The sequence below is a fragment of the Pristiophorus japonicus genome, chromosome 19 (genome assembly GCF_044704955.1).
Source record: "Pristiophorus japonicus isolate sPriJap1 chromosome 19, sPriJap1.hap1, whole genome shotgun sequence".
Taxonomy (NCBI): Eukaryota; Metazoa; Chordata; class Chondrichthyes; family Pristiophoridae; genus Pristiophorus; species Pristiophorus japonicus.
Window position 1 is genome coordinate 618,906 of NC_091995.1, and position 144,179 is coordinate 763,084.

At 51.1% G+C, this 144,179-nt stretch overlaps 1 protein-coding gene across 1 annotated transcript; it reads right to left on the reverse strand.

Annotated features, from left to right (window-relative positions):
- Nucleotides 1-4,470: 4,470 nt before the first annotated feature.
- On the reverse strand, nt 4,471-72,992 carry LOC139230606 (calmodulin-regulated spectrin-associated protein 3-like). The gene is made up of 12 exons (XM_070862425.1): nt 72,843-72,992; nt 54,186-54,430; nt 52,199-52,357; nt 50,545-50,674; nt 44,034-44,161; nt 41,816-41,918; nt 38,458-38,536; nt 22,420-24,355; nt 19,262-19,383; nt 12,123-12,238; nt 9,149-9,267; nt 4,471-5,252 (listed from the first exon to the last, which is right to left on the reverse strand). The coding sequence occupies exons 1-12, from the start codon at nt 72,931-72,933 to the stop codon at nt 4,956-4,958; spliced, it is 3,525 nt and encodes a 1,174-aa protein (XP_070718526.1). The 5' UTR covers nt 72,934-72,992; the 3' UTR covers nt 4,471-4,955.
- Nucleotides 72,993-144,179: the final 71,187 nt, after the last annotated feature.

Below are 144,179 nucleotides of genomic sequence, written 5' to 3' on the forward strand. Positions count from 1 at the left end.
CAGGCAAAGAATTTTTCCCACGGGGGTTGACAAATAGAACAGAAGACCTGGTCCCCATCAATAACATTACAGAACCTTTATTTAATTGTGACCCCTGTTGCTTTATGGGCCTCTACTCATTGGAATTCAGAAGAATGAGAGGTGATCTTATCGAAACGTATAAGATTATGAGGGGGCTTGACAAGGTGGATGCAGAGAGGATGTTCCCACTGATGGGGGAGACTAGAACTAGGGGGCATGGTCTTAGAATAAGGGGCCGCCCATTTAAAACTGAGATGAGGAGGAATTTCTTCTCTCAGAGGGTTGTAAATCTGTGGAATTCGCTGCCTCAGAGAGCTGTGGAAGCTGGAACATTGAATATATTTAAGACAGAAATAGAGTTTCTTAACCGATAAGGGAATAAGGGGTTATCGGGAGCGGGCAGGGAAGTGGAGCTGAGTCCATGATCAGATCAGCCATGATGGTATTAAATGGCGGAGCAGGCTCGAGGGGCCGAATGGCCGACTCCTGCTCCTATTTCTTATGTTCTTATAAAATAAAATGTATCAGTGGACTGAGGTGAACTCCGTTTCCTGCTCAGGGGATGACATACCCGCGATCTGCTTCTACGTGTACGGTGGGCCAAAGGGGGCAAAATCTATGATTAATATTAACCCTGACATTACAGCTTTGTACATTATGTAACCTTTGTCACTTTATTCTCCCGTCTCTGTTCTGCAGCGTGTGATTGGTGACCAATACTGGTTGAGAAATTACAGGCCCCGTTGCTAGAAATGCCCGTCATTTGTCCTCAACAGATACAACGTGATTAGACGGTTGGCAAGGGGCCCGTAAAATCACTGACAAATCGATTCCCCCGACAGCCCTTTTACAACAGACCTTCCTCGTCCTGCTGAGTTGTTGCAGCTTTTCTTCAGCGTAATTTTGGGCCAAAAGCAGCACTCGGCAATAATCTGGGCCCAAGTTTCCATTTTAAGCACGATTCTCGGCCTTGCACGAGGATGACGTCATATTTTTTTGTTGATGTTGGGCCGGACGATAAATGGGGCTGTAATCGGGCGCTGGTTTCAACGTTTCAGCAAATATGGGCGATCGCCTGCACCTGAGCTCTTCAATCAATCGTGGGCAGTACCTCGGGATCGAGGAAGACTTGCTCCCACTCTAAACGTGAGTCCTTAGGTGGCAGAACAGTCCAATATGAGAACCACAGTCCCTGTCACAGGTGGGACAGACAGTGGTTGAGGGAAGGGGAGGGTGGGACTGGTTTGCCACACGCTCCTTCCGCTGCCTGCGCTTGGTTTCTGCATGCTCTCGGCGACGAGACTCGAGGTGCTCAGCGCCCTCCCGGATGCACTTCCTCCACTTAGGGCGGTCTTTGGCCCAGGGACTCCCAGGTGTCGGTGGGGATGTCGCACTTTATCAGGGAGGCTTTGAGGGTGTCCCCTGTAACGTTTCCTCTGCCCACCTTGGGCTCGCTTGCCGTAAAGGAGCTCTTATATGAGCGCTAAATGGGCGATGGTGTACCGAAAGTCTAGCCCCAGGAGTTCAAATCGCACCAGGGCCTTGAAATCACAGAACAGTTAACATTCAGCTCGTGCTGGCTCTCTGCAAGAACACCTCAGCCAGTCCCACTTCCCACTCTTCCCCCGTAGACCTCCAAGTTCGTTCCTTCAGACACTTATCCAATTCCCCTTTGAAAGCTGTGATTGAGTCTGTCTCCAGCACCCTCTCAGGTCTTGCATTCCAGATCCTAACCACTCGCTGCGTAAAAACGTTTTCCCTCATGTCGCCTTTGGTTCTTCTACCAATCGCCTTAAATCTGTGTCCCTCTGGTTCCCGACCCTTCCACCAATGGGAACAGTTTCTCTCTTGGTCTACTCTGTCTGGACCCCTCATGATTTTGAGCACCTCGATCAAATCTCCTCTCAACCTTCTCTGCTCCAAGGAGAACAAGCCCAGCTTCTCCAGTCCCTCCACGGAACTGAAGTCCCTCATCCCTGGAACTGTGCTTGTAAATCCCCTCTGCTCCCTCTCTCATGCCTTCACATCCTTCCTAAAGTACGGTGCCCAGAATTGGACACAATACTCCAGTTGAGGCCGAACCAGTGTTTTATAAAGGTTCACCATAACTTCCTTGCTGCTGTACTCTATGCCTCTATTTATGTAGCTCAGGATCCCGTAGGCTTTTTTAAACCACTTTCTCAACCTGCCCTGCCACCTTCAACAATTTGGGCACATGTGCCCCCAGCTCTCTGCTCCTGCACCCTCTTCAGAATTGTACCCTTCAGTTTATATCGCCTCTTGTCATTCTTCCGACAAAAATGTATCACTTTGTACTTTTGTGTGTTAAACTGCATCTGCCCCGTGTCTGCCCATCCCACCGGCCTCTCTGTGTCCTCCTGAAGTCTATCACTATCCTCCTCACTGTCGTTCCAAGTTGTGTGTCCTCCGCAAGTTCGGTACACCCAGGGCCACAGTGAGAATTCGCATCAAGTTTCTTTTAATTAAAAGTTTAAAAAAATTAAATGAAGGGAAAGAGTGTTTGAAGACCAGGCCCTCAAATCTACCACCAAGCTCATGGTCTACAGGGCTGTAATAATACCCGCCCTCCTGTATGTCTCAGAGACATGGACCATGTACAGTAGACACCTCAAGTCACTGGAGAAATACCACCAACGATGTCTCCGCAAGATCCTGCAAATCCCCTGGGAGGACAGACGCACCAACGTTAGCGTCCTCGACCAGGCCCAACATCCCCAGCATCGAAGCACTGACCACATTCGAGCAGCTCCGCTGGGCAGGGCCACATTGTCCACATGTCAGACACGAGACTCCCAAAGCAAGCGCTCTACTCGGAACTCCTTCACGGCAAACGAGCCAAAGGTGGGCAGAGGAAACGTTACAAGGGACACCCTCAAAGCCTCCCTGATAAAGTGCAACATCCCCACCGACACCTGGGAGTCCCTGGCCAAAGACCACCCTAAGTGGAGGAAGTGCATCCGGGAGGGCGCTGAGCACCTCGAGTCTCGTTGCCGAGAGCATGCAGAAACCAAGCGCAGGCAGCGGAAGGAGCGTGCGGCAAACCAGTCCCACCCTCCCCTTCCCTCAACCACTGTCTGTCCCACCTGTGACAGGGACTGTGGTTCTCATATTGGACTGTTCAGCCACCTAAGGACTCACTTTTAGAGTGGGAGCACGTCTTCCTCGATCCCGAGGGCCTCTGATGATGATGGGAAATAAAAAGCTGCCAACAGTCAGAGTGCCTGTTGGGTTGTCAATTTAAAAACCCATCTGGTTCACCAATGGTCCCTGTTAGGGAAGGAAATCTGCCGCCCTTACCCGGTCTGGCCTATAGGTGACTCCAGACCCACGGTAAATGTGGTAGACCCTTAACTGCCCTCTTTGAAGTGTGACAGATTGGTTTTAAAGAGCTCATATTATAGTCTGACGTTTCCCCCACCCACAACGACCCGGTCAAAGAGCCAGTGAATCCACATCGCTCACTACCCCTGGGCCGGGCAGTGTGAAGCCTTCCACAGTCCACCAACCACTCGCTCGGCCGAGGAAGTGGGGGACGGGGATGGGGGGGGGGGGGGGGGGGAAAAAGAGATTCGGGGGGAACCACAAAAGAAATAGGAGTCGGCCATTCAGCCCCTCGAGCCTGCTCCGCCATTTAATACGATCATGGCTGATCTGATCATGGACTCAGCTCCACTTCCCTGCCCGACCCCTTAATCCTTTATCGATTAATAAACTATCTTTTTCTGTCTTAAATATATTCAATGTCCCAGCCTCCACAGCTCTCTGAGGCAGCGAATTCCACAGATTTACAACCCTCTGAGAAGAAATTCCTCCTCATCTCAGTTTTAAATGGGTGGCCCCTTATTCTAAGACCATGCCCCCAAGTTCTAGTCTCCCCCATCAGTGGAAACATCCTCTCTGCATCCACCTTATCAAGCCCCCTCAATCTTATACGTTTCGATAAGATCACCTCTCATTCTTCTGAACTCCAATGAGTAGAGACCCAACCTCCTCAACCTTTCCTCATAAGTCAACCGTCTCATCCCCGGAATCAACCGAGTGAACCTTCTCTGAACTGCCTCCAAAGCAAGTATATGCTTTCGTAAATATGGAAACCAAACTGCACGCCAAAACTACCTGGGAAATGGGGGCAGCCATTACGGACCAAGATGAGGAGAAACTTCTTCACTCAGACAATTGTTAACCTGTGAAATTCTCTACCACAGAAAGTTGTTGATGCCAGTTCATTGGATATATTTAAGAGGGAGTTGGATATGGCCCTTACGGCTAAAGGGATCAAGGGGTATGGAGAGAAAGCAGGAAAGGGGTACTGAGGGAATGATCAGCCATGATCTGATTGAATGGTGGTGCAGGCTCGAAGGGCCGAATGGCCTACTCCTGCACCTATTGTCTATGTTTCTATGACAAAGCTGGAAACAAGGCTGGTATTCATAAATCAACTTTATTAATATATAAATTCATTCGAGTTATAAAAGCGTTTGGGGAGTCAATGTTGTCCATCTGTGGGATTGAGGAGATACAGTGAGTGTCCAGGGCTCGGGATCTGGGATTGGAGATGGGGCGGGGGGGTTCCAGGGATTAGAGATGCGGGGAGATAGGGGGGATCCGGGGTCAGGGCTAAGGGTTGGGGTCAAGGGGTACAGGATCGAGGTCAAGGAGTACGGGATCGGGGACGGGGACTGGGGTCAAGGGATCATAATCCAGGAGACACACACAGATTTGGCCCCATCCTTTGGGACATGGACATGGGCCTCCACAGTGTCTCTCCCCCCACCCCGGGGAAGCTGTTGTGTGCCGAGTCGTGCGAGTGTGCGTGCGTGCGTGCGGGACAAAGGGAGGTTGCCGATGGACAAACCGTGCGGTGGGGCCCAGCTCACACCAGGCCCCCCCCCCCACAGTAGAGCAGCAGGCCCTCACTGAAGCCCCGAGCCCAGGGCGCCCCGCTTACGCCCCTGCCACAGGTGGCCATGGATGGTGAGGGCGTCTATGCTGGCCGACAGGGTGCGGGACGGGATGGCGTGGAACTGCTTGTGGTTGGAGTTGTACTTGTACAGGCCGGTGATCATCTCCGGGGTGAGCTGCCTGGGACCCACTCCACACAACCTCAGGATCTCCTCGGTCTCCGGGCAGAAGCAGTAGAGCGCGCGGAACTGGCACTGGTAGTCACGGAACAGGATCAAGCACTGGTTCTGCTTACACTTCATCAACGCCTGGCCAAGACACAACAAGACACTCACTAGGCACCACGACAGGAACTCACTAGGTTACTGCACAAGATCAAAGTTCATGCGGGCTGGGGGGTCATATATTAGCATGGATAGAGGATTGACTAACGAACAGAGAGTCGGGATAAATGGTATATTCTCGGGTTGGCAATCAGTAACTAGTGGGGTGCCGCAGGGATCAGTGCTGGGACCCCAACTATTTACAATCGAAATTAATGACTTGGAAGAAGGGACTGAGTGTAACGTAGCCAAGTTTGCTGATGATACAAAGATGGGAGGAAAAGCAATGTGTGAGGAGGACACAAATAATCTGCAAAAGGACATAGCTAGGCTCAGTGAGTGGGCAAAAATTTGGCAGATGGAGTATAATGTTGGAAAGTGTGAGATCATGCACTTTGGCAGAAAAAAAATCAAAGAGCAAGTTATTATTTAAATGGAGAAAGATTGTAAAGTGCTGCAGTACAGCGGGACCTGGGGATACTTGTACATGAAACACAAAAGGATAGTGTGCAGGTACAGCAAGTGATCAGGAAGGCCAATGGAATCTTGGCCTTTATTGCAAAGGGGATGGAGTATAAAAGCAGGGAAGTCTTGCTACAGTTATACAGGGTATTGGTGAGGCCACACCTGGAATACTGCGTGCAGTTTTGGTTTCCATATTTACGAAAGGATATACTTGCTTTGGAGGCAGTTCAGAGAAGGTTCACTCGGTTGATTCCGGGGATGAGGGGATTGACTTATGAGGAAAGGTTGAGTAGGTTGGGCCTCTACTCATTGGAATTCAGAAGAATGAGAGGTGATCTTATCGAAACGTATCAGATTATGAGGGGGCTTGACAAGGTGGATACAGAGAGGATGTTTCCACTGATGGGGGAGACTAGAACTAGGGGGCATGGTCTTAGAATAAGGGGCCGCCCATTTAAAACTGAGATGAGGAGGAATTTCTTCTCTCAGAGGGTTGTAAATCTGTGGAATTCACTGCCTCAGAGAGCTGTGGAAGCCAGGACATTGAATATATTTAAGACAGAGATAGACAGTTTCTTAACCGATAAAGGGTTATGGGGAGTGGGCAGGGAAGTGGAGCTGAGTCCATGATCGGATCAGCCATGATGGTATTAAATGGCGGAGCAGGCTCGAGGGGCCGTATGGCCTACTCCTGCTCGTATGTCACACGGAATCAGACCACTCCCGACACGGTGTCCAAACCATGGGAAGCTCGTGCCTGTACAGTACCCGTACAATGGCCAAATGTCACCAGACGCTTCACAGGAGCATGAGACACATCAGGACATGCAGGGCCAGGTGATCAAAAGCTGGGTCACAGAGGGAGAGTTTAAGGAACGTCTTGAAGGAGGAAAGAGAGCCGGAGAGGTTTAGGGAGGGAGTTCCAGAGCTTGGGACCCAGGCAGCAGAAAGCATGGCCACCGATGGTGGAGCGATTATAATCAGGGATGGTCAGGAGGGCAGAATTAGAGGAGGTTACAGAGATAGCGAGGGGTGTGGGGGCTGGAGGTGGTTACAGAGATAGGGAGGGGTGCAGGGGCTGGAGGAGGTTAGAGAGATAGGGAGGGGTGTAGGGGCTGGAGTTTACAGAGATAGGGACGGGAGTAGGGCTGGAAGGGGTTACATAGAGACATAGAAATGTACAGCGCAGAAGGAGGCCATTTCGGCCCATCGTGTCCGCGCCGGCCGACAAAGAGCCGCTCGGCCCTCGGTCAGCAGCCCTGAAGGTTACATATAAACCTATGAACAATGAGGGAAAGGCAAAGAGCACCCAGCCCAACCAGTCCGCCTCACACAACTGCGACACCCCTTATACTGAAACATTCTACACTCCACCCCAACCAGAGCCATGTGATCTCCTGGGAGAGGCAAGAACCAGATAAAAACACAGGCCAATTTAGGGAGAAAAAACCTGGGAAAATTCCTCTCCGACCCATCCAGGCGATCGACACTAGTCCAGGAGATCACCCTGGCCGTATTCGATTCCCTGCAGTACTTACCATTATATCTGCACCGTCCAACAAAAGGTCATCCAGTCTAATCCCAATTACCAGCTCTAGGTCTGTAACCCTGCAGGTTACTGCACTTTAAGTGCCCATCCAACCATCTCTTTAAAGTGGTGAGGGTTTCTGCATCCACCACTCTTCCAGGCAGCGAGTTCCAGATCCCCACAACCCTCTGTGTAAAGCCTCCCCTCAAATCCCCTCTAAACCTTCCACCAACCACCTTAAAACTTTGCCCCCTCATAATAGACCCCTCCACCAATGGAAATAGACCCTTACTATCCACTATGTCCAGGCCCCTCAATATTTTGTACACCTCGATGAGGTCTTCTCTCAACCTCCTCTGTTCCAATGAGAACAAACCCAGCCTATCCAATCTGTCTTTATAACTAAGATTCTACATTCCAGGCAGCATCCTAGTAAATCTCCTCTGCACCCTCTCCAGTGCAATCACATCCTTCCTATAATACGGTGACCAGAACCGCACGCAGTACTCCAGCTGAGGCCTAACCAGAGTATTATACAATTTAAGCATAACCTCCCTGCTCTTGTATTCTATGCCTTGGCCAATAAAGGCAAACATTCCGTATGCCTTCTGAACCACCTTATCCACCTGGCCTGCTACTTTCAGGGATCTGTGGACAAGCACTCCAAGGTCCCTTTGTTCATCTACACTATTAGGTGGCCTACCGCTTAATGTGTATACCCTTTCTTTATTAGCCCTCCCAAAGTGCATTACTTCACATCTCTGAATTAAATTCCATTTGCCACTGCTCTGCCCACCTGACCAGTAGATTGCTATCCTCCTGCAGCCCATGACTTTCCTCTTCATTATCAACCACACAGTCAATTTTAGTGTCATCTGTAAACTTCTTAATCATACCCCCTATATTCAAATCTAAATCATTGATATATACCGCAAAAAGCAAGGGACCCAGTACTGAGCCCTGCGGAACCCCACTGGAAACATCTTTCCAGTCACAAAAACACCCATCAATCATTACCCTTTGCTTCCTGCCTCTGAGCCAATTTTGGATCCAACTTGCACTTTGCCCTGGATCCCGTGGGCTTTAACCTTCGTGACCAGTTTACCATGTGGGACCTTATCAGAAGCTTTGCTAAAGTCCCCATATACACTGCATCATACGCACTGCCCTCATCGACCCTCCTAGTTACCTCCTCAAAATATTCAATCAGGTTAGTCAAACATGATCTTCCCTTAATAAATCCGTGCTGACTGTCCCTGATTAATCCTTGCCTATCCAAATGTAGATTTATCCTGTCTTTCAGGATTTTTTCCAATCAAGAATTGTAGCGATGAGGAAAGATTGGATAGGCTGGGTCTGTTTTCTTTGGAACAGAGGAGGCTGAGGGGAGAACTGATTGAGGTGTATAAAATTATGAGGGGCCTGGATAGAGTGGATAGGGAGGACCTGTTTCCCTTGGCAGAGGGGTCAACAACCAGGGGGCAGAGATTTAAAGTAATTGGGGGGAGGTCTAGAGGGGATTTGAGGGGAAATGTCTTCACCCAGAGGGTGGTGGGGGTCTGGAACTCACGGCCTGAAAGGGTGGTAGAGGCAGAAACCCTCAGCACATTTAAACAGTACCTGGATGTGCCCCTGAAGTGCTGTAACCTACAGGGCTACGGACCCAGAGCGGGAAAGTGGGATTAGGCTGGGTAGCTCTTGGTCGGCCGGCACGGACACGATGGGCCGAAATGGCCTCCTTCCGTGCTGTAAATGTCTGAGATTCTCGATGAACGTGGCCCGTTGAACACCAGGGGCTGAGGTCTCATGCCGGCCGGCGATTTGACGTGGTGAGTTTATAGGAGGGGCGAGCAGAGATAGAGAGAGGGGGAGAGTTTACACAACGTACCTCGATCACTTGGTTCCGCTGGTCTATATTGGCTTTCCCTGCCAGGCAGCAGGAGTTTAAGGCATTGTGAAGAATCAGCCGGTTGGACTTGGCGCTGGGCTCCTTGAATAACTTCAGGCCTGTGGGACGACACAGGGAATGACTTCAGCAACACTGGACCTCAGCAACAACAACCACCTGGATTTATATACCGCCTTTCACACAGCCAAATGTCCCAAGACGCTTCACAGGAGGATTCCGAGATCACAAAAATTTGACACCACACACCTGCGTCTGTGCAAACTCCAGGACACAGTCGACATATTCACTGAGGCGTACGGAAGGATGGGCCTCTTACACTCAATATCCGTAAGACAAAGGTCCTCCACCAACCTGAGAGGCGAGGGGGGGCGGTGGAGGGTGAGGGGGCCAATGTAAGTTGGTGAGTGGGACTGGGTGTGAGTTAGGACACGGGGCAGTGAGCACAGGGGGTGATGGGTGAGTGGGACTGGGTGTGAGTTAGGACACGGGGCAGTGAGCACAGGGGGTGATGGGTGAGCGGGACTGGGTGTGAGTTAGGACACGGGGTCAGTGAGCACAGGGGGTGATGGGTGAGCGGGACTGGGTGTGAGTTAGGACACGGGGCAGTGAGCACAGGGGGTGATGGGTGAGTGGGACTGGGTGTGAGTTAGGACACGGGGCAGTGAGCACAGGGGGTGATGGGTGAGTGGGACTGGGTGTGAGTTAGGACACGGGGCAGTGAGCACAGGGGGTGATGGGTGAGCGGGACTGGGTGTGAGTTAGGACACGGGGTCAGCGAGCACAGGGGGTGATGGGTGAGTGGGACTCGGTGTGAGTTAGGACACGGGGCAGTGAGCACAGGGGGTGATGGGTGAGTGGGACTCGGTGCGAGTTAGGACACGGGACACAGGGGGTGATGGGGGAGTGGGACTGGGTGCGAGTTAGGACACGGGGGCACCGAGTTTTGGATCACCTCTGGTTTACATCGGGTAGAATGTGGGAGGCCAGCCAGGAGTGTGTTGGAATAGACAAGTCTGGAGGTAACAAAGGCATGGATGAGGGTTTCAGCAGTGGATGAGCTGAGGCAGGGGGCGGAGACGGGAGATGTTAGAGGTGGAAATAGGCGGTCTCAGTTATGCTGTGGATATGTGGCCGGAAGCTCATTTCGGGGCCAAATATGAGCCCAAGGTTGGGAACAGTGTGGTTCAGCCTCAGACAGGAGTGGACAGCTTCCAGTCACTGAAGACTTTGGTCACACCTTTGGGCACCAACCCTGGAGTGTCCCTCAGCTGAATGGACACACTGACCTCCATCAGTGGATCCAGGAGATCTCCAGAACTGACCCGTTCCATCAGATATTCCCACCAGTACCGAAACATTTCAGCGATTCCCCCCCTCAGCCCCATGATCGGTGGAGAAATACTTAGAACGGTGACATACCGAATGGATTCGTACATTCCCCACACAGCACTGCCCCCCAAGTCATCAAGATCCACGGCGCGGCCCTTGACAACGTGGACCATTTCCCAGACCTCGGGAGCCTCCTATCAAGAGCAGACATTGCCGACGAGATCCAACATGGCCTCCAGTGCAGCCTTCGGCCGCCTGACGAAGAGTGTTTGAAGACCAGGCCCTCAAATCTACCACCCAGCTCATGGTCTACAGGGCTGGAGTGATACCCGCCCTCCTGTATGGCTCAGAGACATGGACCATGTACAGTAGACACCTCAAGTCACTGGAGAAATACCACCAACGATGTCTCCGCAAGATCCTGCAAATCCCCCGGGAGGACAGACGCACCAACGTTAGTGTCCTCGACCAGGCCCAACATCCCCAGCATCGAAGCACTGACCACACTCGACCAGCTCCGCTGGGCAGGCCACATTGTCCACATGCCCCGACACGAGACTCCCAAAGCAAGCGCTCTACTCGGAACTCCTTCACGGCAAACGAGCCAAAGGTGAGCAGAGGAAACGTTACAGGGACACCCTCAAAGCCTCCCTGGTAAAGTGCAACATCCCCACCGACACCTGGGAGTCCCTGGCCCAAAGACCGCCCTAAGTGGAGGAAGTGCATCCGGGAGGGCGCTGACCACCTCGAGTCTCGTCGCCGAGAGCATGCAGAAACCGAGCACAGGCAGCGGAAGGAGCGTGCGGCAAACCAGTCCCACCCTCCCCTTCCCTCAACGACTATCTGTCCCACCTGTGACAGGGACTGTGGTTCTCATATTGGACTGTTCAGTCACCTAAGGACTCATTCTAAGAGTGGAAGCAAGTCTTCCTTGATCCCGAGGGACTGCCTGTGATGATGATGATGGCGGTGGAAGATTAAAACATCCCCATTATTTACGAAAGGATATACTTGCTTTGGAGGCAGTTCAGAGAAGGTTCACTCGGTTGATTCCGGAGATGAGGGGGTTGACTTATGAGGAAAGGTTGAGGAGGTTGGGCCTCTACTCATTGGAATTCAGAAGAATGAGAGGTGATCTTATCGAAACGTATAAGATTACGAGGGGGCTTGACAAGGTGGATGCAGAGAGGATGTTTCCACTGATGGGGGAGACTAGAACTAGGGGGCATGGTCTTAGAATAAGGGGCCGCCCATTTAAAACTGAGATGAGGAGGAATTTCTTCTCTCAGAGGGTTGTAAATCTGTGGAATTCGCTGCCTCAGAGAGCTGTGGAAGCCGGGACATTGAATAAATTTAAGACAGAGATAGACAGATTTTTGAGCGATAAGGGATTAAGGGAGCGGGCAGGGAAGTGGAGCTGAGTCCATGATCAGATCAGCCATGATGGTATTAAATGGCGGAGCAGGCTCGAGGGGCCGTATGGCCGACTCCTGCTCCTGTTTCTGATGTTCTTATCTCAATGGCCCTTGAGCTCCCCATGCCCTCTCCAAACAATGGAGGCTCCCTAATGTTGCTGGCGCATCTTTCAGTGAAGGGGCCTTGGTGGCGATGTAGCCCGCAGTACCTGTCTGCTCAGCAGGAGGCGGTATGGAGCCCGGGACTTTCGTCGTGACCTTGTCCTCTGGGACTGTCCGGCCCGGATTCAGGCGAGTGGCTCTGCCAACGTCCGTCCGCTGCAATCTAGAGTCACAAAGCAAGGCAACGTTAACACAAACCTTCAGCCCGCGCGACGAGCAGTAAGCCCACCGAATCGTAGAACGGTCACTGCACGGAAGGAGGCCATTCAGCCCGTTGAGCCTGTGCCGGCTCTCTGCAAGAGCCTTTCAGCCAGTCCCACTCCCCTGCCCTTTCCCCACTGCCCTGCACATTCTTTTACCAAACAGAAACATAGAAAATAGGTGCAGGAGTAGGCCATTCGGCCCTTCTAGCCTGCACCGCCATTCAATGAGTTCATGGCTGAACATGAAACTTCAGTACCCACTTCCTGCTTTCTCGCCATACCCCTTGATCCCCCGAGTAGTAAGGACTTCATCTAACTTCTTTTTGAATATATTTAGTGAATTGGCCTCAACTACTCTCTGTGGTAGAGAATTCCACAGGTTCACCACTCTCTGGGTGAAGAAGTTTCTCCTCATCTCAGTCCTAAATGGCTTACCCCTTATCCTTAGACTGTGACCCCTGGTTCTGGACTTCCCCAACATTGGGAACATTCTTCCTGCATCCAACCTGTCCAAACCTGTCAGAATTTTAAATGTTTCTATGAGATCCCCTCTCATTCTTCTGAACTCCAGTGAATACAAGCCCAGTTGATCCAGTCTTTCTTGATAGGTCAGTCCCACCATCCTGGGAATCAGTCTGGTGAACCTTCGCTGCACTCCCTCAATAGCAAGAATGTCCTTCCTCAGGTTAGGAGACCAAAACTGTACACAATACTTCAGGTGTGGCCTCACCAAGGCTCTGTACAACTGTAGCAACACCTCCCTGCCCCTGTACTCAAATCCCCTCGCTATGAAGGCCAACATGCCATTTGCTTTCTTAACCGCCTGCTGTACCTGCATGCCAACCTTCAATGACTGATGTACCATGACACCCAGGTCTCGTTGCACCTCCCCTTTTCATAATCTGTCACCATTCAAATAATAGTCTGTCTCTCTGTTTTTACCACCAAAGTGGATAACCTCACATTTATCCACATTATACTTCATCTGCCATTCATTTGCCCACTCCCCTAACCTATCCAAGTCACTCTGCAGCCTCATAGCATCCTCCTCGCAGCTCACACTGCCACCCAACTTAATGTCATCCGCAAATTTGGAGATACTACATTTAATCCCCTCGTCTAAATCATTAATGTACAGTGTAAACAGCTGGGGCCCCAGCACAGAACCTTGCGGTACCCCACTAGTCACTGCCTGCCATTCTGAAAAGTACCCATTTACTCCTACTCTTTGCTTCCTGTCTGACAACCTGTTCTCAATCCATGTCAGCACACTACCCCCAATCCCATGTGCTTTAACTTTGCACATTAATCTCTTGTGTGGGACCTTGTCGAAAGCCTTCTGAAAGTCCAAATATACCACATCAGCTGGTTCTCCCTTGCCCACTTAACTGGAAACATCCTCAAATAATTCCAGATGGTTTGTCAAGCATGATTTCCCTTTCACAAATCCATGCTGACTTGGACCTATCATGTCACCTCTTTCCAAATGCGCTATTTCATCCTTAATAATTGATTCCATCATTTTACCCACTACCAATGTCAGGCTGATAGGTCTATAATTCCCCGTTTTCTCTCTCCCTCCTTTTTTAAAAAGTGGGGTTACATTGGCTACCCTCCACTCGATAGGAACTGATCCAGAGTCAATGGAATGTTGAAAAATGACTGTCAATGCATCCGCTATTTCCAAAGCCACCTCCTTAAGTACTCTGGGATGCAGTCCATCAGGCCCTGGGGATTTATCGGCCTTCAATCCCATCAATTTCCCCAACACAATTTCCCGACTAATAAGGATTTCCCTCAGTTCCTCCTCCTTACTAGACCCTCTGACCCCTTTTATATCCGGAAGGTTGTTAGTGTCCTCCTTAGTGAATACCGAACCAAAGTACTTGTTCAATTGGTCCGCCATTTCTTTGTTCCCCGTTATGACTTCCCCTGATTCTGACTGCAGGGGACCTACGTTTGTCTTTACCAACCTTTTTCTCTTGACATATCTATAGAAACTTTTGCAATCCGTCTTAATGTTCCCTGCAAGCTTCTTCTCGTACTCCATTTTCCCTGCCCTAATCAAACCGTTTGTCCTCCTCTGCTGAGTTCTAAATTTCTCCCAGTCCCCAGGTTCGCTGCTATTTCTGGCCAATTTGTATGCCACTTCCTTGGCTTTAATACTATCCCTGATTTCCCTAGATAGCCACGGTTGAGCCACCTTCCCATTTTTATTTTTACGCCAGACAGGGATGTACAATTGTTGTAGTTCATCCATGCGGCCTCTAAATGTCTGCCATTGCCCATCCACAGTCAACCCCTTCAGTATCATTCGCCAATCTATCCTAGCCAATTCACGCCTCATACCTTCAAAGTTACCCTTCTTTAAGTTCTGGACCATGGTCTCTGAATTAACTGTTTCATTCTCCATCCAAATGCAGAATTCCACCATATTATGGTCACTCTTCCCCAAGGGGCCTTGCACAACGAGATTGCTAATTAATCCTCTCTCATTACACAACACCCAGTCTAAGATGGCCTCCCCCCTAGTTGGTTCCTCAACATATTGGTCTAGAAAACCATCCCTTATGCACTCCAGGAAATCCTCCTCCACCGTATTGCTTCCAGTTTGGTTAGCCCAATCTATGTGCATATTAAAGTCACCCATTGTAACTGCTGCACCTTTATTGCATGCACTCCTAATTTCCTGTTTGATGCCCTCCCCAACATCACTACTACTGTTTGGAGGTCTGTACACAACTCCCACTAACAATTTTTGCCCTTTGGTGTTCTGCAGCTCCACCCATATAGATTCCACATCATCCAAGCTAATGTCTTTCCTAATTATTGCATTAATCTCATCTTTAACCAGCAATGCTACCCCACCTCCTTTTCCTTTTATTCTATCCTTCCTGAATGTTGAATACCCCTGGATGTTGAGTTCCCAGCCCTGATCATCCTGGAGCCATGTCTCAGTAATCCCAATCACATCATATTTGTTAACATCTATTTGCACAGTTAATTCATCCACCTTATTGCGGATACTCCTTGCATTAAGACACAAAGCCTTCAGGCTTGTTTTTTTAAACACCCTTGGTCCTTTTAGAATTTTGCTGTACAGTGGCCCTTTTTGTTCTTTGCCTTGGGTTTCTCTGCCCTCCACTTTTCCTCATCTCCTTTCTGTCTTTTGCTTTTGTCTCCTTTTTGTTTCCCTCTGTCTCCCTGCATTGATTCCCATCCCCCTGCCATATTAGTTTAACTCCTCCCCAACAGCACTAGCAAACACTCCCCCTAGGACATTGGTTCCGGTCCTGCCCAAGTGCAGACCGTCTGGTTTGTACTGGTCCCACCTCTCCCAGAACCGGTTCCAATGCCCCAGGAATTTGAATCCGTCCCTTCTGCACCACTCCTCAAGCCACGTATTCATCTGTGCTATTCTGCGATTCCTACTCTGACTAGCACGTGGCACTGGTAGCAATCACGAGATTACTACTTTTGAGGTCCTACTTTTTAATTTAGCTCCTAGCTCCTTAAATCGTTTTGTAGGACCTCATCCCTTTTTTTAAACCTATGTCGTTGGTACCAATGTGCACCACGACAACTGGCTGTTCTCCCTCCCTTTTTTAGAATGTCCTGCACCCGCTTGGAGACATCCTTGACCCTTGCACCAGGGAGGCAACATACCATCCTGGAGTCTCGGTTGCGGCCGCAGAAACGCCTATCTATTCCCCTCACCATTGAATCCCCTATCACTATCGCTCTCCCACTCTTTTTCCTGCCCTCCTGTGCAACAGAGCCAGCCACGGTGCCATGAACTTGGCTGCTGCTGCCCTCCCCCGATGAATCATCCCCCTCAACAGTACCCAAAGCAGTGTATCTGTTTTGCAGGGGGATGACCACAGGGGACCCCTGCACTACCTTCCTTGCACTGCTCTTCCTGTTGGTCTTCCATTCCCTATCTGGCTGTGGACCCTTCACCTGCGGTAAGACCAACTCACTACACGTGCTACTCACGTCATTCTCAGTATCGTGGATGCTCCAGAGTAAAAGCCAGTCCTGTATGGCTCAGAGACGTGGACCAGGTACAGTAGACACCTCAAGTCACTGGAGAAATATCACCAACGATGTTTCCGCAAGATCCTACAAATCCCCCGGGAGGACAGACGCACCAATGTTAGCATCCTCGACCAGGCCCAACATCCCCAACATCGAAGCACTGACCACACTCGACCAGCTCCGCTGGGCAGGGCCACATTGTCCACATGCCAGACACGAGACTCCCAAAGCAAGCGGTCTACTCGGAACTCCTTCACGGCAAACGAGCCAAAGGTGGGCAGAGGAAACGTTACAGGGACACCCTCAAAGCCTCCCTGATAAAGTGCAACATCCCCACCGACACCTGGGAGTCCCTGGCCAAAGACCGCCCTAAGTGGAGGAAGTGCATTCGGGAGGGCGCTGAGCACCTCGAGTCTCGTCGCCGAGAGCATGCAGAAATCAAGTGCAGGCAGCGGAAGGAGCGTGCGGCAAACCAGTCCCACCCTCCCCTTCCCTCAACCACTGTCTGTCCCACCTGTGACAGGGACTGTGGTTCTCGTATTGGACTGTTCAGCCACTTGAGAACTCATATTTAGAGTGGAAGCAAGTCTTCCTCGATTGAGGGCTGCCTACGATGATGGAAGCCACGATCAAGTCTGCCTCCACCACCCTTTCAGGCCGTGAATTCCCGATCCTAACCACTCGCTGCGTATAAAGTCTTTCGTCATGTGGCCTTTGGTTCTACTACCGATCGCCTTAAATCTGTGTCCTCTGGTTGCCGACCCTTCCGCCAATGGGAACAGTTTAAGGACATAAGAAATAGGAGCAGGAGTCGGCCATATGGCCCCTCGAGCCTGCTCCGCCATGTAATACGATCATGGCTGATCCGATCATGGACTCAGCTCCACTTCCCTGCCCGCTCCCTTATCCCCTTCTTCCCTTATCGGTTAAGAAACTGTCTATTTCTGTCTTAAATTTATTCAATGTCCCGGCTTCCACAGCTCTCTGAGGCAGCGAATTCCACAGATTTACAACCCTCTGAGAGAAGAAATTCCTCCTCATCTCAGTTTTAAATGGGTGACCCCTTATTCTAAGACCATGCCCCCTAGTTCTAGTCTCCCCCATCAGTGGAAACATCCTCTCTGCATCCACCTTATCAAGCCCCCTCATAATCTTATACGTTTCGATAAGATCACCTCTCATTCTTCTGAATTCCAATGAGTAGAGGCCCAACCTCCTCAACCTTTCCTCATAAGTCAACCCCTTCATCTCCGGAATCAACCGAGTGAACCTTCTCTGAACTGCCTCCAAAGCAAGTATATCCTTTCGTAAATATGGAAACCAAAACTGTATGCTCTATCCACTTGTCCAGACCACTCATGTTTTTGAGCCTCTATCAAAACTCCTCTTAACCTTCTCTGCTCCATGTAGAACATTCCCGGGATCTCCAGTCTATCCATGAAACTGAAGTCCCTCATTCCTGGAACCATTCTGGTAAATCACCTCTGCTCCCTCTCCAAGGACGTCACACCCTTCCCAAAGTGTGGTGCCCAGAATTGGACACAATCCTCCAGTTGAGGCCGAACCCGTGTTTTACACAGGTTCACCATAACTTCCTTGAGAAGACATGTGCTGATGGAGGTTACTGCTTTGTGCAAGGAACGTTGGGCAAGGAATACACGTGTGCTATTCACAACCACCGGACGTCTCAAAGTGCTTTACAGCCAATGAAGTACTTTTGGAGTGTAGTCACTGTTGCATTGTGGGAAACGCGGCAGCCAACTTGCGCACAGCAAGCTCCCACAGACAGCAATGTGATAATGACCCAGATCGCTAATGGGCCAACATCAAGGTTTCCATTTACACACGGTAAGACCATCTCCTGGTGGGCCATTCGGCCCCTCGAGCCTGCTCCACCATTCAATGAGATCATGACTGATCTGCGGCCTATCTCCAAGTGTCAGCCTGTGTCTCAGTGGGTATCTCCCACTCTCTCACCTCCGAATCAGAAGGTTGTAGGTTCAAGTCCCACTCCAGGAACTTGAGCATAAAAAAATTCTAAGCTGACACTCCCGGGGCAGTACCGAGGGAGCGCCGCACTGTCGGAGGGGCAGTACCGAGGGAGCGCCGCACTGTCGGAGGGGCAGTACCGAGGGAGCGCCAGTGCCGAGGGAGCGCCGCACTGTCGGAGGGGCAGTGCCGAGGGAGCGCCGCACTGTCGGAGGGGCAGTGCCGAGGGAGCGCCGCACTGTCGGAGGGGCAGTGCCGAGGGAGCGCCGCACTGTCGGAGGGGCAGTGCCGAGGGAGCGCCACACTGTCGGAGGGGCAGTGCCGAGGGAGCGCCGCACTGTCGGAGGGGCAGTGCCGAGGGAGCGCCGCACTGTCGGAGGGGCAGTGCCGAGGGAGCGCCAGTACCGAGGGAGCGCCGCACTGTCGGAGGGGCAGTACTGAGGGAGTGCCGTACTGTCGGAGGGGCAGTACTGAGGGAGCGCCGCACTGTCGGAGGGGCAGTACTGAGGGAGCGCCGCACTGTCGGAGGGGCAGTACTGAGGGAGTGCCGCACTGTCGGAGGGGCAGTACTGAGGGAGTGCCCCCGACCCGATTTCCCCCCTGCTCCCCCCATCCCCCACCTCACCTCCTCGACCCTCATTCCACCCTCCCCCCCCCCCCCCCCCCCCCACTCATCTCCCCACTCCCACATTCTCTGACCCTCATCAACCCCTTCCCCGGCACTCCTGACCCCCGCACCCCCCCACACCTTCTCCAACCTCTCTGACCCCTGGCCCCCGACCCCCCCCCAATCTCCCTCAATGTCCAACACATGGTCCAGAGAAAGGGATGTGCCAGCGTGTGCGCACACCAAATAGCCGTGCAATATACAGCGAGCGGGCCCGAACCTCTCACACACACTAACACTGCCAACACCGCGTCTAGCCCACGCGAGCGGGAGCCCCACCAACACTCACCTGAGCCCTGCACGTTTCCGGCTCGCCGCTGCCTCCTGCTGGCCCTGCTGGAGTCTCGCTGGCCTGGCTCTCCGCTGCTGCCACTCGACCAACTGCGCCCGCCTCCGTGCCAACGGTCCCACCTGTGGAGCGAGGCACGGCCTTATCAGAACATCAGAAATAGGATCAGCAGTAGGCCATTCGGCCCCTCGAGCCTGCACCGCCATTCAATATGATCATGGCTGATCCTCTATCTCAACACCATATTCCCACTTTCTCCCCATACCCCTTGATGCCTTTTGTGTCTAGAAATCTATCTACCTCCCTCTTAAATATATTCAGTGACTTGGCCTCCACAGCCTTCTGTGGTAGAGAATTCCACAGGTTCACCACCCTCTGAGTGAAAACATTTCTCCTCATCTCGGTCCTAAATTTCCTACCCCGTATCCTGAGACTGTGACCCCTTGTTCTCGACTTCCCAGCCCCGGGGAAACATCCTCCCCGCATCCAGTCTGTCCAACCCCGTCAGAATTTTATACCTTTCAATGGGATCCCCTCTCATTCTTCTAAACTCTAGTGAATACAGGCCCAGTCGACCCAATCTCTCCTCATACCACAGTCCTGCCATCCCAGGAATCAGTCTGGTGAACCTTCGCTGCACTCCCTCTGTGGCAAGTATATCCTTCCTTGGGTAAGGAGACCAAAACTGCACACAATACTCCAGGTGTGGTCTCACCAAGGCCCTGTATAACTGGAGTGAGACATCCTTGCTCCTGTACTCAAATCCTCTTGCAATGAAGGCCAACGTACCATTTGCCTTCTCTGCAATAGGAAAGGTCCAGACTAACCACTGAACCATCGTGTCCCTGGGGAGGAGTCGGTGAAGAATGACAATTTGCATTTATATAGTGCCTTTAACGTTGTTAAACGTCACAAGGTGTTTCACAAGAACAGTGTCAGAACCATACTTGACACCTTGCCAGATCAGGAGATATTAGGCCAGGTGACCAAAAGCTTGGTACAGGGTATTGGTGAGGCCACACCTGGAATACTGCGTGCAGTTTTGGTTTCCATATTTACGAAAGGATATACTTGCTTTGGAGGCAGTTTAGAGAAGGTTCACTCGGTTGATTCCGGAGATGAGGAGGTTGACTTATGAGGAAAGGTTGAGGAGGTTGGGCCTCTACTCATTGGAGTTCAGAAGAATGAGAGGTGATCTTATCGAAATGTATAAGATTATGAGGGGGCTTGACAAGGTGGATGCAGAGAGGATGTTTCCACTGATGGGGGAGACTAGAACTAGGGGGCATGGTCTTAGAATAAGGGGCCGCCCATTTAAAACTGAGATGAGGAGGAATTTCTTCTGAGGGTTGTAAATCTGTGGAATTCGCTGCCTCAGAGAGCTGTGGAAGCTGGGACATTGAATAAATTTAAGGTGGAGATAGACAGATTATGAGCGATAAGGGATTAAGGGGATAAGGGGGTGGGCAGGGAAGTGAACCCGAGTCCATGATCGGATCAGCCATGATCGTATTAAATGGTGGAGCAGGCTCAAGGGGCCAAATGGCCTACTCCTGCTCCTATTTCTTATGTTCTTGGTGAGAGAGATTTAAGGAGCATCTTAAAAAGGACAAGAGGGAGGCGGAAAGGTTTAGGGAGGGAGTTCCAGAGCTTGGGGCCCAGGCAGCTGAAGGCACGGCCACCGATGGTGGAGCGATTATAATCAGGGATGGTCAGGAGGGCAGAATTGGAGGAGCGCAGAGATCTCGGGGGGGTTGTGGGGCCGGAGGAGGTCGTGTATCCAGACATGTTTACTGCTTGTACTGCTACATATGTGCCACCAGAGGGCACTGCAGTGGGAGACTTGTAGGTTACCTGTACAGGTGTGCCTGGCCTGGTGTTAAAGTCAGGCCACCAGGTGTGATCCTCACTCTGGAGTTACCAATAAAGGACTAAGGTCACTACAGTTTAAATACAACACACTGCCTGGTGGAGTCATTATCACAGCCTCAAAAGACATAACAGGAGAGATTGTTAAATCTCATCCATCAAATGTGGAACAGGGAGGGTGGGGAGATGGTTTAGATTCACCTACTTTGCTCAGAGGGCAGTGACGTATTTGGGGGCTAAGTGCAGCAGCAAATCCCGAGAGCGAGTTGTGCAAGTGAGAAACGTTTGCTGGAGGGAGGGGAGTGGTGTGGGAGGAATGACATTTTCACCAGTCACCGGCTCAAGCATTTTTCCCCAAGTGTAGTCACTGTTGCAATGTCAGAAATGCGGCAGGCAATTTGTGCACAGCAAGATCCCACACACAGCAATGTGATAATGACCCAGATAATCTGCTTTTGTTGTTGATTGAGGGATAAATATTGGCCCCAGGACACCGGGGAGAACTCCCCCGCTCTTCTGCGAAATAATGCCCTGGGATCTTTTACATCCACCTCGAGAGAGCAGACGGGGCCTCGGTTTAACGTATCATCCGAAAGACGGCACCTCCGACAGTGCGGCGCACCCTCAATACTGCCCCTCCGACAGTGCGGCGCTCCCTCAGTACTGCCCCTCCGACAGTGCGGCGCTCCCTCAATACTGCCCCTCCGACAGTGCGGCGCTCCCTCAGTACTGCCCCTCCGACAGTGCGGCGCTCCCTCAGTACTGCCCCTCCGCCAGTGCGGCGCTCCCTCAGTACTGCCCCTCCGACAGTGCGGCGCTCCCTCAGTACTGCCCCTCCGCCAGTGCGGCGCTCCCTCATTCCTGACCCTCCGGCACTCCCTCAGTGCTGCCCCTCCGACAGTGCGGCACTCCCTCAGTACTGCCCCTCCGACAGTGCGGCGCTCCCTCAGTACTGACCCTCCGGCACTCCCTCAGTACTGCCCCTCCGACAGTGCGGCACTCCCTCAGTACTGCCCCTCCGACAGTACGGCACTCCCTCAGTGCTGCCCCTCCGACAGTACGGCACTCCCTCAGTACTGCCCCTCCGACAGTGCGGCACTCCCTCAGTACTGCCCCTCCGACAGTGCGGCACTCCCTCAGTACTGCCCCTCCGACAGTGCGGCGCTCCCTCAGTACTGCCCCTCCGACAGTGCGGCACTCCCTCAGTGCTGCCCACGAACCCACACCGAACAGGAACACCGCCCACAGCCCCACACAAAGCCGCCCAGAGTGGCGGAAGGATGTCTGACCTGTGGTTGCTCTGCCGCCAGCCCATCGTTGCCCGGGAGCGTCTCTTCACCCGTTGCCGGGTTGGCGGTGGGCTTCCTCGCTCGGGGTTGCCGCGGCTCAACGACCTTAGCTCCCGGCCCCTCCGACAGACGGCCAGCGTCCTGCGGTCCCTCTGCCTCGGTGCTCGCCGACTGACGACCGCAGCAGGCCACCCTCACCGCCCCGCCATCGTCCGGCGTCACCGGCTCCCGGGTCCTGATAACGTAAGTAAATCGCCGACTGAGCCCCTGACCCCGGCCCGACCCAACCCCACCATCGGGATCCTCCTGTTCCCCCCGGTCCGACCCAACCCCACCATCGGGATCCTCCTGTTCCCCCAGACCCGACCCAATCCCACCATCGGGATCCTCCTGTTCCCCCCGGCCCGACCCAATCCCACCATCGGGATCCTCCTGTTCCCCCCGGCCCGACCCAATCCCACCATCGGGATCCTCCTGTTCCCCCAGACCCGATCTAACCCCACCATCGGGAGCCTCCTGTTCCCCCCGGTCCGACCCAATCCCACCATCGGGATCCTCCTGTTCCCCCAGACCCGATCTAACCCCACCATCGGGATCCTCCTGTTCCCCCAGACCCGACCCAATCCCACCATCGGGATCCTCCTGTTCCCCCAGACCCGATCTAACCCCACCATCGGAATCCTCCTGTTCCCCCAGACCCGATCTAACCCCACCATCAGGAGCCTCCTGTTCCCCCAGACCCGACCCAACCCCACCATCGGGATTGTCCTGTTCCCCCCGGTCCGACCCAACCCCACCATCGGGATCCTCCTGTTCCCCCAGACCCGATCTAACCCCACCATCGGGATCCTCCTGTTCCCCCCGGCCCGACCCAACCCCACCATCGGGATCCTCCTGTTCCCCCCGGTCCGACCCAACCCCACCATCGGGATCCTCCTGTTCCCCGAGACCCGACCCAACCCCACCATCGGGATCCTCCTGTTCCCCCAGACCCGATCTAACCCCACCATCGGGATCCTCCTGTTCCCCCCGACCCGACCCAATCCCACCATCGGGATTGTCCTGTTCCCCGAGACCTGACCCAACCCCACCATCGGGATTGTCCTGTTCCCCCCGGTCCGACCCAACCCCACCATCGGGATCCTCCTGTTCCCCCAGACCCGATCTAACCCCACCATCGGGATCCTCCTGTTCCCCCCGGCCCGACCCAACCCCACCATCGGGATCCTCCTGTTCCCCCCGGTCCGACCCAACCCCACCATCGGGAGCCTCCTGTTCCCCCAGACCCGACCCAACCCCACCATCGGGATCCTCCTGTTCCCCCCGGCCCGTCCCAACCCCACCATCGGGATCGTCCTGTTCCCCCAAACCCGACCCAACCCCACCATCGGGATTGTCCTGTTCCCCGAGATACTTCTCTCCAGACCCAACCCCATGAGTGGGATCTTCCTGTTCCCTGAGGCCCTTCTCTCCAGACCCAACCCCACGAGTGTGTTCCTGCTGCCCCCTTGGCCCCCCCTCCCTGGGATTGGGGCGGGGATCCATCGTGCCCCCCCGGGGGTGCCCCTCCCCCCGCCAGGCCACGCCCACGATGGGCAGCCCGCTGTCCCGGGCGCTCTCCGGGGTGTGTGGCCGCTCCGAGACAATGTAGCTGTTGCGGAGATCCCTCTTGCGCTGGGCGAGCCGGGGGTCTCTGGATCTGGCGGCCGGGACCCTCCTCCTGCGGGCCTCGAGGTCCCCACCGCCCCCCTCCTCCCTCGACGTCCAGCCCCCGGGCCCCGGGCCTGCTGCCCCCTCCGCTGGACCTCCGCCGGACCCTCGGGGGAGGGGGCTCCACATCTCCCAGGGCTCGACGCCCAGCGTGCCTTCCGTGCTCAGCTTCCCCTCGCTCTCCAGCCGTGACCTGCTCCGCTGTGCGTCACTCGACCGGCCCGAGCTACGAGAACACAAAGAGCGAGTTAACAGACTTCGATTATAGATCCAGTCATGAGAGCCTTGCTGGAACAGTGCCTCCAGTCATCCATATTCACCGTGACACACAACCCTCCCCTCCGGGTCCCACCACACACCCTCCCTTCAACACTCACAAGGGACACTCTTCATTTGCTTTTATACATTTATTCGTTCCTGGGAGATGGGCATCGCTGGCACGGAGGGGCACTTATTGCCCATCACCGTGGTCTCCGGATTTAAACAGGGAAACACTTGCACCGGAGACAGTACAGGGAACATCAGAAATAGGAGCAGGAGTCGGCCATTCGGCCCCTCGAGCCTGCTCCGCCATTTAATACCATCATGGCTGATCCGATCCTAGACTCAGCTCCACTTCCCTGCCCGCTCCCCATAACCTCATCGCTCAAAAATCTGTCGATCTCTGTCTTAAATGTATTCAATGTCCCGGCTTCCACAGCTCTCTGAGGCAGTGAATTCCACAGATTAACAAGAAATTCCTCCTCATCTCAGTTTTAAATGGGCGAACTTATTTTGACACTATACCTCCTAGTTCTAGTCTTCCCCACGAGGGGAAGCATCCTCTCTGCATCTGTTTCGATAAGATCACCTCTCATTCTGCTGAATTCCAATGAGTAGAGGCCCAACCTCCTCAACCTTTCCTCATAAGTCAACCCCCTCATCCCCGGAATCAACCGAGTGAACCAGAAAAAAAAAATCAAAGTGCAAGGTATTATTTAAATGGAGAAAGATTGTAAAGTGCTGCAGTACAGCGGGACCTGGGGGTACTTGTGCATGAAACACAAAAGGTTAGTATGCAGGTACAGCAAGTGATCAGGAAGGCCAATGGAATCTTGGCCTTTATTACAAAGGGGATGGAGTATAAAAGCAGGGAAGTCTTGCTACAGTTATACAGGGTATTGGTGAGGCCACACCTGGAGTACTGCGTGCAGTTTTTGTTTCCATATTTACGAAAGGATATACTTGCTTTGGAGGCAGTTCAGAGAAGGTTCACTCGGTTGATTCCGGAGATGAGGGGGTTGACTTATGAGGAAAGGTTGAGTAGGTTGGGCCTCTACTCATTGGAATTCAGAAGAAACGTATAAGATTATGAGGGGGCTTGACAAGGTGGATGCAGAGAGGATGTTTCCACTGATGGGGGAGACTAGAACTAGGGGGCATGGTCTTAGAATAAGGGGCCGCCCATTTAAAACTGAGATGAGGAGGAATTTCTTCTCTCAGAGGGTTGTAAATCTGTGGAATTCTCTGCCCCAGAGAGCTGTGGAAGCCGGGACATTGAATAAATTTAAGACAGAAATAGACAGTTTCTTAACCGATAAAGGAATAAGGGAGCGGGCAGGGAAGTGGAGCTGAGTCCATGATCTGATCAGCCATGATCGTATTAAATGGCGGAGCAGGCTCGAGGGGCCGTATGGTCTACTCCTGCTCCTATTTCTTATGTTCTTACACAACTGAGTGTCTCGCTGGGCCATTTCAGGGGTCAGTTAAGAGTCAAACACATTGCTGTGGGTCTGGAGTCACGTATCAGCCAGACCGGGTAAGGACGGCACATTTCCTTCCCTAAAGATCATTAGTAAACCAGTTGGGTGGTTGCAAAAGAACTCATCACCATCATAGGCAGTCCCTGGGAACCGAGGAAGACTTGCTTCCACTCTTAAACTGAGTCCTTAGGTGACTGAACAGTCCAATACGAGAACCACAGTCCCTGTCACAGGTGGGACAGACAGTGGTTGAGGGAAGGGGAGGGTGGGACTGGTTTGCCGCACGCTCCTTCCGCTGCCTGCGCTTGGTTTCTGCATGCTCTCGGCGACGAGACCCGAGGTGCTCAGCGCCCTCCCGGATGCACTTCCTCCACTTAGGGCGGTCTTTGGGCCAGAGACAATCTTCCTCACTGCCATGCTCCCCCTCACAGTCAACAAGCTCCCCGCTGGAGTGGAACTAAACTACAGAACCAGTGGGGACCTGTTCAACCTTCGCCATCTCCAGGCCAGGTCCAAGACCACCCCAACCTCTGTCGTCGAGTTACTGTACGTGGACGATGCCTGCATCTGTGCACACAGAGGCTGAACTCCAGGACATAGTCAACGTATTTACTGAGGTGGTTTCTGGATCACTGGTCCAGTAATATAACCACTATACCACCATTCCTGGGTCATGGAAATGTCAGCACGTCTGACAGAGAATCTAGTCGGTCAATGATTCTGCCCAATCGTGTGCAGAGCAGGAACGCCCGGTGATTGGTCAATGTAGCAAGGTCAGCAGGCAATGACCATCTCCAACAAGAGTCTAACCACCGCCCCTTGACATTCATTAGCATTACCATCACCGAATCCCCCACCATCAACATCTGGGGGTCACCATTGACCAGAAAACTTAACTGGACCAGCCACATAAATACTGTGGCCACAAGAGCAGGTCAGAGGCTGGGTATTCTGCAGCGAGTGTCTCACCTCCTGACTCCCCAAAGCCTTTCCACCATCTCATCATCAGAGGCAGTCCCTCGGAATCGAGGAAGACTTGCTTCCACTCTTAAAATGAGTCCTTAGGTGGCTGAACAGTCCAATACAGGAACCACAGTCCCGGTCACAGGTGGGACAGACAGTGGTTGAGGGAAGGGGAGGGTGGGACTGGTTTGCCGCACGCTCCTTCTGCTGCCTGCGCTTGGTTTCTGCATGCTCTCGGTGACGAGACTCGAGGTGCTCAGCGCCCTCCCGGATGCACTTCCTCCACTTAGGGCAGACTGGTCTTTGGCCAGGGACTCCCAGGTGTCGGTGGGGATGTTGCACTTTATCAGGGAGGCTTTGAGGGTGTCCCTGTAACGTTTCCTCTGCCCTCCTTTGGCTCATTTGCCGTGAAGGAGTTCCAAGTAGAGCGCTTGCTTTGGGAGTCTCGTGTCTGACATGTGGACAATGTGGCCTGCCCAGCGGAGCTGGTCGAGTGTGGTCAGTGCTTCGATGCTGGGGATGTTGGCCTGGTCGAGGACGCTAACGTTGGTGCGTCTGTCCTCCCAGGGGATTTGTAAGATCTTGCGTTGGTGATATTTCTCCAGCGACTTGAGATGTCTGCTGTACATGGTCCATGTCTCTGAGCCATACAGGAGGGCGGGTATCACTACAGCCCTGTAGACCATGAGTTGGGTGGTGGATTTGAGGGCCTGGTCTTCAAACACTCTTTTCCTCAGGCGGCCGAAGGCTGCGCTGGTGCACTGGAGGCGGTGTTGGATCTCGTCGTCGATGCCTGCTCTTGTTGATAGGAGGCTCCCGAGGTCTGGGAAATGGTCCACATGGTCCAGGGCCGCGCCGTGGATCTTGATGACTGGGGGGCAGTGCTGTGTGGGGAGGTCAGGCTGGTGGGGGACCTTTGTCTTACGGATGTTCAGCGTAAGGCCCATGCTTTCATACACCTTGATAAATACGTTGACTACGTCCTGGAGTTCAGCCTCTGTGTGTGCACAGACACAGGCATCGTCCACGTACTGTAGCTCGACGACAGAGGTTGGGGTGGCCTTGGACCTGGCCTGGAGACGTCGACGATTAAACAGGTTCCCACTGGTTCTGTAGTGTCTTCCACCATCTACAAGGCACAAGTCAGGAGTGTGATGGAATACTCCCCACTTGCCTGGATGGTGCAGCTCCAACAACACTCGAGAAGCTCGACACCATCCAGGACAAAGCAGCCGCTTGATCGACACGCTACCCACCACCTTCAACACTCACTCCCTCCACCACCGGCGCCCCCTGGCTGCAGTGTGTACCATCTACAAGATGCACTGCAGCAACTCACCAAGGCTTCTTCGGCAGCACCTCCCAAACCCGCGACCTCTACCCCCTAGAAGGACAAGGGCAGCAGGTGCATGGGAATACCACCACCTCCACGTTCCCCTCCCAGTCACACACCGTCCTGACTGGGAAATATATCGGCCGTTCCTTCATCGTCGCTGGGTCACAATCCTGGAACTCCCTCCCTAATCGAGGGCCACATTTGAACATAATTATAAAAGGACAAAGAGTGTTTAAGAAAACAAGCCTGAAGGCTCTGTGTCTCAATGCGAGGAGCATTTGTAATAAGGTGGATGAATTAACTGCGCAGAGAGCTGTTAACGGATATGATGTAATTGGGATTACGGAGACGTGGCTCCAGGGTGACCAAGGCTGGGAACTCAACATCCAGGGGTATTCAACATTCAGGAAGGAAAAGGAGGTGGGGTGGCGTTGTTGGTTAAAGAGGAGATTAACACAAGAGTAAGGAAGGACATTAGCTTGGATGATGTGGAATCGATATAGGTAGAGCTGCGGAATACCAAAGGGCAGAAAACGCCAGTGGGAGTTGTGTACAGACCACCAAACAGTAGTAGTGAGGTTGGGGATGGCATGAAACAAGAAATTAGGGATGTGTGCAATAAATGTACAGCAGTTATCATGGGTGACTTTAATCTACATATCGATTGGGCGAAACAAACTGGTAGCAATACGGTGGAGTGTACAAGGGATGGTTTTTTAGACCAATATGTCGAGGAACCAACTAGAGAGTTGGCCATCCTAGACTGGGTGTTGTGTAATGAGAGAAGACTAATTAGCAATCTTGTTGTGCGAGGCCCCTTGGGGAAGAGTGACCATAATATGGTAGAATTCTTCATCATCATCATCATAGGCAGTCCCTCAGAATCGAGGAGGACTTGCTTCCACTCCCAAAGTGAGTTCTCTGGTGGCTGAACAGTCCAATACGAGAGCCACAGACCCTGTTACAGGTGGGACAGACATTCGGCGGGGGAAGGGGACGTTGGGGCTGGTTTGCCGCGCGCTCCTTCCGCTGCCTGCTCTTTGCGTTGAGACTCGAAGAGCTCAGCGCCCTCCCGGATGCACTTTCTCCACCTCGGGTCTCCCAGGTGTCAGTGGTGATGTCGCACTTTACCAAGGAGGCTTTGAGGGTGGTCCTTATAACGTTTCCGCTGTCCTCCTTTGGCTCGTTTACCGTGAAGGAGCTCCGCATAAAGCATTTGCTTAGGGAGTCCCGTATCTGGCATGCGAACTATGTGGCTTGCCCAGCGAAGCTGATCGAGTGTGGTCAGTGCTTCAACACTGGGGATGTTAGGCTGGTAGAGCCAAGATGGAGCGTGACACAGTTAATGCAAAGACTAGGGTCCTGAACGTAAAGAAAGGTAACTTCGACAGTATGAGACGTGAATTGGCTAGGATAGACTGGAGAATGATACTTAAAGGGTTGACGGTGGATAGGCAATAGCAGACATTTAAAGATCACATGGATGAACTTCAACAATTGTACATCCCTGTCTGGCATAAAAAGAAGCTTGCAAGGAACATTAAGACGAATTGCAAAAGTTTCTATAGATATGTAAAGAGAAAAAGGTTAGTAAAGACCTGCAGTCAGAATCAGGGGAAGTCATAACGGGGAACAAAGAAATGGCGGACCAATTGAACAAGTACTTTGGTTCAGTATTCACTGAGGAGGACACAAACAACCTTCCGGATATAAAAGGGGTCAGAGGGTCTAGTAAGGAGGAGGAACTGAGGGAAATCCTTATTAATCAGGAAATTGTGTTGGGGAAATTGATGGGATTGAAGGCCGATAAATCCCCAGGGCCTGATGGACTGCATCCCAGAGTACTTAAGGAGGTGGCCTTGGAAATAGCGGATGCAATGACAGTCATTTTCCAACATTCCAGAGACTCTGGATCAGTTCCTATGGAGTGGAGGGTAGCCAATGTAACCCCACTTTTTAAAAAAAGGAGGGAGAGAGAAAACAGGGAATTATAGACCGGTCAGCCTGACATCGGTAGTGGGTAAAATGATGGAATCAATTATTAAGGATGTCATAGCAGCACATTTGGAAAGAGGTGACATGATAGGTCCAAGTCAGCATGGATTTGTGAAAGGGAAATCATGCTTGACAAATCTTCTGGAATTTTTTGAGGATGTTTCCAGTAGAGTGGACAAGGGAGAACCAGTTGATGTGGTGTATTTGGACTTTCAGAAGGCTTTCGACAAGGTCCCACACAAGAGATTAATGTGCAAAGTTAAAGCACATGGGATTGGGGGTTGTGTGCTGACATGGATTGAGAACTGGTTGTCAGACAGGAAGCAAAGAGTAGGAGTAAATGGGTACTTTTCAGAATGGCAGGCAGTGACTAGTGGGGTACCGCAAGGTTCTGTGCTGGGGCCCCAGCTGTTTACACTGTACATTAATGATTTAGACGAGAGGATTAAATGTAGTATCTCCAAATTTGCGGATGACACTAAGTTGGGTGGCAGTGTGAGCTGCGAGGAGGATGCTATGAGGCTGCAGAGTGACTTGGATAGGTTAGGTGAGTGGGCAAATGCATGGCAGATGAAGTATAATGTGGATAAATGTGAGGTTATCCACTTTGGTGGTAAAAACAGAGAGACAGACTGTTATCTGAATGGTGACAGATTAGGAAAAGGGGAGGTGCAACGAGACCTGGGTGTCATGGTACATCAGTCATTGAAGGTTGGCATGCAGGTACAGTAGGCGGTTAAGAAAGCAAATGGCATGTTGGCCTTCATAGCAAGGGGATTTGAGTACAGGGGCAGGGAGATGTTGCTACAGTTGTACAGGGCCTTGGTGAGGCCACACGTGGAGTATTGTGTACAGTTTTGGTCTCCTGACCTGAGGAAGGACATTCTTGCTATTGAGGGAGTGCAGCGAAGGTTCACCAGACTGATTCCCGGGATGGTGGGACTGACATATCAAGAAAGACTGGATCAACTGGGCTTGTATTCACTGGAGTTCAGATGAATGAGAGGGGACCTCATAGAAACATTTAAAATTCTGATGGGTTCAGTCAGGTTAGATGCAGGAAGAATGTTCCCAATGTTGGGGAAGTCCAGAACCAGGGGTCACAGTCTAAGGATAAGGGATAAGCCATTTAGGACCGAGATGAGGAGAAACGTCTTCACCCAGAGAGTGGTGAACCTGTGGAATTCTCTACCACAGAAAGTTGTTGAGGCCAATTCACTAAATATATTCAAAAAGGAGTTAGGTGTAGTCCTTACTACTGGGGGGATCAAGGGGTATGGCGAGAAAGCAGGAATGGGGTACTGAAGTTGAATGTTCAGCCATGAACTCATTGAATGGTGGTGCAGGCTCGAAGGGCCGAATGGCCTACTCCTGCACCTATTTTCTGTTTCTATGTAAAACGGGGAAGGTGACTCAACCGTGGCTAACGGGAAATTAGGGATAGTGTTAAATCCAAGGAAGAGGCATATAAATTGTCCAGAAAAAGCAGCAAACCTGAGGACTGGGAGAAATTTAGAATTCAGCAGAGGAGGACAAAGAGTTTAATTAGGAGGGGAAAATAGAGTATGAGAGGAAGCTTGCCGGGAACATAAAAACTGACTGCAAAAGCTTCTATAGATATGTGAAGAGAACAAAATTAGTGAAGACAAATGTAGTTCCCTTGCAGTCAGAATCAGGTGAATTTTTAATGGGGAACAAAGAAATGGCAGACCAATTGATCAAATACTTTGGTTCTGTCTTCACTAAGGAAATACTAGGGGACCGAGGGTCTAGCGAGAAGGAGGAACTGAAGGAAATCCTTATTTGTCAGGAAATTGTGTTAGGGAAATTGATGGGATTGAAGGCCGATAAATCCCCAGTGCCTGATAGTCTGCATCCCAGAGTACTTAAGGAAGTGGCCCTAGAAATAGTGGATGCATTGGTGATCATTTTCCAACAGTCAATCGACTCTGGATCAGTTCCTTTGGATTGGATGGTGGCTAATGTAACCCCACATTTAAAAAAAGAGAAAACGGGTAATTATAGACCGGTTAGCCTAACATCAGTAGTGGGGAAAATGTTGCAATCAATTATTAAAGATGAAATAGCAGCGCATTTGGAAAGCAGTGACAGGATCGGTCCAAGTCAGCATGAATTATGAAAGGGAAATCATGATTGACAAACCTTCTAGAATTTTTTGAGGATGTAACGAGTAGAGTGGACAAGGGAGAACCAGTGGATGTGGTGTATTTGGACTTTCAAAAGGCTTTTGCCAAGGTCCCACACAAGAGATTGGTGTGCAAAATCAAAGCACATGGTATTGGGGATAATGTACTGACGTGGATAGAGAACTGGTTGGCAGACAGGAAGCAGAGAGTCGGGATAAACTGGTCCTTTTCAGAATGGCAGGCAGTGACTAGTGGGGTGCCGCAAGGTTCAGTGCTGGGACCCCAGCTATTTACAATATACATTAATGATTTAGATGAAGGAATTGAATGTAATATCTCCAAGTTTGCAGATGACACTAAACTGGGTGGCGGTGTGAGCTGTGAGGAGGATGCTAAGAGGCTGCAGGGTGACTTGGACAGGTTAGGTGAGTGGGCAAATGCATGGCAGATGCAGTATAATGTGGATAAATGTGAGGTTATCCACTTTGGTAGCAAAAACAGGAAGGCAGATTATCTGAATGGTGACAGATTAACAAAAAGGGGAGATGCAACGAGACCTGGGTGTCATGGTACATCAGTCATTGAAGGTTGGCATGTAGGTACAGCAGGCGGTGAAGAAGGCAAATGGTATGTTGGCCTTCATAGCTAGGGGATTTGAGTAGAGGAGCAGGGAGGTCTTACTGCAGTTGTACAGGGCCTTGGTGAGGCCACACCTGGAATATTTTCAGTTTTGGTCTCCTAATCTGAGGAAGGACATTCTTGCTATTGAGGGAGTGCAGCGAAGGTTCACCAGACTGATTCCTGGGTTGGCAGGACTGACATATGAGGAGAGACTGGATCGACTGGGCTTATATTCACTGGAATTTTGAAGAATGAGTGGGGATCTCATAGAAACATAAAATTCTGACGGGACTGGACAGGTTAGATGCAGGAAGAATGTTCCCGATGTTGGGGAAGTCCAGAACCAGGGGTCACAGTCTAAGGATAAGGGGTAAGCCATTTAGGACCGAGATGAGGAGAAACTTCTTCACTCAGAGAGTTGTTAACCTGTGGAATTCCCTGCCGCAGAGAGTTGTTGAGGCCAGTTCGTTAGATATATTCAAGAGGGAGTTAGATATGGCCCTTACGGCTAAAGGGATCGAGGGGTATGGAGAGAAAGCAGGAAGGGGGTACTGAGGTGAATGATCAGCCATGATCTTATTGAATGGTGGTGCAGGCTCGAATGGCCTACTCCTGCACCTATTTTCTATGTTTCTATGTTTCTAACAGCACTGTGGGAACACCTTCACCACACGAACTGCAGCGGTTCAAGGCAGCGGCTCACCACCACTTCTCAAGGGGTGATTAGGAATGGGCAATAAATGCCGGCCTTGCCAGCGACGCCCACATCCCAGGAACCAATAAAAACATGTTGGTGTGGAGCGGAGAGGTGAAGGGATCGCCAAGGCCCCTGCCCCCATCGTGAGGTACCCCCATCGGGGAGAGGAGTGGAGGGGGGTGAAATCAAGGCCAGATCCCACACAATCACAGCCAATCAAGAAGCGATAGGGCCTGATCACCCTGCTCACCTTTCACCTCCCGGCAGTGCTGGTGGGGTGAAAGTTCACGACTGTCGGAGGTGGTTGTCACAACGCAGGACGGTCACCAAATCAGTAACGTTACGTCACACTCGAGAGGGAACTGCGGGTCATGAGCAAAAACGCTTCCGGTACTTATCCAATTCCCCTTTGAAAGCCACGATCAAGTCTGCCTCCAGCACCCTCTCAGGCCGTGAATTCCGGATCCTCACCACTCGCTGCGTAAAAACATTTTCCCTCATGTCGCCTTTGGTTCTTCTACCAATCGCCTTAAATCTGTGTCCTCTGGTTCCCGACCCTTCCACCAATGGGAACAGTTTCTCTCTCTCGGTCTATTCTGTCCGGACCCCTCATGATTTTGAGCACCTCGATCAAATCTCCTCTCAACCTTCTCTGCTCCAAGGAGAACCACCTCAGCTTCTCCAGTCTCTCCCCGTAACTGAAGTCCCTCATCCCTGGAACCATTCTTGTAAATCCCCTCTGCTCCCTCTCTCAGGTCTTCACATCATTCCTAAAGTACGGTGCCCAGAATTGGACACAATACTCCAGTTAAGGCCGAACCTGTGATTTATAAAGGTTCACCATAACTTCCTTGCTGCTGTACTCTATGCCTCTATTTATGTAGCTCAGGATCCCGTAGACTTTTTTTAAAACCGCTTTCTCAACCTGCCCTGCCACCTTCAACAATTTGGGCACATGTGACCCCAGCTCTCTGCTCCTGCACCCTCTTCAGAATTGTACCCTTCAGTTTATATCGCCTCTTGTCATTCTTCCGACCAAAATGTATCACTTTGTACTTTTGTGTGTTAAACTGCATCTGCCCCGTGTCTGCCCATCCCACCGGCCTCTCTGTGTCCTCCTGAAGTCTATCACTATCCTCCTCACTGTTCACTGTCCTTCCAAGTTGTGTGTCCTCCGCAAGTGTTGAAATCGTGCCCTGTACACCCAAGTGCAAGCCATTAATATATATCAGGAAAAGCAGTGGTCCCAGTACTGACCCCTGGGGAACACCACTGTATACCTCCCTCCAGTTCACCACTACTCTGTTTCCTCTCACTCAGCCGATTCCATATCCATGCTGCCCCTGTCCCTTTTATTCCACGGGCTTCAACTTTGCTGGCAAGCCTATTCTGTGGTTGTTTATCAAACGGCAGGGCATTCGATACAGATTAAATAGTAGCCGACAAAAAGGAATTGGATCCACACTTGGAGAAAAAATGGCAGGGGTTTGGGGAAAGAGCGGGACTAATTCTTCGAAAGCGACGGTGTAGACTGGATGGGCCGAATGGCCTTGCCCTGTGCTGATTTAATCAGTGATTCTAACCCACATTGAGACAACAGATTCTGGGTGTGAAACTGAGGTTAGTATGCAGGTACAGCAAGTGATCAGGAAGGCCAATGGTATCTTGGCCTTTATTACAAAGGGGATGGAGTATAAAAGCAGGGAAGTCTTGCTACAGTTATACAGGGTATTGGTGAGGCCACACCTGGAGTACTGCGTGCAGTTTTGGTTTCCATATTTACGAAAGGATATACTTGCTTTGGAGGCAGTTCAGAGAAGGTTCACTCGGTTGATTCCGGAGATGAGGGGGTTGACTTATGAGGAAAGGTTGAGGAGGTTGGGCCTCTACTCATTGGAATTCAGAAGAATGAGAGGTGATCTTATCGAAACGTATCAGATTATGAGGGGGCTCGACAAGGTGGATACAGAGAGGATGTTTCCACTGATGGGGGAGACTAGAACTAGGGGGCATGATCTTAGAATAAGGGGCCGCCCATTTAAAACTGAGATGAGGAGGAATTTCTTCTCTCTGAGGGTTGTAAATCTGTGGAATTCGCTGCCTCAGAGAGCTGTGGAAGCCGGGACATTGAATATATTTAAGACAGAGATAGACAGTTTCTTATCCGATAAGGGGATAAGGGAGCGGGCAGGGAAGTGGAGCTGAGTCCATGATCGGATCAGCCATGATGGTATTAAATGGCGGAGCAGGCTCGAGGGGCCGAATGGCCGACTCCTGCTCCTATTTCTGATGTTGTTATGCGATAAAACCGATACACAGCTTACATCGCCCAGCACACTCATCGCACCGAAGGATTTTCTCATTGACGTCAAAAAAATAACCAAAAACAGGTCACGAAAAAAACTGGACGGAAACAAAACTGAACTACAGGTGCCGGAAATCCGAAACCAAAACAGAACCTTCCGGAAACACTCGGCTTGCGTCGAGGGGAGGGGCTCGAGACGGCAGCGAGTGTTACTACGGCAAGAAACGTCACACGGTGTCCAGAGACATCAGGCGTGGCTCAGGGGCGAACACACGCGACTCGGAGTACGAAGGTCGTAGATTCACATCCCACTCCAGGGAATCGAGCACATAAATCAGGCCCACACACCCAGTGCAGGCCGAGAAACAAAAGACTGGTATTTATATAGCGCCTTTCACAATCACTGGACGTCTCAAAGCGCTTTACAGCCAATGAAGTACTTTTTGAAGTGTGGTCTCTGGAGTAGGCGCTCCCTCAGTACTGCCCCTCCCACAGTACTGCACTCCCTCAGTACTGCCCCTCCGACAGTGCGGCACTCCCTCAGTACTGCCCCTCCGACAGTGCAGCACTCCCTCAGTACTGCCCCTCCGACAGTGCAGCACTCCCTCAGTACTGCCCCTCCGACAGTGCGGCACTCCCTCAGTACTGCCCCTCCGACAGTGCAGCACTCCCTCAGTACTGCCCCTCCGACAGTGCAGCACTCCCTCAGTACTGCCCCTCCGACAGTGCAGCACTCCCTCAGTACTGCCCCTCCGACAGTGCGCCGCTCCCTCAGTACTGCCCCTCCGACAGTGCGCCGCTCCCTCAGTACTGCCCCTCCGACAGTGCGGTGCTCCCTCAGTACTGCCCCTCCGACAGTGCGGCACTCCCTCAGTACTGCCCCTCCGACAGTGCGGCACTCCCTCAGTACTGCCCCTCTCATGTGAACATAAAACATCTCATGGCAGTATTTCGAAGAGCAGAGGAGTTATAGAATCACACAAGTTTACAGCAGGGGAGGAGGCCATTTGGCCCATCGTGTCCGCGCTGGCCGACCAATAGCTACCCAGCCTATTCCCACTTTCCCGCTCTGGGTCCGTAGCCCTGTAGGTTACGACACTTCAGGTGCACATCCAAGTACTTTTTAAATGTGGTGAGGTTTCTGCCTCTACCACCCTTTCAGGCCGTGAGTTCCAGACCCCCACCACCCTCTGGGTGAAGACATTTCCCCTCAAATCCCCTCGAACCCTCCTAACCAATTACTTTAAATCTCTGCCCCCTGGTTGTTGACCCCTCTGCCAAGAGAAACAGGTCCTTCCTATCCACTCTATCCAGGCCCCTCATAATGTTATACACCTCAATCAGGTCTCTCCTCAGCCTCCTCTATCCCAAGGAAAACAACCCCAGGATCTCCAATCTTTCCTCATCGTTAAAATTCTCCTGTCCCGGCAACATCCTGGTAAATCTCCTCTGTACCCTCTCCAGTGCAATCACATCTTTCCTGTAATGTGGTGACCAGAACTGCACGCAGTACTCCAGCTGTGGCCTAACCAGTGTTTTATACAGTTCAAGCATAATCTTCCTGCTCTTGTATTCCATGCCTCGGATAATAAAGGCAAGTATTCCGTATACATTCTTAACCACCTTATCCACCTGGCCTGCTACCTTCAGGGATCTGTGGACCTGCACTCCAAGGTCTACAGGGCTGTAGTAATACCCGCCCTCCTGTATGGTTCAGAGACATGGACCATGTACAGTAGACACCTCAAGTCGCTGGAGAAATACCACCAACGATGTCTCCGCAAGATCCTGCAAATCCCCTGGGAGGACAGACGCACCAACGTTAGCGTCCTCGACCAGGCCAACATCCCCAGCATCGAAGCACTGACCACACTCGACCAGCTCCGCTGGGCAGGGCCACATTGTTCACATGCCAGACACGAGACTCCCAAAGCAAGCGCTCTACTCGGAACTCCTTCACGGCAAACGAGCCAAAGGTGGGCAGAGGAAACGTTACAGGGACACCCTCAAAGCCTCCCTGATAAAGTGCAACATCCCCACCGACACCTGGGAGTCCCTGGGCCAAAGACCACCCTAAGTGGAGGGAGTGCATCCGGGAGGGCGCTGAGCACCTCGAGTCTCGTCGCCGAGAGCATGCAGAAACCAAGCGCAGGCAGCGGAAGGAGCGTGCGGCAAACCAGTCCCACCCTCCCCTTCCCTCAACCACTGTCTGTCCCACCTGTGACAGGGACTGTGGTTCCTGTATTGGACTGTTCAGTCACCTAAGGACTCATTTTAAGAGTGGAAGCAAGTCTTCCTCGATTCCGAGGGACTGCCTATGATGATGATGATGGTGTCACCCCTTGCAGTTGGGACAAGGGCTATCCCGAATCATTCGCTGGGATTCTCTCTTGCACCCCCCACCGTTCCCGGCCTGTAGGTTTAACAGCGAGTGGTGTAGAATTGTCGCAGCGATGCACAGTCTGTCGTTCCCTTATAGTGCGATGGTGTCGGACTCACATACAGACATAAAACTCACTCACCGCATCGAGGGAGGCTGGGCCAGCACTGGGCTCCGAGAGAGGAGGGGGGCAGTCACACAGCGGGGCTTCCGCGGGGCACCTGGGAGAGAGGGGGGGGGGGAATGGGAGACGGAGAGAGAGAGGGGGGGATAGGGAGACAGAGAGGGGGGGGGGGGGGGGGGGGGAGACAGAGAGGGAGGGGGGGACGGAGACACACAGGGGGAGGGGGGGGGGGGGTGACAGAGGGGGAGGGAGCGAGAAAGAGGGAGAGAACGACCGTGAATGTTGATGTTAATACACACAGTAGTCAGTCAGTGCAGAGTGAAGCAGGGTGTGCAATTCCTGCAATGTCCTGCTACATGTCATTATCTTCTGTGCCGGTCATGACAGGAGCCTCCCTCCCTCCCCCAGCGAGGGTATCGCCGGGACCCTCCCCCAGCGAGGGTATCGCCGGGCCCCTCCCCCAGCGAGGGCATCGCCGGGCCCCTCCCCCAGCGAGGGCATCGCCGGGACCCTCCCCCAGCGAGGGCATCGCCGGGCCCCTCCCCCAGCGAGGGCATCGCCGGGCCCCTCCCCCAGCGAGGGCATCGCCGGGCCCCTCCCCCAGCGAGGGCATCGCCGGGCCCCTCCCCCAGCGAGGGCATCGCCGGGACCCTCCCCCAGCGAGGGCATCGTCGGGACCCTCCCCCAGCGAGGGCATCGCCGGGACCCTCCCCCTCCCCCAGCGAGGGTATCGCCGGGACCCTCCCCCTCCCCCAGCGAGGGTATCGCCGGGACCCTCCCCCTCCCCCAGCGAGGGTATCGCCGGGACCCTCCCCCTCCCCCAGCGAGGGTATCGCCGGGACCCTCCCCCTCCCCCAGCGAGGGTATCGCCGGGACCCTCCCCCTCCCCCAGCGAGGGTATCGCCGGGACACTCCCCCTCCCCCAGCGAGGGTATCGCCGGGACCCTCCCCCAGCGAGGGTATCGCCGGGACCCTCCCCCAGCGAGGGTATCGCCGGGACCCTCCCCCAGCGAGGGTATCGCCGGGACCCTCCCCCAGCGAGGGTATCGCCGGGACCCTCCCCCAGCGAGGGTATCGCCGGGACCCTCCCCCAGCGAGGGTATCGCCGGGACCCTCCCCCAGCGAGGGTATCGCCGGGACCCTCCCCCAGCGAGGGTATCGCCGGGACCCTCCCCCAGCGAGGGTATCGCCGGGACCCTCCCCCAGCAATGGTATCACTGGGACCCTCCCCCTCCCCCAGCGAGGGTATCACTGGGACCCTCCCCCAGCGAGGGTATCACTGGGACCCTCCCCCAGCGAGGGTATCACCGGGACCCTCCCCCAGCGAGGGTATCACTGGGACCCTCCCCCAGCGAGGGCATCACTGGGACCCTCCCCCAGCGAGGGCATCACTGGGACCCTCCCCCAGCGAGGGCATCACTGGGACCCACTGCCCCAGGGAGCAGGCTGCTGACATTCAGGACGGCGACAGATCGCGGAGATCGGTTCACCATGCTCAACGTGCAAAATCACTCGACAGGTTGCGGTGTCTGTACAAACTGGTGATAAAGGCGCTATATAAATACAAATGCTTGTTTAATGTAGTGAAACATCACAGGGCCCTTCACAGGACAGTAAATCAGACACACCTCACTCAGGGCTATATCCAGAGAGGTCAGGCCAGGAGACCAAAAGGGTGGTTGGTTTTCAGGAGCCTCTTAAAAGGAGGGGGGCATGGTGGTGAGAGGGAGCGCGAGAGGTTTAGGGAGGGATTTCAGAGCTTGAGGCCCAGGCAGCTGAAGGCACGGCCACCGATGGTGGAGCAAGGGGGGACTGGGTGGCTACAGAGATAGGGAGGGGTGTAGGGCTGGAGGGGGTACAGAGATAGGGAGGGGTTGTAGGGCTGGAGGGGGTACAGAGATAGGGAGGGGTTGTAGGGCTGGAGGAGGTACAGAGATAGGGAGGGTTGTAGGGCTGGAGGAGGTACAGAGATAGGGAGGGGTTGTAGGGCTGGAGGAGGTTACAGAGATAGGGAGGGTTGTAGGGCTGGAGGAGGTACAGAGATAGGGAGGGGTGTAGGGCTGGAGGAGGTACAGAGATAGGGAGGGTTGTAGGGCTGGAGGAGGTTACAGAGTCTCAAAGAGCCAATAATAATGAGACAACATGAGACAGGAGGGGGATTGGGAGGCCAGTGGTGGATTAATCGCTGAATGGGTCAGTTGTGTGTGACAGCTCTTGGGCGTTGTAACCAGCGGGATTGGGAACAAACATGGAAGTGATGGAGGTTGTACAGAACGCTGGTCCAACCCACTTGATACACCTCCGGGCAGCTTAATCCCAGACATACTCGGGTCTTGGTGAGAGCCACTTTCCAACAACTGAGTGGACCTGGGGGGGCGTCAGGAGCTCGGCCACATGGTCAAGCTGGAATGGAGAAGGTTCAGGATCAGAGTTGACCCTGTGGAAATATTCACGGTCCAAGCAGCAATTGACAAGGTAAAGGGCCCATATATTTCACAAATTCTGGTCACCCTATTATAGGAAGGACATGATTGCACTGGAGAGGATGCAGAGGAGACTTACTAGGATGCTGCCTGGAATGGAGAATCTTAGTTATGAGGACAGACTGGATAGGCTGGGTTTGTTCTCATTGGAACAGAGGAGGTTGAGAGAAGATCTCATCAAGGTGTACAAAATATTGAGGGGCCTGGACATAGTGGATAGTAAGGGTCTATTTCCATTTATGGAAGGGTCTATTACGAGGGGGCTTAGTTTTAAGGTGGTTGGTGGAAGGTTTAGAAGGGATTTGAGGGGGGCTTCTTTACACAGAGGGTTGTGGGGATCTGGAACTCGCTGCCTGGAAGAGTGGTGGATGCAGAAACCCTCACCACTTTTAAGAGATGGTTGGATGGGCACTTAAAGTGCAGTAACCTGCAGGGTTACGGACCTAGAGCTGGTAATTGGGATTAGACTGGATGACCTTTTGTTGGACGGCGCAGATATAATGGTAAGCAGGGAATAGAATACGGCCAGGGTGATCTCCTGGACTAGTGTCGATCGCCTGGATGGGTCGGAGAGGAATTTTCCCAGATTTTTTCTCCCTAAATTGGCCTGTGTTTTTATCTGGTTTTTGCCTCTCCCCGGAGATCACATGGCTCCGGTTGGGGTGGAGTGTAGAATGTTTCAGTATAAGGGGTGTCGCAGTTGTGTGAGGCGGACTGGTTGGGCTGGGTGCTCTTTGCCTCTCCGCCATTGTTCATCGGTTTATATGTAACCTTCAGGGCTGGTGACCGAGGGCCGTGCGGCTCTTTGTCGGCCAGCGTGGACACGATGGGCCGAAATGGCCTCTTCCTGTGCTGTACATTTCTATGTTTCTAAGCAGATTCCCTCAACTTACCACACTCCAGCTCCTCACCTCCGATCAATCCCTCGCGAGATCGGGGCAGCTTCCCACGTTCCAGTTGCCAGAATAGTTCCGCCATAAAAGCCAGGAAATTGGGCTGTAATTGGAAAGACAGGAAAGCTTACAAAAGTCGCACTACGTGAATTTCAGTTCCGAAAATGGGAACTCTCACGGAATCAGAGAAATTTACAGCACGGAAGGAGGCCACTTCAGCCCATCGTGTCCGTGCCGGCCGACCAAGAGCTACCCAGCCTAATCCCACTTTCCCGCTCTGGGTCCGTAGCCCTGTGGGTTACGGCACTTCAGGGGCACATCCAGGTACTGTTTAAATGTGGTGAGGGTTTCTGCCTCTACCACCCTTTCAGGCCGTGAGTTCCAGACCCCCACCACCCTCTGGGTGAAAACATTTCCCCTCAAATCCCATCTAAACCTCCCCCCAATTACTTTAAATCTATGCCCCCTGGTTGTTGACCCCTCTGCCAAGGGAAACAGGTCCTTCCTATCCACTGTATCCAGGCCCCTCATAATTGTATACACCTCAATCAGGTCTCCCCTCAGCCTCCTCTGTTCCAAGGAAAACAGACCCAGCCTATCCAATCTTTCCTCATCGCTAAAATTATCCAGTCCTGGCAACATCCTGGTAAATCTCCTCTGTACCCTCTCCAGTGCAATCACATCTTTCCTGTAATGTGGTGACCAGAACTGCACGCAGTACTCCAGCTGTGGCCTAACCAGTGTTTTATACAGTTCAAGCATAACCTCTCTGCCCTTGTATTCCATGCCTCGGCTAATAAAGGCAAGTATTCCGTATTCACCTCTTGGTCTTTGAAGGAGTTTTCTTGTCAGCGAGGGTAATATCAGAAATAGGAGCAGGAGTAGACCATACGGCCCCTCGAGCCTGCTCCGCCATTCAATACGATCATGGCTGATCTGATCATGGACTCAGCTCCACTTCCCCGCCCGCTCCCCATAACCCTTCACTCTCTTATCGCTCAAAAATCTGTCTATCTCCACCTTAAATATATTCAATATCCCAGCTTCCACAGCTCTCTGGGGCAGCAAATTCCACAGATTTACAACCCTAAGAAATTCCTCCTCATCTCAGTTTTAAATGGGTGGCCCCTTATTCTAAGACCATGCCCCCTAGTTCTAGTCTCCCCCATCAGTGGGAACATCCTCTCTGCATCCACCTTGTCAAGCCCCCTCATAATCTTATACGTTCCGATTAGATCACCTCTCCTTCTAAATTCCAATGAGTATAGACCCAACCTCCTCAACCTTTCCTCATAAGTCAACCTCCTCATCTCTGGAATCAACCGAGTGAACCTTCTCTGAACTGTCTCCAATGCAAGTATATCCCTCCTTAAATACAGAGACCAAAACTGCATGCAGTATTCCAGGTGTGACCTCACCAATACCCTGTACAGTTGTAGCAAGACTTCCCTGCTTTTATAGAAGCATAGAAAATAGATGCAGGAGTAGGCCATTCGGCCCTTCGAGCCTACACCACCATTCAATGTGATCATGGCTGATCATTCCCTCAATACCCCATTCCTGCTTTCTCTCCATACCCCTTGACCCCTTTAGCAGTAAGGGCCACATCTAACTCCCTTTTGAATATATTTAGTGAATTGGCCTCAACAACTCTCTGCGGTAGAGAATTCCACAGGTTCACAATTCTCTGAGTGAAGAAGTTTCTCCTCATCTCGGTCCTAAATGGCTGACCCCTTATCCTTAGATTGTGTCCACTGGTTCTGGACTTCCCCAACATCGGGAACATTCTTCCTGCATCTAACCTGTCCCGTCCCGTCAGAATTTTATACATTTCGATGAGATCCCCTCTCATCCTTCTAAACTCCAGTGAATACAGGCCCAGTCGATCCAGTCTCTCCTCATATGTCAGTCCTGCCATCCCGGGAATCAGTCTGGTGAACCTTCACTGCACTCCCTCAAGTGTGGCCTCACCAATACCCTGTATAACTGTAGCAGGACTTCTCTGCTTTTATACTCCATCCCCTTTGCAATAAAGGCCAACATTCCATTGGCCTTCCTGATCACTTGCTGTACCTGCATACTAACCTTTTGTGTTTCATGCACAAGTAACCCCCAGGTCCCGCTGTACTGCAGCACTTTGTAATCTGGATGGGAACCACAAGAGTCGGTCACGTTGGGGCAGTGAGTTTAAGTGTCTGCCTACAAACTATCGACTCACCTTTAGCTCCTCAGACGCCACCATGAAATCCTGTACAGACAGAGGGCAGTCGATTTGGAGCCGATTCCGGATAAATTTCAGCAGTAATCCAGTCTGACCTTCCACACTGCGTCCCATCCCGAAATATTCTGAAAAAGGCGGGGAAAGATTCAATAACAAAGAAAGACTTGAATTTATATAGCGCCTTTCACGACCACCAGGCGTCCCAAAGCGCTTTATAGCCAATGAAGTACTTTTGGAGTGTAGTCACTGTTGTATTGTGGGAAACGCGGCAGCCAATTTATGCACAGCATGCTCCCACACACAGCAATGTGATATTGACCAGATAATCTGTTTTTGTTGTTGATTGAGGGATAAATATTGTCCCCAGGACACCGGGGAGAACTCCCCCGCTCTTCTTCCAAATAGTGCCCCGAGATCTTTTACATCCACCTCGAGAGAGCAGATGGGGCCTCGGTTTAACGTCTCATTCGAAAGACGGCACCTCCGACAGTGCGGCGCTCCCTCAGTACTGCCCCTCCGACAGTGCGGCGCTCCCTCAGTACTGCCCCTCCGACAGTGCGGCGCTCCCTCAGTACTGCCCCTCCGACAGTGCGGCACTCCCTCAGTACTGCCCCTCCGACAGTGCGGCACTCCCTCAGTACTGCCCCTCCGACAGTGCGGCACTCCCTCAGTACTGCCCCTCCGACAGTGCGGCACTCCCTCAGTACTGCCCCTCCGACAGTGCGGCACTCCCTCAGTACTGCCCCTCCGACAGTGCGGCACTCCCTCAGTACTGCACTGGGAGTGTAAGCCGAGATGTTTGTGCTCAAGTCCCTGGAGTGGGACTTGAACCCACAACCTTCTGACTCCGAGGTGAGTGCTGCCCACTGAGCCACGGCTGAGACTAGAAATACTGTCAGAACGTTGTTGCGACAGACATTCCGGTCAATGAGGAACTCGACACGGAAAGTCCCACAGTCGGAATGTCAAAACTGAATCGGATTTACTCAAACACTCCACGGGTGTGAGACGGAATTGCAGAGAGCTTCAAGGCAGACAGGAATCCCTGCTGATGTTCACAATCCCTTGTTAGACTCTTGCGTTCAACACTCTCGGGTTTAGTATAATCAATCTCTCCTGCTGTGGACCCCACTGGTGAAAATAAATCGTGGCCTGGCTAGAGAAGCCCATCGCCCGAGAGTTACACTGAATTAGCAGATCGGATACAGGCCATTGGGCCCAACAGGTCCGTGCTGGTGTGACACCACACCTGGAATATTGTGCACAATTTCAGTCTCCTTATCCCATACGACAAGATCCAACACCGCCTCCAGTGTGCCAGTGCAGCCTTCGGTCCCCTGAGGAAAAGTGTGTTCGAAGACCAGGCCCTCAAACCTACCACCAAGCACATGGTCGACAGGGCTGTAGTGATAGCCGCCCTCCTGTATAGCTGAGACATGGACAATGGATGGATAGGCAATGGCAGACATTTAAAGGTCACATGGATGAACTTCAACAATGGTACATCCCTGTCTGGAGTAAAAATAAAACAGGGAAGGTGACTCAACCGTGGCTAACGGGAAATTAGGGATAGTGTTAAATCCAAGGAAGAGGCATATAAATTGGCCAGAAAAAGCAGCAAACCTGAGGACTGGGAGAAATTTAAAATACAGCAGAGGAGGACAAAGGGTTTAATTAGGAGGGGGAAAATAGAGTACGAGAGTAAGCTTGCAGGGAACATAAAAACTGACTGCAAAAGCTTCTATAGATATGTGAAGACAAACAGATTAGTGAAGACAAATGTAGGTCCCTTGCAGTCAGAATCAGGTGAATTTATAATGGAGAACAAAGAAATGGCAGAGCAATTGAACAAATACTTTGGTTCTGTCTTCACGAAGGAAGACACAAATAACCTTCCGGAAATACTAGGGGACCGAGGGTCTAGTGAGAAGGAGAAACTGAAGGAAATCCTTATTAGGCGGGAAATTGTGTTAGGGAAATTGATGGGATTGAAGGCCGATAAATCTCTAGCCCCATACCCCTCCCTATCTCTGTAACCCCCTCCACCCCTCCCTATCTCTGTAACCACCTCCATCCCTACACCCCTCCCTATCTCTGTAACCTCCTCCAGCCCTACACCCCTCCCTATCTCTGTAACCTCCTCCAGCCCTACACCCCTCCCTATCTCTGTAACCTCCTCCAGCCCTACACCCCTCCCTATCTCTGTAACCTCCTCCAGCCCTACACCCCTCCCTATCTCTGTAACCCCCTCCACCCCTCCCTATCTCTAACCACCTCCAGCCCCTACACCCCTCCCTATCTCTGTAACCTCCTCCAGCCCTACACCCCTCCCTATCTCTGTAACCTCCTCCAGCCCTACACCCCTCCCTATCTCTGTAACCCCCTCCACCCCTCCCTATCTCTGTAACCTCCTCCAGCCCCTACACCCCTCCCTATCTATGTAACCTCCTCCAGTCCCTACACCCCTCCCTATCTCTGTAACCTCCTCCAGCCTTATACCCTTCCCTATCTCTAACCTCCTCCAGCCCCTACACCCCTCCCTATCTCTGTAACCTCCTCCAGCCCCTACACCCCTCCCTATCTCTGTAACCTCCTCCAGCCCCTACACCTCTCCCTATCTCTGTAACCTCCTCCAGCCCTTACACCCCTCCCTATCTCTGTAACCTCCTCCAGCCCCTACACCCCTCCCTATCTATGTAACCTCCTCCAGTCCCTACACCCCTCCCTATCTCTGTAACCTCCTCCAGCCTTATACCCTTCCCTATCTCTAACCTCCTCCAGCACATACACCCCTCCCTATCTCTATAACCTCCTGCAGCCCCAACACCCCTCCCTATCTCTGTAACCTCCAGCCCCTACTCCCCTCCCTATCTCTGTAACCCCAACGAGCCCTACAGCCCTCCCTATCGCTAACCTCCTGTAATTCTGCCCTCCTGACCATCCCTGATTATAATCGCTCCACCATCGGTGGCCCCAAGCTCTGGAACTCCCTCGCTAAATCTCTCCGACACTCCGCCTCCCTCTCCTCCTTGAAGCCACCCCTTAAAAGTCTACCTTTGACCACATTTTGGGTCACCTATCCCAATACCTTGTGTGGTTCATATGTATCCAAATACCATCGCAACGACGAGTTGTATTTATATAACGCCTTTAGAACATAAGAAATAGGAGCAGGAGTAGGCCATACGGCCCCTCGAGCCTGCTCCGCCATTTAATACGATCATGGCTGATCTGATCATGGACTCAGCTCCACTTCCCCGCCCTCTACCCATAACCCTTTACTCCCTTATCGTTCGAAAATCTGCACGCAGTATTCCAGGTGTGGCCTCACCAATACCCTGTATAACTGTAGCAAGACTTCCCTGCTTTTATACTCCATCCCCTTTGCAATAAAGGCCAACATTCCATTGGCCTTCCTGATCACTTGCTGTACCTGCATACTAACCTTTTGTGTTTCATGTACAAGTGCCCCCAGGTCCTGCTGTACTGCAGCATTTTGTAATCTTTCTCCATTTAAATTATAATTTGCTTTTTTTTTCTGCCAAAGTGGATAACCTCACATTTTCCCACATTGTACTCCATCTGCAAAATGTTTGCCCACTCACTGAGCCTGTCTATGTCCCTTTAAGATTTTGTGTGTCCTCCTCACAATTTCCCCCCCCCCGCCACCCATCTTTGTAACATAGGAATACATCCCAAGGTGCTTCATACAAGAGTTATCAGCCAGATAAGGAGAAATTACAGGTGGTTACCAAAAGCTGGGTCAAAAGACAGGTTTAAGGAGTGTCTTAAAAGGAGGAAAGAGAGGGAGAGAGGTGGAGAGGTTTAGGGAGGGAGTTCCAGAGCTTGGGGCCCAGGCAGCTGAAGGCATGGCCACCGATGGTGGAGCGATTATAATCAGGGATGGTCAGGAGGGCAGATATCTTGGGGGGTTGTGGGGCTGGAGGAGATTACAGAGATAGGGAGGGGTGTAGGGCTGGAGAAGATTACAGAAATAGGGAGGGGTGTAGGGCCATGGAGGGATTTGTAAACAAGGATGAGAATTTTGAAAGCGAGGCGTTGCTTAACCGGGAGCCAATGTAAGTCAGCGAGCACAGGGGGTGATGGGTGAGCGGGACTCTGTGCGAGTTAGGACACGGGGTCAGGGAGCACAGGGGGTGATGGGTGAGTGGGACTGGGTGAGTTAGGACACGGGGCAGTGAGCACAGGGGGTGATGGGTGAGTGGGACTGGGTGCGAGTTAGGACACGGGGTCAGGGAGCACAGGGGGTGATGGGTGAGTGGGACTGGGTGTGAGTTAGGACACGGGGCAGTGAGCACAGGGGGTGATGGGTGAGTGGAACTGGGTGCGAGTTAGGACATGGGGCAGCGAGCACAGGGGGTGATGGGTGAGTGGGACTGGGTGTGAGTTAGGACATGGGGCAGTGAGCACAGGGGGTGATGGGTGAGTGGGACTCGGTGTGAGTTAGGACACGGGGCAGTGAGCACAGGGGGTGATGGGTGAGTGGGACTCGGTGCGAGTTAGGACACGGGGTCAGTGAGCACAGGGGGTGATGGGTGAGCGGGACTGGGTGTGAGTTAAGACACGGGTCAGTGAGCACAGGGGGTGATGGGTGAGCGGGACTGGGTGCGAGCACAGAGGGTGATGGGTGAGTGGGACTGGGTGTGAGTTAGGACACGGGGCAGTGAGCACAGGGGGTGATGGGTGAGTGGGACTGGGTGTGAGTTAGGACACGGAGCAGTGAGCACAGGTGGTGATGGGTGAGTGGGACTGGGTGTGAGTTAGGACACGGGGTCAGTGAGCACAGGGGGTGATGGGTGAGCGGGACTGGGTGTGAGTTAGGACACGGGTCAGTGAGCACAGGGGGTGATGGGTGAGTGGGACTGGGTGTGAGTTAGGACATGGGGTCAGTGAGGACAGTGGGTGATGGGTGAGTGGGACTGGGTGTGAGTTAGGACACGGGGCAGTGAGCACAGGGGGTGATGGGTGAGTGGGACTGGGTGTGAGTTAGGACACGGGACACAGGGGGTGATGGGCGAGTGGGACTCGGTGTGAGTTAGGACACGGGGGCACAGGGGGCGATGGGTGAGCGGGACTCGGTGTGAGTTAGGACACGGGACACAGGGGGTGATGGGTGAGCGGGACTGGGTGTGAGTTAGGACACGGGGCAGTGAGCACAGGGGGTGATGGGTGAGTGGGACTGGGTGTGAGTTAGGACACGGGGGCAGTGAGCACAGGGGGTGATGGGTGAGTGGGACTGGGTGTGAGTTAGGACACGGGACACAGGGGGTGATGGGTGAGTGGGACTGGGTGAGAGTTAGGACACGGGGCAGAGAGCACAGGGGGTGATGGGTGAGTGGGACTGGGTGTGAGTTAGGACATGGGGCAGTGAGCACAGGGGGTGATGGGTGAGTGGGACTGGGTGTGAGTTAGGACACGGGGGCAGTGAGCACAGGGGGTGATGGGTGAGTGGGACTCGGTGTGAGTTAGGACACGGGACACAGGGCGCGATGGGTGAGCGGGACTGGGTGTGAGTTAGGACACGGGGCAGTGAGCACAGGGGGTGATGGGTGAGCGGGACTCGGTGCGAGTTAGGACACGGGACACAGGGGGCGATGGGTGAGTGGGACTGGGTGTGAGTTAGGACACGGGGCAGTGAGCACAGTGGGTGATGGGCGAGTGGGACTGGGTGTGAGTTAGGACACGGGGCAGTGAGCACAGTGGGTGATGGGTGAGTGGGACTGGGTGTAAGTTAGGACACGGGACACAGGGGGTGATGGGTGAGTGGGACTGGGTGTGAGTTAGGACATGGGACACAGGGGGTGATGGGTGAGTGGGACTGGGTGAGAGTTAGGACACAGGACACAGGGGGTGATGGGCGAGTGGGACTGGGTGTGAGTTAGGACACGGGACACAGGGGGTGATGGGTGAGTGGGACTGGGTGTGAGTTAGGACACGGGACACAGGGGGTGATGGGTGAGTGGGACTGGGTGTGAGTTAGGACACGGGACACAGGGGGCGATGGGTGAGCGGGATTGGGTGCGAGTTAGGACACGGGGCAGTGGTATTCTGGATCAACACTTACATAGCTGGAGGCCAGCCAGCAGTGCATTGGAGTCGTCAAGTCTCGAGGTAACAGAGGAACAGTCCCAAACTGATCGCAATGTGATCCTTGAAGGTGTGAACAGTTTAGGAATATGATTTGGATCGAGGCCAATCCCTGCCCTCTCTCAGTCTCGATAGACACACTGATGTGGGAGCACATGGTTAATACAAATGCTGTTGTAAAACATGTGCCACCAGAGAGCACTGCAGTGGGAGACTTGTAGGTTACCTGTACAGGTGTGCCTGGCCTGGTGTTAAAGTCAGGCCACCAGGTGTGATCCTCACTCTGGAGTTACCAAATAAAGGACTAAGGTCACTACAGTTCACGTACAACACACTGCCTGGTGGAGTCACGATCAGAGCGTGGAAAGACCGAACACCGCCAACTTTTTCCCTCCAGTACCTGTGTGTCGCAGCTCAGGACAGTAGCAACCCAGGAGGTGAAGGAGCGAGGTGACGTTGATTGCCTTCATCAAGCTTTGCGGCTTGGGGACATCTTCGCAAGGACAACAATCGGGATAACGCACTCGATTCTGGAGAACGTCAGCAGACAATTGAACAGGTCAGGAAGCAACGTTTCAATCCCAACCATCGACAAAAGGTTTACAGTAACCCAACACAGACCACTCAAGGATTCTCAGCTCTCTTCCCCCCGTCACAAGTTGCACACCAAGCGGACAACACCAGGGGGTTAGTCCGTACTGAACAGGTCTGACACAAACGACAGGGGGATATTAATCAACTTGCAGAATGGGCATATCTTTGGCAAATGAAGTTCAACACAGATAAGTGTGAGTTACTACATTTTGCTTAGAAAGGAGGTCACATATTACTTGGAAAATATACAAACATAGAAACTAGGAGCAGTAGTAGGCCATTCGGCCCCTCGAGCCTGCATTCAATATGATCATGGCTGATCCTCTATCTCAACACCGTATTCCCGCTTTCTCCCCATACTCCTTGATGCCTTTTGTGTCTAGAAATCTATCTATCTCCCTCTTAAATATATTCAGTGACTTGGCCTCCACAGCCTTCTGTGGTCGAGAATTCCACAGGTTCACCACCCTCTGAGTGAAAACATTTCTCCTCATCTCGGTCCTAAATTTCCTACCCCGTATCCTGAGACTGTGACCCCTTGTTCTAGACTTCCCAGCCCCGGGGGAAACATTCTCCCCGCATCCAGTCTGTGCAACCCCGTCAGAATTTTATACCTTTCAATGAGATCCCCTCTCATTCTCCTAAACTCCAGTGAATACAGGCCCAGTCAACCCAATCTCTCCTCATACCACAGTCCTGCCATCCCAGGAATCAGTCTGGTGAACCTTCGCTGCACTCCCTCTGTGGCAAGTATATCCTTCCTTAGGTAAGGAGACCAAAACTGCACACAATACTCCAGGTGTGGTCTCACCCAGGCCCTGTATAACTGTAGTGAGACATCCTTGCTCCTGTACTCAAATCCTCTTGCAATGAAGGCCAACATACCATTTGCCCCTAACTGCTTGCTGCACCTGCATGTTCCTTTTAAAACAGAAACTGTCGGAGGGGCAGTACTGAGGGAGTGCCGCACTGTCGGAGGGGCAGTACTGAGGGAGTGCTGCACTGTCGGAGGGGCAGTACTGAGGGAGAGCCGCCCTGTCGGAGGGTCAGGACTGAGGGAGTGCCGCACTGTCGGAGGGGCAGTACTGAGGGAGTGCCGCGCTGTCGGAGGGGCAGTACTGAGGGAGAGCCGCCCTGTCGGAGGGTCAGGACTGAGGGAGTGCCGCACTGTCGGAGGGGCAGTACTGAGGGAGTGCCGCACTGTCGGAGGGGCAGTACTGAGGGAGTGCCGCACTGTCGGAGGGGCAGTACTGAGGGAGTGCCGCGCTATCGGAGGGGCAGTACTGAGGGAGTGCCGCACTGTCGGAGGGTCAGGACTGAGGGAGTGCCGCACTGTCGGAGGGTCAGTACTGAGGGAGCGCCGCACTGTCGGAGGGGCAGTACTGAGGGAGCGCCGCACTGTCGGAGGGGCAGTGCTGAGGGAGCGCCTCGATGAGGAGACAGTAGATGGATCAGGGTACCTCTAGAATCCAGCGCAGTAAAGCCTTCTCCAGGCAGTCCGGAGAACCCCGTCCAGACTGCGAGGTGAGTTGTGGCGCTGAACACTCAACCTTCTCCACACGGAGCAGCTCTTCGGCCCAGACAGTCATCACATCGTCCAACAGGGCCTGGTGACTGGCCTGTGGGGGAAAGAGAGACAGAGTGAGGCCTAGGAAAGGTGCAATGGCTGGGGGGGGGGGTAATGGAGGAAGGAGGGGGCACAGGGCAGAAGAGCGAGCGAGCTGGGCGGGCTAGGAGAGAGCGCGCGACAGAGAGACACAGACACAGACACAGACACAGACACAGACACAGACACAGACACAGACACAGACACAGACACAGACACAGACAATCTACAGGACAAGCGGGAAATTGTTCAACCTCCGTCACCTCCTGGCTAGATCCAAGGTTGCTCTCACCGTCACTGAATTACAATATGCAGACGACACTTGTGTCTGCGCACACTCGGAGGCCGAACTCCAAAACATCGTTGACACCACCACTGAAGCGCACACAAGTCCGAGCCTCACATTAAACATCCGTAAGATCAAGGTCCTCTTCCAAGCTGTGCCCGCCACACGGCACTGCTCCCCGGTTATCAAGATCCACAGCCCGGCCCTGGACACCGTGGACCATTTCCCAGACCTCGGGAGCCGAATGTCAGCAAGAGCAGACATTGTGACAAAGTCCAACACCGCCTCCAGTGCGCCAGTGTAGCCTTCGGCTGCCTGAGGAAGATGGTGTTCGAAGACCAGGCCCTCAAACCTGGCACCAAGCCCGACAGCCTGCAGTGATACCCGCCCTCCTGTATAGCTCAGAGACATGGACCATGTACAGCAGACACCTCAAGTCGCTGGAGAAATACCACCAACGATGTCCCCGCAAGATCCTGCAAATCCCCTGGGAGGACAGACGCATCAACATTAGTGTCCTCGACCAGGCCAACATCCCCAGCATCGAAGCACTGACCACACATATCTGGGCAGACCTCCACATTGCCCAACTCATGAGGGTCTCATTTCATAAGAACATAAGAAATAGGAGCAGGAGTAGGCCATTCGGCCCCTCGAGTCTGCTCCACCATTTAATAAGATCATGGCTGATCTGATCATGGACTCGGGTCCACTTCCCTGCCTGCTCCCCATAACCTCTTATTCCCTTATCGCTCAAAAATCTGTCTATCTCGGTCTTAAATTTATTCAATGTCCCGGCTTCCACAGCTCTCTGAGGCAGCGAATTCCACAGATTTACAACCCTCAGAAGAAATTCCTCCTCATCTCAGTTTTAAATGGGCGGCCCCTTATTCTAAGATCATGCCCCCTAGTTCTAGTCTCCCCCATCAGTGGAAACATCCTCTCTGCATCCACCTTGTCAAGCCCCCTCATAATCTTATACGTTTCGATAAGATCACCTCTCGCACTTCTGAATTCCAATGAGTAGAGGCCCAACCTACTCAACCTTTCCTCATAAGTCAACCCCCTCATCCCCGGAATCAACCGAGTGAACCTTCTCTGAACTGCCTCCAAAGCAAGTATATCCTTTCGTAAATATGGAAATCAAAACTGCACGCAGTATTCCAGGTGTGGCCTCACCAATACCCTGTATAACTGTAGCAAGACTTCCCTGCTTTTATACTCCATCCCCTTTGCAATAAAGGCCAAGATTCCATTGGCCTTCCTGATCACTTGCTGTACCTGCATACTAACCTTTTGTGTTTCATGTACAAGTACCCCCAGGTCCCGCTGTACTGCAGCACTTTACAATCTTTCTCCAGTTAAATAATAAATGCCCTTTGACTTTTTTCTGTCAAAGTGCATGACCTCACACTTTCCAACATTATATTCCATCTGCAAAATTGTTGCCCACTCACTGAGCCTGCCTCTGTCCTTTTGTAGACTGTGTGTCCTCCTCCCATCTTTGTCTTGTTTCAGATGGAGGAGGACAGAAAGCGCCATTGGACGGACTTACCGGCCGGATCGGACGCGCAACGAGTTCCTCGGCAGTGATCCCGAAACGCTGGTGGGACATGAGATCTTTCCCCTTGGACACCAGGGCTTGGAGGAGACGCTCCTGTCTGCAGCTGGGCAGATCACCGGGCAGATTGGAGACGGCAAGCAGCTGGCAGTAAGGTTCTCCCGAGATCAGCCACTCCGCAATGGCTGGGCTAATGGTCCCATCTTCCAGGAACAATGTCTGCAGATCATCCGGGACATCTACAAGACACAAATCATCAAATTAGAAACATAGAAAATAGGTGCAGGAGTAGGCCATTCGGCCCTTCGAGCCTGCACCACCATTCAATAAGATCACGGCTGATCATTCCCTCAGTATCCCATTCCTGCTTTCTCTCCATACCCCTTGATCCCTTTAGCCGTAAGGGCCACATCTAACTCCCTCTTGGATATATCTAACGAACTGGCCTCAACAACTCTCTGTGGTAGAGAATTCCACAGGTGCATAATTCTCAGTGAAGAAGTTTCTCCTCATCTCGGTCCTAAATGGCTTACCCCTTATCCTGAGACTATGACCCCTGGTTCTGGACTTCCCCAACATCGGGAACATTCTTCCTGCATCTAACCTGTCCAGTCCCGTCAGAATTTTATATGTTTCTATGAGATCCCCTCTCATTCTTCTAAATTCCAGTGAATATAAGCCGAGTCGATCCAGTCTTTCTTCATATGTCAGCCCAGCCATCCCGGGAATCAGTCTGGTGAACCTTCGCTGCACTCCCTCAATAGCGAGAACGTCCTTCCTCAGATTAGGAGACCAAAACTGAACACAATACTCCAGGTGTGGCCTCACCAAGGCCCTGTACAACTGCAGTAACACCTCCCTGTTCCTATACTCAAATCCTCTAGCTATGAAGGCCAACATAACATTTGCCTTCTTCACCGCCTGCTGTACCTGCATGTCAACTTTCAATGACTGATGTACCATGACACCCAGGTCTCGTTGCACCTCCCCTTTTCCTAATCTGTCACCATTCAGATAATAATCTGCCTTCCTGTTTTTGCCCCCAAAGTGGATAACCTCACATTTATCCACATTATACTGCATCTAGCCCGGTTTCCAAACCCAGTACTTCTGAAAGGCAGTGGAGACATCTCTGCTCTCGGATATTAGCGGAGAGGGTTAGGGGGGTGGGGCGCGGGACCACAGGCAAAGGCACAGGGCACCGATAGTAGGCAAAGGCAGTAAGGGATTCCACAGGGATCAGTGCTGGGGCCCCAGCTATTTACAACCTAGGAGGTTGAGGAGACCTCATTGAAATGTACAAAATATTGAGGGGCCTGGACATAGTGGACAGTAAGGGCCTGTTTCCATTAGTGGAGGGGTCTATTACGAGGGGACCTAGTTTTAAGGTGGTTTAGAAGGGATTTGAGGAGGGGGGCTTCTTTCCGCAGAGGGTTGTGGGGATCTGGAACTCGCTGCCTGGAAGAGTGGTGGATGCAGAAACCCTCACCACTTTTAAGAGATGGTTGGATGGGCACTTAAAGTGCAGTAACCTGCAGGGTTACAGACCGAGAGCTGGTAATTGGGATTAGACTGGATGACCTTTTGTTGGACGGTGCAGATATAATGGTAAGTACTGCAGGGAATAGAATACGGCCAGGGTGTGATCTCCTGGACTAGTTTCGATCGCCTGGATGGGTCAGAGAGGAATTTTCCCAGATTTTTTTTCCTCCCTAAATTGGCCTGGGTTTTTATCTGGTTTTTGCCTCTCCCAGGAGATCACATGACTCCGGTTGGGGTGGAGTGTAGAATGTTTCAGTATAAGGGATGTCGCAGTTGTGTGAGGCGGACTGGTTGGGCTGGGTGCTCTTTGCCTTTCCACCATTGTTCATAGGTTTATATGTAACCTTCAGGGCTGCTGACCGAGGGCCGTGCGGCTCTTTGTCGACCGGCGCGGACACCATGGGCCGAAATGGCCTCCTTCTGCGCTGTAAATTTCTATGTTTCTATATTAATGACCTTGATGAACAGAAGAATATAAGAAATAGGAGCAGGAGTTGGCCATACGGCCCCTCGAGCCTGCTCCACCACATAATACGATCATGGCTGATCCGATCATGGACTCAGCTCCACTTCCCTGCCCGCTCCCCATAACCCCTTAATCCCTTATCGGTTAAGAAACTGTCCATCTCCACCTTAAATTTATTCCACAGCTCTGAGGCAGAGAATTTCACAGATTTACAACCCTCAGAGAAGAAATTCCTCCTCATCTCAGTTTTAAATGGGCGGCCCCTTATTCTAAGACCATGCCCCCTAGTTCTAGTCTCCCCCATCAGTGGAAACATCCTCTCTGCATCCACCTTGTCAAGCCCCCTCATAATCTTATACGTTTCGATAAGATCACCCCTCATTCTTCTGAATTCCAATGAGTAGAGGCCCAACCTCCTCAACCTTTCCTCATAAGACAACCCCCTCATCCCCGGAATCAACCTAGTGAACCTTCTCTGAACTGCCTCCAAAGCAAGTATATCCTTTCGTAAATATGGAAACCAAAACTGCACACAGTATTCCAGGTGTGGCCTCACCAACACGCTCTACAGTTGCAAAAGAAACATCCAATCTTTCAATCCAACCCCTCTACCAAATCTTGTCAGCTAATCCCGTCATCGGGCAGAGGAGGGGCAGTACTGAGGGAGTGCCGCACTGTCGGAGGGGCAGTACTGAGGGAGCGCCGCACTGTCGGAGGGGCAGTACTGAGGGAGCGCCGCACTGTCGGAGGGGCAGTACTGAGGGAGCGCCGCACTGTCGGAGGGGCAGTACTGAGGGAGCGCCGCACTGTCGGAGGGGCAGTACTGAGGGAGAGCCGCACTGTCGGAGGGGCAGTACTGAGGGAGCGCCGCACTGTCGGAGGAGCAGTACTGAGGGAGTGCCGCACTGTCGGAGGGGCGGTACTGAGGGAGCGCCGCACTGTCGGAGGGGCGGTACTGAGGGAGCGCCGCACTGTCGGAGGGGCAGTACTGAGGGAGCGCCGCACTGTCGGAGGGGCAGTACTGAGGGAGTGTCGGAGGGGCAGTACTGAGGGAGAGCCGCACTGTCGGAGGGGCAGTACTGAGGGAGAGCCGCACTGTCGGAGGGGCAGTACTGAGGGAGCGCCGCACTGTCGGAGGGGCCGTCTGTTGGATGAGACATTAAACTGAGGCCCCGTCTGCTCTCTCGGGAAGATGTAAAAGATCTCAGGGCACTATTTGCAAGAAGAGCGGGGGAGTTCTCCCCGGTGTCCTGGGGACAATATTTATCCCTCAATCAACATAACAAATAAACAGATTAATCTGATCAATATCACATTGCTGTGTGTGGGAGCTTGCTGTGCATAAATTGGCTGCCGCGTTTCCCACAATACAACAGTGGCTACACTTGAAAAGTACTTCATTGGCTGTAATGTGCTTTGGGAGGTCGTGCGGGGTGCTATATAAATGAATGTCCGAATCGAAGAAAAGAAGGACTAATGCTGGCCACGTTCCACGGTTCAGTCACACCTCCTCGGTTCTGCTCAAACTCCTTGCTCGAATGGCGTGGGCAAGTTTTATTTCCTGCTGGTTACCAGAGCATGGCGAGCGACATTTCAGCCACAGCTGTCGGAAGATACAGAGAGCCTGAGGCACGGGGTCAGGAAGGGCGTATTCCAGCTTCCCGTGGTCTCTGGCCATCCACCAATCCCACACACCACAAAGGCAGCACGGGGGAGAATACATAATCTCCACAGCCTTTCCAAAGGACGCAGTTCCAGCTTCGCACAGGACTGGGTCCCCGTGATTCAATGCAGCATCTGACAGTGTGGCACTCCCTTGGTACTGCCCCCCCGACAGTGCGGCACTCCCTCGGTACTGCCCCTCCGACAGTACTGCCCCCCCGACAGTGCGGCACTCCCTCGGTACTGCCCCTCCGACAATACAACACTCCCTCGGTACTGCCCCTCCGACAGTGCGGCACTCCCTCAGTACCGCCCCTCCAACAGTGCGGCACTCCCTCAGTACTGCCCCTCCGACAGTGCGGCACTCCCTCAGTACTGTCCCTCCGACAGTGCGGCACTCCCTCAGTACTGTCCCTCCGACAGTGCGGCACTCCCTCAGTACTGCCCCTCCGACAGTGCGGCACTCCCTCGGTACTGCCCCTCCGACAGTGCGGCACTCCCTCAGTACTGCCCCTCCGACAGTGCGGCACTCCCTTGGTACTGCCCCTCCGACAGTGCGTCGCTCCCTCAGTACTGCCCCTCCGACAGTGCGGCACTCCCTCAGTACTGCCCCTCCGACAGTGCGGCACTCCCTCGGTACTGCCCCTCCGACAGTGCGGCACTCCCTCAGTACGGCACTCCCTAAGTACTGTCCCTCCGACAGTGTGGCGCTCCCTCAGTACTGCCCCTCCGACAGTGCAGCACTCCCTCAGTACCGCCCCTCCGACAGTGTGGCACTCCCTCAGTACCGCCCCTCCGACAGTGCGGCGCTCCCTCAGTACCGCCCCTCCGACAGTGCGGCGCTCCCTCAGTACTGCCCCTCCGACAGTACGGCGCTCCCTCAGTACTGCCCCTCCGACAGTACGGCGCTCCCTCAGCACTACCCCTCCGACACTCCGAGCACCGTGGCTGCAGTGTGTACCATCTACAAGATGCACTGCAGCAACTCGCCAAGGCTTCTCCGGCAGCACCTCCCAAACCCGCGACCTCTACCCCCTAGAAGAACAAGGGCAGCAGGTCCATGGGAACACCACCACCTCCACGTTCCCCTCCCAGTCACACACCGTCCTGACTGGGGAATATATCGGCCGTTCCTTCATCGTCGCTGGGTCACAATCCTGGAACTCCCTCCCTAACAGCACTGTGGGAGCACCTTCACCACACGGACTGCAGCGGTTCAAGGCAGCTCACCACCACCTTCTCAAGGGGTGATTAGGGATGGCCAATAAATGCTGGGCCCACATCCCAGGAACCAACAAACAAGAATTGGACCCAGACCAGCTCCCTCGGGGAAACGCTCAGCCTCTCCCAGGCCAGAGCTGTGAATCTGGACTGAAGAGGCCTTGGGACTTTTGGTCACCTGCCCTAAATGCAGCAGCCCAGACTCTGCCCGGGTTATTTAATCTCCCGAGACACGCAGACAATCGGCCGAGAGGTCAAACTCTCCTCAAACTCTCCGCACCACAAATGATCTCATCGACTGCCAACTTGTCCCATCACACGAGGCATTCCACGGAGTATCTGTCTCTGGATTTATAAATACAACCTGAATTTAAATTGCACTTTTAACATAGTGCAACATCCCAAGGTGCTTCACAGGAGGATTATGAGATAGAAATTTCACACCGGGCTGCATAAGTAGAAATTAGCGCAGGTGACCACAGAGGGAGGTTTTAAGGAGCTTCTTCAAGGAGGAAAGAGAGGTAGAGGCGCGGAGAGGTTTAAGGAGGAAGTTCCAGAGCTTGGGGCCCAGGCAGCTGAAGGCACGGCCACCGATGGTGGAGCGATTATAATCAGGGATGGTCAAGAGGGCAGCGTTAGAGGAGTGCAGAGATCTCGGGGGGTTGTGGGGGCTGGAGGAGATAACAGAGATAGGGAGGGGTGAGGGCCATGGAGGGATTTGTAAACAGTTTGAGAATTTTGAAATCGAGGCGTTCCTTAACCGGAAGCCAACGTGGGGCACTGAGCACAGGGGGTGATGGGTGAGTGGGACTGGGTGTGAGTTAGGACACGGGGTCAGTGAGCACAGGGGGTGATGGGTGAGTGGGACTGGGTGTGAGTTAGGACACGGGGTCAGTGAGCACAGGGGGTGATGGGTGAGTGGGACTGGGTGTGAGTTGGGACACGGGGCAGTGAGCACAGAGGGTGATGGGTGAGTGGGACTGGGTGTGAGTTAGGACACGGGGCAGCGAGCACAGGGGGTGATGGGTGAGTGGGACTGGGTGTGAGTTAGGACACGGGGTCAGTGAGCACAGTGGGTGATGGGTGAGTGGGACTGGGTGTGAGTTAGGACACGGGGTCAGTGAGCACAGGGAGTGATGGGTGAGTGGGACTGGGTGCGAGTTAGGACACGGGGGCAGTGAGCACGGGGGGTGATGGGTGAGTGGGACTGGGTGCGAGTTAGGACACGGGGTCAGTGAGCACAGTGGGTGATGGGTGAGTGGGACTTGGTGCGAGTTAGGACACGGGGCACTGAGCACAGGGGGTGATGGGTGAGCGGGACTGGGTGTGAGTTAGGACACGGGGTCAGTGAGCACAGTGGGTGATGGGTGAGTGGGACTTGGTGCGAGTTAGGACACGGGGCAGTGAGCACAGGGGGTGATGGGTGAGCGGGACTGGGTGCGAGTTAGGACACGGGGTCAGTGAGCACAGGGGGTGATGGGTGAGTGGGACTGGGTGTGAGTTAGGACACGGGGCAGTGAGCACAGGGGGTGATGGGTGAGTGGGACTGGGTGAGAGTTAGGACATGGGGCAGTGAGCACAGGAGGTGATGGGTGAGTGGGGCTGGGTGTGAGTTAGGACACGGGTCAGTGAGCACAGGGGGTGATGGGTGAGTGGGACTGGGTGAGAGTTAGGACATGGGGCAGTGAGCACAGGAGGTGATGGGTGAGTGGGACTGGGTGTGAGTTAGGACACGGGTCAGTGAGCACAGGGGGTGATGGGTGAGTGGAATGTGGTGCGAGTTAGGACACGGGGCAGTGAGCACAAGGGGTGATGGGTGAGTGGGACTGGGTGTGAGTTAGGACACGGGGCAGTGAGCACAGGGGGTGATGGGTGAGTGGGACTGGGTGTGAGTTAGGACACGGGGTCAGTGAGCACAGGGGGTGATGGGTGAGTGGGACTGGGTGCGAGTTAGGACACGGGGTCAGTGAGCACAGGAGGTGATGGGTGAGTGGGACTGGGTGTGAGTTCGGACACGGGGCAGTGAGCACAGGGGGTGATGGGTGAGTGGGACTCGGTGCGAGTTAGGACACGGGGGCAACAGAGTTTTGGGATCACCTCTAGTTTACGGCGGGTAGAATGTGGGAGGCCGGCCAGGAGTGCGTTGGAATGGTCAAGTCTCGACTTTCAACCGTCTCTCCATTGAATCTCGAGTCAACAGCTCACATAAAGAGCGCACTGCTGTCTGTTCCGCACTTCAATCTTTATTTTTGGAAGGGCTTCAAGGGTTTGATAATGGAGGGGAGATTGCACACACTAGGCCAGTACTCCCTGGTCTATCATCATAGGCAGTCCCTCGGGATCGAGGAAGACTTGCTTCCACTCGAAGCGTGAGTCCTCAGGTGACTGAACAGTCCAATATGGGACCCACAGTCCCTGTCACAGGTGGGACAGACAGTGGTTGAGGGAAGGGGAGGGTGGGACTGGTTTGCCGCACGCTCCTTCCGCTGCCTGCGCTTGGTTTCTGCATGCTCTCGGCGACGAGACTCGAGGTGCTCAGCGCCCTCCCGAATGCACTTCCTCCACTTTGGGCGGTCTTTGGCCAGGGACTCCCAGGTGTCGGTGGGGATGTTGCACTTTATCAGGGAGGCTTTGAGGGTGTCCCTGTAACGTTTCCTCTGCCCACCTTTGGCTCGTTTGCCGTGAAGGAGTTCAGAGTAGAACGCTTGCTTTGGGAGTCTCGTGTCGGGCATACGGACAATGTGGCCTGCCCAGCGGAGCTGGTCGAGTGTGGTCAGTGCTTCGATGCTGGGGATGTTGGCCTGGTCGAGGACGCTAACGTTGGTGCGTCTGTCCTCCCAGGGAATTTGCAGGATCTTGCGGAGACATCGTCGGTGGTATATTTCTCCAGTGACTTGAGGTGTCTACTGTACATGGTCCATGTCTCTGAGACATACAGGAGGGCGGGTATAAAAGGTGAAGGGGGGATTTGACTGAGCTTGTTAGGATTCTGAAAGAATTGATGGGGAAGAGCGAGAGAGAAGCTTTTTTCGCTGGTGCGGGGAATCGAGGACACGGGGACACAAACTTAAAATCAGAACTCTGCCATTCAGGGGAGAAGTTAAGAAACATTTCTCCAGACAAAGGGAGATAGAAGTAGAGCACTCTCTCCTACTGCAAACACAAGATGCAAGCTCAAATAATCAGTTTACATCCCATATGGAGAGATTTTTGCTAGTCAAGGGTACACAAGAACATCAGAAATAGGAGCAGGAGTAGGCCATACGGCCCCTCGAGCCTGCTCCGCCATTTAATACCATCATGGCTGATCCAATCATGGACTTAGCTCCACTTCCCTGCCCACTCCCCATAACCCTTCACTCCCTTCACTCCCTTATCGCTCAACAATCTGTCTATCTGCACCTTAAATATATTCAATGTCCCGGCTTCCACAGCTCTCTGAGGCAGAGAATTCCTACTCAACCTTTCCCTCATAAGACAACCTCCTCATCTCCACAATCAACCGAGTGAACCTTCTCTGAACTGCCTCCAAAGCAAGTATATCCTTTCATAAATATGGAGACCAGAACTGTATGCCTCCTCCTGTTCCTGTGTAACCGGCTCGAGGGGCAGAATGGCTTCCTCCTGTTCCTGTGTAACAGGCTTGAAGGGTTGAATGGGCCTCCTCCTGTTCCTATGATCATTGTCTCCTCGGTCTGGCTCACTTCCGGATGTACCAAGGTGGTGATAGGCGCTATCGAAATGCAACTTGTTTCTTGGAGATAACACATACACACACAAACAAAAAAAAGCAAGTTATTATTTAAATGGAGAAAGATTGCAAAGTGCTGCAGTACAGCGGGACCTGGGGGTTACTTGTGCATGAAACACAAAAGGATAGTATGCAGGTACAGCAAGTGATCAGGAAGGCCAATGGTATCTTGGCCTTTATTACAAAGGGGATGGAGTATAAAAGCAGGGAAGTCTTGCCACGGTTATACAGGGTATTGGTGAGGCCACACCTGGAATACTGCGTGCAGTTTTGATCTCCATATTTACGAAAGGATATACTTGCTTTGGAGGCAGTTCAGAGAAGGTTCACTCGGTTGATTCCGGGGATGAGGGGGTTGACTTATGAGGAAAGGTTGAGTAGGTTGGGCCTCTACTCATTGGAATTCAGAAGAATGAGAGGTGATCTTATCGAAACGTATCAGATTATGAGGGTGCTTGACAAGGTGGATACAGAGAGGATGTTTCCACTGATGGGGGAGACTAGAACTAGGGGGCATGGTCTTAGAATAAGGGGCCACCCATTTAAAACTGAGATGAGGAGGAATTTCTTCTCAGAGGGTTGTAAATCTATGGAATTCGTTGCCTCAGAGAGCTGTGGAAGCTGGGACATTGAATATATTTAAGGCGGAGATAGACAGATTTTTGAACGATAAGGGAGTGAAGGGTTATGGGGAGCGGGCAGGGAAGTGGAGCTGAGTCCATGATCGGATCAGCCATGATCGTATTAAATGGCGGAGCAGGCTCGAGGGGCCGAATGGCCGACTCCTGCTCCTACTTCTGATGTTCTAGACAGACAGGACAGGTACACACACAGACCACACAGACACAACTACAAGTCTCAAATGACAATAGCTACATATTGGGAGCAGTTTAATTACTCTCTGGAACAAAGGTGCCCAGGAATCCAATTCCCGGCCACAAAACACTAGCACCGGAGCACGAATCAGGTATGAGGAACTCACGGAATGGCAGATTGATGCAGGTATAAGCAGGTACGGCTCATCCCTCCCACCCCCTCCCCCCGAACAGCTCAGGAACACTGAGCACATTCCCCAGACACAACAACACGTCCCAGGTTCCACTGTGTGACTGTGGTGGAGACAGAGAATCCGTCCTCTTCCCCCAGGGTGGGTAAGGTGCGAGCTGGGGCAGTACTGAGGGAGCACCGTACTGTCGGAGGGGCAGTACTGAGGGAGCACCGTACTGTCGGAGGGGCAGTACTGAGGGAGCACCGTACTGTCGGAGGGGCAGTACTGAGGGAGCACCGTACTGTCGGAGGGGCAGTACTGAGGGAGCACCGTACTGTCGGAGGGGCAGTACTGAGGGAGCACCGTACTGTCGGAGGGGCAGTACTGAGGGAGCACCGTACTGTCGGAGGGGCAGTACTGAGGGAGCACCGTACTGTCGGAGGGGCAGTACTGAGGGAGCACCGTACTGTCGGAGGGGCAGTACTGAGGGAGCACCGTACTGTCGGAGGGGCAGTACTGAGGGAGCACCGTACTGTCGGAAGGGGCAGTACTGAGGGAGTGCCGCACTGTCGGAGGGGCAGTACTGAGGGAGCGCCGTACTGTCGGAGGGGCAGTACTGAGGGAGCACCGTACTGTCGGAGGGGCAGGACTGAGGGAGCACCGTACTGTCGGTGGGGCAGGACTGAGGGAGCGTCATACTGTCGGAGGGGCAGTACTGAGGGAGCACCGTACTGCGCTGTCGGAGGGGCGGTACTGAGGGAGCACCGTACTGCGCTGTTGGAGGGGCGGTACTGAGGGAGCGTCGCACTGTCGGAGGGGTAGTACTGAGGGAGTGCGCACTGTCGGAGGGGCAGTACTGAGGGAGTGCCGCACTGTCGGAGGGGCAGTGCTGAGGGAGTGCCGCATTGTCGGAGGGTCAGTACTGAGGGAGTGCCGCACTGTCAGAGGGGCAGTACTGAGGGAGCGCCGTATTGTCGGAGGGACAGTACTGAGGGAGTGCCACACTGTCGGAGGGGCAGTACTGAGGGAGCACCGTACTGTCGGAGGGGCAGGACTGAGAGAGTGCCGCACTGTCGGAGGGGCAGTACTGAGGGAGCACCGTACTGTCGGAGGGGCAGGACTGAGGGAGCGTCATACTGTCGGAGGGACAGTACTGAGGGAGCACCGTACTGTCGGAGGGGCAGGACTGAGGGAGCGTCATACTGTCGGAGGGACAGTACTGAGGGAGCACCGTACTGTCGGAGGGGCAGGACTGAGGGAGCGTCATACTGTCGGAGGGACAGTACTGAGGGAGTACCGCACTGTCGGAGGGGCAATACTGAGGGAGTGCCGCACTGTTGGAGGGACAGTACTGAGGGAGTGCCGCACTGTCGGAGGGGCAGTACTGAGGGAGCGCCGCACTGTCGGAGGGGCAGTACTGAGGGAGCGCCGCACTGTCGGAGGGGCAGTACTGAGGGAGTGCCGCACTGTCGGAGGGGCAGTACTGAGGGAGTGCCGCACTGTTGGAGGGACAGTACTGAGGGAGTACCGCACTGTTGGAGGGGCAGTACTGAGGGAGTGCCGCACTGTCGGAGGGGCAGTACTGAGGGAGCGTCGCACTGTCGGAGGGGCCGCCTTTCGAATGAGACGTTAAACCGAGGCCCCGTCTGCTCTCTCGGGTAGACGTAAAAGATCCCATGGCACTATTTGGAAGAAGAGCGGGGGAGTTCTCCCCGGTGTCCTGGGGCTAATATTTATCCCTCAATCAACAACAAAAACAGATTATCTGGGTCACGATCACAGTGCTGTGCGTGGGATCTTGCTGTGCGCACATTGGCTGCCGCGTTTCCCACAATGCAACAGTGACTACACTCCAGAAGTACGTCATTGGCTGTAAAAGCGCGTTGAGGTCTCTGGTGGTGGTGAAAGGCGCTATATCAAGGCAAGTCTTCCTTCATCTTCCCGACACGGGACTGGAGGGAACAGATAGCCCAACCCAAGAGTGTAACCCAACTTTAGGAGGAAGAATGTGCGAACCAATGGTAACGGATGTTGTTGGTCACACGCCAGTGTCAGGGGAGGAGCTGGGAGTTACCGAGCGATAATGGCAGGCTTCACACAGTAACTATGGCAAGGCATCACACACAGTCCCAGAATCCAGTCACAGGGCTCGCTCTGCAATAACCCACATCCCCACAAACCAACTGTGGGCTCCTCTCAATCCAAGGAAAGACTTACATTTATATAGCGCCTATCATGGCCACCTGACGCCTCGAGGCACTTTACAGCCAGTGAAGTACTTTTGGAGTGTGGTCACTGTTGTATTGTGGGAAACGCGGCAGCCAATTTGCGCACAGCAAGCTCCCACACACAGCGATGTGATAGTGACCAGATAATCTGTTTATTTGTTATGTTGACTGAGGGATAAATATTGCCCCAGGACACCGGAGAGAACTCCCCCGCTCTTCTTCCAAATAGTGCCCCGGGATCTTTTACATCCACCTCGAGAGAGCAGGCGGGGCCTCGTTTTAACGTCTCATCCGAAAGTTGGCCCCTCCAACAGTGCGGCGCTCCCTCAGTACTGCCCCTCCGACAGTGCGGCACTCCCTCAGTACTGCCCCTCCGACAGTGCGGCGCTCCCTCAGTACTGCCCCTCCGACAGTGCGGCGCTCCCTCAGTACTGCCCCTCCGACAGTGCGGCGCTCCCTCAGGACTGCCCCTCCGACAGTGCGGCACTCCCTCAGTACTGCCCCTCCGACAGTGCGGCACTCCCTCAGTACTGCCCCTCCGACAGTGCGGCACTCCCTCAGTACTGCCCCTCCGACAGTGCGGCACTCCCTCAGTACAGCACTGGGAGTGACAGCCTGGATTTTTGTGCTCGAGTCCCTGGAGTGGGACTTGAATCCACAACCTTATGACTCATAGGGAGAGAGAGAAATACCCACTCAGCCACGGCTGACATACTGAGATGAGGAGGAATTTCTTCTCTCAGAGGGTCGTAAATCTGTGGAATTCACTGCCCCAGAGAGCTGTGGAAGCCGGGACATTGAATAAATTTAAGGTGGAGATAGACAGATTTTTGGACTCTCGGGGAAACATAGAAAATAGGTGCAGGAGTAGGCCATTTGGCCCTTCGAGCCTGCACCACCATTCAATAAGATCATGGCTGATCATTCCCTCAGTAACCCTTTCCTGCTTTCTCTCCATACCCCTTGATCCCCTTAACCGTAAGGGCCACATCTAACTCCCTCTTGAATATATCCAATGAACAGGCATCAACTACTTTCTGTGGTAGAGAATTCCACAGGTTCACCACTCTCTGGGTGAAGAAGTTTCTCCTCATCTCGATCCTAAATGGCTTACCCCTTATCCTTAGACTGTGACCCCTGGCTCTGGACTTCCCCAACATCGGGAACATTCTTCCTGCATCTAACCTGTCCAGTCCCGTCAGAATTTTATATGTTTCTATGAGATCACCTCTCATCCTTATAAACTCCAGTGAACACAGGCCCAGTCGATCCAGTCTCTCCTCATATGTCAGTCCTGCCATCCCGGGAATCAGTCTGGTGAACCTTCGCTGCACTCCCTCAATAGCAAGAACGTCCTTCCTCAGATTAGGAGACCAAAACTAACACAATATTCCAGGTGAGGCCTCACTAAGGCCCTGTACAACTGCAGTAAGACCTCCCTGCTCCTATACTCAAATCCTCTCGCTATGAAGACCAACATACCATTTACCTTCTTCACCACCTGCTGTACCTGCATGCCAACTTTCAATGACTGATGTACCATGACACCCAGGTCTCGTTGCACCTCCTCTTTTCCTAATCTGTCACCATTCAGATAATATTCTGCCTTCCTGTTTTTGCCCCCAAAGGGGATAACCTCACATTTATCCACATTATACTGCATCTGCCATGTATTTGCCCACTCACCTAACCTGTCCAAGTCGGATATGGGGATCGGGCGGGAAAACATTGAGGTAGACGATCTTATTGAAGGGCCGAGCAGGCTCGAGGCACCAAATGGCCTACTCCTGCTCCTAATCCTTACGTTCCTATGAGACAAGGCTGAAAACAAGCACAGGGCAGTGAGATCACGTGATATTTAATCACCAAGCCACTGCACACTGTGGGGGCGGAATGGAAGTGCTTCGGAGCGATTTAAGTTGTTACCACAGCCAGTCTTGAGTACGTCACTGCTCAAAAATAAACAATCCGTAGGACCCACGTTACCTCACTCTGCAGGCACAAGCTGACAGCGATTAATTCCACGCTTCCAAATTATGGATTTTCACCGTCGGACTCCGTGTTGGTCGTTAAACTCGGCTTCACGGAGTGGCAGATCGATCAGGTCACCTGGGAAATCTCTGCAAGCCGAACTTTTCATGATTTGTTTCTGGGATGTGAGCGTTGCTGGCAAGGCCAGTATTTATTGCCCATCTCTAACTGTCCTGGTCAGCTGTGGCTCAGTGAGCAGCACTCTCACCTGAGTCAGAACTTTGTGGGTTCAAGTCCCACTCCAGGGACCAGAGCACATAAATCTAGGCTGACACTCCCAGGGCAGTACTGAGGGAGTGCCATATCGCACTGTCGGAGGGGCGGTACTGAGGGAGTGCCGCACTGTCGGAGGGGCAGTACTGAGGGAGTGCCGCACTGTCGGAGGGGCAGTACTGAGGGAGTGCCGCACTGTCGGAGGGGCAGTACTGAGGGAGTGCCGCACTGTCGGAGGGGCAGTACTGAGGGAGTGCCGCACTGTCGGAGGGGCAGTACTGAGGGAGTGCCGCACTGTCGGAGGGGCAGTACTGAGGGAGCGCCGCACTGTCGGAGGGGCAGTACTGAGGGAGCGCCGCACTGTCGGAGGGGCAGTACTGAGGGAGCGCCGCACTGTCGGAGGGGCAGTACTGAGGGAGCGCCGCACTGTCGGAGGGGCAGTACTGAGGGAGCGCCGCACTGTCGGAGGGGCAGTACTGAGGGAGCGCCGCACTGTCGGAGGGGCAGTACTGAGGGAGTGCCGCACTGTCGGAGGGGCAGTACTGAGGGAGCGCCGCACTGTCGGAGGGGCAGTACTGAGGGAGCGCCGCACTGTCGGAGGGGCAGTACTGAGGGAGTGCCACACTGTCGGAGGGGCAGTACTGAGGGAGTGCCGCACTGTCGGATGAGACGTTAAACCGAGGCCCCGTCTGCTCTCTCAGGTGGATGTAAAAGATCCTAGGGCACTATTTTGAAGAGCGAGGGAGTTATTCCCGGTGCCCTGGGGCCAATATCTATCCCTCAAATCAACAACAAAAACCAGATTATCTGGGTCATTATCACAGTGCTGTGTGTGGGAGCTTGCTGTGCGCAAATTGGCTGCCGCGTTTCCCACAATACAACAGCGACTACACTCCAAAAGTACTTCATTGGCTGTAAAGCGCTTTGGGACGTCCGGTGGTCGTGAAAGGCGCTATATAAATGCACTTCTTTCTTTGAGTGTCGCGCTGAGCCATTTCAGGGGGCAGTTAAGAGCCAGCCACATTGCTGCGCGCCTGGAGTCACCTATAGGCCAGACCGGGTCAGGGCGGCAGATTTCCCTCCCGATAGGATCATTGCTGAACCAGTTGGGTTTTTACGACAATCTGATAGTTTGATGGTCACTATCCTGATACTTGTTTTTCACTCAATGAACTGGATGTAAATTGCCTCAGCTGCCCTGGATTATTAGTCCTGGCCTCTGGATCACTAGTCCAGCAGCATTATCACCCAGAAAGACTTCATGTACCCAAGGAACTTAAGAACATGAGGAATAGGAGCAGGAGTCGGCCATTCGGCCCCTCGAGCCTGCTCCGCCATTCAATGAGATCACGGCTGATCTTCCACCTCAACTCCACTTTCCCGCCCGATCCCTTGATTTCCATAATATCCAAAAATCTATCGATCTCAGTTTTGAATATACTCAACGACTGAGCCTCCACAGTCCTCTGGGGCAGAGAATTCCAAACATTCACCACCCTCTGAGTGAAGAAGTTTCTCCTCATCTCAGTCCCAAATGGCCGACCCCTGAGTCTGAGACTGTGACCCCTGGTTCTAGACTCCCCAGCCCGGGGGGGAACATCCTCCCTGCATCTACCCTGTCAAGCCCTGTAAGAATATTCAATGTTTCAAAGAGATCCCCTCTCATTCTTCTAAACTCTAGAGTATCGGCCTGGCCCTACTCAATCTGTCCTCATAGCCGAGGCATGGGATACAAGAGCAGGGGGGTTATACTTGAACTGTATAAAACACTGGTTACGCCACAGCTGGAGTACTGCGTACAGTTCTGGTCACCACATTACAGGAAAGATGTGATTGCACTGGAGAGGGTGCAGAGGAGATTTACCAGGATGTTGCCGGGACTGGAGAATTTCAGCGATGTTCTTATATAAATGTAATCCTTTCTTTATGGAATTGCAAATTTACAACAAAGAACACAAATGAGCAAAAGGATGGTTATTTCTCCCCCCCCCGTAAGAACATCAGAAATAGGAGCAGGAGTGGGCCATACGGCCCCTCGAGCCTGCTCCGCCATTTAATACCATCATGGCTGATCTGATCATGGACTCAGCTCCACTTCCCTGCCCGCTCCCCATAACCCTTCACTCACTTATCGCTCAAAAATCTGTCTATCTCCACCTTAAATATATTCAATGTTCCAGCTTCCACAGCTCTCTGAGGCAGAGAATTCCACAGATTTACAACCCTCTGAGAGAAGAATTTCCTCCTCATCTCAGTTTTAAATGGGCGGCCCCTTATTCTGAGATTATGCCCCCTAGTTCTAGTCTCCCCCATCAGTGGAAACATCCTCTCTGTATCCACCTTGTCAAGCCCCCTCATAATTGTTAAGTATGCATGTTAATGTATGTACTGTAACACTGTATACACCATACCTGTACACCAGAGGGTGCTGCTGCTGGAGACCCAAGGGTCACCTGTACACTGCAGGTAACCCAGTATAAAAGGGAGCTCACCTCTTAGTGTCTTCACTCTAGTTCTAAAATCACTACAGTTCAAGTACTATACACTTATCTCATGGAGTCATTATCAGAGTGCTTGCATATACAACAATAATCCTATACGTTTCGATAAGATCACCTCTCATTCTTCTGAACGCCAATGAGTAGAGGCCCAACCTCCTCAACCTTTCCTCATAAGTCAACCCCCTCATCCCCGGAATCAACCGAGTGTACCTTCTCTGAACTGCCTCCAAAGCAAGTACATCCTTTCGTAAATATGGAAACCAAAACTGCACACAGTACTCCAGGTGTGGCCTCACCAATACCCCGTATAACTGGAGCAAGACTTCCCTGCTTTTATACTCCATCCCCCTTTCCACTGGCCTTCCTGATCACTTGCTGTACAACAGGAACGGGGCAGTTGGCACAGTTCCTGCATCCACTGCATATTCAAATATTTCACAGTTCAGCACTTTGCACATTGGAGACTTCTGTATCCTGGCAACATTGCTAACAACCTGCTCGACAAAACCCCAAGCCAGAGTCTCCATAAATACTGGGGTAGGAGACCCGTCACAACCTGCAGGGTGTGTCAGCTGGGTAAGCACTTCCAATGGAGTTTCCCCCTCACCCCCTCAAATATCCGACGGGATGCAGAGTTTAAACAAATGTCTCGACAATTAATGCCCCAAATGAACTAAGGCTGCATTTCAAAACAGGGAGGTGCTGAGCGCCAACAAGGGAAAGACTTGCTTTTAGACACAATCTCGACATCTCAAAGTGCTTTACAGCCAGTGAAGCACTGTGAAGAATGGTCACTGTAGTAATGTGCAAGCTCTCCCGCACACACAGCAAGCTCTCCCGCACACACAGCAAGCTCTCCCGCACACACAGCAATGTGATAACAACCAGATAATCTGTTTTTTAGTGAGGTTGGTTAGAATGACAGTGCGGCACTCCCTCAGGACTGTCCCTCCGACAGCAGAGTGCAGCGCTCCCTCAGTACTGCCCCTCCGACACTCCCTCAGTACTGCCCCTCCGACAGTGCGGCACTCCCTCAGCACCGACAGTACGGCTCTCCCTCAGCACTGCCCCTCCGACAGTGCGGCACTCCCTCAGCACTGCCCCTCCGACAGTGCGGCGCTCCCTCAGCACTGCCCCTCCGACAGTGCGGCTCTCCCCCAGCTCTGCCCCTCCGACAGTGCGGCGCTCCCTCAGCACCGACAGTACGGCTCTCCCTCAGCACTGCCCCTCCGACAGTGCGGCACTCCCTCAGCTCTGCCCCTCGGACAGTGCGGCACTCCCTCAGCACTGCCCCTGCAACAGTACAGCACTCCCTCAGCTCTGCCCCTCCGACAGCGCGGCACTCCCTCAGCACCGGCCCTCCGACAGTACGGCACTCCCTCAGCTCTGCCCCTCCGACAGTGCGGCACTCCCTCAGCACTGCCCCTCCGACAGTGCGGCGCTCCCTCAGCACTGCCCCTCCGACAGTGCGGCTCTCCCCCAGCTCTGCCCCTCCGACAGTGCGGCGCTCCCTCAGTACTGCCCCTCCGACAGCGCGGCGCTCCCTCAGTACTGCCCCTCCGACAGTGCGGCACTCCCTCAGCTCTGCCCCTCGGACAGTGCGGCACTCCCTCAGCTCTGCCCCTGCAACAGTACGGCACTCCCTCAGTACTGCCCCTCCGACAGTGCGGCACTCCCTCAGCACTGCCCCTGCAACAGTACAGCACTCCCTCAGCTCTGCCCCTCCGACAGCGCGGCACTCCCTCAGCACCGGCCCTCCGACAGTACGGCACTCCCTCAGCTCTGCCCCTCTGACAGTGCGGCACTCCCTCAGCACCGACCCTCCGACACTCCCTCAGCTCTGCCCCTCTGACAGTGCGGCACTCCCTCAGCACCAACCCTCCGACACTCCCTCAGCACTGCCCCTCTGACAGTGTCAGGCTGGATTATGGGGCTCCTGTCTGTTGGAGTGGGTCTGGAGCCCAGGACTTGCTGTGGGATGGAGTGATAGTTACCGGAGCACCTTGACAAGGTGTGGTCCAGGTAGATGTGAGACTGTCTGATCTTACCTGTGCCTAACACCTTACAACACAGCCAGCCGACCGAGGCTCGGAACTTCTCCTGAGCTACACTGTAGGTGGGCTGTGGTGGGACCTCCATTGCCTGGAACACTGACTTGAAGCAGAAGTCACTCCCTCGCCGGGTTCCGACACCTCACCCACCGCCTGCAGTAGTAAAAAAAAGTTTCACCAAAGTTTGCTGAAACTTTTGCCCCGTCTCCAGCGGAAGACCCGCCCCTTACCTCTGATTGGCCGACCTCCTCGGTCTGCCTTACGATTGGCTAATCCATCTATCCATCAGCCAACCATCACCACTGCCAATCAAAGACCTGCTCCTGCCCAAAGTGGGAAATATTTTCTGAACAATTCTTGTTTTATTGTTCTTCAAAACCTTCTTTAGTTTAAAGTGTAAGTTTTTCCATGAGTGCATTTTGGTGTGTTTTTGTAATCAGAGTAAAAATGGTTCATTGGAATTTTTCATCTCGGAAGGCAAAAGGAATCCTGGCCTTTATTGCAAAGGGGGACGGAGTATAAAAGCAGGGAAGTCCTGCTACAGTTGTACAGGGTATTGGTGAGGCCACACCTGGAGTACTGCGTGCAGTTTTGGCCTCCGGATTTAAGGAGACTTGATCAGCTCCATTAGTGTCCTCGACCAGGCCAACATCGAAGCACTGACCACACTCGACCAGCTCCGCTGGGCAGGGCCACATTGTCCACATGCCAGACACGAGACTCCCAAAGCAAGCGCTCTACTCGGAACTCCTTCACGGCAAACAAACCAAAGGTGGGCAGAGGAAACGTTACAGGGACACCCTCAAAGCCTCCCTGATAAAGTGCGACATCCCCACCGACACCTGGGAGTCCCTGGCCAAAGACCAGCCCGCCCTAAGTGGAGGAAGTGCATCCGGGAGGGCGCTGAGCACCTCGAGTCTCGTCGCCGAGAGCATGCAGAAACCAAGCGCAGGCAGCGGAAGGAGCGTGCGGCAAACCAGTCCCACCCTCCCCTTCCCTCAACCACTGTCTGTCCCACCTGTGACAGGGACTGTGGTTCCCCTATTGGACTGTTCAGTCACCTAAGGACTGAATTTAAGAGTGGAAGCAAGTCTTCCTCGATCCCGAGAGACTGCCTACGATGATGATGATAAAGTGACCTCCCCAGTGACAGTAACAAATCAAATGGTCCTCTCCATTGCCAACTCAACATCGAAGGCACCTCTTGTTCAAACTGCAAATACAGCAACTTACATTTATATAGCGCCTCTGACGTAGTGAAACGTCTCAAGGTGCTTCACAGGAGTGTTATGAGACAAAAAAACATTTGACCCTGAGCCGCATAAGTAGAAATTAGCGCAGGTGACCAAAAGCTGGGTCACAGAGGGAAGATTTAAGGAGTGTCTTGAAGGAGGAAAGAGAGGGAGAGAGGCGGAGAGGTTTAGGGAGGGAGTTCCAGAGCTTGGGGCCCAGGCAGCTGAAGGCACGGCCACCGATGGTGGAGCGATTATAATCAGGGATGGTCAGGAGGGCAGAGTTAGAGGAGTGCAGATGTCTCGGGGGGTTGTGGGGCTGGAGGAGGTTACAGAGATAGGGAAGGGTGTAGGGCTGGAGGGGGTTACAGAGATAGGGAGGGGTGTAGGGGCTGGAGGAGATTACAGAGATAGGGAGGGGTGTGGGGCTGGAGGAGATTACAGAGATAGGGAGGGATGTAGGAGCTGGAGGAGGTTACAGAGATAGGGAGGGGTGTAGGGGCTGGAGGAGGTTACAGAGATAGGGAAGGTTTGGGGGCTGGAGCAGGTTACAGAGATAGGGAGGGGCGAGGGCCCTGGAGGGATTTGTAAACAAGGATGAGAATTTTGAAATCGAGGCGTTGCTTAACCGGGACCCAATGTAGGTCAGTGAGCACAGGGGGTGATGGGTGAGCGGGACTGGGTGCGAGTTAGGACATGGGGCAGTGAGCACAGGGGGTGATGGGTGAGCGGTACTGGGTGTGAGTTAGGACACGGGGCAGTGAGCACAGGGGGTGATGGGTGAGCGGGACTCGGAGCGAGTTAGGACACGGGGCAGTGAGCACAGGGGGTGATGGGTGAGCGGGACTGGGTGCGAGTTAGGACACGGGGCAGTGAGCACAGGGGGTGATGGGTGAGCGGGACTTGGTGCGAGTTAGGACATGGGGCAGTGAGCACAGGGGGTGATGGGTGAGCGGGACTCGGTGCGAGTTAGGACACGGGGCAGTGAGCACAGGGGGTGATGGGTGAGTGGGACTGGGTGCGAGTTAGGACACGGGGCAGTGAGCACAGGGGGTGATGGGTGAGTGGGACTGGGTGCAAGTTAGGTAACGGGGCAGCGAGCACAGGGGGTGATGGGTGAGCGGGACTCGGTGCGAGTTCGGACACGGGGCAGCTGAGTTTTGGATCACCTCTAGTTTACGTCGGGTAGAATGTGGGAGGCCAGCCAGGAGTGCGTTGGAACAGTCAAGTCTGGAGGTAATAAAGGCATGGATGAGGGCTTCAGCAGTGGATGAGCTGAGGCAGGGGCGGAGGTGGGCGATGTTATGGAGGTGGAATTCTCGAAAGGTTACTGAAGAAGCTTCAGGAAACACATATCGAATGCATCCACCAGTTTCCCACAGGTTTTGACTGAATCACATTCAATTCACTGGCGAGCTTTGGGAAGACGCGATACTTTATTTAAAATAATCAAGCTCACATCCTGTTGAAAAATGTTACCACAGCACCAAAATATGTGGGATGAAGTAGCGATGTTGCAAAATAACTGCAATGATTCCAGCACACATTAGCACCATTATAGTATCACTGTGAACACAGAGACCGTCAGCAGAGCTTTCCTGACATCTGTTGCATTGACCAACTCTCTGGCTCTCTGTCACTGTGACTCAGTGGGCAGCACCCTCGCCTCTGAGTCAGTCGGTTGTGGGTTCAAGTCTCACTCCAGGAATTTGAGCACATATTTAGGCTGACACTCCCAGTGCAGTACTGAGGGAGTGCCGCACTGTCGGAGGGGCAGTACTGAGGGAGTGCCGCACTGTCGGAGGGGCAGTACTGAGGGAGTGCCGCACTGTCAGAGGGGCAGTACTGAGGGAGTGCCGCACTGTCGGAGGTGCGGTACTGAGGGAGCTCTGCACTGTCGGAGGGGCAGTACTGAGGGAGTGCTGCACTGTCGGAGGGGCAATACTGAGGGAGTGCCACACTGTCAGAGGTGCGGTACTGAGGGAGTGCCACACTGTCGTAGGGACAGTACTGAGGGAGTGCCGCACTGTCGGAGGTGCGGTACTGAGGGAGCTTTGCACTGTCGGAGGGGCAGTACTGAAGGAGTGCTGTACTGTCGGAGGGGCAGTACTGAGGGAGTGCCGCACTGTCAGAGGTGCGGTACGGAGGGAGTGCCACACTGTCGGAGGGGCAGTACTGAGGGAGTGCCACACTGTCGTAGGGACAGTACTGAGGGAGCTCCACACTGTCGGAGGGGCATACGGACAATGTGGCCCGCCCAGCGGAGCTGGTTGAGTGTGGTCAGTGCTTCAATGCTGGGGATGTTGGGCCTGGTCGAGGACGCTAACGTTGGTACGTCTGTCCTCCCGGGGGATTTGTAGGATCTTGCGGGGACATCGTTGGTGATATTTCTCCAGCGACTTGAGGTGTCTACTGTACATGGTCCATGTCTCTGAGCCATACAGAAGGGCGGGTATCACTACAGCCCTGTAGACCATGAGCTGGGTGGTAGATTTGAGGGCCTGGTCTTCAAACACTGTTTTCCTCAGGGGACCGAAGGCTGCACTGGCGCACTGGAGGCGGTGTTGGATCTCATCGGCAATGTCTGCTCTTGTTGATAAGAGGCTCCCGAGGTCTGGGAAATGGTCTTCACACTGACAGCAACACACCATTGGTGCTGCACAGCTCTTTGACACTTCCATTATCTTCCTAAAGTTGATGGCTCCTGGTGTTCCGGTGTTATCTGCTTCTGTTCCAACCCCGGGTAAATGGACCCATCCTCTTTACACTCATAGAATAGTTTGCAGCACAGAAAGAACCATTCGGCCTGTCGAGCCTGTGCCGGCTCTCTGCAGGAGCACCTCAGCCAGTTCCACTCCCCCACCCTTTCCCCCGTAACCCAGCAAATTATTTCCTTCAGACACTTATCCAATTCCCCTTTGAAAGCCACGATTGGGTCTGCCTCCCCTCCCCTCTCAGGCCGTGAATTCCAGATCCTAAACACTCGCTGTTTTATCTCATGTCGCCTACATTGGTTCTTCTACCGATCGCCTTAAATCTGTGTCCTCTGGTTCTCGACCCTTCCGCCAATGGGAAGATAGAAACATAGAAAATAGGAGCAGTAGTAGGCCATTCGGCCCCTCGAGCCTGCACCACCATTCAATATGGCTGACCCTCTATCTCAACACCATATTCTCGCTTTTTCCCCATACCCCTTGATGGAGCTGCAACGAGACCTGGGTGTCAAGGTACATCAGTCATTGAAAGTTGGCATGCAGGTACAGCAGGCGGTGAAGAAGGCAAATGGTATGTTGGCCTTCATAGCGAGAGGATTTGAATATAGGAGCAGGGAGGTCTTACTGCAGTTGTACAGGGCCTTGGTGAGGCCTCACCTGGAATATTGTGTTCAGTTTTGGTCTCCTAATCTGAGGAAGGATGTTCTTGCTATTGAGGGAGTGCAGCGAAGGTTCACCAGACTGATTCCCGGGATGGCGGGACAGACATATGAGGAGAGACTGGATTGACTAGGCTTATATTCACTGGAATTTAGAAGAATGAGAGGGGATCTCATAGAAACATATACAATTATGACAGGTTAGATGCAGGAAGAATGTTCCCGATGTTGGGGAAGTCCAGAACCAGGAGACACAGTCTAAGGATAAGGGGTAAGCCATTTAGGACCGAGATGAGGAGAAACTTCTTCACTCAGAGAGTTGTTAACCTGTGGAATTCTCTACCACAGAAAGTTGTTGAGGCCAGTTCGTTGGATATATTCAAAAAGGAATTAGATATGACCCTTACGGCTAAAGGGATCGAGGGGTATGGAGAGAAAGCAGGAAAGGGGTACTGAGGTGAATGATCAGCCATGATCTTACTGAATGGTGATGCAGGCTCGAAGGGCCGAATGGCCTACTCCTGCTCCTATTTTCTATGTTTCTATGATACCTTTTGTGCCTAGAAATCTATCTGTCTCCCTCTTAAATATATTCAGTGACTTGGCCTCCACAGCCTTCTGTGGTAGAGAATTCCACAGGTTCACCACCCTCTGAGTGAGAACATTTCTCCTCATCTCGGTCCTAAATTTCCTGCCCCGTATCCTGAGACTGTGACCCCTTGTTCTAGACTTCCCAGCCCCGGGAAACATCCTCCCCGCATCCAGTCTGTCCAACCCCGTCAGAATTTTATACCTTTCAATGAGATCCCCTCTCATTCTCCTAAACTCTAGTGAATACAGGCCCAGTCGACCCAATCTCTCCTCATACCACAGTCCTGCCATCCCAGGAATCAGTCTGGTGAACCTTCGCTGCACTCCCTCTGTGGCAAGTATATCCTTTCTTAGGTAAGGAGACCAAAACTGCTCACAATACTCCAGGTGTGGTCACACCAACAGTCTCTCCCTTTCTACTCTGTCCAGACACCTCATGATTTGGAACACCTCAATCAAATCTCCTCTTAACCATGTCTGCTCCGAGGAGAACAATCCCAGGTTCTCCCATCTATCCACGTAGGGGGCCTTCAGTGTTGCATAAACCATTCTGAAACGGCTTTAATAGGCTCCACTGCATGTGCCATTTTTAAACTGAGGTGTACTGAATACCCTAAACGACTTTACTCCTCGGACAGGAGGAGTAGTAGCCAGAGGTGTCTTCAATCAGCGCTGTGCTGGATCGGGCCTCAGTGCTGTACAGTCACAGACTCAGTGGCCCTCCTGTATGGCTCAGAGACATGGACCATGTACAGCAGACACCTCAAGTCGCTGGAGAAATACCACCAACGATGTCTCCGCAAGATCCTACAAATCCCCTGGGAGGACAGACGCACCAACGTTAGCGTCCTCGACCAGGCCAACATCCCCAGCATCGAAGCACTGACCACACTCGACCAGCTCCGCTGGGCAGGGCCACATTGTCCACATGTCCTCCGACACGAGACTCCCAAAGCAAGCGCTCTACTCAGAACTCCTTCACGGCAAACGAGCCAAAGGTGGGCAGAGGAAATGTTACAGGGACACCCTCAAAGCCTCCCTGATAAAGTGCAACATCCCCACCGACACCTGGGAGTCCCTGGCCAAAGACCACCCTAAGTGGAGGAAGTGCATCCGGGAGGGCGCTGAGCACCTCGAGTCTCGTCGCCGAGAGCATGCAGAAACCAAGCGCAGGCAGCGGAAGGAGCGTGCGGCAAACCAGTCCCACCCTCCCCTTCCCTCAACCACTGTCTGTCCCACCTGTGACAGGGACTGTGGTTCTCATATTGGACTGTTCAGCCACCTAATGACTCGTGTTTAGAGTGGAAGCAAGTCTTCCTCGATCCCGAGGGACTGTCTATGACAATGATGATCAACCAATCTCTACTTTGGAGCACGATTCCTACCAGGGACTTGAGCACATCCATCTAGGCTGACACGCCAGCGCAGTGCTGAGGGAGGGGCAGTACTGAGGGAGCGCCGCACTGTCGGAGGGGCAGTACTGAGGGAGTGCCGCACTGTCAGAGGGGCAGTACTGAGGGAGCCGCACTGTCGGAGGGGCAGTACTGAGGGTGCGCCGCACTGTCGGAGGGGCAGCACTGAGGGAGTGCCGCACTGTCAGAGGGGCAGTACTGAGGGAGTGCCGCACTGTCAGAGGGGCAGTACTGAGGGAGTGCCGCACTGTCAGAGGGGCAGTACTGAGGGAGTGCCGCACTGTCAGAGGGGCAGTACTGAGGGAGTGCCGCACTGTCGGAGGGGCATTACTGAGGGAGCGCCGCACTGTCAGAGGGGCAGTACTGAGGGAGTGCCGCACTGTCGGAGGGGCAGTACTGAGGGAGCGCCGCACTGTCACAGGGGCAGTACTGAGGGAGTGCCGCACTGTCGGAGGGGCAGTACTGAGGGAGCGCTGCACTGTCGGAGGGGCAGTACTGAGAGAGCGCCGCACTGTCGGAGGGGCAGTACTGAGGGAGCGCCGCACTGTCGGAGGGGCAGTGCTGAGGGAGTGCCGCACTGTCGGAGGGGCAGTGCTGAGGGAGCGCCGCACTGTCGGAGGGGCAGTACTGAGGGAGCGCTGCACTGTCGGAGGCGTAGTACTGAGGGAGTGCCGCACTGTCGGAGGTGCTGTCCATTGGATGAGACGTTAAACCGAGGGCCCGTCTGCTCTCAGGTGGATGTAAAAGATCCCGGGGCACTATTTGGAAGAAGAGCGGGGGAGTTCTCCCCGGTGTCCTGGGGCCAATATTTATCCCTCAGTCAACAACAAAAACAGATTATCTGGTCATTATCACATTGCTGTGTGTGGGATCTTGCTGTGCACAGATTAGTTGCCGCCTTTCCCACAATACACCAGTGACCACACTCCAAAAGTACTTCGCTGGCTGCACAGCGCTTCGGGACGTCCGGTGGTTGTGAAAGGCGCTATATAAATGTAAGCCTTGCTTGCTTGCTGTCCCACAGGCTGCGTTAACGCGGTGTATTGGGAACACAAGCCGTTGTCTCCCCAGCCCAGGAATGTGTTGCTGCAGTTAACATGTCTTGCCCTGAAGCTTCAAATTCTTTCACGCTGAAGTCAGCTGATGCTGAATACACCCGCTGATTATCATTTGTAAACCCCGCGGGCTACTCACGTCAGTCCGGGCTATCTATAGACGCTTCAGTTTGTTTCCTTCAAACAAAACATGGTGCCACTCCCTTAACAGTTCGAAACCTCCGACAATCACACTCGCTCTGCAGTTAGAAAGCTCTTCATCACAGGCAGTCCCTCGGGATCGAGGAAGACTTGCTTCCACTCTTAAAATGAGTCCTTAGGTGACTGAACAGTCCAATACGGGAACCACAGACCCTGTCACAGGTGGGACAGATAGTGGTTGAGGGAAGGGGAGGGTGGGACTGGTTTGCCGCACGCTCCTTCCGCTGCCTGTGCTTGGTTTCTGCATGCTCTCGGCGACGAGACTCGAGGTGCTCAGCACCCTCCCGGATGCACTTCCTCCACTTAGGGCGGTCTTTGGCCCCAGGAACTCCCAGGTGTCAATGGAGATATCGCACTTTATCAGGGAGGCTTTGAGGGTGTCCTTGTAACGTTTCCTCTGCCCACCTTTGGCTCACTTGCCGTGAAGGAGTTCCGAGTAGAGCGCTTGCTTTGGGAGGGGATCTCACAGAAACATATACAATTCTTACGGGACTGGACAGGTTAGATGCAGGAAGAATGTTCCCGATGTTGGGGAAGTCCAGAACCAGGGGTCACAGTCTAAGGATATAACATTTAGGACCAAGATGAGGAGAAACTTCTTCACTCAGAGAGTGGTGAACCTGTGGAATTCTCTACCACAGAGAGTTGTTGAGGCCAATTCATTAGATATATTCAAGAGGGAGTTAGATATGGCCCTTACGGCTAAAGGGATCAAGGGGTATGGAGAGAAAGCAGGAAAGGGGTACTGAGGGAATGATCAGCCATGATCTTATTGAATGGTGATGCAGGCTCGAAGGGCCGAATGGCCTACTCCTGCTCCTATTTTCTATGTTTCTATGTCTCATGTCAAGCATGCAACAATGTGGCCTGCCCAGTGGAGCTGGTCGAGTGTGGTCAGTGCTTCGATGCTGGGGATGTTGGCCTGGTCGAGGACGCTAACGTTGGTGCGTCTGTCCTCCCAGGGGATTTGTAGGATCTTGCGGAGACATCGTTGATGATATTTCTCCAGCAACATGAGGTGTCTACTGTACATGGTCCATGTCTCTGAGCCATACAGGAGGGCGGGTATTATTACAGCCCTGTAGACCATGAGCTTGGTGATAGATTTGAGGGCCTGGTCTTCGAACACTCTTTCCCTCAGGCGGCCGAAGGCTGCACTGGCGCACTGGAGGCGGGGTTGGATCTCATCGTCAATGTCTGCTCTTGTTGATAAGAGACTCCCGAGGTCTGGGAAATGGTCCACGGTGTCCAGGGCCGCTCCGTGGATCTTGATGACTGGGGGGCAGTGCTGTGCGGTGAGGTCAGGCTGGTGGAGGACCTTTGTCTTACGGTTAGCCTGTTCAACCTTCGCTGTCTCCAGGCCAGGTCCAAGACCACCCCAACCTCTGTCGTCGAGCTACAGTATGCGGATGACGCCTGTGTCTGTGCACACACAGAGGCTGAACTCCAGGACATGGTCGATGTATTTACTGAGGGGTACAGAAGCATGGGCCTCACTCCTTTAAGACCCGGAGTGTGAAGGATTAAGCCGTGGCCCCCGTTTAATACCTTTCCCACTGGGCCTCTGCTCCACAAAGCTGCTCACCAAGACTCCTCGAAACCGAGAGTTAGTCCTTTATCATTGCAAGGTTAGGGATCCTGGTGTGGAGATGGGGGAAGGGGAGTGCAAGGGTGGGGGAAGGGGAGTGCAGGGGGCTGGGAGAGCGAGGTAGGGGGGATTGGGGAGGGGGTTTTAGGGGGTCACACTTTGAGGGGGACCTTCCCATGGGCTTTCTGGAAGTCCTGCTGCAGCTTGGCGAACGTCTCTCTGCACTGCTCCGATTTCTTCTCCAGCTCCTCCATCTGCCCTTCATACCGCTTCCTGTAAACAGGAAAAGACTTGCATTTATATAGCGCCTTTCACGACCTCTGGAACCCCTCCGACAGTGTGGCACTCCCTCAGTACTGCCCCTCTGGCAGTGCGGCACTCCCTCAGTACTGCCCCTCCGACAGTGCGGCACTCCCTCAGTACTGCCCCTCCGACAGTGCGGCACTCCCTCAGTACTGACCCTCCGACAGTGCGGCGCTCCCTCAGTACTGCCCCTCCGACAGTCCGGCACTCCCTCAGTACTGCCCCTCCGACAGTGCGGCTCTCCCTCAGTACTGCCCCTCCAACAGTGCGGCGCTGCCTCAGTACTGCCCCTCGGACAGTGCGGCGCTCCCTCAGTACTGTCCCTCCGACAGTGCGGCGCTCCCTCAGTACTGCCCCTCGGACAGTGCGGCGCTCCCTCAGTACTGCCCCTCCGACAGTGCGGCACTCCCTCAGTACTGCACCGCCGACAGTGCGGCACTCCCTCAGTACTGCCCCTCCGACAGTGCGGCACTCCCTCAGTACTGCCCCTCCGGCAGTGCGCCGCTCCCTCAGTACTGCCCCTCCGACAGTGCGGCGCTCCCTCAGTACTGCCCCTCGGACAGTGCGGCACTCCCTCAGTACTGCCCCTCCGACAGTGTGGCGCTCCCTCAGTACTGCCCCTCGGACAGTGCGGCACTCCCTCAGTACTGTCCCTCCGACAGTGCGGTGCTCCCTCAGTACTGCTCCTCCGACAGTGCAACACTCCCTCAGTACTGCCCCTCCGACAGTGCGGTGCTCCCTCAGTACTGTTCCTCCGACAGTGCAACACTCCCTCAGTACTGCCCCTCCGACAGTGCAGCACTCCCTCAGTACTGGCACCAAGAGTGACAGCCTGGATCATGTGGCTCGAGTCTCTGGAGTGGGACTGGTGAGTGTGAGAGAGAGAGAGTGTGGGAGAGAATGTGTGAAAGAGTGAGAGAAAGAGAGAGAGTGTGTGAGAGAGCGAGCGAACGTGAGAGAGAGAGAGTGTGTGAGAGAGCGAGTGTGTGAGAGAGTGTGAGAGAGAATGAGAGTGTGAGAGAGAGAGATCAAACATGAGAGAGAGAGAGTAAGCGCAGACATCTCGGGGGGTTGTGGGACTGGAGGGGGTTACAGAGATAGAGAGGGGTGTAGGGGCTGGAGGAGGTTGCAGAGTTAGGGAGGGGTGTAGGGGCTGGAGGAGGTTACAGAGATAGGGAGGGGTGTAGGGGCTGGAGGTTACAGAGATAGGGAGGGGTGTAGGGGCTGGAGGTTACAGAGATAGGGACGGGTGTAGGGGCTGGAGGAGATTACAGAGATAGGGAGGGATGTCGGGGCTGGAGGAGGTTACAGAGATAGGGAGGGGTGTAGGGGCTGGAGGAGGTTACAGAGTTAGGAGGGGTGTAGGGGCTGGAGGAGATTACAGAGATAGGGTGGGGTGTAGGGGCTGGAGGAGGTTACAGAGATAGGGAGGGGTGTAAGGGCTGGAGGAGGTTACAGAGATAGGGAGGGGTGTCGGGGCTGGAGGAGGTTACAGAGATAGGGAGGGGTGTAGGGGCTGGAGGAGGTTGCAGAGATAGGGAAGGGTTTGGGGCTGGAGGAAGTTACAGAGATAGGGAGGGGTGTAGGGGCTGGAGGAGGTTACAGAGATAGGGAGGGGTTTGGGGCTGGAGGAGGTTACAGAGATAGGGAGGGGTTTGGGGCTGGAGGATGTTACAGAGATAGGGAGGGGTTTGGGGCTGGAGGAGGTTACAGAAGTAGGGAGGGGTGTAGGGGCTGGAGGAGGTTACAGAGATAGGGAGGGGTGTAGGGGCTGGAGGAGATTACAGAGATAGGGAGGGGTTTGGGGCTGGAGGAGGTTACAGAGATAGGGAGGGGTTTGGGGCTGGAGGAGGTTACAGAGATAGGGAGGGATTTGGGGCTGGAGGAGGTTACAGAGATAGGGAGGGGTGTAAGGGCTGGAGGAGGTTACAGAGATAGGGAGGGGTGTAGGGCTGGAGGAGATTACAGAGATAGGGAGGGGTGTAGGGGCTGGAGGAGGTTACAGAGATAGGGAGGGGTGTAGGGGCTGGAGGAGTTTACAGAGATAGGGAGGGGTTTGGGGCTGTAGGAGGTTACAGAGATAGGGAGGGGTTTGGGGCTGGAGGAGGTTACAGAGATAGGGAGGGGTGTAGGGGCTGGAGGAGGTTACAGAGATAGGGAGGGTTGTAGGGGCTGGAGAAGGTTATAGAGATAGGGAGGGGTGTAGGGGCTGGAGGTTACAGAGATAGGGAGGGGTGTAGGGGCTGGAGGTTACAGAGATAGGGACGGGTGTAGGGGCTGGAGGAGATTACAGAGATAGGGAGGGATGTAGGGGCTGGAGGAGGTTACAGAGATAGGGAGGGGTGTAGGGGCTGGAGGAGGTTACAGAGTTGGGAGGGGTGTAGGGGCTGGAGGAGATTACAGAGATAGGGAGGGGTGTAGGGGCTGGAGGAGGTTACAGAGATAGGGAGGGGTGTAAGGGCTGGAGGAGGTTACAGAGATAGGGAGGGGTGTCGGGGCTGGAAGAGGTTACAGAGATAGGGAGGGGTGTAGGGGCTGGAGGAGGTTACAGAGATAGGGAGGGGTGTAGGGGCTGGAGGAGGTTACAGAGATAGGGAGCGGTTTGGGGCTGGAGGAGGTTACAGAGATAGGGAAGGGTTTGGGGCTGGAGGAGGTTACAGAGATAGGGAGGGGTTTGGGGCTGGAGGAGGTTACAGAGATAGGGAGGGGTTTGGGGCTGGAGGAGGTTACAGAAGTAGGGAGGGGTGTAGGGGCTGGAGGAGGTTACAGAGATAGGGAGGGGTTTGGGGCTGGAGGAGATTACAGAGATAGGGAGGGGTTTGGGGCTGGAGGAGGTTACAGAGATAGGGAGGGGTGTAAGGGCTGGAGGAGGTTACAGAGATAGGGAGGGGTGTAGGGCTGGAGGAGGTTACAGAGATAGGGAGGGGTGTAGGGGCTGTAGGAGGTTACAGAGATAGGGAGGGGTGTAGGGGCTGGAGGAGTTTACAGAGATAGGGAGGGGTTTGGGGCTGTAGGAGGTTACAGAGATAGGGAGGGGTTTGGGGCTGGAGGAGGTTACAGAGATAGGGAGGGGTGTAGGGGCTGGAGGAGGTTACAGAGATAGGGAGGGTTGTAGGGGCTGGAGAAGGTTATAGAGATAGGGAAGTGTTTGGGGCTGGAGGAGGTTACAGAGATAGGGAGGGGTTTGGGGCTGGAGGAGGTTACAGAGATAGGGAGGGGTGTAGGGCTGGAGGAGGTTACAGAGATAGGGAGGGGTGTAGGGCTGTCGGAGGTTATAGAGATAGGGAGGGGTTTGGGGCTGGAGGAGGTTACAGAGATAGGGAGGGGTGTAGGGGCTGGAGGTGATTACAGAGATAGGGAGGGGTTTGGGGCTGGAGGAGGTTACAGAGATAGGGAGGGGTGTAGGGGCTGGAGGAGGTTACAGAGATAGGGAGGGGTGTAGGGGCTGGAGGGGGTTACAGAGATAGGGAGGGGTGTAGGGGCTGGAGGAGGTTACAGAGATAGGGAGGGGTTTGGGGCTGGAGGAGGTTACAGAGATAGGGAGGGGTTTGGGGCTGGAGGGGGTTACAGAGATAGGTAGGGGTGTAGGGGCTGGAGGAGGTTACAGAGATAGGGAGGGGTGTAGGGCTGGAGGAGGTTACAGAGATTGGGAGGGGTGTAGGGGCTGGAGGAGGTTACAGAGATTGGGAGGGGTGTAGGGCTGGAGGAGGTTACAGAGATAGGGAGGGGTGTAGGGCTGGAGGAGGTTACAGAGATTGGGAGGGGTGTAGGGGCTGGAGGGGGTTACAGAGATAGGCAGGGGTTTGGGGCTGGATGAGGTTACAGAGATAGGGAGGGGCGAGGACCATGGAGGGATTTATCGGTGCAGCAGAGCAGGTCTCCAGTGGTCCTGGTTAACCCTTGCCACTGGACCAAGACCTCGCTCTGTCGAGCCCGTGTGGTGGCTGGTGTGCAACGGCCACCCCACGTTAAACAATCCACCCACAGCCATCGTCCACCCTTCCGGATGTAGTTCGGGATCCGGAATATTCGGTCCTTCACTGAAACCCCTCTCACCCTCGATACGAGGGTCCGCCTGAGATCATTCTGCAATACAAACAAATTCTGTGACTTACTTCTCCCGTTCCTGCGTTTCTCCGTTTCCCACAATACAACAGTGACCACGCTCCAAAAGTATTTCATTGGCTGTAAACGCGTTGTGACGTCCGGTGGTAGTGGAAGGTGCTATATAAATGCAATTCTTTCTTTCTTCCTTCCTACCTTCTCCCTTTCCCATCTTCTATCGTCCTGCCCCTGCATTTCTTTCCCCCCTTTCCCCTCCTCTGCCACCCACTGACTTTCCACCATCCGGCTCCCGCTTTAATGGGGCCTGGACTGAATTACAGTTGCACAACCATAATTGGCCGGCTCCGCTTTAAGGCCGATTCCAGCGAGCGGCCGCTGCGGTCAGAAGCGCGATGACGCAATGACGCTGGGGCGGGGACAGAAGGGGAACTGGAGCGGTCCTGTGATTGGGTGGCGGTATCTGTCCATCACCCAGCCGAATGGGCGAATTCCCACAAAGGCGGGCGGCGCTGGCCATTGGCTGAGGCGGCTGCCCATCAAGCAGAGTGTCTGCTGCCATTGGCTGATGCGGTGGATGCAGTGTAACGCGCCCCCTGCAGCGGCAGGGAGGGTATTACAGGGTCCCCTCAAACACAACAACAACTTATATTTATATAGCACCTTTACCGCACACTCCCAGGGCAGGTCCAGCACGGGTTAGATACAAGAAGGCAGATAGACGTGCATTTATGTTGTAGGAGGTAGGCACCTTTAGAATATACCAGAACACTAGGCATTAGGCACCTGCTAGATATATCTAAACGCAGATAAGTTTAAAGTGGCCACACATAAAATGGCTGCCCAGGCATGATGGGAAATCAGGTAGTCAAGCTGTGAACTATTGACTGTTCAATGACCGAACAATAACCCTGTGAGGCCCACTATAGGAATGCCTTGGATGCAGGATAATAATAATAAGAAGGGAACCCATCTCCTGTAACAAGGTCATCAATCAGCCCGAGCTGACAATAACCGAACATATGGTTCCTGAGGCACCAGGAGAATTCTATTGGGTTAAAAGAACCTGTATGTAATCTATAATCGTTGTGATTGGCTTGTGTCCAGCCGTGATGGGCTGTGTAACTGTAGTAAACTGTTTGTAACTGTTGTGAAACATAGAAAAGTGCATGTAACCCTTTGTTCTGTGGAGAGAAGCCTAGATACAGTCCTGAGACTTCCTCCCCGCTAAGCGTTAATAAAGGCCGCATTGGCGTTGGAACCGAGTCTGAGTGTTGAGTGATTCTTCTGAGAAAACACTAACGCTAACAATGGCGTAGTCGACGGGATTTCCCGGAGTCGCTGGACGCCCTTGGAAAAAACCCGGGTGAGTATAAAAAACAATTTTTAAGTATAAAGGGTGCGGAAGGTGGAAGCTGGTTGATCGACACGAGGAGACGGTCTAATATCTCAAACGCCTAGCCTGAGCCTGAATTAAGAGGACTTTTGTCCCACGTGACGGCCAGGAACCAAGTAGGCGTAGGGAACACACTTAGACCGTGGGATCGTGATACCGAGAGACATCTTCCGGACCCAGAGTGTAATTTGAAATACCCCGGGGTAGAACCAAGCAGTGTACAGCGGCTAACGGAATCCAAACCTGTGAACAGGGCCGGACCAACGGGCCGAGCGGTGGTAGGTAGTCGTTAAGGAGGCGTAGAGCACTGCGGGAATTGCTTAAACACGCTTTAAGAATTGTATAAGTCTGTGTAACAGCAGAACTTGTGACCTGACAGTAGCTAGGAGACGGTTTGCTACAAGTTACGCTAGGTAGAAAACGGACCTCTGAGAGTAGATTCCTAACGGTACTAGTCCTACCCAGGAATGGCCATGAAAACAAGTAAACTCGAGTGGGGACCAGAAGGGTCCCTTACCCGCCACCTGGCGGAAAAACAAAAGAAACTAATCGAGAAAATGATTAGCTCAGGGTGGAATCCTCAGGAACTACCAGCAAAGCAAAGGGAATGGTGGGAGAAGGAACCGAAAGTCAAAAAGAAAAAAAGGCTGTGGTCTTGATACTGCGAGCCCATGTAAATTAACATAGGAAACTAAGATTAAAAAAAACTGACGGTGATTGTCTTAAGTGAAGTATGGAAGAGGAATAGAGCCGGCCAAAGAAAAAAAAAGATTAATAGGAAAGAAGAGAGACTTTTGTGAACGTCTGTTTTAAATGAGAAGTGCTTGTGTGATTTTGTGACTGCGGAATGAATTTTTATGTTGTCATGTTTCTGAAAGCCTGGTTGGAAGAGGAATGCAAGTGTCTGTTTATTTTAGCTAACCCTTTGTAGTGCTGTCCTGTATGTGGGAAGTTTTAAGACATTTAAGTTAGAAACGCAGGTGTGGATTTATTCGGATGATTCGGATAAGAAATTACGGAGTTAGGAAATGTACAAAGGATAAGTTTGTTGAGCAAAAGATAAAAAATACATGGTCCCGGTGGTTATATAAAAAAAGAATTTACTTGTCGAAAGAAAACATGCAATGATTGATTGGGTTGAAAGACATAAATTTAGTCTCAGAATGAGATAAAGAATGCTTTAAAAAAAAAAGAGCTTCTAGCAAAAAAAAAGGTTTTAAATTGAAATGACAAAGTTTGAATTGGGATTTTGAGATATTCAGAGAAGGCACAGAAAATAAAGATGCCACTTTGAAAGTAAACAAAATGTGTTTGTGATGGAAAAAGACATAACTTACTAAATACTAGTTGATGTTTGCTGTGAAAAAGATATTGGTTTAATTAGAAAAAGAAAAAAATTTGGAAGAGGTAAAAAAACACTCAACATTTTAAATTATGAGAAAGTTTCAATGCAGTTTGAAAGGATTTCCAAAATGGACAGTGTTTATCAAGAAAAGTCCCGAACAGTCTAAACAAGCAGGAGGGTTTTGAAGATCGAAGCTATGCGAACTCAGCACAGAGAAAAAAAACTGGGAATTAGAGAATCTTACTGAATTCTTAAATTCTTATAGAAAATGGAACTGGCACAGAAGTTTAGATTTTGTGCTGAGAGAGAAATTTAAAAAAAAACAGAATTGAATTTCAGTAAACAAAGTTGCTATTGTATGTGTGGTCTCGTTTTATATCAATTAAAAAAAAAAAATTCTTTGGCAAGTACTTGAATTAGAAGTTAAGAAAACATTGGAGTTTACTCTAATGATTTATGCTGTTTAACGGATTCCTAATTTCGAAGCCAGTTTTGAAGGCACAAAGACTTTTTTTTTCAGATGGTTACGTGAAGTCACGTAATGACATCAGGTCTTCTTACAAACCTGGAAAGGAGTTAACCCTTTCCATTGACAGCCGTTTTATACTGAACATTATTAGTTTGGATTTCTTAATAGAAAAATAAAGACTCACCTAACAGAGGAAACATGAAATAAAAACAGAACTAGCTTATGTAATAATACTTGCCTGATACAATAAAGAAATAGATACTCAATAAAACAAATTGAAGAATTAAAAGCTAAGATAAACAGGCTGGAAGAGATAACGGGACTAGAAGGATAGTGCAGTGCGCAGCCATAGCACCATCACCTCTGGCAATAGAGCCAATGTACCCCACGGTGGGTAGGTGTAGTCCACAAACCCAACCTAACAGTAAAGCAGACAGCGATGTTTGGAGGAATAGCTTTGGCCTTGGTCATAATAGGAGTTTGGGTAATATTTAAGTGGGTAAAGACACGGGCGCACGCCCTACAGATTCAGCTCGAAATGGTTCGATTATAACCTTGTGCTTCTGATTTTGCAGGGTGACAGGGACACTCGTAGAGCAAAAAACTTAACCCCTGGTGACGACCAGGCCGTCTGTTTAAAATTACAGATAATACTTACCGGAATGGGAATACGAAAGGCGCTACTCGTAATATGGATAGCCCTGTGACAGGCACGTACCCTGGGCAACACCGACGGATTGCAGAGCACGCTGGAAATAAACAACTACGTGAACTATGGAGTCTTGTTTAATTTAACGGATGGAATGTGCATCCCAGCAGCCAAGGACTGGAGCAAGGACAGGACTTATTTTAATGCATGGTTACAAATGAATCCTAATAAGAATCCTAATAAGAATAAGAGTATGTGTACAGTGCTCCACGGGTATAAGGAGCAGATGCATTAAACGGAGGGATGTCAAAGGGCCCGATGAATGTACTTTTGGCATAATTTGCGGACCTCCGGGACAGTCCCAGCAATCGGTCATCCGCAAGAAGGGAGTGGGGCTGTATGGGTACTACGAGGAGGTGGGGGCAGCTGCAATATCATTGTATGAATGTTTCTCACCCCCTCCAACACTGTGCCCCATAAGAACCACTACATTGCCCGAGGAACTGCCTTGTCCCATAACTACTAAGGGACCAGAAAATGGGATTGTAATGTACAACGAAGGGGAATTATTGTATGATAATGTTAAACATGAAATTGTGCCTGCCCTGATCAATATTTCAGGCATCCAGATGCCGGAATACTGTACAGAACAGTCAAGGAAGATGTACAATGTATTAAGTAAAGTTGTAATGCAGCAGGCTGCCGATGCAATGAGTGCCAGTAGGTTCCGGGGACAGGGATCAGCCCCCAGGATAAAGAGGGAAATAGTTAATGATGTTGCTACCGTTTTCAATACAGGGACCTCCGTAATGAACTCGATAGACATACAAGGGTTAAATGGGAAGGTGGAACAGCTCAGAGGGGTGATGAAGAGGTTATTAGAGAGGGTGGAGCAAAACCAGGAAGACCAAGCCAACCTAGGAAAGGAGGGTGCCGAAATCCAGTTGGATGGCATCTCAGTCCTGGAAGCTCACGCCAAAACTATCAACCACCTCATTGATAGAGAAAAAGAAGATACAGGAAAGCAAAGACAGGGGCAACTCTGTCACGCTTATGGTCTGTGGATGGTGGGACAGATCCGCCACAATCTCGACCAGATCCAATGCGGGGAAGTACCCGATTGGATAGACAGTTCACATTTAGCTCAGTTGGCTAACCAGAGGGGGACACTGGATAATTGTACTCTGAAGGGACTGACCCGAGTATACCCAGCAATTCCAGATTGCCAGATGGGTAGGACTACCGGGATAGGGATAGTCCTGATGATCCCTATAGCCACGCCAGACTCAGGGCCGTTCCCCCTATAGAGAATTGGAGTAATACGGGAAAATGTCTCCATACGTTACTACCTGACCACCACCTCTGCCGTTCGTCGAAACAACATACTTACCGGGATTTCCCTAGCAGATTGCAAGCAAAAGGGGGAAATCACAGTATGCCCCCACCCGGTGGGCCGAGGTGAGCTAGACGAGTGCGGGTTTAACCGAACCGACGGGTGTGTACTAGAAATAGTGCCCGCACACATGCACTTCGCGAGGGCAGGCTACGGAGGGAAGGGAAGATACTGCGTCTCTACCACAGAGCGTTACCTGCAGTGCCCTATACCACAGCCAAACTTTTGCTTTACACCACTATGACCTGTCGCGATCGGGCAAGCGCATATCACCCAGGTTAGGCGCCGGAAGTCTGAAGTTATTGAGGTAACCGATCAGCTCCATGATCATTTGCAGGATTATGACGAACCAGATCAGGTCCCTATCCCACATCTAACCGAAGTATTACGAAAATTGAGGCTCAGGGTGGGTCAATCCGTAAAACTATATCACCAACTGCAAACTAAAATCAAAGTACTGGAAGAAGATATCGATGTAGGCTTACAAAGTCAGAGTTGGTGGAGGAAGGTCTGGGACTGGGGAATAAATGTGAACATTCATCCATGGATTCGAATAATTTCACACATACTGGTCGGGATACAATTGATCTTAGCGATAACATGGGGCGTAATGGCCTGCCAGGCTTGCAGGCACCACGCACAGCGAAGACGGATAAATCACCGTTCCCCGGATACTAAACAAGCCTGTTTAATAAGGGGGCAGGAGGATTTGACCTTTGTCAATTTGATTTAAGCAACCGGGACTCCTGAAACCGCGTGATTGGCCAGCACGTTGAGGCAGGGAGTACCGGGCAGTGCACAAAAATCTAAAATAGGTAGAACGGTCGGTTAAAAGGGGACTAGGACTAGTCCCTTTACCGAAAGGGAGAGTTGTTGTAGGAGGTAGGCACCTTTAGAATATACCAGAATACTAGGCATTAGGCACCTGCTAGATATATCTAAACGCATATAAGTTTAAAGTGGCCACACATAAAATGGCTGCCCAGGCATGATGGGAAATCAGGTAGTCAAGCTGTGAACTGTTGAATGTTCAATGACCGAACAATAACCCTGTGAGGTCCACTATAGGAATGCCTGGGATGCAGGATAAGAATAATAAGGAGAGAACCCATCTCCTGTAAACAAGGTCATAAACCAATTAATTCCCCAGGAAGAAAGAGATAGGGAGAGAACCTGTAATAAAGTCATCAATCAGCCCGAGCTGACAATAACCGAACATGTGGTTCCTGAGACACCAGGGGAATTCTATTCGATTAAAAGAACCTATATGTAATCTATAATCGTTGTGATTGGCTTGTGTCCAGCCGTGATGGGCTGTGTAACTGTAGTAAACTGTTGTAACTGTTGTGAAACATATAAAAATCCATGTAACCCTTTGTTCTGTGGAGAGAAGCCTGGATACAGTCCTGAGACTTCCTCCCCGCTAAGCGTTAATAAAGGCCGCGACGGCGTTGGAACCGACTCTGAGTGTTGAGTGATTCTTCTGAGAAAACATTCACGCTAACAATTTATATAGCGCCTTTCACGGCCACCGGCCGTCTCAATCACTTTACGGCCAATGACGTACTTTTGGGGTGTGCTCACTGTTGTATTGTGGGAAACGCGGCAGCCATTTTGTGCACAGCAAGATCCCACACACTGCAATATGATAATGACCCAGATAATCTGTTTTTGTTGTTGATTGAGGGATAAATATTGACCCCAGGACAGCGGGGAGAACTCTCCCGCTCTTCTTCCAGATAGTGCCCTGGGATCTTTTACATCCACCTCGAGAGAGCAGACGGGGCCTCCGACAGTGCGGCACTCCCTCAGTACTGCCCCTCCGACAGTGCGGCACTCCCTCAGTACAGCCCCTCCGACAGTGCGGCACTCCCTCAGCACTGCCCCTCCGACACTGCGGCACTCCCTCAGCACTGCCCCTCCGACAGTGCGGCACTCCCTCAGTACTGCCCCTCCGACAGTGCGGCACTCCCTCAGTACTGCCCCTCCGACAGTGCGGCGCTCCCTCAGTACTGCCCCTCCGACAGTGCGGCACTCCCTCAGTACTACCCCTCCGACAGTGCGGCGCTCCCTCAGTACTGCCCCTCCGACAGTGCGGCACTCCCTCAGAACTACCCCTCCGACAGTGCGGCACTCCCTCAGTACTGCCCCTCCGACAGTGCGGCACTCCCTCAGTACTGCCCCTCCGACAGTGCGGCACTCCCTCAGTACTACCCCTCCGACAGTGTGGCACTCCCTCAGTACTGCCCCTCCTACAGTGTGGCACTCCCTCAGTACTACCCCTCCGACAGTGCGGCTCTCCCTCAGTACTACCCCTCCGACAGTGCGGCACTCCCTCAGTACTACCCCTCCGACAGTGCGGCACTCCCTCAGTACTGCCCCTCCGACAGTGCAGGAATCCCTCAGTACTGCCCCTCCAACCGTGCGGCGCTCCCTCAGTACTGCACGGGGAGTGTCAGCCCTGATTTACATGCTCAAGGTACTGGAGTGAGACTGCAACCCACAATCTTCTGACTCAGAGGCGAGGGGGAGGCCCACTGAGCCACGACTGACAGGGCAGGTACAGCACGGGTTAGTTACTGTATCACAAGCAGAAAGTGGATTATTGCTGCCTCCTGGTGGTGAGTTACTGAATTACACCCAGGACATGGAGCGAGGCTGTCTCCTGGTGGTGAGCTACTGAATTACACCCAGGACATGGAGCGAGGCTGCCTCCTGGTGGTGAGCTACTGAATTACACCCAGGACATGGAGCGAGGCTGCCTCCTGGTGGTGAGTTACTGAATTACACCCAGGACATGGAGCGAGGCTGTCTCCTGGTGGTGAGCTACTGAATTACATCCAGGACATGGAGCGAGGCTGTCTCCTGGTGGTGAGCTACTGAATTACACCCAGGACATGGAGCGAGGCTGCCTCCTGGTGGTGAGCTACTGAATTACACCCAGGACATGGAGCGAGGCTGCCTCCTGGTGGTGAGCTACTAAATTACACCCAGGACATGGAGCGAGGCTGCCTCCTGGTGGTGAGCTACTGAATTGCACCCGGGACACGGAGCGAGGCTGCCTCCTGGTGGTGAGCTACTGAATTACACCCGGGACACGGAGCGAGGCTGCTTCAGGGTGGTGAGTTATTGTATTACACCCGGGACATGGAGCGAGGCTGCCTCCTGGTGACAATGCTACCAGAGGCGAGATGAGCGAAAAAAATATGCAGTAATTTGTTGTGATTGGGATCATTGGTGAGCTGCACCAAAGAGCCTCGGTGTAATACAATAACTCACCACCAGGAGGCAGTCTCGCGCCATGTCCTGGGTGTACTTCAGTAACTCACCACCAGGAGGCAGCAATAATCCACGTTCAGGTTGTAATATGGTAACTAACCCGTGCTGTACCTGCCCTGTCAGTCGTGCACAGTGCTCCGAGTGTGGTCTAACCCAGGTATATGGAGACCAGAACCGTGCACTATGCTCCGAGTGTGGTCTAACCCAGGTATATGGAGACCAGAACCGTGCACTATGCTCCGAGTGTGGTCTAACCCAGGTATATGGAGACCAGAAATGAGTCTCCATATACCTGCAATGCACAGTGTGTTGATGGTCATGAAATGTGATGTCTGTGATGATTTTGAGAGCGGTGGTGCTTTTGTCGTGCCTATGCTGTGTGTAGTCACCTTGTGACCCGAGCACCCCCTTCTCCTCTAATAACCTCATTTGTGTTTTGCAGCTCAGCCAGCAGCGCGGCCCCAGGCAAGACCACAGAGGCCAGAATGTGGGGGCGCGGGGCTGGACTCTCCGATGCTGAGTGCTGAGGAGATCCGATTCTCGCCCGTCAATCCGCTGGGTTTGTTCTCGACGGATGAGAGCGCGGACTTCGAGGAACCTGCATCGCCACGCTGCAGAAGCCATTCCACCCCAAGGCCATCTAGTGGTCCTCCGGTCATTCCTGCCTCCACTCCGGAGGTACCGGCCCCAAGCACCTCGCCACAGGGCACTCCATTTGTCCCCAGGACGACGCCGACCCCGCGGAGGTCCCGTGGACGCGGCAGGTCTGGTCCACAATCGCCACATGTGAGCGGAGAGATGGTGCAGTTGTCCAGGAGGAGTGTAGACATTGGTGACCAGCTCCTCGAAGCATTGGGGGGCATATCCCGGCAGCTGGTCACCATGACCGAGTACATTCCGCGGATAGCCCTGGATGCGATAGCCAGGAACACTGCTGGCACAGGCCTCCCAGTGGTCCCAGAGCGAGGCACTCCACCCCTAGGTTCCACACCACCACTGCGAACGACAGATGCGAGCAAGGACCAAGATCCTGCTTCTGCATCAGAGAATGTTGTCCCCTCGGCACCCCCCGCTCCCGTACCCGTCCAACCAACGTATCAGCCTTCATCTCCCCCATTGAGGCACTGCCTGAGGAGCTCCTCGGCCAGGCGCCGTGGAGCGAGGAGGGGAAGGGTAGAGGTGGGGAGGAGGAGGAGAGGGGTAAGGAAAGTGAGGTCTATGTCCGCAGGTGATGGCTGTGTTATATCTCCATCGGGATGTATGTAATTTGTTGTAATGTATGGGGGAGGGACCACCCTCCTGCTTTACATTTGTATTCTGTGTTGCTGAACATGTTGAACATTTGATTGGTGTCACTGGTGGAAAAAGTGGGGTGTGGGCGGGGGTTGGGTGTTACTGCCCGTGATACTTATGATTTCAGACCAATGTTGGTATAAATTTTTTTTATTGAACATAACCTTGTTGCGCATTGTCTCAGATAGCTGCACCGTTACACACTGGTGATTCCTTACCGTGAAAGGGTTAAATACAACTTAACTTCAATCAACGTAAACTTTAACTGGCACCAAGGTGATGGGCACCATTGATGTCTGAGCTGCACATACACAGCAGTGTGTCAAGGTTGTCACTCACACCAACGTTCTTTCAGGCAAATCGTTCAGGTATCAGCTCCTCACGTAAGAGTCTTGCAACTATGTAGGCACCAGGGGCCTTACCTGGAGGGGGTCGGGGGCATGGTTGTCTGATTGTCTGGCCCTAGGTCAGCATCCAGCCCCTCTCTCTCCTGAGGTGGAGCCAGTCCCTCCTGGCAATTCTTGTCCCCTCCTGATAGCCAGACTGTGCAGCATGGAGCAGACGACCATGAATTGAGCTACTTGCTCAGGGTTTTATTGTAGCTCCCCTCCTGAGTGCTCCAGGCATCTGAAGCGCTGCTTAAGCACATTTATTGTTTTGTGGACCACATTCTGTGTGTGTCTCTGTGGCTCTGGTTGTATCGCTTCTCGGCCTCGGTGTGGGTGTCACGCAGGGGGGTCATCAGCCAGGTGGCTAGGCCATATCGGTTATCACCAAGCATCCAGCATTGTCCTTTGGCTGACTCTTAAACATGTCAGAGACAGCGCTCTTACGCAGGATGTGAGCCTCATCAAAGGTGCCCGGACATTTGGCATTCACTGCCGTTATGATCTGGTTGTGGTCGACAACTAGTTGGACCTTCAGAGAGTGAAATCCTGTTCTGTTATGAAAACGCTCTGGGTCCAGAGAAGGTGGCCACATGGCGATGTGAAAGCACTGGATAGCTCCCTGCACCCTGGGGAACTTAGCAATGCGATAGAACGCTCCAGCCCTGTCAGTCTGAGCCTTCGTGGTCATGGGGAAGCTGATAAAGCCCGTCCTTCTCGCGTACAGGGCCTCCGTGACCTGTCTAATGCAGCGATGTGTGGCATGGTGAGACAGAGGGCAAATCTCAACCGCGGAGGCCCGAAATATTGTGTATGCAAGCACTCTCTTAATGACTCCACGAGGCAAGGGTATGGCACTTGAACTGCAGTGACCTTAATCCTTTATTTCAGCTCCTAGAGTGAGGACACCAAGAGGTGAGCTCCCTTTTATACTGGGTTACCTGCAGTGTACAGGTGACCCTTAGGTCTCCAGCAGCAGCACCCTCTGGTGGTACAGGTATGGTGTATACAGGGTGAAGGTACATTCAGGTCTAGTGTTACAGTACATACATTAACATGCATACATAACAACACTCCTCCCTAAGCCTTTCCCAAGTCCTTATTGCCATGACATGGGGAGGTGATCAGTAGTGGGCTGTGGGAGGTTGTGGGGAGGGTTGTGTGGGTGCCGGGTGTGATCCCTGTACTTCAGGTTGTCCTCATCATCCCCCCCCCCTCTCCCCCTCACACAAAGACCATGTGCTGTCACTGTTGGAGGTGTCCACAGTGGTGGAGCCAGTGCAATGGGTAAGGTACATACATTGTAGAATGGGTAGGTGGTGGTGTTTAGTGGTGGGCAGGGCCACAGGATGGTGTGGGCTCCTTGTCCTCCATTAGTGGGGGAAGTCTGGTCATCCCAGGGCCCACTGGGAAAGCTGGAGGGTCCTGGCCTCTTGCTCCTGGTGCTGCCCCTGGTGGCCAGGGGGTGTCGGGCCGATCTGGGGCTGGTCAGTGATGGAGGCTGTGCTGTCCATTGACTGCTGTCCCGACAGTGGGTCTGTTCCCACTGGATGTGCGTGAGCCCTTCCTGGGGCATCACATTGGCCCCAAAAACACAGGCTACATGGTCGGGGAGCCCACTGGACCTGGGGGTCTCCCACTGGGGGGTTTCCTCTGGCATTGACATTATACCTGTAGAACCCGGTGTCATTTATCATTCTACCTTTAGCATACATGACACATTGGCTCCGATCGCAACTAGTCGACTCTTTACACTTGCACATTAGTCACTTACAAAACACTCTTCTGTATCGGTGTCCCTGCACAGGGTTACATTTATCACATTAGCATTACTGGCATCCTTGTTCAACGGTATAAACTTGTTACTTACATCACTTGTAGAAGCATTCGTTACAATTTTCCCATTAGTTTTTCCGGCATCACCATTTAACATTACATTTGTATACCCGCATTCATTTACTGCACTTTTATCTTTAATATCACCGGCATTGCTGTGCCTAGAGTGGAACTGTCCCTTTAATTGTGCTGGTTTGGCGGTCTCCTTTAAGAGGGCCTTGCAATCTTTACCCCAATCCGGTTCACTGCTCGGTAACACGTGTTGCTCCCTCAACGCTGCCCCTGGTGGTCTGGTCGCGGCCAGCTTGATTTCAGGTGCTTCACCTTGTGGTTCGGGCGCCATCATCTCTCCCTCCGCGAGGTAGGCTGCGGTGATCCTTTTCTCCCCAAGTTCTGCCACAGAAGCCAGGAATTGACCTTCTGCACCGATCTTCCCTCGGAGTCCTGCCACTGGAGCCTGGAAGGTGAGGTCTGGTCGTTCAGGTTGGATCATCCCGCCGTTGAGTTGTGCTGTCTGTGTTGGACGGTAGGATTTCCAGGTCCTGTGATGGATCCAGGTTTGGGGCCGCATGGGTTGTCGATCGCCGGGGCCTGGAGGCTTTCCCAGCTCCAACGGACTTGGATTTGCTTCATCCAACTTCTTCCCAGCAGCGTTGGGCCATCACCGGCAATGATCCACAAAGGACGCTTGTGTATCGCGCCGCTGTGGGACACCTGGACATCCACGCTGCCAACGACTGGGATGGTGTCTTTTGTGTAAGTGAGCAGCTTTGCCTGGATTGGGGACATTTTGGGTCATTTGGCGGGATTGTCCCAGAGTTTCTCGAAGGCCGTCTGATTCAATCAACGATTGGCTCGCCCCTGTGTCGACCTCCATCGAGACTGGAACACCGTTGATTTCTACTTCCATTTCCATGGGGAACTCTCGGTGCAGCAGATTATACACTCCGTACACCTCTTCCAGGGACTGAGCCGCTTTGTCTTCATCAGTGCTGGAGCCCGGGCGATCGGCCAAGTCTTCAGCGACTCAGTGAGTGAAACTTCTTCTACACATTCGCTGAAGGTGACCTTTAGTGTTGCAGCCTTTGCAGGTATAGCATTTGTATCGGCTTTGGTGGGCCCTGTGGTTTCCTCCACAGCGCCAGCACAGGGCTAGAGGGTTGGCCCCATGTGGCAAACTCAGGGTTGTGGGACTCGGGGCAGCAGCCTTGCCTCTGAAAGCTGCCATTCTGCTCACTGTACTTGCCGTGTTAGAGTCCTGGGAGTCATCATCCTCTTGGAATCGCAGGCCAAGGCCATGAAGGCCTGGCTCACTTTGATTGCTTTCTGCAGGGTGACCGTGGTGTCCGCAGAGAGCAGCCTGCAGAGGAGGCCCTTGTGGCCGATTCCAATAACAAAAATGTCCCTCAGTGCTTCGGTGAGGTGATCGCCAAAGTCACACGGTGCAGCCAACCTTCTTAAATCTGCAGCATATTTAGCAATTTCCTGGCCTTCGGGCCGCCAGCGGGTGTAAAACCGGTGCCTGGCTGTGAGGATGCTCTCTTTGGGTTTGAGTTGTTCTTGTATTAAAGTTAGGAGCTTCACATAGCTCTTGGTTGTGGTCTTCGCCGGGGCTAGCAGGTCCCTGCCACGGCCATGGACAGTGGGCCCACAACTGCTGAGCAGGATGGCTCTGCGCTTGTCCGCCAGCGAGGCCGGTGAGTCTCCAGCCAGGTCGCTCGCGATGAAAAAGTGTTCTAACCTTTCCACAAAGGCATCCCAATTTTCCCCATCAGTGAATTGTTGGAAGTTGCTTAGGTTAGACATGTTGTGTGTGGAAAGTTGTAACCTCGTTGCCAGTTGTTGTGTATGCAAGCACTCTCTTAATGACTCCACGAGGTAAGGGTATAGTACTTGAACTGTAGTGACCTTAGTCCTTTATCTCAGCTCTGAGAGTGAGGACACCAAGAGGTGAGCTCCCTTTTATACTGGGTTACCTGCAGTGTACAGGTGACCCTTAGGTCTCCAGCAGCAGCACCCTCTGGTGTACAGGTATGGTGTATACAGGGTGAAGGTACAGTCAGGTCCAGTGTTACAATACATCATTAACGTGCATACATAACACGTAAGGAACCAGACACCTAGAACGACAGTGCCACGGTGACCTTGACCTCGACTGACACTGATGTCCTGTTGGCAGGTTGCATATGTGGCCTGATGAGCTCACATATTTCATCGATCACCACCTTGTGGAAGCACTGTCTCCAAAGGCAGGTGTGGTCGGAGATGTCCAGGTAAGACCTATTTCCCTGTACATGCGGGGTGCGTATGGTCTGGCCCTCCTCCTCATTCTTGCACGTTTTAATTGGGAACAGAATGATGTGCATCACACATTGAGCCATCTGCACTCTGCAGTATCTGTGTATTAATCCATGCAGGCTGAGAAACAGCTGGCACCATTGCAACGAAAGTATAATAGCGATTGATCCGAAGTCTAGTGTGTGAAAATATGTCTGTTGAGATGGTCACTTCACCTGAGAAGAACTCCAGAGTCAATGCAAACTCCCCCGAAGTTGAAGCAGCCTTTTGTATGAAGGTACCTGCTATTTGAAAAATGGCAGTCACACCGCTGGCTTTCGTTCAGAACAGTTCCACTTTTTCCGGGCGGTATTTTGTGTGTGCGAGGTGGTGAAAGTGACGCTGACCGATATACTGGGCGCTAGTTTCGGCAAATTTGAACCTTTCGACAAAATAAAGTGGGTGTTCGGTATTATTGAATCTCGCCGTTAATTCCGTGAGGAAAAGCATAGAAAGATAGAAATTTACAGCGCAGAAGGAGGCCATTTCGGCCCATCGTGTCCACGTCGGCCGACAAAGAGCCGCACGGCCCTCGGTCAGCAGCCCTGAAGGTTACATATAAACCTATGAACAATGAGGGAAAGGCAAAGAGCACCCAGCCCAACCAGTCCGCCTCACACAACTGTGACACCCCTTATACTGAAACATTCTACACTCCACCCCAACCGGAGAAATGTGATCTCCTGGGAGAGGCAAAAACCAGATAAAAACCCAGGCCAATTTAAGGAGAAAAAATCTGGGAAAATTCCTCTCTGACCCATCCAGGCGATCGACACTAGTCCAGAAGATCATAAGAACATAAGAATTAGGAACAGGAGTAGGCCATCTAGCCCCTCGAGCCTGCTCCGCCATTCAACAAGATCATGGCTGATCTGGCCGTGGACTCAGCTCCACTTACCCGCCCGCTCCCCGTAACCCTTAATTCCCTTATTGGTTAAAAATCTATCTATCTGTGACTTGAATACATTCAATGAGCTAGCCTCAACTGCTTCCTTGGGCAGAGAATTCCACAGATTCACAACCCTCTGGGAGAAGAAATTCCTTCTCAACTTGGTTTTAAATTGGCTCCCCCGTATTTTGAGGCTGTGCCCCCTAGTTCTAGTCTCCCCGACCAGTGGAAACAACCTCTCTGCCTCTATCTTGTCTATCCCTTTCATTATTTTAAATGTTTCTATAAGATCACCCCTCATCCTTCTGAACTCCAATGAGTAAAGACCCAGTCTACTCAATCTATCATCATAAGGTAACCCCCTCATCTCCGGAATCAGCCTAGTGAATCGTCTCTGTACCCCCTCCAAAGCCAGTATATCCTTCCTTAAGTAAGGTGACCAAAACTGCACGCAGTACTCCAGGTGCGGCCTCACCAATACCCTATACAGTTGCAGCAGGACCTCCCTGCTTTTGTACTCCATCCCTCTCGCAATGAAGGCCAACATTCCATTCGCCTTCCTGATTACCTGCTGCACCTGCAAACTAACTTTTTGGGATTCATGCACAAGGACCCCCAGGTCCCTCTGCACCGCAGCATGTTGTAATTTCTCCCCATTCAAATAATATTCCCTTTTACTGTTTTTTTCCCCAAGGTGGATGACCTCACACTTTCCGACATTGTATTCCATCTGCCAAACCTTAGCCCATTCGCTTAACCTATCTAAATCTCTTTGCAGCCTCTCTGTGTCCTCTACACAACCCGCTTTCCCACTAATCTTTGTGTCATCTGCAAATTTTGTTACACTGCACTCTGTCCCCTCTTCCAGGTCATCTATGTATATTGTAAACAGTTGTGGTCCCAGCACCAATCCCTGTGGCACACCACTAACCACCGATTTCCAACCCGAAAAGGACCCATTTATCCCGACTCTCTGCTTTCTGTTCGCCAGCCAATTCTCGATCCATGCTAATACATTTCCTCTGACTCCGCGTACCTTTATCTTCTGCAGTAACCTTTTGTGTGGCACCTTATCGAATGCCTTTTGGAAATCTAAATACACCACATTCATCGGTACACCTCTATCCACCATGCTCGTTATATCCTCAAAGAATTCCAGTAAATTAGTTAAACATGATTTCCCCTTCCTGAATCCATGCTGCGTTTGCTTGATTGCACTATTCCTATCTAGATGTCCCGCTATTTCTTCCTTAATGATACCTTTGCCGTATTCTATTCCCTGCAGTACTTACCATTATATCTGCACCATCCAACAAAAGGTCATCCAGTCAAATCCCAATTACCAGCTCTCGGTCTGTAACCCTGCAGGTTACTGCACTTTAAGTGACCATCCAACCATCTCTTAAAAGTGGTGAGGGTTTCTGCATCCACCACTCTTCCAGGCAGCGAGTTCCAGATCCCCACAACCCTCTGCGTAAAGAAGTCCCCCCTCAAATCCCCTCTAAACCTTCCACTAACCACCTTAAAACTATGCTCCCTCATAATAAACCCCTCCACCAATGGAAATAGACCCTTACTCTGCACTATGTCTAGGCCCCTCAATATTTTATACACCTTGATGAGGTCTCCTCTCAACCTCCTCTGTTCCAATGAGAACAAACCCAGCCAATCCAATCTGTCCTCATAACTAAGATTCTCCATTCCAGGCAGCATTCTAGTGTAATGTAGCCAAGTTTGTTGATGATACAAAGATGGGAGGAAAAGCAATGTGTGAGGAGGACACAAAAAATCTGCGAAAGGACATACATGGGCTAAGTGAATGGGCAAAAATTTGGCAGATGGGAGTATAATGTTGGAAAGTGTGAGGTCATGTACTTTGGCAGAAAAAAATCAAAGAGCAAGTTATTATTTAAATGGAGAAAGATTGCAAAGTGCTGCAGTACAGCGGAACCTGGGGGTACTTGTGCATGACATACAAAAGGTTAGTGTTATGTATGAATAAAGAGTCTGACTGCATACTGTGAGCTCAAAGTAAAGTTTGACCTTAGTCTTTTATTGCAGGTCTCCAGAGTCCTCTCCAGCCTGTGAGGCCTCCTTAAGTACTGGTGCTCCCAAGGGATTGTGGGATCCCTTGTGACTCCAGGGGACGATCCCTCTGGTGGTTAAACAAGGTATTTACAGGTTTACATATATAACAACACTCCCCCCAAAGTCAATAGTGTAACTATTTACAATGTGAGTCGATCTGGGGCCTCCCTTTCCCTGGTTGAGCGTCTCGGTGCAAATGCTGGTTTTGGTGAGTCATTTGTTGGGCCCTCGCTGGGCTGCTGTACAGCTGGCCTTGCTGGGCTGTTGGGTGTGGTGAGTCCTGCTGGGCTGCTGCAGGTGATGGGTTCTGCTCCGTGGTCGGTTGCCACAAATCTGATGTTCCTTTTTACTTTAATTTCAATCCCTCTGAAAGGTAACAGTGTGTTAAACTTGATATTGTCGGAGATGAGGGGGTTAACTTATGAGGAAAGGTTGAGGAGGTTGGGCCTCTACTCATTGGAGTTCAGAAGAATGAGAGATGATCTTATCGAAAGGTATCAGATTATGAGGGGGCTTGACAAGGTGGATGCAGAGAGGATGTTCTCACTGATGGGGGAGACTAGAACTAGGGGGCATGGTCTTAGAATAAGGGGCCGCCCATTTAAAACTGAGATGAGGAGTGTAAGATTTCTCAAAATCCAATGCTTGAAGAAACCCTAAGGAGAATAACTTTGGATTATTTTAAACAAGCTTTGGGACGGTAAAATACATGCTGGGCTTAAGAGCGGGAGATTGAAGGTCGAAAACCAAGGTTTGGAACTTTCAAGGTGCATGTTGGTCCTGTAAAGGGGAAAAGGCAACAATCCAGGGGATGGGATCGACCTCTGTAAAGCCAGTTTGGATATTGGAGTTAATCAGATTGTCTGGGGGAACTGTTTAACCTCTGTCAGCCCCCTAGAAGACATTAACATTTCCAACAATTGAACCACGGAAGAGCAGTCCCCACAGTAATCACAGGACCCAGTCGACACATGTATAATTCTAATCACCTTTCCAACCTGCAGAGAAATCTCGGACCCAGACAGGCAACTCCAAGCCAGAGTGTAACTTTAACAATAGCTGGGAGCTCAGCAGCTCATGAATCGTGAGTACAGCAATCCCCAAACCATTTTTCACAACATTGACACATTTTAATCAGGTTACCGTTGACAAGCCCGCCAAAAATTAAACAAAGAATGCGGGTCGATTTGGCGCACAGATTAGAAGCCTCTCGAGGTATAATTGAGGGCCTGTCTCACAGTCAAGTCAAGTCGAGATGGGGGCAGTTCAGAGTCGAGACGGTGCAGCCAGGAGTTCTACAGTGCACCCGAGTTCAGTGACATCTTCAAACAGCTTCAGTGGCCCAGAACATCATCGGACACATCGCGGCAACAAGAGCCTTACCAAACTACTAACAAAGCATCACCCTCAACCAGCTTGGTAATACTGAGCCACCACGACCGACAAATTTCGGCAAAACCCAACTCGGGAGAAACCCGGAGATTCGAAAGTTTTCCACTCTACGATCTGTTCCAGACCTGCCAACGTGTAAAACCTTCCCTAAAGTAACTCAAAACCCGATCGCTGCAAGAAGCAAAGTGGGTACTTACCCCATACATCCAACACGTACCCGACCGCATCAGCGGACACACCCCAACTGAAGGAGAACCGCAGTAAGAGGTCTTCTACCACGTTCGGGGTACGGCAGGCAGAACCTCCGGAATCCAGCGAACCCCAAAATCACGAACCACCATCAACTGTCCAAAGGAAGGATTGGTGAGCATTATCCCTTGTACCCTAGAGTTCAGCTTAGCTAGAGAGAGGAATTGGGAGGTGGGAGATACTTCCTGCTGTATTTTCCTGGTGTATATTCACATGTTCCCCATTTTAGAGAGTGTAAGATTTTGACAGTGCATTATAATATTGTATTTATTTCTTGAATAAAACCAAGTTTCTTGCACAAAAACCAGTTGCCTGCTGCACTTTTGTGACATCCCCAAATAAATCCAAGGTCTAGAATCGAGGGAGTGGGAGCGAGTCGAACCGCTCAGAAAGTCAGAGCTGACCCACACACCACCCCCTACACTTGCTATGATCTGTGCACAATCATCGAACCATCGAATCATCAGAATTTACAGCACGGAAGGAGGCTATTCAGCCCATTATGTCCACGCCGGCCGACAAAGAGCTATCCAGCCCAATCCCACTTTCCCGCTCTGGGTCCGTAGTGCACATCCAGGTACTGTTTAAATGTGGTGAGGGTTTCTGCCTCTACCACCCTTTCAGGCAGTGAGTTCCAGACCCCCACCACCCTCTGGGTGAAGATATTTCCTCTCAAATCCCCTCGAACCCTCCTAACCAATTACTTTAAATCTATGCCCCCTGGTTGTTGACCCCTCTGCTAAGGGAAACAGGTCCTTCCTATCCACTCTATCCAGGCCCCTCATACTTTTATACATCTCAATCAGGTCTCCCCTCAGCCTCCTCTGTTCCAAAGAAAACAGACCCAGCCTATCCAATCTTTCCTCGTAGCTAAAATTCTCCAGTCCAGGCAACATTCGAGTAAATCTCCTCTGTACCCTCTCCAGTGCAATCACATCTTTCCTGTAATGTGGTGACCAGAACTGCACGCAGTACTCCAGCTGTGGCCAAACCAGTGTTTTATACAGTTCAAGCATAACCTCCCTGCTCTTGTATTCCGTATGCCTTCTTAACCACCTTATCCACCTGGCCTGCTACCTTCAGGGATCTGTGGACCTGCTCTCCCAGGTCCCTTTGTTCCTCTACACTTCTCAGTGGCCTACCATTTAATGTGTATTCACTTTCCTTGTTAGCCCTCCCCAAATGCATTACCTCACACTTCTCCGGATTAAACTCCATTTGCCACTGTTCTGCCCAACTGACCAGTTCATCGATATCTTCCTGCAGTCCGCAGCTTTCTTCTTCATTATCAACCACACAGCCAATTTTTTTATCATCTGCAAACTTCTTAATCATAACCCCTACATTCAAGTCCAAGTCATTGATATATTCCACAGAAAGCAAGGGACCCAGCACTGAGCCCTGCGGAACCCCACTGGATACAGCCTTCCAGTCACAAAACTACTCATCAACAATTACCCTTTGCTTCCTGCCTCTGAGACAATATTGGATCCAACTTGCCACTTTGCCCTGGATCCCATGGGCTTTTACTTCAGTGACCAGTCTGCCATGTGGGACCTTATCAAAAGCTTTGCTAAAGTCCCCATATACACATCATCATACGCACTGCCCTCATCGACCCTCCTGGTTACCTCCTCAAAAAATTCAATCAGGTTAGTCAGACACCTGAACAAATCCGTGCTGACTGTCCCTGATTAATCCCTGGCTTTCTAAATGACAATTTATCCTGTCCCTCGGAATTTTTTCCTTATAATTTTGCCAGCACTGAGGTTAGGCTGACTGGCCTGTAATTACTCGGTCTATCCCTTTCTCTGATAGAGCCTCTGCTAGTTCCTCACTTGCTTCTCTTAACAGCTTTCAAAAATGCTAAACCCCTTAATACTTCCTCTTGTAAGGAAATAATTTTTATTTCATCGAATATTTCACACTCCTGCTCCCTGATTGCAATGTCTGCATCGCCCCTCTCTTTTTTGAAAACAGATGCAAAGTATTCACGTCTTCTACCTCCACACACAGATTACCTTTATGGAGCTAGACTTTCCATTATTGTGCAGATCGTCCCAAATTGGGCCTTATTTCCAGTGTTGGCGTTTATTATGGGTTTTAAGATCGCCAGATTCTCGCCCATTTTCAAACCCCCTAGTTTCCACTTTTTGAATTGGGCGTTAGCCGGAGCGATGTGAAATGGGTGTTAGCGGTGTTTTTTTTTTCTTCTGCTGTAAAATGCCAGCGTCCATAGTAACGCCTTAACAACAGTCTATTCCCATCCTTCAGGAGGGCAGAGGTCATCAATACACTGCAGAAGAGGGGAGAGAGAGCGAGAGCAGAGAGGAAGAGAAAGTGTGTGTGGGTTTGTTGTCTGGGTCTTTGTGGTTTGTTTGGCTGTTGTGGGAGTGTGGAACGGTTTTTGTGAGCATTAATCGTAAGAAATAGCAGTATTTAGTTTGTTGAGACAGAAATATTGGGGAAAAAAATTAATGGAGGAGGTGAGAGAGCACGATGTGGACGGGGAGGCAGCTGGTGAGGGCAGTGAGGTTGGAGAGGAATTGGAGTTGGGAGGATGAAAACGAGCGAGGAAGTTCTCCGACGAGGCAGATGCTGCCCTACTGTAGGAAGTGGAGTCATGTTGGGGTCAATTGACCCGGGGTGGACGTGGAAAGCCCACCCCGAAGGTGTACCAGAAGATTTCGCTGAGGTGGTCTCGTCGGTGACACACGAGGTGCATGAGGGCAACCAGTGTCGCAAGCGCTGGAACGACCTTGTCGGCTCCGGTAGAGTAAGTATTACATTTATTTATATTTACTGAAATATTTATATAATTGGAATTGTAAGTGTAATGAGTAAATAAATTCAGATTTGATGTATTGCAGTTAGACCGGGAATATTGTACTCAAATCCTACGTTTACGGTGTACGTCTTTAGGTTAATAATGATAATAATAATAATTATTATAACATCTGTTGGTTATGTTTTGTATCTGTATCTGTGACAGTACCTAGCAATGATCCTATGCAATGATCTCATGACATGTCGTGCTGTCCTTACCTTTTGCAGAAGAAGCTTTCGAAGAATAGGGTCGAGTAGCGGCACACGGGTGGTGATCCACCAGTGATGTGTGAGCTGATCGACCGTGAGGTGCGGGTGCTGGCACTCGTGGGGAGTCACCCCCGGTCGGCTATGTGTGCAGCAGCAGAACCTGATGTGATGCCACGTGAGTAAAGTATACATCATTGTGTGATGTAAAGTCAATAGATGCCACACCCACTCATATCCGGACAATTTATGATAGATGATTGATGAAAGTGTTATATAATTAATGATGGGCTCATGAAAATCATTGTAATGCAGAATTTGGTTATGTTCATTACATGTGATGTCTGTGATTATTTTGATCGCGGTAGTGCTGTTCTCGTGCATATGCTGTGTGTAGCGTTTGAATCACCCTGTCACCCGAGCACCCCCTTATCCACCAATTACCTCATTTATGTTTTGTTGCTCAGCCAAGAGCGCAGTCTCTGGAAACAGCACCGAGGCAAGGTGTAGATCTGGCGGTGGTGTCTGTGGTGGATCGTGCTTCTGGTGGTGAGGAGCCCTGAATATCTGCCGTGGAGATGCAGGGTGCCGTCTCCACTGAGGACAGTGAGGAGTTGGAGGAGCCTGCAGCAACAAGCTCCATGCCAAGTAAACCTATTACATTTAATGCTCCTGCAGCCGTGTCCTCCTCCACCGTGGAGGTAGCTGACCCCAAGCACTTTGCCGCAGGGCCCCAGGTGTCTCCATGCCAGCGCCGACCCCGCGGAGGTTGGTTTGACGCAGCAGGACTGCTCCACGAGCGGAAGATCTCAGCGGGGACATGGTACACTTATCCAGGAGGAGTGTTGAGATAGGTCAGCAGACCCTCCAGACAATGGGGGGCATATCCCAACAGCTGGCCACAATATCCGCGACCAAGACCGAGTACATGCCGCTGGTGGCGGTGACCCTGGAGGTGATAGCCAGGATCGCTGGTGCCAGAGGGCTCCCAGTGTTCCCTGAATGCGGCACTGAACCCCAAGGTGCCGCACCCCCATTGCCAACGACACGAGAGCCTGGAGGAAGCTCTTGCGTCTGGCTCGGAGCACGCTCCCTCCTCGGAACCGTCCTCTCCCGTGTCTGTCCAACCAGCCGATCTGCCGTCCCCCCAATGAAACAGTGCATGAGAAGCAGTGCGGCAAGGTGGCATGGAGTCGGGAGGGGAAGGGGTAAAGGTGGGGAGAAGGTGCGGGGAGAGATGGAAAGTGAGGTGCATGGCCGCAGGGCTTGTCGTTGTGACAATATTGATGCTGGTTTTGTTGCGAGTGAATAAATGTTGGGAGGTTTTAGGGAAGGGCGGAGGGCGAGGGGGTTATCTTGTTTTTTTGTATTTGTGTTCTCTGTGTTTGTAGCCTGATTGGAAAAGTTAAAACTGTAATAAATGATATAAATGTTATAATTTTGTTGTGGGCTGGGATGTTTTGTACAGTTATCAGTATGAATTAATACACATATTATCATTACATTTATTTTATTGAACATTACATTGTGGCGTATTTTCTCAGATCAGACTCTGTAAGTGCGTGGGGTGTAAGTTCTCCTCCCCCTCCTCAGTCTGGCCCTGTTTGATTGGACACATAATGGTTTTCCATATACTGGGCGATATCTGGGCGTTATACCTCATCTTAGTGTTAAAATGGGTGTTAAGTGGGCGGTAGAGAGGCAAAACTTATGGAAAGTCTAGTCCGTGGTCTCCAATAGACCCTACACTTTCTCTAGTTATCCTCTTGCTCTTAATGTATTTATAAAACATCTTTGGGGTTTCCTTAATTTTACTTGCCAAAGTTTTTTCATGCTCTCTCTTTGTTTCCTAATTTCCTTTTTACTTTCCCCTCCGCACTCTCTGTACCCATCTCGGGTTTCTGCAGCACTGAGCCCTCGGTATCTGTCATAAACCTCCCTTTGTTTCTTTATCTTACCCTGTATTTCCCTTGACATCCAGCAGGCTCTAGATTTGTTATTCCCATCAGTTTCTTGAAGGGAACATCTTTGCTCTGATCTCTCACGATCTCCTCCTTGAATGCCTTCCACTGCTCTGACACCGATTTACCTTCAAGTAGCTGTTTCCAGTCCACTTTGGCTAAATCACATCTCAGCTCAGCAAAATTGGCTTTTCCCCATTTGAGAACTTTTTTTCCGGGTCTATCTTTGTCCTTTTCCAAAACGACCCTAAATCTAACTGAATTATGATCACTAGCACCTAAATGCTCTCCCACTGATACCCCTTCCACCTGCCCCTCATCATTCCCTAAAACTAAATCCAGAACCACCCCTCCCATGTTGGGCTTGCTGCATACTGACTAAAAAAAGTTCTCTTGAATGCATTTTAGGAATTCTGCACCCTCATTATCTGCTCATTTTCACATTGCTGTTTGTGGGAGCTTGCTGTGCATAAATTGGCTGCTGTGTTTCCTACATTACAACAGTGACTGCACTACAAAAGTACTTAATTTATCTCTAACCATCTATTTAACCCCACAAATCAGGAAACACACAGCAAGTTTGTTCATTTCCATTGTACATTTATTTCCAGATGTTAAACTTTTCACATTTAAGTTGTTGAAATAACGTGACTTGAAACATAAATGACGGACAGGAAAAGACCTGCTGCCCCATCCAGCCTGTCCCCCACAGCCACGATGCTCTGTACCCACAGACAACATTCGGTGATGACTTGAAACCACTCGGTGAGTTGTCCTGAGTTCCCCCTTCTGTGTCGTTCCGACTCGCATGGAGACCGTCCTCAATCTTGCTTGTGAAAGTGTTAACTGTCACACCCTTTCATTTGCCATTCCTTTAGGCCGTGCCATACTCAGTGGATTGGAATTGAGTTACAGAGCCAGCAATGCTCGGTTGGAACATCAGCTCCTAAACATTAACGGCCTGAAGGGGGGAGGGTTGGGGTATGAGATTTGGGGGAGGGCTGCGGTCGGAGATGTGGATCTAATTCTCGGGATGCATCGGCACAATTTGTCCCTCCCCGGCTCCCGTGCTGTGTTAACTTTTAGCACACTCCAGAACTCAGCCAAAGACCAGCCAGAACGAGGAGAATCCAATCACTTCCCTCCCCACAAGACACGAGAGACAACAAGGTGGCTTGAAAATGCCGTGACTTGAAGAACAAAGAGGGGCTGACGAGGGAACAGCTTCCAAGGGAGCTGATCTTCAGTTGGGCATTCTCCACACACTGCTGGCCACTAACCAAGTAGCCGAGGAGGATGGGAACGGAGGCTTAAGCGACCAGGACTGACATGATAAAGTTATCATTACCCATGAATGCCACTCTGCTGGGATACCCGAATCTGATGGGCATTCCATCTCAATAACCAATCAGAAGTTGGCAAGATCCAAATCCAGGTCCTGATGGTTCAGTTTTTACTGTTTGGATCTGGTGCTGGCTCCCGTGAATAACACTCACTTTGATCAATTTGTCCTGGGAGCCAGAGAGTGTGTTCCCGTGCAGGACCCACCTTCTCACCCTGAGTACCAGTGGGTCAATGTCCAACAGTGTGTGGAGTGTGTTGGAACGGAGAGTGTGTTCCCGTGCAGGGCCCACCTTCTCACCCTGAGTACCAGTGGGTCAGTGTCCAACAGTGTGTGGAGTGTGTTGGAACGGAGAGTGTGTTCCCGTGCAGGGCCCACCCTTCTCACCCTGAGTACCAGTGGGTCAATGTCCAACAGTGTGTGGGGTGTGTTGGAACGGAGAGTGTGTTCCCGTACAGGGCACACCTTCTCACCCTGAGTACCAGTGGGTCAATGTCCAACAGTGTGTGGGGTGTGTTGGAACGGAGAGTGTGTTCCCGTACAGGGCACACCTTCTCACCCTGAGTACCAGTGGGTCACTGTCCAACAGTGTGTGGAGTGTGTTGGAATGAAAAATAAAGATGCCCGAGATAAAAAGTCGGCTTGTCTTTAATCTTTAAAGGACTCCCCTGTGAAGTCAGACTGGCAATATTTAACACCAGGGTGTATGAAAAGCAGGGTTTGTGAGGTCAGTCAAGGGTTAACCAGATGCACCTTCTGCTGTGATGTTCTGCAGCATCCTGGAGATCAGGCAACCCTGAGCAACAGAACCTAGAAAGGAAAGAAGGAAAGGCTGCCCAGCCTCCGCCCTGACTGCCTGAGGTCCTCGAGCAGAGAGGTGATTGGCCGCTGATACCAGAAAGTCCATCGATCTGCTAATCCCCAAAGTGCTGGAGATATTCCGCACTACCTCAGTGTGGATTATCCATGGGTCAGGGTGAACCACAGAGCAGCTGAGCGTGTCGACTGTAGTATTGTCCACCCCGGCCTAACGTGGCAGTAAGAGTGTCACCCCGTTGTTCAAGCACCCATGGGAAGGAACATGACAACTTGACAGAGGGACCCAGGAGGGGGTTCCCAGACTGTAGAAATACCCGACTACTGCCATACTGTCTATCTGTAGACATAGAAACATAGAAACATAAAAATTTACAGCGCAGGAGGAGGCCATTTTGGCTCATCGTGTCGGCCCTCGGTCAGCAGCCCTGAAGGTTACATATAAACCTATGAACAATGACGGAAAGGCAAAGAGCATCCAGCCCAACCAGTCCGCCTCACACAACTGCGACATCCCTTATACTGAAACATTCTACACTCCACCCCAACCGGAGCCATGTGATCTCCTGGGAGAGGCAAAAACCAGATAAAAACCCAGGCCAAATTAGGGAGAATAAATATGGGAAAATTCCTCTCCGACCCATCTAGGCGATCGACACTAGTCCAGGAGATCACACCCTGGCCGTATTCTATTCCCTGCAGTACTTACCATTATATCTGCACCGTCCAACAAAAGGTCATCCAGTCTAATCCCAATTACCAGCTCTAGGTCCGTAACCCTGCAGGTTACTGCACTTTAAGTGCCCATCCAACCATCTCTTAAATATGGTGAGGGTTTCTGCATCCACCACTCTTCCAGGCAGCGAGTTCCAGATCCCCACAACCCTCTGTGTAAAGCCCCCCTCAAATCCCCTCTAAACCTTCGACCAATCACCTTAAAACTATGTCCCCTTATAATAGACCCCTCCACCAATGCAAATAGACCCTTACTATCCACTATGTCCAGGCCTCTCAATATTTTGCACACCTTGATGAGGTCTTCTCTCAACCTCCTCTGTTCCAATGAGAACAAACCCAGTCTATCCAATCTGTCCTCATAACTAACATTCTACATTCCAGGCAGCATCCTAGTAAATCTCCTCTCCACCCTCTCGAGTGCAATCACGTCCTTCCTATAATAGGGCGACCAGAACTGCATGCAGCACTCCAGCGTATTATACAATTTAAGCATAACCTCCCTGCTCTTATCGTCTATGACTTGGCCAATAAAGGCAAGCATTCCGTATGCCTTCTTAACCACCTTATCCACCAGCCCTGCTACTTTCAGGGATCTGTGGACAAACACTCCAAGGTCCCTTTGTTCATCTACACTATTAAGTGGCCTACCGATTAATGTGTATACACTTTCCTTATTAGCCCTCCCAAAGTGCATCACCTCACACTTCTCTGAATTATATTCCATTTGCCACTGCTCTGCCCACCTGACCAGTAGATTGATATCCTCCTGCAGCCCATGACTTTCCTCTTCATTATCACCCATAGACATGCTGACTTACCCCACACCGAGTCTGAAAGTGTACAATGTCCTATTATACCGTTCACACCCCGAGCCTGCTGAAATGACAAGTGAACTCATCCATGTCCACTGGTCTTGAAGCCCATTCCTCCTGAATGTCACAGCATTACCTGAAGAGCCTGATGGCTGTGGCCCAAATACCTGGAGGACACTGTGCCCCAAGACCACCATCTCTTGTTCAGATCCTGCGACAAAGGAGAACTGTGGAAACATTACTGGCCGAGTGATAGACATCAAGAATATTCAACTGGAGACATATCTTCATCAGTTGAGCCTTCTGGATGACTATCTCTCAGTCTCAGTGTGGATGGTGACCAGTATGCCCACCAGTAGATAGTTCCTCTGATGGTCAAACATAGAAACATAGAAACATAGAAATGTACAGCGCAGAAGGAGGCCATTTTGGCCCATCGTGTCCGCGCCGGCCGACAAAGAGCCGCACGGCCCTCGGTCAGCAGCCCTGAAGGTTACATATAAACCTATGAACAATGGCGGAAAGGCAAAGAGCACCCAGCCCAACCAGTCCACCCCACACAACTGTGACATGCCTTATACTGAAACATTCTACACTCCACCCCAACCAGAGCCATGTGATTTCCTGGGAGAAGCAAAAACCCAGGACAATTTTAGGACAAAAATTCTGGGAAAATTCCACTTCGACCCATCCAGGCGATCGACACTAGTCCAGGTGATCACCCTGGCCGTATTCTATTCCCTGCAGTACTTACCATTATATCTGCGCCGTCCAACAAAAGGTCATCCAGTCTAATCCCAATCACCAGCTCTAGGTCCGTAACCCTGCAGGTTACTGCACTTTAAGTGCCCATCCAACCATCTCTTAAAAGTGGTGAGGGTTTCTGCATCCACCACTCTTCCAGGCAGCGAGTTCCAGATCCCCACAACCCTCTGTGTAAAGAAGCCCCCCCCTCAAATCCCCTCTAAACCTTCGATGAACCAACTTAAAACTATGCCCCCTCGTAATAGACCCCTCCATAGAAACATAGGCCATAGGTGCAGGAGTAGGCCATTCGGCCCTTCGAGCCTGCACCGCCATTCAATATGATCATGGCTGATCATTCCCTCAGTACCCCTTTCCTGCTTTCTCTCCATACCACTTGATCCCTTTAGCCGTAAGGGCCACATCTAACTCCCTTTTGAATATATCTAATGAACTGGCCTCAACAACTTTCTGTGGTAGAGAATTCCACAGGTTCACAATTCTCTGAGTGAAGAAGTTTCTCCTCATCTCGGTCCTAAATGACTTACCCCTTATCCTTAGACTGTGACTCCAACATCGGGAACATTCTTCCTGCATCTAGCCTGTCCAATCCGGACAGAATTTTATACGTTTCTATGTGAGCCCCTCTCATTCTTCTAAATTCCAGTGAATACAGGCCCAGTTGATCCAGTCTTTCTTCATACGTCAGTCCTGCCATCCCGGGAATCAGTCTGGTGAACCTTTGCTGCACTCCCTCAATACCAAGAATTGTCCTTCCTCAGATTAGGAGATCAAAACTGTACACAATATTCCAGGTGTGGTCTCACCATGGCCCTGTACAACTGCAGTAAGACCTCCCTGCTCCTCAAATCGTCTCACCAACATGCAATTTGCCTTCTTCACCGCCTGCTATTTCCACCAATGGAAATAGACCATTACTCTCCACTATGTCCAGGCCCCTCAATATTTTGTACACCTCGATGAGGTCTCCTCTCAACCTCCTCTGTTCCAATGAGAACAAACACAGCCTATCCAATCTGTCCTCATAACTAAGATTCTACATTGCAGGCAGCATCCTAGTAAATCTCCTCTGCACCCTCTCTAGTGCAATCACGTCCTTCCGAAAATAGGACGACCAGAACTGCACGCAGTACTCCAGCTGTGGCCTAAACAGAGTATTTTACAATTGAAACATAATCACAATGCTCTTATATTCTATTTCTCGGCCAATAAAGGCAAGCATTCCGTATGCGTTCTTAACCACCTTATCCGCCTGGCCTGCTATTTTCAGGGATCTGTGGACAAGCACTCCAAGGTCCCTTTGTTCATCTACACTATGAAGTGGCCGACCGCTTAATGTGTATACCCTTTCCTTATTAGCCCTCCCAAAGTGCATCACCTCACACTTCTCTGATTTATACTCCATTTGCCAGGGCTCTCCCCACCTGCCCAGTAAATTGATATCCTCCTGCAGCCCATGACTTTCCTCTTCATTATCACCCATAGACATGCTGACTTACCCTACACTGAGTCTGAAAGTGTACAATGTCCTATTATACCGTTCACACCCCGAGCCCGCTGTAATGACAAGTGAACTCAACCATGTCCACTGGCCTTGAAGCCCATTCCTCCTGAATGTCACAGCATTACCTGAAGAGCCTGATGTCTGTGGCCCAAATGCCTGGAGGACACTGTGCCCCAAGACCACCATCTCGCGTTCAGATGTTGCGACAAAGGAGAACTGTGGAAACATTACTGGCCGAGTGATAGACATCAAGAATGCTCAACTGGAGACATATCTTCACCAGGTGAGCCTTCTGGATGACTATCTCTCACTCTCAGTGTGGATGGTGACCAGTATGCCCACCAGTAGATAGTTCCTCTGATGGTCAAACATAGAAACATAGAAATTTACAGCGAGGAGGCCATTTCGGCCCATCGTGTCCGCGCCGGCCGACAAAGAGCCGCACGGCCCTCGGTCAGCAGCCCTGAAGGTTACCAATAAACCATCGAACAATGGCGGAAAGGCAAAGAGCACCCAGCCCAACCAGTCCGCCTCACACAACTGTGACACCCCTTATACTGAAACATTCTACACTCCACCCCAACCGGAGCCATGTGATCTCCTGGGAGAGGGATAAACCAGATAAAAACCCAGGCCAATTTAGGGAGAGAAAATCTGGGAAAATTCTTCTCCGATCCATCCAGGCGATCGATACAAGTCCAGGTGATCACCCTGGCCGTACTCTTTTCCCTGAAGTACTTACATTTATATCTGCACCGTCCAACAAAAGGTCACCCAGTCTAATCCCAATCACCAGAACCTGGTCCGTAACCCTGCAGGTTACTGCACTTTAAGTGCCCATCCAACCTTCTCTTAAAAGTGCTGAGGGTTTCTGTAGTCAGTTCAACATCCCCACAACGATCTGTGTAATGAAGCCCCCCGTAAAATTCCCTCTAAGCCAACCACCAAGCACCTTAAAACTATGCCCCCTCATAATAGACACCTTCATAGAAACATAGAACATAGGTGCAGGAGTAGGCCATTCGGCCCTTCGAGCCTGCACCACCATTCAATCTGATCATGGCTGATCATGCAAATTCAGTACCCCATTCCTGCTTTCTCTCCATATCCCTGGATCCCTTTAGCCATAAGGGCCACATCTAACTCCCTTTTGAATATATCTAATGAACTGGCCTCAACAACTCTTTGCGGCAGGGAATTCCACATGTTCACAATTCTCTGAGTGAAGAAGTTTCTCCTCATCTCGGTCCTAAATGGCTTCCCCCTTATCCTTAGACTGTGACCCCTGTTTCTGGACTTCCCCAACATTGGGAACATTCTTCCTGCATCTAACCAGTCCAGTCCTGTCAGAAATGTATCTGTTTCTATGAGATCCCCTCTCATTCTTCTAAACTCCAGTGAATATAAGCCTTGTCGATCCAGTCTTTCTTCATATGTCAGTCCTACCATCCCGGGAATCAGTCTGGTGAAACTTCGCTGCACTCCCTCAATAGCAAGAATGTCCTTCCTCAGATTAGGAGATCAAAACTGTACACAGTGTTCAAGATGTGGCCTCACCAAGGTCCTGTACAACTGCAGTAAGACCTCCCTGCTCCTATACTCAAATCCTCTCGCTATGAAGGCCAGCATGCCATTTGCCTTCTTCACCGCCTGCTATTTCCACCAATGGAAATAGACCCTTACTATCCACTATGTCCAGGCCCCTCAATATATTGTACACCTCGATGAGGTCTCCTCTCAACCTCCTCTGTTCCAATCAGAACAAACACAGCCTATCCAATCTGTCCTCATAACTAAGATTCTCCATTCCAGGCAGCATCCTAGTGATTCTCCTCTGCATCCTCTCTAGTGCAATCACGTCCTTCCTATAATAGGGCGACCAGAACTGCATGCAGTACTCCAGCTGTGGCCTAACCAGAGTATTATACAATTTAAGCAAAACATCCCTGCTCTTATTGTCTATGCCTCGTTCAATAAAGACAAACATTCCGTATGCCTTCTGAACCACCTTATCCACCTGGCCTGCTACTTTCAGGGATCTGTGGACAAGCACTCCAAGGTCCCTTTGTTCATCTACACTATTATGTGGCCTACCGCTTAATGTGTTTACCCTTTCCTTATTAGCCCTCCCAAAGTGCATCACCTCACACTTCTCTGAATTATATTCCATTTGCCACTGCTCTGCCCACCTGACCAGTAGATTGATATCCTCCTGCAGCCCATGACTTTCCTCGTCATTATCACCCATAGACATGCTGACTTACCCCACACCGGGTCTGAAAGTGTACAATATCCTATTATACCGTTCACACCCCGAGCCTGCTGAAATGACAAGTGAACACAACCATGACCACTGGCCTTGAAGCCCATTCCTCCTGAATGTCACAGCATTACCTGAAGAGCCTGATGGCTGTGGCCCAAATTCCTGGAGGACACTGTGCCCCAAGACCACCATCTCTGGTTCAGATGCTGCGACAAAGGAGAACTGTGGAAACATTACTGGCCGAGTGATAGACATCAAGAATGTTCAACTGGAGACATATCTTCACCAGGTGAGCCTTCTGGATGACTATCTCTCACTCTCAGTGTGGATGGTGACCAGTATGCCCACCAGTAGATAGTTCCTCTGTTGGTCAAACATAAAAACATAGAAATTTACAGCATTTCGGCCCATCGTGTCCGCGCCGGCCGACAAAGAGCCGCACGGCCCTCGGTCAGCAGCCCTGAAGGTTACATATAAACCTATGAACAATGGCGGAAAGGCAAAGAGCACCCAGCCCAACCAGTCTGCCTCACACCACTGCGACATGCCTTATACTGAAACATTCTACACTCCACCCCAACCGGAGCCATGTGATCTCCTGGGAGAGGCAAGAACCAGATAAAAACCCAGGTCAATTTAGGGAGAAAAAATCTGGGAAAATTTCTCTCCGACCCATCCAGGCGATCGATACAAGTCCAGGTGATCACCCTGGCCGTATTCTTTTCCCTGAAGTACTTACCATTATATCTGCACCGTCCATCAAAAGGTCACCCAGTCTAATCCCAATCACCAGAACCTGGTCCGTAACCCTGCAGGCTACTGCACTTTAAGTGCCCATCCAACCTTCTCTTAAAAGTGGTGAGGGTTTCTGTAGTCAGTTCAACATCCCCACAACGATCTGTGTAATGAAGCCCCCCGTAAAATTCCCTCTAAGCCAACCACCAAGCACCTTAAAACTATGCCCCCTCATAATAGACACCTTCATAGAAACATAGAACATAGGTGCAGGAGTAGGCCATTCGGCCCTTCGAGCCTGCACCATTCAATCTGATCATGGCTGATCATGCAAATTCAGTACCCCATTCCTGCTTTCTCTCCATATCCCTGGATCCCTTTAGCCATAAGGGCCACATCTAACTCCCTTTTGAATAAATCTAATGAACAGGCCTCAACAACTTTCTGTCGTAAATAATTCCACAGGTTCACAATTCTCTGAGTGAAGAAGTTTCTCCTCATCTCTGTCCTAAATGACTTACCCCTTATCCTTAGACTGTGTCCCCTGGTTCTGGACTTCACCAACATCGGGAACATTCTTCCTGCATCTAACCTGTCCAGTCCCGTCAGAAATGTATCTGTTTCTATGAGATCCCCCCTCATTCTACTAATTTCCAGTGAATATAAGCCTTGTCGATCCATTATTTCTTCATATGTCAATCCAGCATCCCGGGAATCACTCTGGTGAAACTTCGCTGCTCTCCCTCAATAGCAAGAATGTCCTTCCTCAGATTAGGAGACCAAAACTGTACACAGTGTTCAAGATGTGGCCTCACCAAGGTCCTGTACAACTACAGTAAGAACTCCCTGCTCCTATACACAAATAGAAACATAGAAAATAGGTGCAGGAGCAGGCCATTCGGCCCTTCTAGCCTGCACCGCCATTCAATGAGTTCTTGGCTGAACATGCAACTTCAGTAACCCATTCCTGCTTTCTCACCATACCCCTTGATTCCCCGAGTAGTAAGGACTTCATCTAACTCCTTTTTGAATATATTTAGTGAATTGGCCTCAACTACTTTCTGTGGTAGAGAATTCCACAGGTTCACCACTCTCTGGGTGAAGAAATTCCTCCTTATCTCGGTCCTAAATGGCTTACCCCTTATCCTTAGACTGTGTCCCCTGGTTCTGGACTTCCCCAACATTGGGAACATTCTTTCCTGCATCTAACCTGTCTAACCCCGTCAGAATTTTAAACGTTTCTATTAGGTCCCCTCTCATTCTTCTGAACTCCAGTGAATACAAGCCCAGTTGATCCAGTCTTTCTTGATAGGTCAGTCCCGCCATCCCGGGAATCAGTCTGGTGAACCTTCGCTGCACTCTCTCAATAGCAAGAATGTCCTTCCTCAAGCTAAGGGACCAAAACTGTACACAATACTCCAGGTGTGGCCTCACCAAGGCCCTGTACAACTGTAGCAACACCTCCCTGCCCCTGTACTCAAATCCCCTCGCTCTGAAGGCCAATATGCCATTTGCTTTCTTAACCGCCTGCTGTACCTGCATGCCAACCTTCAATGACTGATGTACCATGACACCCAGGTCTCGTTGCACCTCCCCTTTTCCTAATCTGTCACCATTCAGATAATAGTCTGTCTCTCTGTTTTTACCACCAAAGTGGATAAGCTCACATTTATCCACATTATACTTCATCTGCCATGCATTTGCCCACTCACCTAACCTATCCAAGTCGCTCTGCAGCCTCATAGCATCCTCCTCGCAGCTCACACTGCCACCCAACTTAGTGTCATCCGCAAATTTGGAGATACTACATTTAATCCCCTCGTCTAAATCATTAATGTACAGTGTAAACAGCTGGGGCCCCAGCACAGAACCTTGTGGTACCCAACTAGTCACTGCCTGCCATTCTGAAAAGTCCCCATTTACTCCTACTCTTTGCTTCCTGTCTGACAACCAGTCCTCAATCCATGTCAGCACACTACCCCCAATCCCATGTGCTTTAACTTTGCACATTAATCTCTTGTGTGGGACCTTGTCGAAAGCCTTCTGAAAGTCCAAATATACCACATCAACTGGTTCTCCCTTGTCCACTCTACTGGAAACATCCTCAAAAAATTCCAGAAGATTTGTCAAGCATGATTTCCCTTTCACAAATCCATGCTGACTTGGACCTATCATGTCATCTCTTTCCAAATGCGCTGCTGTGACATCCTTAATAATTGATTCCATAATTTTACCCACTACTGAGGTCAGGCTGACCGGTATAATTCCCTGTTATCTCTCTCCCTCCTTTTTTAAAAAGTGGGGTTACATTGGCTACCCTCCACTCGATAGGAACTGATCCAGAGTCAATGGAATGTTGGAAAATGACTGTCAATGCATCCGCTATTTCCAAGGCCACCTCCTTAAGTACTCTGGGATGCAGTCCATCAGGCCCTGGGGATTTATCGGCCTTTAATCCCATCAATTTCCCCAACACAATTTCCCGACTAATAAGGATTTCCCTCAGTTCCTCCTCCTTACTAGACCCTCCGACCCCTTTTATATCCGGAAGGTTGTTTGTGTCCTCCTTAGTGAATACCGAACCAAAGTACTTGTTCAATTGGTCCGCCATTTCTTTGTTCCCCGTTATGACTTCTCCTGATTCTGACTGCAGGGGACCTACGTTTGTCTTTACTAACCTTTTTCTCTTTACATACCGATAGAAACTTTTGCAATCCGTCTTAATGTTCCCTGCAAGCTTCTTCTCGTACTCCATTTTCCCTGCCCTAATCAAACCCTTTGTCCTCCTCTGCTGAGTTCTAAATTTCTCTCAGTCCCTGGGTTCGCTGCTATTTCTGGCCAATTTGTATGCCACTTCCTTGGCTTTAATGCTATCCTTGATTTCCCTTGATAGCCACGGTTGAGCCACCTTCCCTTTTTTATTTTTACGCCAGACAGGAATGTACAATTGTTGTAGTTCATCCATGCGGTCTCTAAATGTCTGCCATTGCCCATCCACAGTCAACCCCTTAAGTATCATTCGCCAATCTATCCTAGCCAATTCACGCCTCATACCTTCAAAGTTACCCTTCTTTAAGTTCTGGACCATGGTCTCTGAATTAACTGTTTCATTCTCCATCCTAATGCAGAATTCCACCATATTATGGTCACTCTTCCCCAAGGAGCCTCGCACAACGAGATTGCTAATTAATCCTCTCTCATTACACAACACCCAGTCTAAGATGGCCTCCCCCCTAGTTGGTTCCACGACATATTGGTCTAGAAAACCATCCCTTATGCACTCCAGGAAATCCTCCTCCTTGCTTCCAGTTTGGTTAACCCAATCTATGTGCATATTAAAGTCACCCATTATAACTGCTGCACCTTTATTGCACGCACTCCTAATTTCCTGTTTGATGCCCTCCCCAACATCACTACTACTGTTTGGAGGTCTGTACACAACTCCCACGAATGTTTTTTTGCCCTTTGGTGTTCTGCAGCTCTACCCATATAGATTCCACATCATCCAAGCTAATGTCCTTCCGAACTATTGCCTTAATTTCCTCCTTTTCCTTTTATTCTATCTTTTCTGAATGTTGAATACCCCTGGATGTTGAGTTCCCAGCCCTGATCATCCTGGAGCCACGTCTCCGTAATCCCAATCACATCATATTTGTTAACATCTATTTGCAGTTAATTCATCCACCTTATTGCGGATACTCCTTGCATTAAGACACAAAGCCTTCAGGCTTGTTTTTTTAACACCCTTTGTCCTTTTAGAATTTTGCTGTACAATGGCCCTTTTTGTTCTTTGCCTTGGGTTTCTCTGCCCTCCACTTTTCCTCATCTCCTTTCTATCTTTTGCTTTTGCCTCCTTTTTGTTTCCCTCTGTCTCCCTGCATTGATTCCCATCCCCCTGCCATATTAGTTTAACTCCTCCCCAACAGCACGAGCAAACACTTCCCCTAGGACATTGGTTCCGGTCCTGCCCAGGTGCAGACCGTCCGGTTTGTACTGGTTCCACCTCCCCCAGAACCGGTTCCAATGCCCCAGGAATTTGAATCCCTCCCTGCTGCACCACTGCTCAAGCCACGTATTCATCTGCGCTATCCTGCGATTCCTACTCTGACTAGCACATGGCACTGGTAGCAATCCCGAGATTATTACTTTTGAGGTCCTACTTTTTAATTTAGCTCATAGCTCCTTAAATTCGTTTCGTAGGACCTCATCCCTTTTTTTACCTATGTCGTTGGTACCAATGTGCACCACGACAACTGGCTGATCTCCCTCCCTTTTTAGAATGTGCTGCACCCGCTCCGAGACATCCTTGACCCATGCACCAGGGAGGCAACATACCATTCTGGAGTCTCGGTTGCGGCCGCAGAAACGCCTATCTATTCCCCTCACCATTGAATCCCCTATCACTATCGCTCTCCCACTCTTTTTCCAGCCCTCCTGTGCCACAGAGCCAGCCACGGTGCCATGAACCTGGCTGCAGCTGCCCTCCCCTGATGAGTCATCCCCCTCAACAGTACCCAAAGCAGTGTATCTGTTTTGCAGGGGGATGACCACAGGGGACTCCTGCACTACCTTCCTTGCACTGCTCTTCCTGTTGGTCTTCCATTCCCTAGCTGGCTGTGGACCCTTTCCCTGCGGTACGACCAACTCGCTACACATGATACTCACATCATTCTCAGCATCGTGGATGCTCCAGAGTGAATCCACCCTCAGCTCCAAATCCTCTCGCTATGAAGGCCAGCATTTGCCTTCTTCACCACCTGCTATTTCCACCAATGGAAATAGACCCTTACTATCCACTATGTCCAGGCCCCTCAATATTTTGTACACCTCGATGAGGTCTCCTCTCAACCTCCTCTGTTCCAATCAGAACAAACACAGCCTATGCAATATGTCCTCATAACTAAGATTCTCCATTCCAGGCAGCATCCTAGTAAATCTCCTCTGCATCCTCTCTAGTGCAGTCACGTCCTTCCTATAATATGGCGACCAGAACTGCACGCAGTACTCCAGCCGAACCAAAGTATTATACAATTTAAGCATAACCTCCCTGCGCTTATAGTCGATTACTCGGCCAATAAAGACAATCATTCCGTATGCCTTCTTAACCACCTTATCCACCTGGCCTGCTACTTTCAGTGATCTGTGGATAAGCACTCCAAGCTCCCTTTGTTCATCTACACTATTCAGTGTACAATGTCCTATTATACCATTCACACCCCGAGCCTGCTGAAATGACAAGTGAACTCAACCATGTCCACTGGCCTTGAAGCCCATTCCTCCTGAATGTCACAGCATTACCTGAAGAGCCTGATGTCTGTGGCCCAAATGCCTGGAGGACACTGTGCCCCAAGACCACCATCTCGCGTTCAGATGTTGCGACAAAGGAGAACTGTGGTAACATTACTGGCCGAGTGATAGACATCAAGAATGTTCAACTGGAGACATATCTTCATCAGTTGAGCCTTCTGGATGACTATCTCTCACTCTCAGTGTGGATGGTGACCAGTATGCCCACCAGTAGATAGTTCCTCTGATGGTCAAACTTAGAAACATAGAAATTTACAGCGCAGAAGGAGGCCATTTCAGCCCATCGTGTCCGCGCTGGCCGATAAAGAGCCGCACGGCCCTTGGTCAGTGGCCCTGAAGGTTACATATAAACCTATGAACAATGACGGAAAGGCAAAGAGCACCCAGCCCAATCAGTCCGCCTCACACACTGCGACACCCCTTATAGTGAAACATTCTACACCCCACCCCAACCGGAGCCATGTGATCTCCTCCTGGGAGAGGCAAAAAGCAGAACAATTTAACGACAAAAATTCTGGGAAAATTCCGCTCCCACTCATCCAGGCGATCGACACTAGTCCAGGTGATCACCCTGGCCGTATTCTATTCCCTGCAGTACTTACCATTATATCTGCGCCGTCCAACAAAACGCCATCCAGTCTAATCCCAATTACCAGCTCTCGGTCTGTAACCCTGCAGGTTACGGCACTTTAAGTGCCCATCCAACCATCTCTTAAAGGTGTTGAGGGTTTCTGCATCCACCACTCTTCCAGGCAGCGAGTTCCAGATCCCCACAACCCTCTGTGTAAAAAAGCCCCCCTCACATCTCTTCTAAACCTTCCACGAACCACCTTAAAACTATGCCCCCTCATAATAGACCCCTCCATAGAAATATAGAAACATAGACCATAGGTGCAGGAGTAGGCCATTCGGCCCTTCGAGCCTGCACCACCATTCAATATGATCATGGCTGATCATTCCCTCAGTACCCCATTCCTGCTTTCTCTCAACACCCCTTGATCCCTTTAGCCATAAGGGCCACATCTAACTCCCTTTTGAATATATCTAATGAACTGGCCTCAACAACTTTCTGTGGTAGGGAATTCCACAGGTTCACAATTCTCTGAGTGAAGAAGTTTCTCCTCATCTCGGTCCTAAATGGCTTACCCCTTATCCTTAGACTGTGACCCCTGGTTCTGGACTTCCCCAACATCGGGAACATTCTTCCTGCATCTAACCTGTCCAATACGGACAGAATTTTATACGTTTCTATGTGAGCCCCTCTCATTCTTCTAAATTCCAGTGAATACAGGCCCAGTCGATCCAGTTTTAGAAACATAGAAACATAGAAAATAGGTGCAGGAGTAGGCCATTTGGCCCTTCTAGCCTGCACCACCATTCAATGAGTTCATGGATGAACATGCAACCTCAGTACCCGATTCCTGTTTTCTCGCCATACCCCTTGATCCCCCTAGTAGTAAAGACTACATCTAACTCATTTTTGAATATATTTAGTGAATTGGCCTCAACAACTTTCTGTGGCAAAGAATTCCACAGGTTCACCACTCTCTGGGTGAAGAAGTTTCTCCTCATCTCAGTCCTAAATGGCTTACCCCTTATCCTTAGACTGTGACACCTGGTTCTGGACTTCCCCAACATTGGGAACATTCTTCCTGTATCTAACCTGTGTAAACCCATCAGAATTTTAAAAGTTTCTATGAGATCCCCTCTCATTCTTCTGAACTCCAGTGAATACAAGCCCAGTTGATCCAGTCTTTCTTGATATGTCAGTCCCGCCATCCCGGGAATCAGTCTGGTGAACCTTCGCTGCACTCCCTCAATACCATGAATATTCTTCCTATGATTAGGAGACCAATACTGTACACAATATTCCAGATGTGGCCTCACCAAGGCCCTGTACAACTGCAGTAAGACCTCCCTGCTCCTATACTCAAATCCTCTCGCTAAGAAGGCCAGCATGCCATTTGCCTTCTTCACCGCCTGCTATTTCCACCAATGGAAATAGGCCCTTACTATCCACTATGTCCAGGCCCTCAATATTTTGTACACCTCGATGAGGTTTCCTTTCAAACTCCTCTGTTCCAATCAGAAGAAACCCAGCCTATCCAATCTGTCCTCATAACTAAGATTCTCCATTCCAGGCAGCATCCTAGTAAATCTCCTCTGCATCCTCTCTAGTGCAATCATGCCCTTCCTCTCATAGGGTGACCAGAACTGCACGCAGTACTCCAGCTGTGGCCGAACCAGAGTATTATACAGTTTAAGCATAACCTCCCTGCTCTTATCTTCTATGCCTCATCCAATAAAGGCAAGCATTCCGTATGCCTTCTTAACCACCTTATCCACCTGGCCTGCTACTTTCAGGGATCTGTGGACAAGCACTCCAAGGTCCCTTTGTTCATCTACACTATTAAGTGGCCTACCGCTTAATGTGTATACCCTTTCCTTATTAGCGCTCCCAAAGTGCATCACCTCACACTCCTCTGAATTATATTCCATTTGCCACTGCTCTGCCCACCTGAACAGTAGATTGATATCCTCCTGCAGCCCATGACTTTCCTCTTCATTACCAACCATAGACATGCTGACTTACCCCACACCGAGTCTGAAAGTGTACAATGTCCTATTATACCGTTCACACCCCGAGCCTGCTGAAATGACAAGTGAACACAACCATGTCCACTGGCCTTGTAGCCCATTCCTCCTGAATGTCGCAGCATTACCTGAAGAGCCTGATGTCTGTGGCCCAAATGCCTGGAGGACACTGTGCCCCAAGACCACCATCTCACGTTCAGATGTTGCGACAAAGGAGAACTGTGGAAACATTACTGGCCGAGTGATAGACATCAAGAATGTTCAACTGGAGACATATCTTCATCAGCTGAGCCTTCTGGATGACTATCTCTCAGTCTCAGTGTGGATGGTGACCAGTATGCCCACCAGTAGATAGTTCCTCTGATGGTCAAACATAGAAACCTAGAAATTTACAGCGCAGAAGGAGGCCATTTCGGCCCATCGTGTCCGCGTCGGCCGCCAAAGAGACACACGGCCCTCGGTCAGCAGCCCTGAAGGTTACATATAAACCTATGAACAATGACGGAAAGGCAAAGAGCACCCAGCCCAACCAGTCCACCTCACACAACTGTGACACCCCTTACACTGAAACATTCTACACTCCACCCCAACCGGAGCCATGTGACTTTCTGGGAGAAGCAAAAACCAGATAAAAACCCAGGTCAATTTAGGGAGAAAAAATCTGGGAAAATTCCTCCACGACCCATCCAGGCGATCGATACAAGTCCAGGTGATCACCCTGGCCGTATTCTTTTCCCTGAAGTACTTACCATGATATCTGCACCGCCCATCAAAAGGTCACTGTTGTAGGAGGTAGGCACCTTTAGAATATACCAGAATACTAGGCATTAGGCACCTGCTAAATATATCTAAACGCATATAAGTTTAAAGTGGACACACACATAAAATGGCTGCCCAGGCATGATGGGAAATCAGGTAGTCAAGCTGTGAACTGTTGAACGTTCAATGACCGAGCAATAACCCTGTGAGGCCCACTGTAGGAATGCCTGGAATGCGGGAAGACAGAGATAAGAAGGAAACCATCTCCTGTGAAGAGAAACCTGGATACGGTCCTGAGTTTTTCCTCCCCGCTGAGTGTAATAAAAGCCGCATCAGCATTGGAACCGACTCTGAGTGTTGAGTGATTCTTCTGAGAAAACACTAACGCTAACAATGGCGTAGTCGACGGGATTTCCCGGAGTCGCTGGACGCCCTTGGAAAAAACCCGGGTGAGTATAAAAAACTATTTTTAAGTATAAAGGGTGCGGAAGGTGGAAGCTGGTTGATCGACACGAGGAGACGGTCTAATATCTCAAACGCCTAGCCTGAGCCTGAATTAAGAGGACTTTTGTCCCACGTGACGGCCAGGAACCAAGTAGGCATAGGGAACACATTTAGACCGTGGGATCGTGATACCGAGAGACATCTTCCGGACCCAGTAGTGTAATTTGAAATACCCCGGGGTAGAACCAAGCAGTGTACAGCGGCTAACGGAATCCAAACCTGTGAACAGGGTCGGACCAACGGGCTGAGCGGTGGTAGGTAGTCGTTAAGGATACGTAGAGCACTGCGGGAATTGCTTAAACACGTTTTTAAGAATTGTATAAGTTTGTGTCACAGCAGAACTTGTGACCTGACAGTAGCCAAGAGACAGTTTACTACAAGTCGCGCTAGAAAGAAAGCGGACCTCTGAGAGTAGATTCCTAACGGTACTAGTCCTACCCAGGAATGGCCATGAAAACAAATAAACTCGAGTGGGGACCAGAAGGGTCGCTTACCCGCCACCTGGCGGAAAAACAAAAGAAGCTAATTGAAAAAATGATTAAAGCAGGGTGGAATCCTCAGGAACTAGTTATGTGAGGAATTATTTAGATAAAACTACGAATTCCCTGAAAGGTCATGGATCCAAAAATAGAGCCGGCCAAAACAAGAAGAGAAACTGTTGTAAATGTCTGATCGTTGAGTGAGAAGTGTGTGTGATTTTTGACTGCAGAATGAATTTTTTTATGTTTTCATGTTCCGAAAGCCTGGTTGGAAGAGGAATGCAAGTGTCTGTTTATTTTAGAAACAGAGTGAAAGTCTTTTTTTAACCCTTTGTAATGTTGTCCTGTATGTGGGAAGTTTTAAGACATTTAAGTTAGAAACGCAGGTGTGGATTTATTCGGATGATAAGTTACGGAGCTAGGAAAATAAACAAATAAAGGATAGGTTTGTTGAGCAAAATATTTATTTGACACGCTCACTTACTTGCCGAAAGAAAACATGCAATGATTGATTGGGTTGAAAGACATAAATTTAGTCTCGGAATGAGATAAAGAATGCTTTAAAAAAAAAGAGCTTCTAAAAAAAAAAGTTTTAAATAAAGATTGAAATTACAAAGTTTGAATTGGGATTTTGAGATATTCAGAGAAGGCACAGGAAATACTGAGGTGGATTTAAAAAAAAGAAAAAGATTAAATTAAATCTGATCGGGTCAAACTCCTGGGCAAGTGGCGAGCTATCTGCGAAGGTGTAAAAGGAACTTTTGGAAATGTTAAAAAACAGCAAGCTTTAGTAACGACTTTGAAACTGGAGCATTTTGAGATAACGAAAGGCAGCACTCAAACCCTCAAAGCTGGAATCCATTCCAGTTATGGAGAAAAAGAAAAAGATAAAGACGCCACTTTGAAAGTAAACAAATGATTTTAAATTAACAACTTTATGGAGTTACGAACCCTCCGTGTAAAATACAAAACCTAATTTGAAGAAAGAAAAAAAAAGATGTAACGGACTAAATGGAAAAAGACATAACTTACTAAATACTAGTTGATGTTTGCTGTGAAAAAGATATTGGTTTAATTAGAAGGAAAAAAAAAAATTGGAATAAGTAAAAAACACTCTACATGGATTCGAATTTTCAATTATGAGAAAGTTTCAATGCAGTTTGAAAAGATTTCCAAAATGGACAGTGTTTATCAAGAAAAGTCCCGAACAGTCTAAACAAGCAGGAGGGTTTTGAAGATAACGAGGAGAAAGAGAGAAATAAAAAAAAAACAGAATTGAATTTCAGTAAACAAAATTGCTATTGTATGTGTGGTCTCGTCTTAAAACAATTAAAAAAAAATTATTTGGCAAGTACTTGAATTAGAAGTTAAGAAAACATTGGAGTTTACTCTAATGATTTATGCTGTTTAACGGATTCCTAATTTCGAAGCCAGTTTTGAAGGCACAAAGACTTTTTTTTTCAGATGGTTACGTGAAGTCACGTAATGACATCAGGTCTTCTTACAAACCTGGAAAGGAGTTAACCCTTTCCATTGACAGCCGTTTTATACTGAACATTATTAGTTTGGATTTCTTAATGGAAAAAAAAAGACTCACCTAACAGAGGGAACAAAAATAAAAACAGAACTAGCTTATGTAATAATACTTGCCTGATACAATAAAGAAATAGATATTCAATAAAACAAATTGAAGAATTAAAAGCTAAGATAAACAGGCTGGAAGAGATAACGGGACTAGAAGGATAGTGCAGTGCGTAGCCATAGCACCATCACCTCTGGCAATAGAGCCAATGTACCCCACGGTGGATAGGTGTAGTCCACAAACCCAACCTAACAGTAAAGCAGACAGCGATGTTTGGAGGAATAGCTTTGGCCTTGGTCATAATAGGAGTTTGGGTAATACTTAAGTGGGTAAAGACACGGGCGCACGCCCCACAGATTCAACTCGAAATGGTTCGATTATAACCTTGTGCTTCTGATTTTGCAGGGTGACAGGGACACTCGTAGAGCAAAAAACTTAACCCCTGGTGACGACCAGGCCGTCTGTTTAAAATTACAGATAATACTTACCGGAATGGGAATACGAATGGCGCTACTCGTAATATGGATAGCCCTGCGACAGGCACGTACCCTGGGCAACACCGACGGACAGCAGAGCACGCTGGAAATAAACAACTACCTGAACTATGGAGTCTTGTTTAATTTAACAGACGGAATGTGCATCCCAGCAGCCAAGGACTGGAGCAAGGACAGGACTTATTTTAATGCATGGTTACAAGTGAATCCTAATAAGAATCCTAATAAGAATAAGAGTATGTGTACAGTGCTCCACGGGTATAAGGAGCAGATGCATTAAACGGAGGGATGTCAAAGGGCCTGATGAATGTACTTTCGGCATAATTTGCGCGCCTCCGGGACAATCCCAGCAATCAGTCATCCGCAAGAAGGGAATGGGGCTGTGTGGGTATTACGAGGAGGCGGGGGCGGCTGCAATATCATTGTATGTATGTTTCTCACCCCCTCCGACACCGCGCCCCATAAGAACCACTACATTGCCCGAGGAACTGCCTTGCCCCATAACTACGAAGGGACCAGAGAATGGGATTGTAATGTACAACGAGGGGGAACTGTTGTATGATAATGTTAAACATGAAATTGTGCCTGCCCTGATCAATATTTCAGGCATCCAGATGCCGGAATAGTGTACAGAACAGTCAAGGAAGATGTACAATGTATTAAGTAAAGTTGTAATGCAGCAGGCTGCCGATGCAATGGGTGGCAGTAGGTTCCGGGGACAGGGGTTAGCCCCCAGGATGAAGAGGGAAATAGTTAATGATGTTGCTACCGTTTTCAATACAGGGACCTCTGTAATGAACTCGATAGACATACAAGGGTTAAATGGGAGGGTGGAACAGCTTAGAGGGGTGATGAAGGGGTTATTAGAGAGGGTGGAGCAAAACCAGGAAGACCAAGCCAACCTAGGAAAGGAGGGTGCCGAAATCCAGTTGGATGGCATCTCAGTCCTGGAAGCTCACGCCAGAACCATCAACCACCTCATTGATAGAGAAAAAGAAGATACAGGAAAGCAAAGACAGGGGCAACTCTGTCACACTTATGGTCTGTGGATGGTGGGACAGATCCGCCACAATCTCGACCAGATCCAATGCGGGGAAGTACCCGATTGGATAGACAGTTCACATTTAGCTCCGTTGGCTAACCAAAGGGGGATACTGGATAATTGTACTCTGAAGGGACTGACCCGAGTATACCCAGCAATTCCAGATTGCCAGATGGGTAGGACTACCGGGATAGGGATAGTCCTGATGATCCCTATAGCCACGCCAGACTCAGGGCCGTTTCCCCTATAGAGAATTGGAGTAATACGGGAAAATGTCTCCATACGTTACTACCTGACCACCACCTCTGCCGTTCGTCGAAACAACATACTTACCGGGATTTCCCTAGCAGATTGCAAGCAAAAGGGGGAAATCACAGTATGCCCTCACCCGGTGGGCCGAGGTGAGCTAGATGAGTGCGGGTTTAACCGAACCGACGGGTGTGTACTAGAAATAGTGCCCGCACACATGCACTTCGCGAGGGCAGGCTACGGAGGGAAGGGAAGATACTGTGTCTCTACCACAGAGCATTACCTGCAGTGCCCTATACCACAGCCAAACTTTTGCTTTACACCACTACGACCTGTCGCAATCGGGCAAGCGCATATCACCCAGGTTAGGCGCCGGAAGTCTGAAGTTATTGAGGTAACCGATCAGCTCCATGATCATTTACAGGCTTATGACGAACCAGATCAGGTCCTTATCCCACATCTAACCGAAGTATTACGAGAGTTGAGGCTCAGAGTGGGTCAATCCGTAAAGCTCTATCACCAACTGTAAACTAAAATCAAAGTACTGGAAGAAGATACCGAGGTAGACTTACAAAGTCAGAGTTGGTGGAGAAAGGTCTGGGACTGGGGAATAAATGTGAACATCCACCCATGGATTCGAATAATTTCACATATACTGGTCGGGATACAATTGATCTTAGCGATAACATGGGGCACAATGGCCTGCCAGGCTTGCAGGCACCACGCACAGCGAAGACGGACAAATCACCGTTCCCCGGATACTAAACAAGCCTGTTTTATAAGGGGGCAGGAGGATTTGGCCTTTGTCAATTCGATTTAAGCAACCGGGACTCCTGAAACCGCGTGATTGGCCAGCACGTTGAGGCAGGGAGTACCGGGCAGTGCACAAAATCTAATAAAGGTCGAATGGTCGGTTAAAAGGGGACTAGGACTAGTCCCTTTACCGAAAGGGGGAGTTGTTGTAGGAGGTAGGCACCTTTAGAATATACCAGAATACTAGGCATTAGCCACCTGCTCGATATATCTAAACGCATATAAGTTTAAAGTGGACACACATAAAATGGCTGCCCAGGCATGATGGGAAATCAGGTAGTCAAGCTGTGAACTGTTGAACGTTCAATGACCAAGCAATAACCCTGTGAGGTCCACTGTAGGAATGCCTGGGATGCGGGAAGACAGAGATAAGAAGGAAACCATCTCCTGTGAACAAGGTCATAAACCAATTAATTCCCCAGGAAGAAAGAACTAGGGAGAGAACCTATCTCCCGTAATAAAGTCATCGATCAGCCCAAGCTGACAATAACCGAACATATGGTTCCCGGGATACTAGGGGAATTCTATTGGGTTAAAAGAACCTATATGTAATCTATAATCGTTGTGATTGGCTTGTGTCCAGCCGTGATGGACTGTGTAACTGTAGTAAACTGTTTTGTAACTGTTGTGAAACATATAAAAGTGCATGTAACCCTTTGTTCTGTGGCGAGAAACCTGGATACGGTCCTGAGTTTTTCCTCCCCGCTGAGCGTAATAAAAGCCGCATCAGCATTGGAACCGACTCTGAGTGTTGAGTGATTCTTCTGAGAAAACACTAACGCTAACAGTCACCCAGTCTAATCCCAATCACCAGAACCTGGTCCGTAACCCTGCAGGCTACTGCACTTTAAGTGCCCACCCAACCTTCTCTTAAAAGTGGTGAGGGTTTCTGTAGTCAGTTCAACATCCCCACAACGATCTGTGTAAAGAAGCCCCCGTAAAATTCCCTCTAAGCCAACCACCAAGCACCTTAAAACTATGCCCCCTCTTAATAGACACCTTCATAGAAACATAGAACATAGGTGCAGGAGTAGGCCATTCGGCCCTTCGAGCCTGCACCACCATTCAATCTGATCATGGCTGATCATGCAAATTCAGTACCCCATTCCTGCTTTCTCTCCATATCTCTGGATCCCTTTAGCCATAAGGGCCACATCTAACTCCCTTTTGAATAAATCTAATGAACTGGCCTCAACAACTTTCTCTAGTAGATAATTCCACAGGTTCACAATTCTCTGAGTGAAGAAGTTTCTCCTCATCTCGGTCCTAAATGACTTACCCCTTATCCTTAGACTGTGACCCCTGTTTCTGGACTTCCCCAACATCGGGAACATTCTTCCTGCATTTAACCTGTCCAGTCCCGTCAGAAATTTATCAGTTTCTATGAGATCCCCTCTCATTCTACTAAATTCCAGTGAATATAAGCCTTGTCGATCCAGTCTTTCTTCATATGTCAGTCCTGCCATCCCGGGAATCAGTCTGGTGAAACTTCGCTGCACTCCCTCAATAGCAAGAATGTCCTTCCTCAGATTCGGAGACCAAAACTGTACACAGTGTTCAAGATGTGGCCTCACCAAGGTCCTGTACAACTGCAGTAAGACCTCCCTGCTCCTATACTCAAATCCTCTCGCTATGAAGGCCAGCATGCCATTTGCCTTCTTCACCGCCTGCTATTTCCACCAATGGAAATAGACCCTTATCCACTATGTCCAGGCCCCTCAATATTTTGTACACCTCGATGAGGTCTCCTCTCAACCTCCTCTGTTCCAATGAGAACAAACACAATCTATCCAATCTGTCCTCATAACTAAGATTCTCCATTCCAGGGAGCATCCTAGTCAATCTCCTCTGCATCCTCTCTAGTGCAATCACGTCCTTCCTATAATCGGGTGACCAGAACTGCCCGCAGTACTCCAGCTGTGGCCTAACCAGAGTATTATACAATATAAGCATAACCTCCCTGTTCTTATATTCTATGCCTCATCCAATAAAGGCAAGCATTCCGTATGCCTTCTTAACCACCTTATCCACCTGGCCTGCTACTTTCAGGGATCTGTGGACAAGCACTCCAAGGTCCCTTTGTTCATCTACACTATTAAGTGGCCTATCGCTGAATGTGTATACCCTTTCCTTATTAGCGCTCCCAAAGTGCATCACCTCACACTTCTCTGAAATAAATTCCATTTGCCACTGCTCTGCCCACCTGACCAGTAGATTGATATCCTCCTGCAGCCCATGACTTTCCTCTTCATTATCACCCATAGACATGCTGACTTACCCCACACCGAGTCTGAAAGTGTACAATGTCCTATTATACCGTTCACACCCCGAGCCTGCTGTAATGACAAGTGAACTCATCCATGTGTAGAATTTACCAATATCTGGCAAAGATTCCAGGTACCTTTCCCCTACAGAGGAGAAGAATCCCTTTCTGGGCTTTTAAAATGAGTTTAAAGGGGCAGCCGAAACCTCCGGGGGATAAAATGCAGGCCATTTCACCGGGCAGGTAATGCAGGCAACCCTGAAGGTGCTCGGCATTGAGGGGAAATGGCACGTTGCCCACAATCCCCAGTCATCGGGTATTGTGGAGCGTTTAAACTACACCATTAAAGAAAGGCTGCGGAAGGAGACGGGAGACTCACCCCAAAAGTGGGTGGCGGTCTTACCATTGGTCCTAATGGGGATCCGAGCCAGCCAGTCAAAGAGCACCGGGTATTCCCCATACGAGCTCATGACTGGCCGGATCATGCGGACCCCCACCCATGTCCTAGCCCCGGTGCTCACAGAAGGTCAGCTCAGAGAGGTGAACTGGGACCGGTTTGTCAGGAACCTGTTTGAACACCTCCATCAGATTCACTGGCAGGCTGCTAGTAACATGGGCAGACAGCATCAGGGGAACCGATTGCTGCTGGAACCCAGCAAACACCACGAATGGGAGGTAGGGGACCAGGTCATGGTGAAGAACTATGCTCGGGTCGGGGTTTTTGAAGCATTATATATGGGGCCATACAGCATTGTGGACAAGGCAAGCCTGATGGTCTCTGCCATAAAGCTGCCCCGCCGTATTAAGTGGTTCCACATCAACCAGTGCAAGCTGTACAACCCAGGGTCAGCCAAGCACAGAGGGCAGCCGGGAGGAGTGAACCGTCCTCAGGACAGGGACCCTCCGTTGGCCGCCCCCGACGGTGGAGGGCCCACAGGGAATGTGGCAGGCTCAGAAACCGTGCCTATAGGGGCAGTGAATTGCAGTACTGGAGGGGCTATCTCACCCATCGTTTGGGATTCGGACGCACCCCCAGTAACCCAAGCCCTGAGAAGGACCCTCCGTACACCACGGCCAAAGATACCGTGGTCACCGGCATCTGAGCCTCAGCGATTCTGCCCTAGGAGAAGGGCAGCCCGACAGGAAAGGCCGAAGGTCAGAAGTACAGAGGCCGCTCAGAGTAGGGAACACCAGCCAGCCGCCTCCGGCGGTGAGGGTCTCACAGGAGCAGTAGCAACAAGCTGTCCCAGAGACAAGGGTCTCCAGCTCACCAGCTGCGGGGAAACCCTAGCATCCAGGCGGCTATCAGGCCGCACAAGGCATGGGCCTGACAGGGACTAACCAGGCCACCCGGAGACGGGTGGCGGTTGTACATAGCTCTAGTTTTAGTTTAAGGCAGTGGACTGCACCATTTTACATTTTAAGGTTTAGTTTAGAATTGAGGTTAATGTTGCAGTAATGTTAAAGTGATTGTTTTGAGTTTGTCTTGTGTGTCAGCCAGCCTGAGAGCAGTTCTCAAGAGCAGGATCCAGACATTACCGGGTGATGGACAAACCTCGGGAGACCAATTGATGTTGTTTAATTTTAATCTAGGTTTTTTTCCTTCTGTAATGTGGTTGTGCGTTGCCTATATGCTGGTGAATATAATGTAACTGAAATGAAATGTAACTGTGCTGAAATGCAATTGTAGTGATTGAACCCCCTCCAAGCTGGGAGGGTATAAATGTAAAAAGTTTGTACCTGTAAAGGGAAAAGTGTGTATCTCTGGATATGTTGCATAAGTGTAATGCATTTTGGGTATTAGTTTAGCTAATTTACGGGGAAGGTTATTTCTTGGGAGTCAGGAACTTTGCTCACCTCGAAGAATGATACCATAAGTGATATGGTATCACAGGGGGGATGTAGAACTTACCAATATCTCGCAAAGATTCCAGGTACCTTTCCCCTACAGAGGAGAAGAATCCCTTTCTGGACTTTTAAAATGAGTTTCAAGGGGCAGCCGAGCCTGCGGGGGATAAAAGGGGGTGCATTCATGGAGACCCCCCCCAGTGTTTGGACTCATAGGAAAGGGAATTCAAAATGGACCTAAATTACAGAAGCTTGAGATCCCCTAAACATCTATGGGAAGGAGCATATCCATTTTAAGATTCTACAACATTTTAGCTGCGAAAAGGAGTTACCAAATACAGGAGGTGGGGCCAAATTCGTGTATTAAGGATCCCAGACTGTCTGGGGGAACTATTCACCCCCTAAGAGATAATCGAATTACCCAATCAAGCACAATGGAAATCATGGTCAGAAAAACTGGACAATCCTCAAACAATGCAAAACCAGTGATAGCACATTCTCACACCCAAATCGAGTTACTGCTGACAAAGGAGGCATGTGAAAATCAATGGACAGATAGTTTAAACAGAGTCCAAGAGATTTGATGGGAGATAACGGAGCCTTTTTTGGGATATATCCATCCCCCAGTTTTACAAGAAAAGACGAGCAGAACACAGGAAAACTAGCAGAACTCAAAACTAGCAGAACACAGGAAAACTAGCAGAACTCAAAACTAGCAGAACACAGGAAAACTAGCAGAACTCAAAACTAGCAGAACACAGGAAAACTAGCAGAACTCAAAACTAGCAGAACACAGGAAAACTAGCAGAACTCAAAGCTAGCAGAACACAGGAAAACTAGCAGAACTCAAAGCTAGCAGAACACAGGAAAACTAGCAGAACTCAAAACTAGCAGAACTCAGGAAAACTAGCAGAACTCAAAGCGAGCAGAATACAGGAAAACTAGCAGAACTCAAAACTAGCAGAACACAGGAAAACTAGCAGAACTCAAAACTAGCAGAACTCAGGAAAACTAGCAGAACTCAAAGCGAGCAGAACACAGGAAAACTAGCAGAACTCAAAACTAGCAGAACACAGGAAAACTAGCAGAACTCAAAGCGAGCAGAACTCAGAGACTGGAAGTCGCACAGACTCGAAAGGAACACAGACAGACACAAGCAGCCTGCTTGCTCTACAGTGAAGAAATGGAATAGTGAAGGAAACTACCAGAACTCATCAGGAACTGACCGAGCACGAGGACCACGAAACGGAAGGTTGTCAGCAACCAAATTGACAACCCGGGCCACCACAACCAGCGAAACGACCAACCGAAACCAACTCAGCAAAAACCAAAGAATCGACCTTTATTTCCACTCTACAATCTACTTCTGAATGACCAACGGGTGAGAAATTACCAAAAGGGACTAGCTAAAACTATTCCAAACCAAAGGAAGTGGGTACTTACCCCATACATCCAAAACGCAACTTAGCGCATCAACGGACACACCCCAACTGAAGACTACGCAGTCCGAAGTCCTCTCCTCCGTCCGGGGTACGGCTCGCCTAGAAGGTCAAGTGCAGCGAACCCCGAAACCATGACTCACTGGCAACTGTCTAAAGGGATTGGTGAGCATAGCCAATAACTTAGTTAGTTAGGGGAATTGGGAGTGGGGAGGCTGGGATAACTTGTGTAAATGTATCTACATTCTCCTCTTTACCCCATTTAGAGTTTAAGCTGTATTCTTTTCCCCACAGGCTGTAATTTGACACTTTATTCAATGTGTTGTACCCTTCAGTGTGTATTGGTCTGTGTGTGTTATTAAAGGTGTGCCTTTTACTTCTTGTTAAACACAATAAAGCCATACCTGCTTCCAACCTTGAAACCGATTGTCTGTCCAAGTCTGTCACAGTCCCTTCATAATTCCAGTGTCTAGAACCAAGGGTGTGGGAGCGATTCGGAACCGCTCATATAAGGTCAGAAGGGAAAGCTGACCCCCTGCAAACCACCCCTTACACATGTCCACTGACCTTGAAGCCCATTCCTCCTGAATGTCACAGCATTACCTGAAGAGCCTGATGGCTGTGGCCCAAATGCCTGGAGGACACTGTGCCCCAAGACCACCATCTCGCGTTCAGATGTTGCGACAAAGGAGAACTGTGGAAACATTACTGGCCGAGTGATAGACATCAAGAATGCTCAACTGGAGACATATCTTCAACAGCTGAGCCTTCTGGATGACTATCTCTCACTCTCAGTGTGGATGGTGACCAGTATGCCCACCAGTAGATAGTTCCTCTGATGGTCAAACATAGAAACATAGAAATTTACAGCGCAGAAGGAGGCCATTTCAGCCCATCGTGTCCACGCTGGCCGACAAAGAGCAGCACGGCCCTTGGTCAGTGGCCCTGAAGGTTTCATATAAACCTATGAACAATGACGGAAAGGCAAAGAGCATCCAGCCCAACCAGCCCGCCTCACACAACTGTGACATCCCTGACACTGAAACCATCTACACTCCAACCCAACTGGAGCCATGTGATCTCCTGGGACAATTTAACAACAAAAATTCTGGGAAAATTCCGCTCCCACTCATCCAGGCGATCGACAATAGTCCAGGAGATCACACCCTGGCTGTATTCTATTCCCTGCAGTACTTAACATTAATATCTGCACTGTCCAACAAAAGATCATCCAGTCTAATCCCAATTACCAGCTCTAGGTCCGTAACCCTGCAGGTTACTGCACTTTAAATGCCCATCCAACCATCTCTTAAAAGTGGTGAGGGTTTCTGCATCCACCACTCTTCCAGGCAGCGAGTTCCAGATCCCCACAACCCTCTGTGTAAAGCCCCCCCTCAAATCCCCTCTAAACCTTCCACCAACCACCTTAAAACTATGCTCCCTCATAATAGACCCCTCCATAGAAACATAGACCATAGGTGCAGGAGTTGGCCATTCGTCCCTTCGAGCCTGCACCACCATTCAATAAGATCATGGCTGATCATTCCCTCAGTACCCCTTTCCTGCTTTCTCTCCATACCCCTTGATCCCTTTAGCCATAAGGGCCACATCTAACTCCCTTTTGAATATATCTAATGAACTGGCCTCAACAACTTTCTGTGGTAGAGAATTCCACAGGTTCACAATTCTCTGAGTGAAGAAGTTTCTCCTCATCTCGGTCCTAAATGGCTTACCCCTTATCCTTAGACTATGACTCCAACATCGGGAACATTCTTCCTGCATCTAGCCTGTCCAATCCGGACAGAATTTTATACGTTTCTATGTGAGCCCCTCTCGTTCTTCTAAATTCCAGTGAATACAGGCCCAGTCGATCCAGTCTTTCTTCATATGTCAGTCCTGCCATCCCGGGAATCCGTCTGGTGAACCTTTGCTGCACTCCCTCAATACCAAGAATATCCTTCCTCTGATTCGGAGACCAAAACTGTGCACAATATTCCAGGTGTGGCCTCACCATGGCCCTGTACAACTGCAGTAAGACCTCCCTGCTCCTATACTCAAATCCTCTCGCTATGAAGCCTTCTTCACCGCCTGCTATTTCCACCAATGGAAATAGACCCTTACTTTCCACTATGTCCAGGCCCTCGATATGTTGTACACCTCGATGAGGTCTCCTCTCAAACTCCTCTATGCCAATCAGAACAAACACAGCCTATCCAATCTGACCTCATAACTAAGATTCTACATTGCAGGCAGCATCCTAGTAAATCTCCTCTGCATCCTCTCAAATGCAATCAGGTCCTTCCTATAATAGGGCGACCAGAACTGCATGCAGTACTCCAGCTGTGGCCTTACCAGAGTATTATACAATTTAAGCATAACCTCCCTGCTCTTATATTCTATTCCTCGGCCAATAAAGGCAAGCATTCCGTATGCCTTCTTAACCACCTTATCCACCTGGCCTGCTACTTTCAGGGATCAGTGGACAAGCACTCCAAGGTCCCTTTGTTCATCTACACTATTAGGTGGCCTACCGCTTAATGTGTATACCCTTTCTTTATTAGCTTCCCAAAGTGCATCACCTCACACTTCTCTGAATTATATTTGATTTGCCACTGCTCTGCCCACCTGACCAGTAGATTGATATCCTCCTGCAGCCCATGACTTTCCTCGTCATTATCACCCATAGACATGCTGACTTACCCCACACCGGGTCTGAAAGTGTACAATGTCCTATTATACCGTTCACACCCCGAGCCTGCTGAAATGACAAGTGAACTCAACCATGTCCACTGGCCTTGAAGCCCATTCCTCCTGAATGTCACAGCATTACCTGAAGAGCCTGATGACTGTGGCCCAAATGCCTGGAGGACACTGTGCCCCAAGACCAACATCTCTCGTTCAGATACTGCGACAAAGGAGAACTGTGGCAACATTACTGGCCGAGTGATAGACATCAAGAATGCTCAACTGGAGACATATCTTCATCAGTTGAGCCTTCTGGATGACTATCTCTCACTCTCAGTGTGGATGGTGACCAGTATGCCCACTAGTAGATAGTTCCTCTAATGTTCAAACATAGAAACATATAAATTTACAGCGCAGGAGGAGGCCATTTCAGCCCATCATGTCCGTGCCGGCCGACAAAGAGCTGCACGGTCCTTGTTCAGCAGCCCTAAAGGTTACATATAAACCTATGAACAATGACGGAGAGGCAAAGAGCACCCAGCCTGGAGCATATGTAGGCACCTTTAGTAATGACTCCACGTGGCAGGGTATGAACCTTCAACTGTGTAGATCTGCCGTCCTTTATTACAAACTCCTGAGTGACGACAACAAGCTGTGAGTTCCTTTTTATACTGGGCTACCTGCAGTGTGCAGGCAACCCTGAGGCCTCCAGAGCAGCACCCTCTGGTGTACATAGAAACGTTGAAAAATAGCTGCAGGAGTAGGCTATTCGGCCCTTCGAGCCTGCATCGCCATTCAATAAGATCATGCTTGATCATTCCTTCAGAACCCCTTTCCTGCTTTCTCTCCATACCCCTTGATCATCTTAACCATCAGAGCCATATCTAACTCCCTCTTGAATATATCCAGTGAAATGGCATCAACAACTCTCTGCGGCAGGGAATTCCACAGATTAACAACTCTCTGAGTGAAGACGTTTCTCCTCATCCCAGTCCTAAATGGCCTACCCCTTATCCTATGTCCCCTGGTTCTGGACTTCCCCAACATCGGGAATATTCTTCCCGCATCTAACCTGTCCAGTCCCGTCAGAATCTTATACGTTTCTATGAGATCCCCTCTCATCCTTCTAAACTCCAGTGAATAAAGGCCCAGTTGATCCAGTCTCTCCTCATATGACAGCCCAGCCATCCCTGGAATCAGTCTGGTGAAACTTCGCTGCACTCCCTCAATAGCAAGATTAGGAGACCAAAACTCAACACAATATTCCAGGTGAGGCCTCACTAAGGCCCTGTACAACTGCAGTAAGACCTCCCTGATTCTATATTCAAATCCCCTCGTTATGAAGGCCAACATACCATTTGCCTTCTTTACGACCTGCTGTACCTGCATGCCCACTTTCAATGACTGATGAACCATTACACCCAGGTCTCGTTGCACCTCCCCTTTTCCTAGTCTGCTGCCATTCAGATAATATTCTGCCTTTGTGTTTTTGCCCCCAAAATAGATAACCTCACATTTATCCACATTATACTGCATCTGCCATGCATTTGCCCACTCACCTAACTTGTCCAAGTCACCCTGCAGCCTCTTAGTGTCCTCCTCACAGCTCACACCGCCACCCAGCTTAGTGTCATCTGCAAACTTGGAGATATTACACTCTATTCCTTCTTCCAAATCGTTAATGTATATTGTAAATAGCTGGGGTCCCAGCACTGAGCCCTGCGGCACTCCACTAGTCACTGCCTGCCATTCTGAAAAAGACCCATTTATCCCGACTCTCTGCTTCCTGTCTGCCAACCAGTTCTCTATCCACGTCAATATATTACCCCCAATACCATGTGCTTTGATTTTGCACACTAATCTCTTGTGCGGGACCTTGTCAAAAGCCTTCTGAAAGTCCAAATACACCACATCCACTGGTTCTCCCTTGTACACTCTGCTCGTTGCATCCTCAAAAAATTCCAGAAGATTTGTCAAGCATGATTTCCCTTTCATAAATCCATGCTGACTTGATCCGATCCTGTCACTGCTTTCCAAATACGCTGCTATTTCATGTTTAATAATCGATTCCAACATTTTCCCCACTACTGATGTCAGGCTAACCGGTCTATAATTACCCGTTTTCTCTCTCCCTCCTTTTTTAAAAAGTGGTGTTACTTAGCTACCCTCCAGTCCATAGGAACTGATCCAGAGTCGATAGACTGTTGGAAAATGATCACCAATGCATCCACTATTTCTAGGGCTACTTCCTTGAGCACTCTGGGATGCAGACTATCAGGCCCCGGGGATTTATCGGCCCTCAATCCCATCAATTTCCCTGACACAATTTCCCACCTAATAAGGATATCCTTCAGTTCCTCCTTCTCACGAGACCCACTGTCCCCAGTACCTTCGGAAGGTTATTTGTATCTTCCTGCGTGAAGACAGAACCGAAGTATTGGTTCAATTGGTCTGTCATTTCTTTGTTCCCCATTATAATTTCACCTGA

Excerpts from the sequence above, each read along its gene's own strand:
- LOC139230606 (XM_070862425.1), bottom strand. The coding sequence starts at position 72,933 with ATGGAGGTCCCACCACAGCCCACCTACAGTGTAGCTCAGGAGAAGTTC. Across the intron at positions 19,384-22,419 it reads TGGCGGCAGAGCAACCACAG|GTGGGACCGTTGGCACGGAG; the intron begins GTCAGACATCCT and ends CTCGCTCCACAG. Across the intron at positions 9,268-12,122 it reads GCCTCCTGCTGAGCAGACAG|GCCTGAAGTTATTCAAGGAG; the intron begins GTACTGCGGGCT and ends GTCGTCCCACAG.